General features: G+C 31.9%; 6 protein-coding genes, 1 long non-coding RNA gene and 1 other non-coding gene across 8 annotated transcripts; 5 read left to right on the top strand and 3 right to left on the bottom strand.

Moving 5' to 3' along the window:
• Window positions 1–18,078: 18,078 nt before the first annotated feature.
• LOC107646312 (F-box protein At2g26850-like) lies at window positions 18,079–29,074 on the top strand. The gene is made up of 6 exons (XM_088490336.1): window positions 18,079–18,522; window positions 19,394–19,455; window positions 19,545–19,717; window positions 28,108–28,182; window positions 28,457–28,641; window positions 28,949–29,074. Exons 1-6 carry the CDS (start codon window positions 18,079–18,081, stop codon window positions 29,072–29,074), a joined length of 1,065 nt encoding a protein of 354 aa, XP_088346462.1.
• On the bottom strand, window positions 20,048–22,148 carry LOC107645562 (uncharacterized). The gene is made up of 3 exons (XR_015886015.1): window positions 22,063–22,148; window positions 20,407–20,948; window positions 20,048–20,323 (listed from the first exon to the last, which is right to left on the bottom strand). It is a non-coding gene; the product is annotated as an uncharacterized LOC107645562 (long non-coding RNA).
• A 14,320-nt stretch (window positions 29,075–43,394) lies between the features above and the next one.
• Window positions 43,395–45,859, bottom strand: LOC148554479 (uncharacterized). The gene is made up of 7 exons (XM_088490337.1): window positions 45,706–45,859; window positions 45,173–45,305; window positions 44,726–44,908; window positions 44,334–44,645; window positions 44,138–44,243; window positions 43,802–44,069; window positions 43,395–43,762 (listed from the first exon to the last, which is right to left on the bottom strand). The coding sequence occupies exons 1-7, from the start codon at window positions 45,857–45,859 to the stop codon at window positions 43,395–43,397; spliced, it is 1,524 nt and encodes a 507-aa protein (XP_088346463.1).
• An 11,180-nt stretch (window positions 45,860–57,039) lies between these two features.
• LOC107645563 (beta-amyrin 11-oxidase) lies at window positions 57,040–62,651 on the top strand. The gene is made up of 8 exons (XM_016349620.3): window positions 57,040–57,389; window positions 58,162–58,645; window positions 59,208–59,474; window positions 60,128–60,217; window positions 60,474–60,552; window positions 61,234–61,340; window positions 61,441–61,574; window positions 62,205–62,651. The coding sequence occupies exons 1-8, from the start codon at window positions 57,163–57,165 to the stop codon at window positions 62,302–62,304; spliced, it is 1,488 nt and encodes a 495-aa protein (XP_016205106.1). The 5' UTR covers window positions 57,040–57,162; the 3' UTR covers window positions 62,305–62,651.
• Window positions 62,652–77,886: 15,235 nt separating this feature from the next.
• Window positions 77,887–78,814, top strand: LOC148554480 (uncharacterized). Its single transcript, XM_088489806.1, has 4 exons — window positions 77,887–77,958; window positions 78,135–78,215; window positions 78,413–78,493; window positions 78,593–78,814. The coding sequence occupies exons 1-4, from the start codon at window positions 77,887–77,889 to the stop codon at window positions 78,812–78,814; spliced, it is 456 nt and encodes a 151-aa protein (XP_088345932.1).
• Window positions 78,815–85,476: 6,662 nt separating this feature from the next.
• On the top strand, window positions 85,477–96,224 carry LOC148554481 (uncharacterized). The gene is made up of 14 exons (XM_088490338.1): window positions 85,477–85,830; window positions 86,188–86,668; window positions 86,910–86,965; window positions 87,047–87,182; window positions 87,276–87,826; window positions 87,914–88,607; window positions 89,205–89,320; window positions 89,534–89,717; window positions 89,841–90,210; window positions 90,496–90,865; window positions 91,055–91,191; window positions 95,300–95,444; window positions 95,947–96,017; window positions 96,113–96,224. The coding sequence occupies exons 1-14, from the start codon at window positions 85,477–85,479 to the stop codon at window positions 96,222–96,224; spliced, it is 3,777 nt and encodes a 1,258-aa protein (XP_088346464.1).
• A 9,536-nt stretch (window positions 96,225–105,760) lies between these two features.
• On the bottom strand, window positions 105,761–105,864 carry LOC148554482 (small nucleolar RNA R71). Its single transcript, XR_015887984.1, has one exon. It is a non-coding gene; the product is annotated as a small nucleolar RNA R71 (small nucleolar RNA).
• Window positions 105,865–131,953: 26,089 nt separating this feature from the next.
• LOC148554483 (beta-amyrin 11-oxidase-like) lies at window positions 131,954–139,552 on the top strand. Its single transcript, XM_088491899.1, has 8 exons — window positions 131,954–132,231; window positions 133,971–134,454; window positions 135,166–135,432; window positions 136,930–137,019; window positions 137,196–137,274; window positions 137,853–137,959; window positions 138,061–138,185; window positions 139,222–139,552. The coding sequence occupies exons 1-8, from the start codon at window positions 132,005–132,007 to the stop codon at window positions 139,331–139,333; spliced, it is 1,491 nt and encodes a 496-aa protein (XP_088348025.1). The 5' UTR covers window positions 131,954–132,004; the 3' UTR covers window positions 139,334–139,552.
• The last annotated feature ends 4,627 nt before the right edge of the window (window positions 139,553–144,179 follow it).

Genomic DNA, 144,179 nt, shown 5'->3' on the forward strand with positions numbered 1-144,179 from the left:
TGTTTGTTCTTTAATTAGGGCGTTTCACAAACTAAGCTAATTAATGATACCATTAGTTTGGTTCGTTTTGTTAATGTATTCACAGGCACACAGAGTGAAATTGCAATATATACATAATGGCTCTTTCTTTTTTCATATCATAAATTAGTTGTGCAAGCTAAGCAAGTCACTGTTATAGTGGTATATGTATATCCACCAACAAAAAGCTGAGAATTTTGTTATTAAAATTAAATAATTAATACTCTAGCGTGGAATTTTATAATTGAGGGATCTCAACTTATTTTTATTTCTAAGATAGATAATTACTTGTAAATATTAATTAAGTATATTTTACTTTCATTTATGAAAATTCAAAAACAACTATTTAATTTTTAGCAATGCTACATTATTAAGTCATGTTGGTAATTGAATTTAATAAAATTTATTGGATACCCAAAAAAATTAGTTGAAGAAAAAGGAAAAAAAGACACACACAAAAAAAAGAAAATTAAAAATAATTAATTAAATTTAGTTACAAAAATAATTTGTTCATCTAGGCTTCTAATAATCTAATTATGCATTTATAAATATTGTATTGTGAGAATAACTTATGCGTACTTCATATATTTATGATATAAAGAGACTAAGTATTGTATAATAATTTTGGGTAAAGTATATTTTTTGTCCTGAAATTTGATAAAAATTTTAAAAATATCTCTAAGTTTTATTTTGTTTTAATTTTGTCCCAAAAATTTTCGATTTGCATCAAATATACCCCTGATGGCTAATTTTTTAAAAAATTTAAAACCAATTCAACAACAATTTTATAAGAACAACCTTCAACATAAGCAAATCAAGCATAATTTTCATGCATTGTTGTTAGATTGGTCTTAAATTTTTTGAAAATTTAGCCGTCTAGGGTATGTTTGATGTAAATCGAAAACTTCTAGAAAAAAATTGAAACAAAATAAAACTTAGGAGTATTTTTAAAATTTTTGCCAAACTTCAAAGACAAAAAGTATACTTTACCCTATTATTTAATAGTTATTATTTTATATTTTTAAATATTAAAATGTCTAATTTAATTTCATATATTTTGATTTTGTTTATTTAAGGTTCAATTATTCTATTGGTTCTTATAGTTTCACTAAATTTTTAATTAAGTCTCTATACTTTTTTTCTTTTAATTAGGTCCCTACATTACTATTAATTTTATAACTAGGTCCTTCATAGTGTAAAAAATGATAGAATTAACTGAATAATTATTTACAAATTGAAAGTATTTTTAATTAAAAATCTAACTAGATATTTGACTACATGTATTTTGGGAGACATATTTTATTAATTTTAACGTTTTTTATATGAAAAGCAAAGTAGTAACTCGTAGTTTATATCTTAACTCGTAAGACTGTTGTAGTATCGTAATTCGCAAAATCGTTAAACGAAACGTATATGTGAATCGTAAATTAAAAAAATATGAACATATGAAGGTTTAAAAATATAAAAATAAATTCAAATTTTTACATATCTATCAATTATAAGTTTTTTTGTTTTAATTATTTGTGCAGTATATTAATATACAATAATGACCAGTATAATATAACCCTTTTGTTCCAAAAAAAGAAAAGTTCATTAGATGTGAATAAAATTAAGTGTTTATAGATAGGACTATGGCAGAAACAAAAAAAAGGGGTCTCCCACATTCAAGACAAATGAGTAGAGTAGCAATGGAAATAAACTAAAGAAGAAGAGGAAATTGCAGAAAGAATAGAGAGAAATAAAAACTATTCAAAATATAACAAAACAAATTCAACGCTAATTTTAACTTTTTTTTTTTAATTTTAAAATTCAAACACTAGAATTTTCCTATTTCTATTTTTTCTTTCATCTGTGTGATTCAAATATTTTATTCTCTTCTTCTTAACAATAAATTAATAATACCTTTGCAGCTCTACTAATCTAGTTTATCTATATACCAAATCAACTAATAGCTCAGAATAAAAAAAAAAAGAGAGCAAAATAGAGCACACATGTTAAAACTTAAAAGGGTCGAGAAAAAAAAATGGGAGAAGCAGAAGAACAAAGATAATGATCAATATTAAAAGAAAAAAAGAGGGGAGAGGCGGAGTGACAGAGGTGATGACGGTGGAAGAAGAAAGAAGAGAGATTTAGCCAAGAACTAAAGGCAACACAATAACTTCAACAACAGAGACTATGGAGACCATAAAAATGAAACAAGACGGGTTCTGAGCACTTTCATCAAAAGCGCGATTTCAACGATTTTGAGTGTTTTTCCGACGATTTTGCACGAACATCATTCCTCTTACTCGAATAACATAAACGAGACGAATTGAGGGAGCAAAATCGCAAACTCGTGCGATTTCACGAGTTGGCTCCCGATTCTAACTACCTTGATGAAAAGGATCCAATTACAAAATTAAAAGTAGTGTAGGGACCTAATTGAAAAGAAAAAATGTACAGGGACCTAATTAAAAATTTGATGAAACTAGAGAGACTAATAGAATAATTAAACCTTTATTTAATTATTAGATTGGACTTTATGTTAGTGGATTTAGATTTTTTTTTATTTTGACCTAGGCTATAAATACTTCCTAAACTATTGTAGTCATCGTAGAGTATAGTTATCAAAACCGAACCGGTGATCAAATCAATCAACTATTGGATCATTGATTCAATTGGTGAGTCACAGGTCGTTGAACCGATTAATCCACTCTCATGTAAATAAAAAATATAAAAAAAGTCAAAAACTTAAATCGGTTAATTCCTCCACCCCTAATAAACTTTTCGCAATATATACATAACAAAATGGTTTTTCAAAATTCACAACTTGTTTATAATAGTCCCATGCAAGATCAGTTTTTTCTTTATTGTTATTTTGTTAGGTTCCAATTGTTGCATTAGTAGTTGATCCTTGTTCTTGAAAAGTTGATATTTTTGACGGTATATTTGATGAAGCCATCCTAAAATAATATATATACAACAACAACATAGAATAACAATATTACACTGTAAAATAAAAAATTGAATAATCTACCTAAGAATCAGCAAGTTATAATCAACTAAATATAATTAACAACAATTAAGAATCAATCGATTTAGTTAATCAACATCATTAATCAACTACTCAGTTAATTAACTTATAAGCCACTAACTGAAATACTAAATAACTTAAAAAAAATTAAAAAAAACATACACGATGCAGTTTACACTTTGCAACACGCAGATAAAGAAGAGGAAGACCATAGACCAAACACAACGATGACGAGAGATGCAACGACAAGACGCACAGCAAGTGACAAGCCAATAAAAAAGATGCACAGGACTGACGAAACGAGGCAGAATAGCCGGTGACATCATAGCAATCATGCGCTGACAGTGGTGGTGGTTGGTGATGTGAGCCTCTCTGAGTTACTGTGTGAGATTGAGAGAGGATCAAGTCTCAGACTCTCAGCTCTTAGGCGGGGATGGGTTTTGGGGAATGGAGACTTTGTTAGCTGTGTTAAGGTTTCTCTTTTTTTTTCTAACGGCAAAACGTCACCGTTTTAGGTTGGGGGCAAAAAAAGAAGAGCTCCAAACTCAGTTAAAATCTATCGATTCATCGATTTTGGTTAAAATCGGCCAGTTCGTATCGAGTCTCACCTGTTCATTTTTTTTTGCGGTCAGACAACTCATCTGGACCGACCTTGTGACCAGTTTGTCAGTTTTTCGGTCCGAACAAACAGGTCAATCCGATTTTGACAACTATGTGTGTTTAGATTACAGTTTACAAACGGGATGATAAGTTTGGAAAACTCTGATTTAATTTGATGATGATCAATCATTATTAAAATAATTAATTGCAAAATTATAAATTTGATAATTGCTAATTTAAATAATTTTGCTATACAGATTTTGGTGATCCATATACTCAGCCATAATATTAATTTATTGTGATGGCTGAAATTATGCTTATGCTAATTGGGCCAATAGCTTGGGAAATAGGCCCAGTGCATTCAGCTTTGAGCAAGATGTTATATTGAGTGACTCAAGCAATTTGTGGTTCATTGGGCCAAAAAGAAAAGAAAAGATCCTAAGCCCAATAAAATCAAACTTCAGCCTTATGCAATTTTGTCATATGAATGTTGGCTGAAATAATTTTAGTTAGGCCAGTTTGAATTATTATTGATATAAGCCCAAATTGCTTTGCTTGCTTACTCCGAAACCAATTTTGAGAGAAAGCAAATATATTACTTCTTGCTTCCAATGGAATCTATTTCTATCATGTGGTGGAATTTAAATTTTATTAAAGTAAAGTTAAGACATGCATTGGAAACATGAGAGAGAGTTAGCCTTTGATTTGATGGACATCATTAAGCTACACGCTACCTAAAGCAAGGGAAGTGGAAAACTTAATTTATTTTATTACATTCATTAATTATTATTCAAGTTTCTCTTCCTACTCTCTCATCTCTCTTCTTCTTCGGTCATATCACAGAACCATGGAAGCTAAGCCTAGCCACCGAAAAGAAGGAGAAGCACGATAAAAGACCATCACAATGATGACAAGAAAAAGAAAACAAAAAGTATGCTGTGGCTGAGATTCTCATCTAAGATTTGGTGAAGAGATCTTAGCTTCTCCATACCCAAAAATGGATGAAGAAGATTTTGGTCAGAGAAGAAGATCCTTGGAGGGATGGCTTATCTCTGATTTTGCTCAACCACCACAAGAGGTAGCTACAGTGGCTATGTGATAGAATAAGTAGAAGTTGGAGCAGATGAAGCTGTCATCATCATGAAGCATCAATGGCCAGGAGTCCATCTTGGAGAGCAAGGCAAGATGGAAGGCTCGGATTGATGAAGATTGGTGACCAAGGAAGGACTAGAGGTAATTGCATGTTGGGTTTTGCATTGGTTATCTCCTCTCTCTCTCTGGCCGAACCGGTTCTGGTTTGAAGAAGAAGAAGATTAGCTTGATTTGTTTGGTTTCAACTGTGGAGGCTTCTCCCTATAAGTAAGGGTGAACAGCCAGGGCTTGAAGCAAGGAGTGAGAGTGCAAGGCACAGTGTTCACATAGCTACCTAAGTTAACAGATTTTCTTCTCCTTCAATACATTCTGTTTTGTATTTTTCTGTTTAATTTTGTCTGTCTTGAGTCTCATGGAAAAAGGCAAACAGTGAGGTTTGTAAGAAAAAACCATAGAGCGAAAAAAGGCAGAGAGTGCAAAATTAAAAGAAAAAGCCATAGATGTCCTTAGAGTTCCTTTGTACATCTGTGTTGTGTTTCATGATTCTGTGGAAATCTCCTTGCAAGTTGAGTTAGCACTTTGCAGTGGAAAGCTTGGCAGTGACCAAGTCAAGTTCAGGATTGGGGATTAGATTCTGGACTTGTCCCAGATAGAAAGGGTAGTTCCTAGGGAGAATTGGTGCTTGTAATCAAGAATGATTATAGTGAAATTCCATCATCTTTGTGATGGAGACTGGATGTAGGCTGCACTACACTTAGTAGCTGAACTAGGATATATCTAGGTGTAACTTTCTCTCTCTTCTACTCCATTTCTGTTTCTGCTGCACAGGAGATAAAACCAAAAATATCTCATGCTAATCGACGAGACAAAAAGAAAAGTCTCGTGACTGGGTACGAGACAAATGAAAAAGTCTCGTGGTTGGTTACGAGACAAAAAGACAAAAAGTCTCCAGAAGTTGTTTCAAAGACCAGCAATTGTTATTAAGTGAAAAAAAAGGGCTAAGATTCAACCCCCCTTCTCTTAGCCACTGAAAACTATCAATTGATATCAGAGCTTGGTCTCAAATAGATCAAGCTTTGTAGCTTGGAGAAAAGATCCAGATGGCAGAAAATAGTGGCTCAAATCTGGTGTCCTACAACCTGACCGAAGGACAGTCAAGCAACAGACCTCCTCTTTTCAATGGGAAAAATTACACCTATTGAAAGGAGAGAATGAAGATCTTTGTGCAAGCAGTGGATTACAGACTTTGGAAGATTATCCTGGATGGTCCTCAATATCCAACCATCACAAGTGTCGAAAGAGTTGTCTCTTTTAAACTAGAAGCAAGCTGGACCGAAGAAGACAGAAAGAAGGTTGAGCTCAACGCCAAGGCCATCAACTTACTCAACTGTGCTATCAGCTTCGAGAAATACCGACGGGTATCACGATGCACAATGGTAAAGGAAATCTGGGACAAACTTCTAGTTACTCATGAAGGAACCACCATTGTAAAGAAGACTAGGATAGATATGCTAAACAGAGAGTATGAAATGTTTGCAATGAAGGAAGGAGAATCTATTGATGAATTGTTTGAGCGCTTCAACATCATCATTGTCGGCTTGGATGCTATGGGAATCAAGTATCTTGAATCTGTACTTGTGAGAAGAGTGTTGAAATGTCTCACAAAAGAGTGGGAAACAAAAGCATTAATAATTTCTGAGAGTAGTGGTCTTGACTCCATGACATATGATGACTTGAGAGGAAATTTACTTGCCTTTGAAAACACCTATTTGAAAAAAGATTCAAAAAGGAAAGGAATAGCTTTTTCATTTGTTACTAACCCTCTGGATGATGAATTCAGTGATAACTCATCTGAAAATGAATTTGTGTTGTTTGCCAAAAAATTTAGGAAAATGGTGAAGTTCAAGGAGAGAGGCAAGGGAGGCAGTTCAAGAAAACAAAAGAAAGATCTCAGCAAGGTGACATGCTACAACTGTAAGAAAACAGGGCATTTCAAATCCGACTGCCCTAAGTTGAAGAAGGAAGAAAAACCGAAGAAAGGAAAGAAAAAGGGACTGATAGCGTCATGGGAGGACCTGGAAAATGACTCAAAAGATGATGAAGAATCTGAAATAAAGTCTCAACCATGTCTCATGGCAGATCACATTGAACAGGTAGTCATTCATAACCCAAACACTGAAGATCTTCATCTTATGATAGACCACCTTTCTGAAAAAATAAGATGTTTTTTGCTTGATAACCAAGATCTTGAACAACAAATCACCATCCTTAAGGCTGAAAATGGTTTTCTCAAAGAAAAACTAAGGGAGGCCGAAACTGCTTGTGAACTTGTTGAAGAAAATAAGCAGTTAAAAGCCCAACTTAGAAGCTATGAAAGTGATCATTCTGTTGTTGCATATGTAAACTGTTTTAAAGAGAATGAAGAGTTGCTAAAAAGAATCAAAAACCTTGAAAACGACTTAGCCAAGTTCACCCAAAGTTCTGAAAATTTAAATCAAATCTTGGCCAGTCAAAAGCCACTTTATGATAAAGCTGGCTTGGAGTTTCATAAGACTTTCAAAGCTGATGAGAAACCTTATTTTGAAAATATGGCTTCATCTTCTAATGATACAAGGTTTCAAAACTCAACAAACTTTAACAAAACAGCAACTCCAAGATTTTGTAGACTATGTAACCGAAATGGACAATTTTCCATTCAATATTTTTTTTGGTGAAAGGATGATTGGTGATAAAGTTTACAAAGTTATTTTTGATTATAATGGTTTAGGACATAAGAGATGGTTTAACGTGAAAGGATCCAAGAAAATTTGGATACCTAAGGTCACTTGAGCTTGTTTTGTAGGTGTGCCTAACATCCAAACGAAAGGAGAATATGTGGTACATGGACAGCGGATGTTCTAGGCACATGACCGGAAAGACAGCCTTCTTCATAAAGCTTGATGAGTATGATGGAGGACTTGTCACTTTCGGTGATGATGGTAAAGGAAAGATAGTGGCCGTTGGGAAAGTTGGTAAAAACTTTTCATCTTGTATAAATGATGTTCTTCTTGTAAATGGTTTGAAGCATAATTTACTTAGTGTAAGCCAATTGTGTGATCTAGGATTTGAAGTTATTTTTAGAAAGTTTGTGTGTTTGGTTGTTTGTGAAAAAATTGGGAATATTTTATTTGAGGCTAAAAGGTGCAATAATGTGTATGGATTGACTCTTGAGGACTTGAAAGAACAAAATGTAACATGTTTTACTTCTCTTGAATCTGAAAAATGGCTATGGCATAGAAAGTTGGGTCATGCTAGCATGTACCAAATTTCTAAGCTAGTCAAAAAAAATTTGGTTAGAGGATCCCAAATATCAAATTTGATAAGGAGCTTACTTGTGATGCTTGCCAATTGGGCAAACAAGTAAAATCTTCTTTTAAACCAAAAGATGGAATCTCAACCAAAAGGCCATTAGAGATGTTACACATTGATCTTTTTGGTCCAACAAGAACTCAAAGTCTAGGAGGTAAACACTATGGTCTAGTGGTGGTAGATGATTACTCTAGATTTGGTTGGGTACTTTTTCTTGCTCATAAAAATGATGCTTTTCATGCTTTCTCAACTCTTTGCAAGAAAATTCAGAATGAAAAAGATTTAAAAATTGCCCATTTGAGAAGTGATCACGGAAGAGAATTTGAAAACCAAGACTTTGAAAAATTCTGTGATGACTTTGGAATTGCTCATAACTTTTCATTCCCTAGAACTTCTCAACAAAATGGGGTGGTTGAAAGAAGGAATAGAAGCATTTAAGAGATGATTAGGACCAGTGACGGATCTAGAAAATTTTTTTAGTAGGAGCAAATCATACACAATAAAAACAATAATTTTTAGGGTAAAGTGTATTTTTTGTTCTTAATATTTACAATTTTTTTAAAAATACACCTAACGTTAGTTGCATTCAATTTTGTCCCTAATATTTTTAATTTATGTCAAAATTACCCCTAAATGTCAACTTATATAAAATGTTAGGAATAAATTGAAAGCTTATAGGGATAGTTTTGATATAAATTAAAAATGTGTAAGAACAAGATTGAATGAATAAAAAATGTTAAAAAAAAATTAAATAAAATTAAATATTAGAAATATTTAAAAAACGTAAATATTAGGAAAAAAATAATTTACCCTAATTTTTATAATTTCACAAAAAATTAAAAGTATAATATAAATATAAAAACTCGGCAAACCAATCATAGAAAAATATACTAATAAAATTTTATTATACAATAACCATTAATCAAAAAATAAAATATTACACAAGAGTATAATTAGAAAAAAATGTAATATAATTTAATAAAAGAAAATTTACAAAAAGATAAAAAAATAAACTTTTAATTAAATCAAAAGAAATTAAAAAATAAAATAGAGAAAATAGAAAAATAGGAAACTGGAAGAAAGTAAAAAATATAGTAGTAAAAAAGTTGATTTTGAGAATAATTAAGGTTAGGATTATTTATTTTGACTTCTCATTTTTTTATTATTATTATTTAATTACTCTTTTATTAAATAGTTAAAATAAAATTTTATATATTTATAAAATTAAATTTAATTAAATATCTTTCAATAACATTAAATTGTGAAGAGTGGGGTTAAAATTATTTATATAGTGGGGGCAACTGAAATTTAATACTATATACTACTTAAGAATTTTATAAAACTCAATGGGGGCACTTGCCCCCACAAGCTACCATGTAAATCCGTCCCTGACTAGGGCCATGCTTTATGAGAATGAGATTCCAAAATTTTTATAGGCTGAAGCTATAAATACACCTTGTTACATTTTGAATAGAATAATTATTATAAAAGGGTTGAAGAAAATACCTTATGAGATATGGAAAGGAACCCCTCCAAATCTTAAGTATTTCCATATTTTTGGATGCAAATGCTTTGTACTTAACAATAAAGAAAATCTTGGTAAATTTGATCCAAAATCCTATGAAGGGATGTTTGTTGGATACTCCACCACTAGCAAGGCCTATAGAATTTACCTCAAGGAACATAGGACCATAGAGGAATCTATACATGTTACTTTTTGTGATTCTAATTTAATTCCCAGTACTGTGATAGATAATGATTCAGATTGTGAAGAAGCTGTCAACAAGGGAACAAGTGAAGAAAATTCCAAGTCTGCTCAAAATGAAGAATCTGCCAGTCCAGTTTTGTCTCGTCAAAATGGAGGAAATATTTCTATTTTGTCTCTTAAGCCAGCAGGAGAAACTGGAATAGAACAACCCACAGAAACTCATCAAAGCTCAACACCACTCCGAAAGCCTAGAGAATGGAAGTCCATGAGGGGTTATCCTCATGACTTTATCATTGGTGATCCCTCATAAGGTGTAACAACAAGATCCTCATCCAAAAGGCAATCCAAACCAAGCAATTTTGCTCTCTTGTCACAAATGGAGCCCAACAATGTAAAACAAACTCTTGAAGATCCCTCATGGGTCAAAGCCATGCAAGAGGAGCTTGCTCAATTCGACAAGAATGAGGTTTAGACACTAGTACCTCATCCGGATGGTAAGAAAGTTACGGGTACTAAATAGGTGTTCAAAAATAAATTAGGTGAGGATGGAAAAGTTGTTCGTAACAAGGCTAGATTAGTGGCCCAAGGTTACGATCAATAAGAGGGGATAGATTTAGATGAGTCTTTTGCTCCGATAGCTAGAATGGAAGCAATTAGGTTGCTTATTGCCTATGCTGCCCACAAGGGTTTTAAAATGTTTCAAATGGATGTAAAATGTGTTTTTCTTAATGGCTTTATTGATAGAGAAGTGTTTGTGGCACAACCCCCCGGTTTTGAGGATAAATAATTTCCAAACCATATTTTCAAACTTTCAAAGGCTCTTTATGGCCTTAGACAAGCTCCAAGGGCTTGGTATGAAAGGCTTAGTGCCTTCTTGTTGGAAAATCAATTTCAAAGGAAAACCACCGATAATACTTTATTTATTAAAGCATCTAATGATGATATTCTCCTAGTTCAAGTTTATGTGGATGACATTGTGTTTGGTTCAGTCAATGAGTCATTGTGTGAAGAGTTTGGAAAACTCATGACTAGTGAGTTTGAGATGAGTTTAATGGGAGAGTTAACTTTCTTTCTTGGCCTCCAAATTAAACAAACTCCTAGTGGTATCTTTATTCACCAAGAAAAGTATGCACAAGAACTAATAAAAAAATTTGGCCTAGAAAGTTCCAAATCAATGGGAACACCAATGCATCCAAACACAAAACTTGAAAAGGATGATGATGGCAAAGATGTGGATGAAACAAGGTATAGAGGAATGATAGGTTCACTTATGTACCTTACCTCCTCTAGACCGGATATTGTTCAAAGTATGGGTGTATGCTCAAGGTTTCAATCTCACCCAAAAGAATCCCATCTTTCAGCTGTTAAGCGCATCATTAGATACATTAAGGGAACTAGTGATTATGGCTTGTGGTATCCAAAATCTGATGATTTTTGTACAGTAAGGTTTTGTGATGCAGATTATGCGGGAGATAGGGTGGATAGAAGAAGCACATCCGGCATGTGTTGCTTCCTTGGAAGCTCACTCAACATGTGGTCAAGCAAAAAATAAGCCACAGTGGCTCTATCCACAGCTGAAGCCGAATATATTTCTGTATCTGCATGTTGTTCACAATTAATTTGGTTAAAAACGCAGTTGGAAGATTACAAATTAAAGATCAATAGTATATCCTTATTTTGTGATAATATGAGTGCTATAAACATTTTAAAAAATCCTGTTCTGCACTCAAGAACCAAGCACATTGAAATTAAATATCATTTCATTAGAGAACATGTGCAAAATGGTACTATTGATATTCAATTTGTAAAATCTGAAGACCATCTTGCTGACATTTTTACAAAATCCCTCTATGAAGACAGATTCTGTACTTTGAGAAAAAGTTTGGGAATGATTGATTTAAGTTCTATTGATAACTTGTAAAATTTTAATTTTGCTCAGTTTTGTCTCATAAGAAAGCAGGAGATAAAAATCAGGGTGTGTTGAAAGGGTTATGATCAAGGGGGAGACTGTGCATAAATTAATTCTTATGAGCCCTACCAAACTTCTTTGACCCCACTCTGACCGTTTTGTTAGATCCTCTTTGTGTAAATCACAATCTCTTTTGTTGTCTCATCAAATCTTGTTGAAAGAGGATATTGTCAAATCAAATCTTTTCCCTCCTCTAATCCCTTGATTCTAGGAAACCACTTTTCAGTTTTATTTCAAATAAAAGGAAACTTCCTTGGTTAATAACCGCTCATTAATGGTCATTAAACTCCCTCTAATTCTCTATCCACTCCACATTTAATGCGTTCCTAACCTCCTTCCTCACTCCACTCAATTCGGCTCTCTACAACTCTCCCTCTTCCACTTCTTCAATTTCTTTATCATGAAAAAAAAAATTGCCCCAAGAAAAAGTGAAAGAATCATCTTCTCTCAAAAACCTTCCACACTTCAAACCCACACCCACATACATATTTATTCTACCTCTTCATCTTCTCCCTTACCACCATCCAAACACACAGACACCATGAGGAGAAACGTAATAGCAACGAAGACATCTTCAAGGAAAAAGAAGGAGAAGGTTCCTGTGGCTGAAGAAGAAGAATCATACACTTCACCTCTTCTATCACCGCCGCAATCACCACCAAAGAAGACCACACCCGGACGCAGTACCCAGAAGACAAAAGGGTTCGTGTTGCATAACACCAGGGAGCCAGCAAACTTGGAGTCATTGGATTTCAAAAACAAGTTCAACAAATCACATTCTCATTTTGATCCGGCCAGGTTCAACTCTTGTGCCTCCTATGAGTTTCACAAGGAGGTATTGGAAAAACGCCATCTTTGTGCCACCTATCTCGTCAATCTCGACTCACTCACAAACAAAGGGATCAATATTTCTCCTCTGTTTAAACTTCTACAATGGACACCACTGCTCCATATTCAGAAACCAGTCTACCCCGAATTGGTACGTGAGTTCTATGCAAACATGCGGCTGATCGATGGCACCATCCACTCCTATGTCAAGAGAGTTTACATGACTTTGAACTCTGAGACTATCGGGACTGCCCTAGGCTATACAGACGAGGGGCCAAGAGCGTATATGATTGAGAAGTGGGACTCCCAAGTTGGAGTCACATACAAGATTGCTCTTCAACATATTTGCGAAAACCTATATGGCTTTGACGGCACCATTCCGACTCACAAGGCACTCAGCCTTACAAACTCCCTGCTCCACAGGATCACCACTCATATCCTTACCCCTCAAAGTGGTTCATATAACCGAGTAACTGTTTCTGATTCTCTCATACTTTTTGCTCTTGTTACTTCTACTCCTATCTCATTTGGTTACCTTATGATAAGACACATGTGGGAATCAGTTAAGAGTACTAAAAAGGCGAATCTGCTTTATGGCATGTTTTTAACAAGTATCTTTGAATATTTTAAAATTGATCTCACAAATGAAGCTGTAGAAAATAAGGTATCTATGATCAAAGGAGGAGGAGCTATGAAGGGAACCAAGGGGAAGAAGTCAGCTGCCTCGGATAGTGAGTTTGAGAGCCGGCCTGAGTCCTCCAAGGCAACAGAATCAATCAAAGAAATTCTCATTGAATTCTCAAACATGTCGGAGCTAATGGTTCAATCCTATAAGGCAGCCCGCAAGCAAGCCTATGAAAATGAGAGGGCTTGGATGAGGTGCAAAGATAGGGTGAGTCTGATGTTGCAAAGTTTTGAGGAGGAATTGGGTGCTGCTAGTGAAGAAGAGGCGGATGAATCCAAGTTCCACTTATCTGATGATTAATCACTGATCTTTCTTTTTGTTGATATTTGGCTTGTTCCGGCTCAATCTGATACTGTAGTAGTTTACTTTGATACTCTAGAACTATGATACTGTGATACACTCTTGATATTTTGGGTATATTTTGGATTTTTTGTTTCTCATGACATCTTTTGCAGGTGCCCCTTGATGCCAAAAGGGGGAGAAATGGCTGAAAAAAAATTGAAATTAAGAAAACAGGGGATGAAAAGGGATAAAATCCTTCTGTGAATTCATGATCACCCTTACTTCAATCTTCTGTTGTGATGATATATTTGATGTTAATAATGCAGCTGTTCTATCTTGGTAAACATGATTGTTGCAGCTTAGCTTTTTGTTTGTGATGCAATTGATTTACCTTGGTAAAAATATTTGCTGTTTTGGATTAAAGAATATTTTTGACAGTTCTTTTAAGCTGTGACATGTAAATTCTGATAGTTGCTATGTTTTGAGATGATCATTCTTGTTTAAAATTATTTTCCTTATTCTGATTATTTTGTTCTAATATGTTGATTGGAAAATATTTTTGAATAAATCAAATAGCAACCTCTTGAAACATCAAAATATTTTTTGGTTGATATGTACTTAATTGTTTTGTATGAGTTTGAGCAGAAAATCAATTTATGATAACAAATGAGTTTTACTTATCAAACCAATTCTGCTCATAAATCAAGCATTCAATATTTCAAAATTTAAAATGTTGAATAACATAGTTGCCTTTAGCTTGATTTCTAAAGTTACAGGTTTAATACTTCCCTTGGTAAAATAGCATACTTTAAGGGGGAGCCTTGTGACAATTGGAAAAGGGAAGAAACACTAATCTTCAAAGAGAGTACTCTATACTCTAATCTTGAATCCCTTTTCATTTCAATTTTTAATAATGTTTGTCATCAAGGGGGAGATTGATAAGTTTGGAAAACTCTAATTTAATTTGATGATGATCAAATATTATTAAAATAATTAATTACAAAATTATAAATTTGATAATTGCTAATTTAAATAATTTTGCTATACAGATTTTGGTGATCCATATACTCAGCCATAATATTAATTTATTGTGATGGCTGAAATTATGCTTATGCTAATTGGGCCAATAGCTTGGGAAATAGGGCCAGTGCATTCAGCTTTGAGCAAGATGTTATATTGAGTGGCTGAAGCAATTTGTGGTTCATTGGCCGAAAAGAAAAGAAAAGATCCTACGCCCAATAAAATCAAACTTCAGCCTTATGTAATTTTGTCATATGAATGTTGGCTGAAATAATTTTAGTTGGGCCAGTTTGAATTATTATTGATATAAGCCCAAATTGCTTTGCTTGCTTATTTCGAAACCAATTTTGAGAGAAAGCAAATGTATTACTTCTTACTTCCAACTGAATCCATTTCTATCATGTGGTGAAATTCAAATTTTATTAAAGTGAAGTTAATACATGCATTGGAATCATGAGAGAGAGTTAGCCTTTGATTTGATGGACATCATTAAGCTACACGCTACCTAAAGCAAGGAAAGTGGAAAACTTAATTTATTTTATTATATTCATTAATTATTGTTCAAGTTTCTCTTCCCACTCTCTCATCTCTCTTCTTCTTCGGTCATATCACAAAAGAAACCATGGAAGCTAAGCGTAGCCACCAAAAAGAAGGAGAAGCACACTACAAGACCATCACAATGATGGCAAGAAAAAGAAAATAAAAAGTATGCTGTGGCTGAGATTCTCATCACTTATGGTAAGATTTGGTGAAGAGATCTTAACTTCTCCATACCCAAAAATGGATGAAGAAGATTTTGGTCAGAGAAGAAGATCCTTGGAGGGATGACTTGTCTCTGATTTTGCAACCACCACAGGAGGTAGCTACAGTGGCTACGTGATGGAAGAAGTAGAAGTTGGAGCAGATGAAGCTATCATCATCATGAAGCATCAAGGGCCAGGAGTCCATCTTGGAGAGCAAGGCAAGATGGAAGGCTCGGATTGATGAAGATTGGTGACCAAAGAAGGACTAGAGGTAATTGCATGTTGGGTTTTGCAATGGTTATCTCTTCTCTCTCTCTGGCCGAACCAGTTTTGGTTTGAAAAAGAAGAAGATTAGCTTGGTTTGTTTGGTTTTAACCGTGGAGGCTTCTCCCTATAAGTAAGGGTGAACAGCCAGGGCTTGAAGCAAGGAGTGAGAGTGCAAGGCACAGTGTTCATATAGCTACCTAAGCTAACAGATTTTCTTCTCCTTCAATGCATTCTGTTTTGTATTTTTCTGTTTAATTTTGTCTGTCTTGAGTCTCATGGAAAAAGGCAAACAGTGAGGTTTGTAAGAAAAAGTCATAGAGCGAAAAAAGACAAAGAGTGCAAAATTAAAAGAAAAAGCCATAGATGTCCTTAGAGTTCCTTTGTACATTTGTGTTGTGTTTCATGATTCTGTGGGAATCCCCTTGCAAGTTGGGTTAGCACTTTGCAGTGGAAAGCTTGGCAGTGACCAAGTCAAGTTCAGGATTGGGGATTAGATTCTGGACTTGTCCCAGATAGGAAGGGTAGTTCATAGGGAGAATTGGTGCTTGTAATCAAGAATGATTATAGTAAAATTCCATCATCTTTGTGATGGAGACTGGATGTAGGCTGCACTGTACTTAGCAGCTGAACCAAGATATATCTGGGTGTAACTTTCTCTCTCTTCTACTCCATTTCTGTTTTTGCTGCACAGGAGATAAAACCAAAAATATCTCGTACTGATCGACGAGACAAAAAGAAAAGTCTCGTGGCTGGGTACGAGACAAAAGAAAAAGTCTTGTGGCTGGTTACGAGACAAAAAGACAAAAAGTCTCCAGAAGTTGTTTCAAAGACCAACAAGTGTTATTAAGTGAAAAAAAAGGGCTAAGATTCAACCCCCTTCTCTTAGCCACTGAAAACTATCACGGGAGTTTGTATAAAATTGATTTTGCAAACTTGATTTTGATGAAAAGTAAGTTTGTGTTAAAGTGATTTATGTTTGGTAATCTTTATATCAAAACGGATTATAGTAAAATAAATGTTGTTTGGATTACACTACTCAAAATCACTTTTAGATAAAAAATTACTAAAATAGACATCAACTTAAATAATTTTTGTATATTATCTTATCATTTTAATTTAAATATTTGAATAGATCTTATTAATTAATTTTATAATAAAATTAATATTTATATACTAAAATAAAAAGAACATATAAAAATGGACAAAATATATTTTTAATTAAAACTAACAAAATATAAATTTTAGGAAGTACTAAGAATAATAAAAAAATTAAATATTTACTTTGGTAATGATTGAAATAAATCAACAAATTTTTGATGATATTTTTTATATAGTATATTTTTGGTACTCTTAGTACTCTTTTTTAATATGTTATAATTTTTTTTATTATTATTATTTACTATTAATTTTTTTTGTTTAATTTACTTTACCTAATAAGATCAATAAATTATATTATAAAAAGATAATAAAAAAATTATACAAAAAACCACAATTATAAAAATATATAATGTCAAACAAATAATTAACAAAAAATAAAAATAATAAATAATAGAAAAAAAGAGTTCATATAAACAGAAATAATAAGAATTTCATAAATAATACAATAACATGCATAAAGAATAAAGTTGGTAAAATATAAATAAAGATTGAATGTTGATGGCTAAAAGCCCGTTGGTAAAATCCTAAACGTGATTTTGAATGCAAAATCACTTCTGCATTTATGAATAAAAATTTTACCAAACAAAAAATTGAAACTTTCAAGAAATCTAAACTTGCTTCTTCTCTTTCAACGTATTTTCCAAACACACCCTATATCGTAGAGTGATTAGTGGAGTGTTTTGGTTTTGTGATGAAATTATGACATGAATAAATAAGGTTAAGTGAATTATTCTCTTGTTACATGGAGAATTGGATAAAAAAGTTGAGTGAGTCTCTTTAATTCAATTCTCATACGATAGCATGCACAAGTTAAGTTGAAGTTAAGTTGAATAAATCATTTATTGTTACATCAAGTAAGTGATTCTCTTTATATTCAATTTCAACCTATCTTTTTTATTTTCTATTTCAATTTTAATTTATTATTTTTATTCAATTTCAATTTTTGTCTCTTTTTTTACCTTCCGTTTCATATCAGCAATCTCTGAGCATTAGCAACCTCTGAGCATTAGGTGCCATGTCTTACAATTACTTGTTTTTAGTGAAGAACACTCTTCTGTTAAACAGTACTCAACAAAAGTAATCAATTCTCAAATTTAGCCAAACGGCATGGCATCTCTATATTATAATAATAATAAATTATTATGTTGGGCATTGACAATTTCAAATAAACGGATTAGAATATGAAAAAGAAAAACACAGAGAAAGGAACAATATTATCTAGTTATTATCATAATTCATAAGCGACAAGACCAAGGTAATAAACTTGTTCATGTCTCTCGGTTTTCTCAACAATATTGATCTTAAAAATCGATCTATATGTCATAAAAAAGATTGCTTTCTGGAATAATGGAGAATAATGGAGAAAAGGGTATTAACATGTCCCTCATGGATTTGCCTGAGGCCACTTTGGATTGCATTCTAAAATGGCTGTCACCAATTGAACTCTGTGTTATGTCAATGGTGTGTGCTTCTTTGAGGGATAGGTGTGGAAGCAACCATTTATGGGAAAAACACATGGAATTCAAGTGGGGTAGAGTCATTGGAGAAGTTGCTTACAAAGAGTGGCAATGTCACATTAGAAAAGCAAAGGAAGGAACACTCTTGGGTGATTATTTCACCAATCTTAATGGATCTTTGGGATCACTTAGTGGCACTTGGCCTGATTTGTACCTTGGTTCTTACTTAGAAGATTGTGGCAATCTCAATGGTCAATTTTCAAACAAGTTCATGAAGGCCTTGTATTTCTCTTTAGAGACCGGAAGGTTCTGGTTCCCTGCTCAATTCTACAAGGTATTAAAAATAAGAAAATGGTTTATCTACTTGTGTCTTAAGAATATATGTTAAGTTTTCAGTAAAAAAAAAAAAAAAAAGAATATATGTTAAGTTTAGAAATTAAAAAAATTTTCATTGAAAATATAAAAAATTTAGAGTATGGTTGGTTTGCGTTTTTATTTTTTATTTTTGTTTTTAATATTTTCTATTTTTTAAATTTTGTGAAGGAAAAAGTGAAAATAGTAAAAACAATAAAATCTTATTTTATGTTTTTACTTCTTATTTTTATTTTTTCACAAAATTCAAAAAACAGAAAATACTAAAAATAAAAACAGAAAATGAAAATGCAAACCAAACGTATCCTTAAGTTTTCAATGCATTTGTCTTGCATTCGTTAAATAAAAATATTTAGACTATGTTTGGTTCTGAGAACAGAATAAAATAAGATATTGAGAACAAAACTTAAATGACAGAAACACAAAAATTAGTATTGTATTTTATTTGGGATAAGCTAGAACAAATTATAAAAGTCTAATTTTTTCATATTTCTTCCATTCAAAAATTTGAAAAAAAATAATAAAAAATATAATTATGAAAAATTAATAAGAATAATGAGCGAAAAAATAAAAAATAAGTTGTCTCTCGTTAGTGTCTCTGTATCCTTCCGTCAAGATAGACACAAAATATTGTATCTGTTCCATGTATGTAAACAAACACAATCTTAAAACTTTTCACTAATAATAAGCTTATGATGTATTCTTAGAACATATATTAGATAAACCTATAAAAAAATGAAGTTTCAGCTTTATTAGCACATATATATATACTTTTTGGCCTAATGACAAGGGGGTTGAAGCTTGACCTAGTGCTATGTCTTATTTTCTTGCAGGGATTGACAATTTACAATGCCTTGTTTAGCTATGATTCCAAATCTGATATCTTTCAAGCAAGGTAATAAGGGAATAACTGCCTTAATTATTTAATATTGAACTTCTATGACTAACTCCTCTTGTGATGATTGGATGATTAATTTGTTTTAGGCAACATAATGGTGGTTGGAGGTTTCTAGGAAAAAATATTGGGTGGGATATGGTGAGAATTCCTCCGATTGAAACTCCTCCCTATACTCTTCATATCACTGACTGTTTTTACGACTTAAAACCGGGTGATCACGTTGAGATTCAACGAAGAGGAATTACAGAAACTCATTATGGTATGTGATGTAGATATTTTCATTATGCTAATAAGATTTTTGTTGACAATGTTGTTTGAATGGAAAAGTCTAATTTATTCATATTTTACCATAGATATTTTTGTTGACAATGTAGATATTTTCATCATGCTCATTATGGTATGAATGGAAAAGTCTAATTTATTCATATTTTATCATAGATATTTTTTGTAACACTTAAAAAATATTACAAAAGATCTTTAGTAACATTTTTTTAGTTATATTATACTATTTTTTTATTTTATATTATATATAATATAAATATACTAAAATTAATTACTACAATATAAAATATTTCATTAAATTCACAAATTCACAAAATGAAATTTTTATAACCTCTTTCATTAATCAATAATCATTGTACAAATTTGCTTCGTGATGCAAATAAAATGAATAAAGAAAAAAACATACTTATAGCACTTAAACTCTATGAACATTCCATATAAAAAAGAAAAGGAAAAGTGATACATAGTATACATAAAAAACTTAGTCCTTATACTAATCTTAGAAAAATATATTTATCTGCTTGACTAGCTCATCGTTGCGACGACTTGTTACCATTCCCTTAAACCAGTCAACCAAGTTCATCTTATGCACATCAAACAAAAAAGCAATAAGAACTCATATAGTGGGCATAAATAAAACCTGAAGAAAAATAATCATGGAATCACCTTTACAGGTGGTCTGGAATCCCAAGTAAAGTTTCCACCTTCAATTTCTACAGCATTGTTGTCACCAACTGAACTTTGCTTAACACTCCTTATAATTTCATTACTGCCTAACTCTTCAGTAAGCAAAAAGGTATTGAGCCGATCGAAAGATACCACAACTTGGATAAGAATAGAGAGAGCTTCAGGGATCATCCTAACTAGTTCTGACATGATCCTCAATGTTGCAAGAACTGTGAAAATTGTCCCCGCATCCAATGAAGCACTATGGAACAGAACACATCACAGGAAGACAACAACATAAACAATTATCCTATATACAAATTCAAGTAGCCTATTTACAATTTTAAAACTGGAAATTGTTCGAAATCCTATCAATGCTCACTTTTTGGATAACAATAACACCAAAACCCACAAGATGCCAATATATATACTCAAACCTAAATGTCAAAAGCTGTGTGATTTCCTTGAACAATTCTTTATTAAAAGTAGCAAACACTTTCAAATCCTTTACTAAGATTTCTACCGCCTTGGACCAGTCATGCCTACCAAAAAGCAATCAACAACAATCTTATGAATTTGGGAAACAAATTTTGGAAAAACAAACTCCTATGTTCTACATGCTTTTTGACGTAAAAGTCTCTGAATTTCAAACTTCAAATTTGCAAGTTATTTTTGTGGATTGCAATATTATGGGTGCAATAATTATTGTGAGGTGCCTATATTGTTGTCAACCTGATCTCTGCAAAATTAAAATAAACAATAAAAAAAATTAACTCACAATATTCACATGCACTTGCACTCTATAATCTTTAGTAGCGTGTGATTAAAAATTTTGCAGCATTTTAATGTGATTTTATGTTTTGGAATGGAAGTTTCCATCAATTCTTTTCTTCTTCTATTTATAGATAAAATTTGAGTGTTCCTTCCCTGTATTTCAACTTAGAGTTAGCTAGTTTTCGATTATGTATCAAAACATTTATCTTCATCAATTAATTGACTTTTACATGTTAAACTTCAATTCATAAATTTTACTTGAAGAATGCGTTTTTCTCTATTCTTGTCGAAATTTAAATACATGTTTTGTTAACACATGACTAAATTAAAGCACTAGGTGCCTATACTACTGCATCAATTATCCAAATGACAGTTAATACTCATGGCTGAATGATTAACAAGCATGAAATTCAATAAGAGAACTTCTTTTAGTAAACATGGTAAGAATAGAATCACTAACTTATAAATTGTTCTGATTTCAGTTACCCAACTTTTTCGTTTCTTATAAAATAAAACTTATCTTGAAACCTCAAATGACTAAGTTATCAAGTAAAAAACAAAATAAAATAATCTTAAAAGATTTATTTTTATAAAAAAGATTAAATAAAATGAAAAAATATTAAAATGTTCTCAATTTTAACATGTTAGATAATTTCTATTAACATAACACAGTAAAATTCAGATAGTAACTTAGACCCAAAAATATCATTAAAGGCAATCAAAAAAATTTCATATTATCAATTTTGGAGAAGCATAGTCCATAGCGCAACAATTAATTATTACTTCAAACTTAGCACATATGACATAATATATAAATAAGATAAGAAGAGTGGCATATATAGTTAGTGATGAGTTGAAAGAAAGAGTAGCAAGAAAAAGAACCTTCATAGGAACACTTCTTGAGCATCTTTTCAAGGATCCTAAGCCATGTTGGGTCATCATCAACAACAAGGACTCTTAGACCTGCTGGAAAAGCATCATGTCTTGGTGAAGAGAAGCAACCATTACTTAATTACAATAATTAATTAATTAACTCTCTTCATTCAGCATTACTCAATTAACGCCTCAAATTTGTCAATAGTATTACAATAATTAATGACTTGGTGAACACAAATGACTCCATGTATAGGCCGAAATTGATACCTTTCAAATATTGTAGAATTCATAAATAATGATACCATCATAACATTTTCGTGTAATTCCACCCAAAGAACTAGCTCAAGGGAAAGAATTGCCCCAGTGATGATCAGGGACGGATCCAGAAATATTACTCTGGAGGCCAATAACTTATATAATATTAAAAAATTATACAAAAAATTATATAATGTAAAATGTATTACAAAAATATATCGATAGAGAATATATTTTAAAGTACAAAAAATATGTATGTACTTTTATTAACGAAGTGGTCGATTTTTCGTATCATAAAATTTATCGATAATAGAATCTGTGTCAAATTTTTCAGCAATTTTCTTTTCAATATAATTAAAAAACAATTACCAAGAAATTAACCTTTCATTTCGTTTATGAGTTATTCTTTACAATATTCATCGCTAAAAAGATCTCTCAGTTGTAATAGTTAAAACAGAGATAATTAATACCAAATGAATCAAGAAGGACGCTCACAAGAAGTAAAAAAATCTACTTTATGAAATTTGAAAATTTTATTTAATTAAAAAATATTAGTAATAATATCTTTTCAGATTTTTTTAATATTGTTACTTACTTTTTTAGATATTAGAAATAATTAATATTTAGGTTAGGCTAGATTTTTATTTATATTAGACTAAATACTAAATAAATTTAAAAAAAAATAAATCATACTTAATAACTTATTACTATTAATCTTTTTTTTTAAAAGTTGGGGGCCGAGGCCTCCCCTCCCCTCCCCCTTAGGTCCGTCCCTGGTGATGATACCCTTCAAGCATTGTGGAATTCATAAAGCTAAGAGCACTAGAGCAGATAATGCCAAAATCTCATAGGCTTAACCTAACCTCAGATTTAGCATAAGAACAATGAGGGTGGTATTATATTATTTTCTGTACTAATACCATCTCCATTTTATTTGATTTCTCACTTTTAAGACATATGCAGAAGAGTAAAGAAACTCAAAATCAAGGTTTATAATATTTATAGATTTTTTTACTAAAATACTCTCATATCATTTTTAACATCTAATTTGTTCATCCTATTAAGCTCATATTCCTTAATCAATAATGTGCTTAAAATTATATGATGCTCAAAATTAGAAAACTAATAATAACTTTTTCTTTAATATATGAGAATCACAGATAAAAAAATAAATGGCAGGACATTGATTCTTAGAAGCATTACAAAATTATAGTTGGATTATTTACTTAAACAAGTTGATTGAGGAGGTTACTTAATCAAAAGAACAGAGCATTACTTGATTCTTTTACTTTTATTTAGTCTTGTATTAACTCATGTTAGTTTTTAGAAAAAATTTAAAATTTAAAAGGTTTATATAATAATTAAATTTAAAAATAAAATCAAAATAAAGTAATTTAAAGTTTGAATTGAAATGGTACTTCCTTAAAAATCGAAACAAGCGTAAGAACCCTATTTAACATGTTTTTTGGCCAGCCTCAATTTATGTTAGTTTATATTTTTACTTGTTATAATATTTAGTTTTCGTTTAGGTTAGTTTATATTTTTACTTGTTGTGATATTTAATTTAATTTAATATATTTTTAGTTTTGTTAAAGGATTATATTTTATATTTATATTTATAAATTTATGATTAGATTTTTTTTTCGACCCAGTATGAAATCAACAAATACTACTTATCAAACTATTATAACATTTGTGACAAAGTATAAAATGCACAAATAAAATTAAATAAGTCATTTTTTAATGAGGTAAAGTGAATCTTTTATCCAATTTTATCTTATTTTTATTATGATTTACTTCATTCTTTTTATTTTGGTATTATATATCTTTGACCTAAGATTAGTCCGATCTTGTTTTCAAGATGAGATTTGATTATTGAAAATAGAAAATAATGTGGCCAATGTTATTATTTGTGATTTTTTTAAAAAATTATTTACACATTATGTAAATCAGATTAAAAAATGTACAATATTTTGTTTAGTAGAACACATTTTTTTCCATATTGCAATTTTTTATGTGTTTTAATTTTTATTATTTTGTAATAATATAAAAATAGAGTAATTGTATATAATATTATAGAAATAAAAATATTATTTATATATAAAAAATTAAAAATTATATATTTATATATAAATATAGATTTAGATTTTCTAAATTTTGAATTTAACTTTAGAAGATAATGTGTGATCTCTCATCATTTATTTCATAGGTAGGATTAAAAAAAATATGAGAGAAAAACTATTCAAAAAATAAAAAATCATAGTTTATCATCTAAAATAAAAATTCAAAATTTAAAAGATTCAAATTTTAAATATATATATAATTTAATTTATTTTTAATACATATATATTTTATATTTAAAGTAGTAACTCATTTTCACATTCACCTAGATTGTTATAAAAATCAATAAACTTCCCCTTAAAAGCATCAATTTCACTTGTTTCAATAGTGCTCGGCTTCTGCCAATCCCAACAATTATTGCCACTTGAGAGTGATGGGTAAAATTATCAAATCCCTCTTCCAATGCTTCTTTGTGCGTGGGGTGAGGTAAGCCATATTTTGTTTTTTCATGGCCTAACACAAAATAATACGGTGAATTTTTTTATTTCTCTTCCTCTAAACTATTTTATACTTAATTGTGCCAGGAAACTCCCAATACAAAGGTGTTATTTTGTCAGTCTTCCAATCGATATAATTACCGATATTTTTGTTAGACTTCCCATAAAATCTGTTCTGATTTATAGATGTGTTTGCAAATATTGGAACACATTAATTTCTAATCCAAATTTTGCCAAGTTATTCTCTACTTATACACTTCCTGCCGTGATGATTCGAACGTGGCATTCAAGATTCTTTTACCTTGTTGAATATGACCAAATTGAATGGCATGAAAGGAAAAACACTCCATTCTTCAGCGGTGTGTTTGAGGTCCTGAAACCCAACGATAGTAGCGGTATAAAACTTGATGCTAAATTTGAGATTCCTCTCCCTGATCCTAAATCAATTCAAGAGTTTATGTTGATGTGCTTGTTTGTTATAATGGTCTTTTTTACTTGAGTTGTTCAATGGACAGAGACATTTCACTTGTTTGCAACCTAATAACAGGTGAGTTTATAAAACTTCCAAAACACCCTCCAATCCTGAAACCCTGCGAGTGCAAAATATCTTGGGGTTTTGGTTTTCACCCAAAAACAAACCAATACAAGGCAATAAGAATTCATCTCTTTAAACATGATCATACTATGGTTGTTGAAATGCTCAGGGTTGGAATATCGAAAACATGGATAAATATTGAGGTAAATTATCTCAAGAATTTGATATATATGTCGGGTTATTCTGTTGCTTTAAATGGGGCACTTCATTGGATTGGTATAGATGTTGATGGCAATATGTCCATATGGGCTTTTAATTTTGACACGGAGAGGTTTCAATCCTTCTCTATCATGCCCATGGATCAGGGTACAAGACCCGGCATATTTGAATTCAGGGATTTTCTCTGCTTGATATATTTGAATGAGCTGCTAATCACAATGTGGATGATGGAAAAATATGGAGTTGGAGAATCTTGAACTCCCATTCTCGTAAATTCTGATAGAAATACTAATTCTTCCGTAACCTTGTCTCATGATTTCACTGTCTTCCATAATCGTGAAAATAAAGAATTAAAGATTTTTGATACTCACCGTAATTACAACAACATTCAAATGTTTGATCTTGTTCCTACTCTTATCCCACTAAAAGATATTATCATCGGAAATAATGTGGAGGTCCAGAATATTTACTCAGCGGAGGTCTAGACCAAACTTAGGTTCTGTTAGTTTTAGGAAATCATTTCATTTGATATCTTTTTTTTATTCATAGCAAATTTCTGATTGATTCTTTTAGATTTATATTATAATGCTTATATTTTATTTGGTTGCTTAATTATTGTCTTTCCCTACTCAAACTTAATAGTGATTGCAAAATTGTTTGTAAAATTTCTTTTTCTAAACTATTATAATTTGAAATATAATTTAAATTAATTTAATTTAATTTATAATCCCTGTTCTAATTTTATTGGTTTAAATACCTTTGACGAAACAAAATTTTAAATTTTGAATATTAAAAAATAAAGAACTAATTTAAATTCACAAATTGATTTTTTTTTAATAAAAGCAATTTAATGTTTTTACAAAATATTTTTTACAACAGTGTACTCTCTACACTAAATATCAATTCTTATGTATTTGTATATGTAGATACATTTTTTTATTAAATAATTAATTATCAGAATAATTAAATTTATTTACAAACAATATAATAAAATTATTTTATAAAATGTAAATTTTGTTTTTCTATATAAAATAGTTAATTAGGGAATGATTTTTTAGTATATTCATAGTATAATTGTATAATTATATGTTGACCGCCATTGTTATGAGATTAAAATATACAATATTAAAATGTTAGATGCACAACAAAATTCGATCACCAAATTAATTATCATATATTTTTGTATAATATATTATATATTGTTCAACTCATTTTCAATATAAATTGTACATGTTAATATATATATTTTGTTTTATATAAATAATTGATTTAAACTGATTTTTTATAAACATAAAATATGATTGTATTTAATATGATCGTGTATGATTAATTAATAATTTATCAATATTATTAGCATTTGCATTCTACTTATATATCATTTGTAGTATGAGTTTGCTAGGGAGCTAATGGGATATTTGTACAATGTGTATAATGAGCTGCTTATTTAGCCCAATATAAGTTAAAAATGAAAATTATCCACAAAATAATAAATTTAAAAACTCTTATTCAATTATTTCACATCAAATTTTAAATTTCAAATTCTCCAATTTCAAATTTTAAATTTTTAAAAAATCAAGCTAGTTATTTCAAAAAAATAACCCTCTGAAATCCTTCAATACTCTCTTCTTTTTCAACCGGCGGCCACTCCACCTTCGTCAATAATCATCCCATTTCACCGTCACTACTTGACTTGTCACACGTCACTCACCCTTAATAAAAATAACCATCCACTTAAGGATAAAAATAATCATGCCTAATAAATTGAACATCTAACATATTTTAATTATATATAACTAAACTCAATCCAATCAAAATAATTATCTACATAAAAATAAAATAACCATCCGCATACCTATTAAAATGACAATCCTAAATTGACCATTAAAATAGAAGAAGAAGATGAATAAACAGAAGAAACTATTATTGTGGTGAAACATAATTTTGAAGGACTAGTCAGCGACATAGGACTCAAATCATGAAAGAAGCTAACCATGCTTGGATCCGAAGAAGAAGAAGAGCATGGTAGTATCATCGGTGAGAAGAGCCTCGAAGGAATGGGAGAAAGCGAAGCCGATTTGGAAGAGAGGCACGAAAACAGCGGCAGCAACGTTAGGCTGAGCGTCGGAGGGCGAGGCGCATCGGGCTGACCGGCGGAAGTGAGAACGGTGTCGGTGGGAGGATGCGGCAGCCTTGATATGGCCGGAAAAATTCAGTGACGCGAGGTGAGAACCGATAAGACGACGGTGAATTTTAGACGTGGATTAGAAATAACCCTACATAATGTGAATGGATTTAAATACTAATCTTAATTTTCAAATTTTAAAATTTAAAATTAAATAATTAATTAATGATCTAATTTTTAATTTTAATTTTATATTTTTTTAATTCATTGTACCCATTGTACACAATTAATATTGGTTCCAATACTTTTCCTTAATTTTATTATGATATGATGATGATGATGATTAATTTCATGTGCATCAGGTTGGAGGTATGGTGTTATTGGCCACATGGAATCATGTAATGGGAATGAGAATTATTGCCAGTGTCAACACAACGGTGGGAAATCTCAAATCTGTTTGCTAATTTCCTTTATTTTATTTCAATAATAATAATAATAATAATAATAATAATAATAATAATAATAATAATAATAATAGAGATATGAAAAAGATTAGTTAAAAACTTTTTTTAATTAAGTTATACAAAAATATTATTTCAGCTAATTTTATTTTTATTATTTTTGCACAAATTTAATAAATAAAAGAGTTAATGAATATACATGAATATGCTTATTGATATAGTAGTAATAATAATGCATTAATTTGGATAGAGGAATTGGTGGTGGAGTTCAAGCAGTACCCTGAAGCATCATACATGAGAAAAATAGTCCTAAACAGAAGGAATTCAGGGGAACAAGGAAGCAGAGCCACTGGTTTCTTTGGTGGAATTAGAAAGCTCCACAATCACCATGATATTCATTTATGGAACAACCGCCTCACGGCACAAGCCCTCCAAGTACTACTACTACAACTTTCAACTTTTCTAACTTTTTTTTTTTTTTTTTTATGTTTTCTAAATCATAGAAGTTCCACAACATTAGATAATGAATTATAATAAATACTTTTTTTTTTAACAAAAAGTTCAACACAACAAAGTGGAACATTAATGAAAAGTACTAAACAGATAAAATAAATTAATTCCTAAACATCTTTGACAAAAGTCATCAACAACCCAAAAGATCAAATATCATTCCACTCTTTGTAACTCCAAATCAATCTGTTGACTACATCATTCTGCAACACCCGTTTCTTGATTCCTGAAGATTCCATTCTGCAACATCCGTTTCTTGATTCCTGAAGATTCTGTCATTCTTTTTCACCCAAGTGCTCCAAATAATAAAAATAAAACCAAACTCGCCAACATTCTATCGATTCGACTACATCATTAACTCCTGAACCACGTAAACTTACGACCATTCAGCTCTATATCCACCAGTTCCATATTGCTCTTAACACACTAGCGTCTTTCCTTTCTTCCAACTGCACAACCTCATTGAAGACACCCATGTAGCAAAGAGGAACTTGGCATATTCTCGATAAAAAAAAAAAACTCAATTCTTCTCACACGGCAAACTTCTCTTCCCTTGTATACACACCATACACCAAGCAAACCGCACAAATGAAAATTATTGCTTGTCAATTCCCCTTTTATACACAACTATCTTTCCTCTTTGTAAAAATTACTCAACCTAAACATCATATCATCCCACATTATTAATAAACCTCCAGAAGCACTTTCAGATCCCACAAATTCCAAACCCACCGCATCATTATTCCAAAATTGCACTACATCAAACTTAGTAATCACATCCTTCTTTATCTCTATCAATCCTAACATATTCACATAATTTTACACTTTCAGATCCCACAAATTCCAAACCCACCGCATCATTACTCCAAAATTGCACTACATCAAACTTAGTAATCACCTCCTTCTTTATCTCTATCAATCCTAACATATTCACATAATTTTACACTTAAATTTTTTTTACCATTTATCACTTTCCAACACCCCCTAAACTCCTCATATTTCATGAACTAAAATCATTTAAAAACTTTATTATACACCTTATTCCGGTTTTTGGAGCGGCTCCTTCTTGCATTCTCTTTCTGTTTTGCTTGCTTTTTTTTTGTGCCAATATTTCATTCTGAGCTTGAAGAATAATCATAATGTCCTCATCCTCGTCATATAAAACAACTCCTGATTCGACTGCTAGATTTCAAGCAGCCTTATTTTTAGCCATATCTTTATCCCAACTTCCTCTATGCTCATCTTGATTAGTTTCACTGTCTATATCCTGCTCTGAGTTTCCCGAATCTTCCAAGTTTCTTACAGCCCATTCATCCTCCAACCCGGTTTCCTCCACCATTGCATTCTCATCCTCTAAATATAAATTCTGCACTGCATCACTCCTCATCAGACATATGCCAACATACTGCTTATCACTCCCGTCCAAACTAGCGTGGATCTCATTAAATATACTTGGTGGAATGTTTTCCTCCGCTGTGCTGTTCGAACAATTCTCCGCACGTCCACCAATCTCCTTTCCGACTTGATTCTGCTCGTCGGGTGCATCAGGGACTTCATGCTCCTCTCTGCTAGGGGTGAGCACGGGTAGCGGGTACCCGATTACCCGTACAAACCCGAACCGAACCAATTAAATTGGTTCTGAAACCAACGGGTAATCGGGTCCAACCCGAACCAAACCAATGGCTTTTGTTAGTGATTGGTCGGGTATCGGTTTTGGGGTGCGGAACCCGAACCAACCCGTGAACCCGATCATATATTAATTAAATAAAAAAATAAAAAATATATATGGCTTTTTCATTAGACAATGATTATTCATTATTAATATGTTTGGATTTTAATAAGTTTAGTTTTTAATGTATTTGGTGTTTAACATGTTTGGATTCTTTCTATTGATGTTACAAGTTTATTGTATTTGTTAAATTTTTAAGATAAAAATTTGATTTTTTTTTATGAATTACAAAGTCATCGGGTTCCCAATTACCCGAACCGAACCAATCCGTTCTTAATCGGTTTGGTTTGGTTCGGATACATATACAAAAAAATGTAAATCCGAACCAAACCGAATCAATTACATTTTGATCGGTTCGATTCTAATTTTACCATAAATCCAAACCAAACCGACCCGTGCTCACCCCTACTCCCTGCCCTCCACACCATCAAACTCAGTGCGGACATTATTACCTCCACCACCAGCAGTTGATTTCCGAGCTGCTCCCAGATCCGTCTCGTCAGCGCCATTCACCGTGGCATCAACTCCTTCACGAACTCCATGACCAGCTACACCCTTCTCTTCACCGTCGTCCGTAGCAGCCAACAAAGAAGTTCTTTTAAAACACACAATGACATACTTTCTGTTGCACTAAGTAGTAATTTGAACTTAAATACTACTTATAACTTGGCTAAATCATGTCCAATTGCTTGAATATGCATGAGATATTCTGTATTTAACTCTTACCTTGTAACCCCTAAATGTTTTCTAAGAATAATTTCTACGCTTAATATTTTATATGATGATGACAAACAATTTTGGTAAACTATTTTAATATGTTGCTAGTGTTTCAACCTTGGATTCAAGAAGCCCACCAACAATCTCACTTATATAGACTAATTGACAGAATTACTCAATTTAATGGTAATTTTCTACTTATCTTATTCAACTTTAAAATGCCGTCTGTTTAAATAAATAAAACAAAACAAGATCTAAAATGTCCAACAAACATTACTCCAAATATTCCATAGAAATAATTCCTAGTCTAGAAGACTTATTTATTACCCTTGCTAAGGAGGGAAAAAAAAGAAAAAGAAAAATCAGCCTAGATGAAAAAATTATTTAAATCTTGTCAGAATATATTAGGATCAAATTAGCATTTATTAAAATTATTTAGCATATTTGAATATTTATTATAGAATATTACGTCTTTATTATTTCGATTCTCTTAATATCTATAAATATCCTTCTATATTGTATTATTTCACACAATTTGAATAGACACAAATCCTTTTTCTATTATTCTCTCTTATCCTTGCTAACATATCTAATTTGATATTTATGCTGCAAATAGATGATGGAGCCTAGACTACACTATGCACCTCCAGTAGAAGCACAGTATCCTGTCCATGGCCATCAGTAGAGATTTTGAAATGAATTTCAGGTAGCAATATGCAATAATATGCTTCTTAATTTTCCTTTTTCCACTTCAATTTCAAGTTCAATTCTATTTAAACAAGTAAATTTGTACTTATTGGATGCAAAATTTTAATTGATCATCATAAAATTAGTTCATGATTTTGCTGCATGCAATGCTCCTTATGAAGATAAGTTGATAACTAGTATATAGTCTTGGCTTGTATACTTGAACCCTGCCTGATTCGTGATGATAATTTCCATTTTCTATTTTTGTTTTTATTTAAAGGTATTCAGATTATATTATTGCTTTGAGAAGGCAACTTGCCCTCTTAATAATAATTTGTATAATCACTCACACTATAATAATAAGCATCATAATATGCACTTTATTTCAATTATATTAATCTAAATTATAAGAATTTCAGAATATTATATAATCAATTATATATAAAATTTTAATTTGCACTTGAACTCACTATACTTAAAATTAAACCTATTAAATTAAAATTATGATTTATATGATGACAAAAAAATTTGGTGAACAAGTATTTTAACATTGGTGCTAGAGTTTCAATCTTGGATTCAAGAAGCCCTTCACAATCTCACCCTTCACAATCTCACTTGTATAGCCTAGTTAATTTACAAGTATACATAACTTTGATTTCTCACGGTATCTTCTAATATGGTAGATTAAAGACTAATTTGTCACAGTATTGAATTTTATTTAAGAGTTTGCTGTTAGCCAATAAATTAATACATGCACAAGGCAGAATTTGTACCCCAACACTTACTGCATGCACAAATGTACATAACTAATTTGGATTTAATTCTATTGAGAATTCAAATTCCACCCCATATATGCAGCAATCCATTGATCAATCCGTCAAAAATCAAATTTTTTATATCTAGTTTTCTCCATCTTTTTTAATTGGATTTGCTTTTCCAAAAAAGTTATAAATTTAATATCAAATCCAAAATTAAAAAGAAAAAACCTAATTTAATAGCTGCAGCAGTATTAACTATTAAGTATTAACAACTAAGTAACCATCTAAGGAAACAAGAAAAAAAAAAAAGTAAAAACACATAACAGGAGCAAGAAGAATCAGGACTCGGCTAAACAATCGCAACAACACTTGAGAGTTAAGATAACAACAATTGTAAATATCACGTTTTCTAGATCTCGATGGCAATGTGGACAGAAGCAGACGCAGGTGGTAAAAGCGTGTCACTGTACAATATATATACTTATGTTTTCACGTCATTGCCGTACATTATTGCTCTATAATCTAGATAGTTTTCACGTCGTTGCCGTACCTTGCTTTATAATCTTGATAGTGACACGCAAATTCAACAATTAATAAGTTAATTTAATAGTTGAAAACTGGAAAGTGGGAACATGTCTTATTAGTTATTACTTTAGATTGAATTGAAGTAGCTATCAAATTAATTTCTCAAATAATTGCAATCTTGCTAGAAAGAAATAATAGTGTCTTCAATAATCATGGCTCAGGAGTTGTAGAAATAATCAATAAGTCTTTTATGTTTTTTGACGAGTGGTTTGGTAGTGTCCTCTTTGGTTATTGATGACAAAGACGAAGACGACGAGAGATGATATCACTTGGGATTGTTAGTCATGTTTTATATTTGATTTTTACTTATGTCCTAAACTTTAATTGCTCCACTGTACTGTGTTGAGCACGTTTTAATTTAAAAAAAAATTTCTCAAATAATTGCATACGTGCTGAAAACAATGCATTGTTCTCAAAAATATATTATGAAATAAAGCATGTCATATTTTGTTTGGTTGCACACGATATTTTTCAATAAGAATAAATCTGTCACGTATCAAAATTTTATTTAAAAATTTATCGTTAATTAATAAATTATTGTATGGATTAAGATGTCACATCTAAGCAGGCGAAAGCTGGCAAGCAAATTAAATACATAAGACATATATTAATTAAAACAAATGAGAGAGTAGATAGTAATTAACGAAAGGGCATCGCATATATAGAAATCATCATAACTTCATCTATGCATGTTAGTAATCATAATTAGGCACGCATACAAGCGTGGGATTATTTTGTCATCATACTTAGATTATTTTAGTAATTTTATACCAATAATAAAAATATTTTTTATTGAAAAAAAATGAACATTGATTGTACCTAACAATTATATCTTGTAGAATATTTTAAATGCAAATGTAACTATTAATTTTTAGAATAAAATACATTTGATAAATCAAACCCAATACAATATTACATGAAAGTTCCAATTCCAATAAAGGTACGTATATGTCTCTGACTACAATTTTATATAAACCAAATTCACTGCATTTGAATTATGTATTAAAGTATTAAATCGATTCCATTTTATTCGAATTATGCATCATGGTATTACATCGAATCAATCTTATTCAAATTATTAGGAAACAATGCTAAATCGAAAGTATTCAATTCGATTTACACATTCATAGTAAATCGAATGTATCAAATTCGAATTATACTCGATGGATGTCTAGTACTAAATCGAATCTATCAAATTCAATTTACTAGGATACTAACATATATAAATAGGAGTTGAACGTGAATTTCTCATCATAGTGGGACTCATAATGGTTATTGATGATAACTTTCTGGTTCTGGTGCACTACAGAGGGTCGATTAAAAAAAATGTGATCTGGAATAAAAATTATTGATAAAGATCCGCTGAGTGTTTTTTTCAAATCTTCTATGAGTTTTAGCGAGTTTCAGAATACTAAAATCGAAAAACTGGGGCTGCATGGCGTGAAATGGGTGGAGAAGTTATTCTATAAAATTTTGATTTCCGTGTTGCGTGATGATGTGAAGTATGATTCATTTGTCATAAACAGTGACGAAGATTTGCAAGTTCTGTTTTATTGCCGTAGCCAGTTTTCCGAGGTGAGGACCCTTGAGCTATTGGCCAAGTTTGTAGATGTAGTCTGTAGTTCAAGAGGTTCGAACCAGAATCCTCAATCTTCAGCAATGTCAGCTGCCTCCAATTCGAGACCTCTTGGTGTATCAATGTATCATCGTCTATGCCTGTGATTGTAGCTGAGGCAGTTTTGGTTGCATCTCCTTCCTTCGCAATTGATATAAACTGCAATCGTGACGGAGAAGTAGGTGGCAATCGACCCTTCAGTGAGCTTGCTATTGCCATGGCCGGTACTCCTATTATGGTCCCGATTTTCGGGGAGGATAGAGCATTGGATGGTGTCGAGAATATACTGCGGGATGATGATGATGACAATGATGTGGATCGCGCCACGATTGATGATGATAGTGATGATGACATCGCGAGGAGTATTCCAGCTGGGGGTGGCGGAGAATCTAGTTCAAGAACTTAGCAGTACCCCCTCACTTCTTAGCTGTCGACTTGGATGCCATGTCACAACAGGGGGTTACTGGGAGTACCTTTTGGATTTGGGGCCAAAGATCCACAAGATACAAGAGCTCTGGTTGAGTTCCAAGTTGGGCAATAGTTTCAAGATAAAGAGGAGGTCGTGTTAAGCATGAAGACTTATAGCATCCGCTGTGGAGTTGAGTACAAAGGGTTGGAATTCGATCATCGCAAGTACCATGGAAAGTGTAAGGATTTTGGCAACAGGGGCACATGGTTTCGGATCAGTCTTTGCCAGCGCAGGGGTATTTAAGAGGTAAAATGGTACAATGGACCACATACTTGTCCGGCTCCCTCGATATCTAGTGATCACAGGATTCTTGATTACCATGTTATATCGACTTTCATACTACCTATGATTAGAACTGATGCTACTGTGTCGATCAAGGTACTGCAGAATGCGACAGAGGCACATTTCGATTTTAGACCGACTTATAGGAGGATTTGGTTAGCTAAGTAGAAGGCTGTGGCATAGATTTACGGAGATTAGGAGGATTCATATAATGAGTTGCTGCGATGGGTACTGGGTGTGCAGATCACCATGGCAGGTAGTGTTGCAATGTTGAGGACGAGTCTTGTGCGAGTTAGTAGGCAAGTTGATGAGTCATCAGCTTATTTCCATAAGTTTTTTTTGGACATTCCCATTATGTATTGAAGTCTTCCGGCATTGTAAGCAATTGGTTAGTGTTGACGGGACCCACTTATAAGCAAAATATGGGGGTACACTGCTCATTGCAATTGCTTAGGGCAACAACTCTAATATCTTTCATGTTGCATTCGCACTTGTGGATGGTGAGAATGCAGAATTGTTGTAAGACCCCGAATTTTCAGAAACTAAATATTGTTATTTAATGATTTATTTTATTTATTCAAGAATATAATTTTCAGAAATTTATATATTAATTGAGATTTTCTTATTATTGATTTTAAACTTTAGTGATCGAAAAATAATGAGAGTTTTATCCGCTTTAGTTTGAATAATTAGATTTTGAATTTTATTTTATGATTTAAAGGAAATTAATTTAATTATCTCTAGTTATTGAGTTAGAGTATCTATTTGAAAATAAATTTGTAAATTAATAATTAAATAGTATTTTTATAGATATTATTGTTAGATTAAAATTTAGTTTTTAATTACTCTATTACCCTAATTTTTATTAAAATTACTAAACTACCCAAAATCTTCAAACCCACACTCTCCTAACCCTAATTTTATTATTACACTTTTCCCCTTTTCTCCTTGTCTCAGCGCCGCCATACCCTTTTCCAAAAACAACATAACACTCAGCTTCAGTAAACCAGAGAAAGAAAAGAAAGAAAGAAAGGGAGAAGAGAGAACGGGGAGAGCAGAGGGGAGGAAGGAAGGAGAGGAAGGCGGCACGGTGGGTGTCACTGCCCCCGCCGCCGCTGTTGGCAAGGGAGTAGGAGACCCGAGAGGAAGAGGGCACCGGGGAAGAGAGGGAGCTGTGATCCACAGAGGAAGGAGGAGGGAGACTGCCGCTACAGCTGCGCCACCGCCATCGCGTCCTGCTGCCTGCGCCGCCACCGTCCAGCTCGAGCCACCACCGCGCCATTCGTCACCATCGCGAGGAAGCTCAGAACCGAGGGAGAGAGCCGCGCGAGGAGAAGGAGGCGTCGCCATCCGTGGAGCCCGCATCGTTACCGTCGCCGTTCTTCGCCACTGCCGAGCTGCCGTCGACACAGATCTGACCAAAGGAGAAGAGGGAAACGCGACCAAAATGGGATGGAAGGGAAGGAAGCCACCTTCACCGCCGTCGAGCCATCTCCGCCGCTGTTGCCGTCGGAAACTGCCACTGAAGCTTCTGTTTTCTTGTGAGTTTTTTCGCTACGGGCTGAAGCCGCTGCCGTTGAAGCTTGCTGGAGCTGTGGCTGCACTGTACTTTAGTTCCTTGCTGGTACAGTAAGTCGTTCTTGCTTTGAAACACTTTTAGTCGATGTTCTGTTATGTGGCTGAGGTTTTGCGATGCTATTTGCTATTTGATTGAGTTTCAGTTATTTCTTGTTGCGATTAGAGTAGCTATGGTTGCTGAAAAAGTGATTTGGAGCTTCGGTTGTGGCTACCGCTGTGATGAGTCGAGGGAAAAAGGGATTCAACGCGTTTAATTATGCGGATTGCGAATAATTGAGGTAGGATTTTCTTAAAATTTATTTTATCTTATAGAGTTGTTATAAATAGATTTTAATGTGAGAAACATACGTTTGTGATTATGATTGTCTTATGAATGTGGTTGCTTGCTGGACTGAATGGCTGATTGCTTGATTGTTTGAGGGGTGTGTGATTGTTGAAAAGAAATTAGTTTGAAAAGTTATTTAGTTGATTATTATGAAAAGTGATTTTTCTTGGTTTTGAAGTTAATTTGAGAATGTAAATGAATCGGCTTTGGAAATGATTTGAGATATGAAAATTAATTAATTTTGGAAGCGGTTTAATTTTGAATTAGTTTGATTTTATAAATAATTTAATATTTGAGCTGGTTTAATTTTGAAAAAGATTTATTGTTGGAAATGGTTGGATTTGAAAATAATTTGATATTATAACTGGTTGAATTTTGGAAAATGATTGAGATTTGAAAATGGTTGAGAAAGGGTTTGAGGAATGTTTGGATGGGGCCCGAAAAGGGTGGCAGAGTCCAAGTTTTAGAGGAGATGCTGCCAAAATTTTATAAAATTAGAAGTTTTATTTGAAGTAATTATTTAAAAAGATTTGGTTTTAAACATTATATGTTTTAAGATTGATTTATTTAGAAAAGAAAGAATTATGTTTTGGATTGGGATTGTTGATGAACGGAATGGAAAGAAGGATGATGAGGATTGACTTTGAAATATGATTTTTGAATGAATTTGGAAATGAGATATGGATTGACGAATGACGATGATATTGAGAATGGATTAGATATTGATGAATGTTGAATGAATTATTCATATGGCTTATGAATTTGAATTATCTGAGACACGAGTTTCCCTGGGTAGACGCAGTGGCTTGCCACCACTTACTCCGGGTTGAGACTCGATACTCTGTTGACCCTACGACGTAAGGGTGACCGGGCACTTATAAATTCCCAGGAATGGTACCCCCATTGAGTGATTTGATATATATATATATATATGAGAAAAAGCTATGCATAGACTCATGGGGATGCGCGTCGGGGGACAGTCCAAGGGTTTAGCAAACCGGACTTATCGGGTTGGCTGTATAACCGACATTTGAGCTCATTAGCCATAGGACAGGCATGCATCATACGCATTTGTATGCTTTGCTTGGGTTTGAATTTGTTTTGGTTTGCCTAATTATTAAACTGTTATTAACTGCTACCTGAACTATTTGCTGTAACTGCTACCTAAACCTGTGTTTTTCTTGTTTGTTTTGCCTGTGTTTGTCCTGATGTGCTACTTTTGAGAATGAGTTTTGGTGCTGAATTGATGATTGTGCTGATTGATTTGCGTGGTTGGTTTCTGAATAAGATTTTCTTATAAGAAAAGAAAGGTTTTGGATTTCTGGATATTTAAGTATTGATTTTTGAAAAGGATTTTTGGATTACTAGTTGTTGGTTTTTAAAATATTCAAAGGACAAACAATAATCACTGAGCTTAAAAATAGATATCTCTTTAAATATCTTATTATGACAACTCTGAAACTCTGTGGTGAGACCGTGTGGTTAGGTTCTCTCCCCCCTACAGCTTTATCTTTTCAGGAGACGGATGAAAAAGCTCACGAAGGGTTGTATTGCGTTTCACTTAGTTGATAATGCTGTTTAGTTTTTATTTATTTACCCCTCGCCGTCAATATTATATTATGTAAGAGGGATATGAGTTATATGATTTGTATGTATATAATATGTATAAGTTACTTGAGTAAGAAGTTTTGTACATGTATATGCTTGTTTTGTTTTATTTAAAAAGTTTTCTTTTTCCGCTTTTCAAAAAGAACAGTGATACGATTTCGAGTCAAAGGCTCCTATTTTATTATTAAGTATATGAAGGTGTCGTAATACTTCTTGCTATCAGAGTAGCGCAGCCGGAAGCGTGACATTCTGATAGTGAGGGTATTACAATTGTGATCATTCTATCTATCTCACCTTCGGCAGCACATAACGCCTCAGCCTAGTATTCTAGTCATATCTGATAGGCAAAATGGGATTAAGGCTGCACTGGAGGCTTCTAATGGCGATTGGCTTCCACCTAGTACATACTGGGCATTTTGTATCTGACACGTGGCGGCCAATTTCACCCTGAGTTTTAAGGGTAAGGATACACGGAGGTTTCTAGTGAATGCTGCCTACGCCAAGACTGAGGTTGAGTTTGACTACTAGTTTGACATTTTTCAGTCCAAAAACCTACAATGTGTGACTGGGCTAACAGAATTGAGTATGCTCAATGGACTCAGCATCGGGATGAAGGTCGGAGATTGAGGCATATGACTACCAACATCTCCGAGTGTGTAAACTCGATACTAAAGGGTGTAAGGAACCTTCCAATTTGTTTGTTGGTGACGTTCACCTATGGGAGATTGGCCGAGCTATTTGTCCGCAAGGGACGAGAGGCAGAGACACAGTTAAGAATCGGGTAGCAGTTTAGTCAGCATCTGATGAAGGCTATAGATGCTAATCTAAAGGCCTCAAGGTGTTTTACAATGACCTTGTACAACAGGAATAATTTTGAGTTCACTTTAGCTGAGACCAATCAGACTGGTAGCTTCTCACTTTGCTCGTACAGAGTGTCCTTTAGGGACCAGACCTGTGATTGCGGATATTTTCAAGCACTTCATTATCCTTGTCACCATGCCTTAGCATGCTGTGTAGACTCACGTCTGAGTTGGGCCACCTATGTCCATGAGTTGTAGCAGACGAGGTCGGTGTTCAATGTCTATCGGATTGGATTCACACCTCCGATCCTGAGGGATTTTGGCCACCGTATAATGGTCCGACAGTCATACTGGATCCAACCAAGAGACGTGCGTCTGAATGGCATGCCAGTACTACTAGGATCCTGACTACCATGGATGAGGCTGACCCGAACAGACTGAAGAGATGCGGGCTGTGCAAACATTGGTTCGGCACCCGCCAATAATGTGTAGCATTGTGTTTGTGTAGTGTAAATGTGTAATGTTGATTCAAAATTTTTCTTCGTTGGTTTACTTTAATGATGGTGTCCGTTTTAAGAGGAGTTGCTGTTTGCATTCTCGCTTGACAGTTAACTTATTTTCATCATTCGATTTTCGAGTATGTTACGTGTTATTGACTCATGTTATAAGATGGCGGTATAATACATTATGAAATAGTGATATAACATACATGTTATAATAAATAATATGACATACATGTGCAACTAAATATAGTAAAATACATACGCGACAAGTACGTTGTCTCTCAATAAGATATAACTAGCATATTGATAACTTTGCACGCATAAGAAACATAAAAAATAGAGAATGAAAAGATAACAAAACATCCAACATACATGTCATAATAACAACATAAAATAAATAAAAGAAAACATGAACATAGGAGCGATACTAAATGATATAACACAACATGTGATAATAACAAAATGAAGGACACAACATGAACTCAACAATGCCATAAACCCTAGTCAAAAGAGATGTGATCCTGTGAAGCAGAAGCGGGGGTGCCTGATCTGCCGTGCTCTCTGGGCTAGAGGGACCCAATCCTCGTGTCCGTCCCCATCATCTGCCATATCATTTGGTATGTAATCCTATGATGTCGATGGACCGGGGTGTGCCGGAATATGTGTAACAAATGCTGAAGGGGGTGTCCCGCCCAACGCATATGTGTCATCCATGGGTCCAGTAGGAGGCTCATTCAGATCGACATCTAGGTGTGGCTGCAATCCACCTACCTAAGATCTGCGTCGTGCAAAGTCACCCTCCTGCATGATCACACTAATCTCCTCAAGGAAGCGTGAACTTCCAAACTCCGCGTTAAGGCCCTCACTGCCAAGCAAGCCCGATAGCACTCACCTGGGCTAATGTACGTCTGACTCTCGTGCATCGCCACATCACTGCTAGGAACCCCAACGAAATAATCACCAAACTCTCGTTTGACCACTCCGCCACCTCCGTCACTGCATAATCCACCACCTCCATAACTATCATATCCACCGCAACTATATACATCTCCCTGATGGCCAACACTACCACCACTATCACCTCCTCCACCATGACAACCACCCTTACCACCTCCATTACTATCACCAAAACCACCACCACCCTCACCACCATCACGTCCACCACCATGGCCTCCATAATCACCTCCATGACCACCCCTGTCATATCCTCCACCACCACCTCCGTCACCACCGTCATATCCTCTACCACGACCACCATCATCTCCACCATCACCATCGTTGTCTCCACCACTACGTGCCCTCATCCTCTCCGCCTTTTCCTCCACGTCGGGCTCTACCCCGACCACCATCCCTAACTCTTCTATGGTCGTGACCCCTCACTCCTCTATGACCACGACCCCTTCCCTCCAAAACATCAATGGCATCGTCAAGCCACCTCTACTCATGCTGACTCGAAGGGCATGCCATGCTGCCTCCTCATACTCGTGATACATCGTTGGGGCTGCATTACAATGACAAAATTCTCTAAAAACCAAAACACTTTAAAAAAATAATAATCACCTAAAACGGATCATTCTAATAAAAAAATACTTTAATGTAACAAATATTACAAACATGAACATAGATAACTAAAATATTTAAGAATTAAATTAAATTAAATCAAATTAGCCAAAATTAAATTAAATTATAATGGAACATCGTTAATCAAATATTTACGACAGAAACCTAAACCATAAGGTATATAACTAAACTTGTGGTGCCTCGTTAATCTAACATTTAATAATTTAATTTTTTACATAAATTAAATTATGCTAAATTCTTGCTAATCTTCTATAACCTAGTTAATCCAACACTTAAAACCTAAATTAAATTAAACTCCAACAAAATTTCTAACCTCGTAAAACTTCTAACATTAAAAACTTACAAATTCTAACCAACCCTGTTATCACTACTCATCACCTTTTTACTTAGTTATCCCTCATCCAATATGCACTTGTGATTCTAATATTCTAAACTAAAATTGTTCCATTAAACAATTTTAAAATACCATTTCAAATTTTTGAAATCTAACCAACTACTAAATCACTACTTCTAACCACTATTTATATTGAAAAAATTAATTTTCTAATTCCTAAGTAATTCCTATTCCAAACTAATTTTTTTAGGGAAAAATAATTTAATCATTAAAAATATTTTAAAAAATATTTTAAAAAAATATAATTTAATCAATAAAAAAATAATTTGTTAAAGCATATTTTGGTAAACAAAACTTTATCACAAAAAATAAAATTTTTGTTAAAGGGTATTTTTATAAAAATATTTTTTTTAAAATGAGTAAAGTTAATGGTAGTTAACACAAAAAATTTTAAATGAATTAAAGAGGAGGTTTTTTTAAAAGTTATAAAGGAGGAGAGTGTACATTTTATAAATAGAAAAGAGAGAAAGATCAGCAAAGAATATGACAAGGAAACACATACTAATTACTTGGGGATCAGCAAACAAACCCTCATTAGAGAAGTTGGCGCATGACCAATGGCTCGATAGAGGTGACTTTGTCCAGAAAAGGCATTCAGCCATGACTGTATACGCGACTCTTTGAACCACAACTGCCTTGCAAAGGATGTTGCGTGGTCTAACGAGGAGAATAGAGACGCCTCTATCATCTTCTCTGCGAACCAACAGCTTCTGGTAATGAGATAGAAGTCTCGGCTCTCCAATTTCCCTGATAGGCAACGGAGATAGAACGAATGTACAGGGACAATTAAAAAATGTGATTGTAGGAAATCTTATATGAGAGGCAACAGTTAGATAAAATCGATTTATATCAGAACCCAGTCAAATAATAGAGCTTTACATGAGGGGATAAGTTTTAAATAATAAGAAATAACTCAATCTAGATATCTTTTCTGATAATGAAATGACTAGAATACAATCAACTATCTCTCCTAGGTGAATCATGACAGTAGTATATATCCATGAAATTCCGTGAATATGAGCTACATCCATCATGGAGAAATGTATTTTAGGAATCGATGGCCTCATCACAATCCTCACCCACGTCATGAGTGGATTCCTCTAAAACCTCATCTCTTGTCAACCGCAAGCCTTCGACATCAAATTCAGGCAAGCTCGTCATACAGAACTGGGGGTGAAAGTCGACCTCACAATGTTCATAATCTTCGCCCATGTCAAACAAATCTCTTGGCATCACATGGACTACTACACTCCATCCATTGTCCACCTCATCCTCCACATAGAACACAAGACGCGCCTCAGATGCTAGGATGTACGACTCATCGTCTTCTCGATCACCGGTGTGAATCGGATTGGCAAAATTGACACAGGTATGACCCAACTCATCTTGTCGTATGCCTCTGCCCGACGTGGTGTCTGCCCAGAGACACTTGAACAAGACTACATTGAACTAACCACTGTAATTTAGCTCGATGATGTCTATTAATCTCCCGTAGTACGAGACATCACCGACGGCAACATTGACATCCCGTTTGCTTGCATAACTCCTAGTATACGAAGTGACATAAATCCCGCTATTTTGTGTTTTCATCCCTTCCTCCCTCGAGATGGTTCTAAATTTAAATCCATTGACGTTGTAAGCTTGATAGCGTCTTGCCTGAGCAAGAGGCCCACAGGCAAGCCATTGCAACTCGTTCGAATGACTGGTGCTTCCAAATGGAACCTAGCATTGAACCATTAGAGGCAAGAAAGCATCAAAGGGTAGTGGGATCCTGTGATATTAAGGATTACCTGATGCTTGAACCAGTTGGGGAATTCTCTCTGCACCACACTATCTATAAGGGACTGGGACCTTGTTTTGCTTCGCATTTTTCTCTTTGAGATGGCTCTATACTCACTATGCATGGTGAAAAAAATGTTCACTTTTATTATTATTAAAGCCATATTAGCTCGCTGGATAATTCTAGAACTTGGTCTCGATACTTACTCTAAGAATTTCTCTATAGTAATGCAATTGACCAGTACATAACGATGTGCTTGAAGGATTTCAGTGGCTGTCAAAGTAAAAAATGAAGCAGCCCCGACCGCCTTTCCAACTTCTGGGAACATGCTGGCAGCCTCATTGGGCAAGGCATCGCTCAGCCGATCGTCAACCCACGTCGGTCGGTTGATCCTAGTCTCGACGTTATCTAGATATCTTGAACAGAACGTGAGAATCTCTTTTGACAAGTAGCCCTCTGCAATAGATCCCTCCGGTTGTGCCCTATTACGCATGTACTGCTTGAGACGACATAGGTACCTTTGAGAACATAACACATAAAATTATAGGTGACAGCTATCCTAAAAAAATAGGTCGAGAAAGCTTAGGTAGATTTCTACCTCTCAATTGGGTACATCCACCGGTAATGCATTGGGCCACCGAGGCGTGCCTCCTCGACCAAATGCACCGTTAGATGAACCATGACTGTGAAGAAGGAAGGTGGAAATATCATCTCTATGTGGCATAGAGTATGGACCACACGATCCTGAAGGAGAGAAAGTTGACGAGGATCTATACATTTGCTGCATAGTAGTCAAAAAAAGGCTGATAACTGAGCCAAGATAGTGGACACTTGGGTGGGCAATATGTGCCTTGACGCAATTGGCAAGAGATGTTCCATTAGAATGTGGCAGTCATGACTCTTCAAGCCCAATAACTTGTGCTGTTTTAAATCAACACATCGAGAGATGTTGCTAGAGTACCCGTCTGGAAAGACCACATTCTTGATAGTCCTAAGAAATACCTCCTTCTATGGATTTGACATGGTAAAGACTGCATAGGGATACTTTCCACCTTCAAGTGGCCACATATCATGCCTGATTCCTATCAACTGGAGATCTTTTCGAGCCTTTAGGTGGTCTTTGGACTTACCACTCTCGTTCAACATGGTGAACACAATGTTGTCGCACACATTCTTCTCTATGTGCATCACATCAAGATTGTGGCATAATTCGTTGTTCTCCCAGTATGGGAGATCGAAGAATATACTCCTCTTTTTTCAAGGATACTCGTCTTGTACCCCGGTCTGCTGTCTGCGCCTTCTTTTACCGCCCACCGCTCCCACCTTGCCGTGTGAGATTGGCACACTCTCCAACTGTCTCAAGATATCCCTGCCAGTCAATTTGATAGGTGGGGATCTATCATCTACCTTTCCATCAAATCTAATTCGGTCCTGTCTATATCTGTGATCGTGATTCAAGAAGCAACGATGACCCATGAAACACCATTTCTGACTGAAGGTGAGCCGCCTAGTCTCGGCGTCCAGATTTCACGTGGGGCAAGCTCTTCCGCCGTACGTATTCCAGCCAGATAAAATTGCCCAATCCAGGAAAATCGCTAATGGTCCACATCAACGCAGCACATATCTTGAATGTTTTCTTCTCACTGGCATCGTACGTATCAACACCGTCCCACAACTGCTTCAACTCATCAATCAGTGGCTGTAAGTAGACATCTATGTCATTGGCAGGCATTTTAGGACCGAGAATAATCATGGAGAGAATAAAGTTGGTTTGTTTCATGCAAATCTATGGGGATAGGTTGTACGGAATAAGAATCATTGGCCATATTGAGTACTTTGAACTGAGGTTTCCATAAGGATTGAAGCCACCACTAGCCAGGGCTAAGCGAACACTGCGCGGGTCGCCAGAAAAGTCAGTATATCTCCTGTCAAATGCTGTCTAGGCCTCGCCATCCCTGGGATGCCTCAAGAAACTGTCAGAATTGGTTCCTCTCTAGTGCCACAACATGTCCACTGATGTCTTGCTGGACATGAATAATTGCTGCAACCGTGGGATCAGAGGAAAGTAGCGGATAATCTTCGCCGGCAGAGGTTTCCCATTCTTCTTGACAACGGCGTTGATCCTTACTAAGGAATTCTTCCGGGTCTTTTGCTTCCACCTGGATGCTCCACACTGTTTGCATCTAGACAGGTCTTGATCGGAGCCCTGATACAGCATGCAGTCATTTGGACATGCATCTATCCTCTTGTACTCAATACTGAGCTTCCTTATGATCCTCTTGGCATCGTGCAAGGTCTTCGGAATCTTTGCATGCTGGAAGGCATCCCCCAGTAGCTCTAGAATCAAACCGAAAGCCTTGTCGCTCACTCCACACATGCACTTGATATGGTAGAGCCTCACCAAGAAAGGCAGCTTAGAGAATTTTGAGCATCCCGGGTACAATTCCTGCTCGCCATCCTCAAGCAAGTCGTGAAAGGCACGAGCCTCGCGGCTAGGTTCGTCAGATAAGTACGGCAACCCCTCCGCAACATCTCCGACATACCCATTCATCGAGTCTTCATCGTCACTCTGCAGTCCCGGCATGTTGAATGCATCGTGGACCATGTCACGCATTTGATCTCCTGAATTTACAGTGGGTTCTAGTTCTTCCCTACTGTTGGATCTCTCGTCTACGATCCTCTCACCGTGATGTAACCAAAAGGTATAGTTAGGGGGAAAGGGTTTCATCAAAAGATGATCGTAGGCGTCCTCTCTAGTTTGGAAAAATCAGAACTCACACAAAGGGCATGGACAATGTATCATCCCATCGGATGATGCATTAGCAAATGCAAAGTCAAGAAATCTATTCAGGCCATCCATATATTCTACACTACCTCGTGGCTTTGTAATCCAGCTCTTATCAATGTCTAAATAGATGAAATATCACAAACAAATAAATGAATAGTAAAAAATTACATAGAACTTAAAAAAAAAAGAAAAAAGGGGTATGTGTCAAGAAAACCAGTAACAGGTTATCACAGTTATGAGATGGGAGAGTACCATACATAATAAGCTCTACAATATATTGTAAGCAAAACCATGTAGAAAGGTATTGGGGAGGTTGCTTACTCATTGTCAAAATTCTGTGCTTTCTAAAAAATTACTGGTAGAAAGAATTGCTGATCCCAAGTCCAAAAAATGAAAAGACAAAGAAAGAAAGACCTTAAAAAATGAGGAAAAAAAATAATAGGAGTAAAAGTTAGATTTATGTAATAATTAATAAGAAACTAAACAATCATAAAGAACAGAAACCTCAAATACAAATTTTCGCCCTTAATTGCGGGTTAACTCAACAAAATAAGAAGAGAATAGCCGGATATAATATCCTCTGTTATGTTTAATTTAAATTCTTTGAAAGATAAATTTGATTAAAAAGATCACTTGAAAGAAATAAAAAGTTCATTTTAGGGAAATATTAATAAAAAACTAATCTAACAAAAAAATTTTGGAGATAAATCTAAACATTTACTCCCAAGATTCTCTAGCAAAGTATAGAATGAATGTTGTTTTTTTTAGGGATGAGTATAGACTATTAAGGAACTAAAATTTTGAAAGTCTTTTAAGTTGAGTAAAATAACACTGTTAAAAGAGAGTGAGATCAAGAAAGATCAAGAAAGTATAGCTTAGTTGTGAGGTTCACAGTATAGATATGTATTTCCTATATACCCTCCATCCTTAGATATTATGAGAGACTAATCTGTTACCAAATTCAGCAGCTGACATATTGATGAATTACCTCAGCTTAATCATAGTTACAACTTACAACCATGCTGACTGTGGAAGATGATCAATAGGGTGCATATTCTTGATTTCATTTTTTCTTCTTGCATTAAAAATTGTTCAAATAAGATAACAGATTTACTGCAGTATCTAACTGCAGGGGAGGGTTTAGGTCTCTTGCTTATTGCATTAGGAGTTGACAATTGTTCAAACAAATATGGCTTATTCTCTCAACCACAATCTTCTGGTGTGATGGTGTTAGCTGCTATACTCCAGTGTGTCCCAGTAAGCCAATTTTGCCTTAGCCTTTTCAATAATCATATAGGAGATTCTAGATCAAGTGATGTTAATATTAACTCCACATTTTTCCATGTTTAGGTTCTAATTAAACAGGGCAAGCGCTGTCAGGGAGACAAGATTTTTTTAGTTTTCGAGCAATGATAAATGTGTTAGAATCCTGCGAGTTTTCCTGCAGTTAAATATTGCAGTAACCATTAAATGCATGAGTGGTTCATTCTACGGTTTGAACTCACTCTTCTCACTTTAGCATCTCATCCTAGATTGGGGTGAGCTTGGTTTCTGACTTCTAATTATTTAACTTCAAAGGAATTACAATGTTACCTTATTTATGTGCTGAAAAAGGTTAATGAAATTCTGCTGAAATAAAATGTTAACTTCTTCTAGCAAGAATGTTTTTACAAAATACCAAGGTCTAAAGCACACTTAACGGACCAGCAAAACAGCAGTTGAAAAATAAATTACCAACGTTCAATGGTCACTTGGAAGAGTCAATTTTACAAAGTCCTAGTTCTTGTAAAAAATGGCTTCATTACATATGTATTCTCAATATACCATTCATCCTTTATCTTTAAAGCATTATGTGAATTTCAACCTTTTCAACCCCCACCCTTCCAATTTAACTTCCCTACCAGGTAATGCATTCTTTTATGAACTGGTGCTGAGATCGTGCATTATTAGATATGCATTCTTGTGTAGCACAGAATGATCAATTCTACTACTTACAAAGCCTAACGAGGAATAGTACAACGATAATAAATCAAGATCATCATATTCATATATAATAAGAAAGTTGAAAGAAAAAAAACCTTGTTTGGAGTGTGCTCTAGAAGCTTCTATGCCGCAAATTATTTTGCAATTATTATCAACAGCGCAAACAACAACACCCTTTGGCAATTTCCATGCACAATACTTAGCAATCGACACCAAACGAAGTCGCTTCCTGCAACAGAACCGGGTTTGTTGATGAGGTTCTAATCAACAATGTCTCTTAAAAGATTGAATTACAATCTTCTAATTAATCTAACTCAATTATCTATCTAGCCAATCACAACTCACGTGTTCAGTTGGTTAAAATTATGATAGGAGCAGAATAATGAGTAGCCAGCTGAGCTTGCTCACATGGGACCAAGTCAGATGAATCAAATCCATAACCCAATCAATGCAGCAGTTAACCCCAATTAATAGAAGATTCGGACAAATTCTTGTTTGAAATTCCGAACCAAAAGTGAAAACACGAAGGAAAGCTTAAGGTGTTAGAACTAACCAGGGACAGGAAGAGGCCGCGATAGCTTAGGATGGCGAATGGTGGAGGGTGGCTCGACATTTTCGTGCACGACGGGCAGAGGACCCAGGATCGGCAGCACCTTCGCAGTGGAGCAGCGACGGCAGCAGAGTTCGCGCGCTTTCAAGGACTCTTCGCGGGGTTCTGCTTAATTTGGGCAAGAATGAATTAGAATTTATAGGAGAAATTAAAAAGGGGTAAAGGAGAAATTGAGTTAACAAATCCTCACCTGGTAGCGTTTTGAGATGCAATCGCCGCTAATTTGTGGCACGCGAAGGAGTCCTGCCTTCACAACCTTGTTTTGGAATAGCAACAATAGGTGTGCTTCGCGGGCTACCAATCACTCTTCGCGGGTTTTCTGCAAATTTGGGGGAAATCAACTCAAGGTTATAGGAAAAAAAAGGGGGCAAAACAAAAATTGATTTAAGATTGGATCCTCACCTAGCGGCGTTTTGTGATGGAGTCGCCGCTGATGATAAGGCACGCGAAGGAGTTCTTCTTCCCCAGCATGTTCTGCGGTGGCGAAGTGTGTGGCTTCCAAATCTTCGCTGCTATTTACCGTGCCTGGCATTTTGCGATGCAATCGCCGCTGATTCGTGGCACGCGAAGGAGTCCGCGCTTCAGAAGCTTGTTTTGCGGCGGCTCTGTGTGAGGCCCCCAATTCTTCGCCACGATGCTCCGCCTCTGTTGTAGTGTGTTTATGCTTCAAACTTTCAACATTGGTTGCAAAAGCTTTTAACCTTATTATCTGTCACTTCAATGCAAATAGACAGATCTAGATGAGAATGTCTTAAAACTTTGAGTTCTTGATGAAATAAAATAAACCCATTTTTTGTACTTAATTTGATTTTAAAAGTTAATGAAATGGAATAAAGGCGTGATAAAACCAGCAAAGACAAATAAAATATACATATATAGTTTTAAGAGTATGAAGTTGATAAAATTATATAAACATAAATTGGTATGCATGCATTATTATTATTTTTTTTTACCAATGATAGGAGACTCGAACTCACAATCTCTTAATTGAGTATGAAAAGATTATGTCATTTGAGCTATAACTCATTGGCTGGTATGTATGCATTATTTGCCTTTTTTTTTTTGTGTTTTGATTTATTTTTCAATCACATTATGATTATAACAACTAACTGATGGAGAATGTGAGCTAAGAAGAAAAATTATTATTGATTTATTTATTTTATTATTTTTTTAGATAAATATTTATTTTATTATTAATAATATGAAAACGGGAAACGTGGGAAACGTGGGAAACGTGTGATAATTTTTCTTATTATTTTATCCTCCATGGAGCAAACGTGGGATTTGGATTATTTTGTTATTCTTATTTGAAAGCGTTTTCAAATAAGCTGTATTATTTATTTAAAAGTATATTTTTATACTAATTTATGGTTTGTACTTTGTAATTAAAATATAAATAAAAACATAATGGTAGGTAATTTTTTGTTTCATAAATGTTTTATTATTTTCTATTATAAAAAATTTGATTATTTAGGTGAATGATTATTTTATTAAAAAATTATAAAAGATATATAAATATATACATAATAATTAATTGGCGGTGAATTTTAATGTTCATTGTAGAATATTTTCGTTAAAAAAGTATGCATTTACCTAGATTGATTTTTTTTTTTTGGTGACTACCTAGATTGATTTGTGTTTCTATTTTTAATATTTTTTAGGATAAAGTATCATTTTAATTTTTAATGTTTGGACTAAATTCTAATTTGATCTCTAACGTTTCAAACGTTCTATTAACGAGTTAAATGTTGTCTTATTATTAAATTTGACATGAATAATTAACATATTAAAGATGCAAGAACGTTCGATTTCAGTATGTAAGTAAAATCGACCCTCTAACGATCACCAATATAAATTATTTTCCTTAAATTTTGGAGCGGTGATAATTGATTACTAAGGTTTGAGGTTTTATATGAAAAGGTGAATAAAAAAAAAGTGTTACAAGATAATTTTGGTTATATTTTTCTAACACGCGAATAATAAAAAGATATGACTTAACTAAAAATATTGTTAACGTTCACAATAGTCACTCCATTAATTATTCATATTAAATTTAAAAATGGGACAACATTGAATCCGTTTAAAACTTTTGAGACTAAAATAAATCGTCTGAAATGTTAAAAAGTACATTAGAATTTAGCCCAAATATTAGGAACTAAAATAGTATTTTACTCTATTTTCTATGTTTTAAGAATTTATAAATAAAATAAAAACAGTAAAAAAAAATCTTTTTTCAAAATAATAAGCACCAAAAAACAAAAATCCAATTAGATCTATCCATATTACAAGAAAATCAGTTTTTTGTCATGCTTTTAAAGCGTGCCGAAAAGTGCAAAAAAGCGTGTTGATAGCTTTTTGCTACGCTTTTTAAACTATCGGTACGCTTTTGAAAGGGTCACATCTGCGACTGTGCCGGTTTCTCTATTATCACGCTTTTGTCGATCTATTGACACGCTTTCTTTTTTGCCACGCTTTCATCTATTGCCACACTTAAAAACGTAGCCGTATGTATAACCCTATAGCTACGCTTTAAACGCGTACCGAAAAGTGTACATATAGCCACGCTTTTGAACTGTGCCTGGAAGGTTGGTTTTGGGTACGCTTCAAAAGCGTGCTGATAGAGAAAGATATGGCTACGGTTTTTAAGCTTGCCAATAGGGTGATATATAGCTACGCTTAATAAGCATAGCTATTGATGACTACAAGAAGATATGGCTACGCTTATAAAGCGTGCCAATAGCTACATAAACCCTTAAACCCTTCACAAGGCCACTCCATACTACTTTTAACATTGTGGAAGCCAACATTATCAACATTAAATAACTAATCATTATGCAAAAACTAAATCATGTTATTAAAAAAAATTTATATAAAAATACAAACATAAACTGGGCATAGGAAAATTAAAAAAATAAAAAAAAAGAAAACAAATTCTAACTTTGCAAAGTAAAATTTACAACATCTAAAACACACTATTGAAATAATGCTAGACATTAAAATGTTAATAAAGTTGGCTCCAGCCTCGGTTGCTATAGCCTTTGCAAGCATTGTCTTTCTAGTATCGGGGGGCCAAAGAGCAATATTCCCTTGCAAGGCTACACCAAAGTAATTGCAATGAAATGCTATAATACAGGTCAAAATCTGCTTGAAAATGGACGACATACAAAAGTGTAATATTGACAGTAAAGGAAGTCTCCACCTTAGCCAATTGTCCTTTGCTAAAGAGTTCAGGTCTTTGTGGAGGAAGCATGTCCAACTCCTTTAAGGTGTTCTTCCATTTTCTAAAGCCCCAATATCATCAAAAGTGACCCCAATATCACTTGGAGGAATCACATCAGCAAGTAGTTTTTCTCAAATTCATTCTCAGTAACCATATCTTGAGCAAAATGGGGAGGAAAAAAAGAAAAACAACAATAAATATTAAGAATTGAAGAATACTCCCCATATGTTTCAGTAAAGAACCACCCTCAAAACAAGTAATTGAAGTTTCATCTAAAAAATATGTTTACGAGGTTATGATGCAAAATTCAATTACAATAGGCCATGGGTGCTGAAGATTTGATTCAAATAGTAACAAGGACAACAAAAGAGATGAAAATCAGCAATTAGATTACCTTCAGCAATTTTTTTGATTTCTTGTTTTCACCTTCAGTGCCCTGTAGAATGTTCAGCCCATACTTAAGGCTGAACTAATAAAATGTAAAAATAAGTGTTACAAGATGAATTTAAGTTCATGTAAAATGTAAAATAGTGTTTACAGGTGAACTTAAGTTCACATAATTCTATTTGTTTTACTGCTTAATTTTCTTAGGGTCAATAGGAGGGAGATATATAAAAATTATTAGAACAATCTTTTTGCAGATATCACAAGCTTAGAGTCTTTGACAGAACCCTTAGCCGAATGCATAAAATGGTGACTTATAGCCCGGCCAATGATTTTTTTCCACACATAATATAAAGAAGGAAGAGATATCATTGGTAGCTCGCATAAATATCAATATTTCCATGTATAGTAGGATAATTAGTTCATTCAAACTTCACAAATAATAACTTTCTGTTGTTAGAGCTTGATCTTTGATGCAGAGAGTCTCAAGTTCAGGACATTCCAGTCCAATTTGGTTGAGAACCTGAAATCACGTAAGAATCTTACATGTTTGTCAAATAGAAATATCATTGCAAGACAATAAAACTATCATGGTGTCTGAAAAATCAGCGTCAAGTAGATCATTTTATTTTTTGCAGAGAAAATTTATTTAACACTACCATATTAGGAATTAGAAATTTTTACAAAACCCAAAAGTACAAGCTACTAATGACCAAGATGGGTAGAGTAGGGGGATAAAAAAGGAAGAAATGCCTCATAATAAAATTTTAAGATGACTAATGAGAGAAAAATGTTGATCCTACATGCAGATGAAAAAAAAACAAAACAGATGTAGATGATGCAAAAATGATCATAAAATATCATCATGAGACTCGCTGTTCGAATGCTGACAGTATTGGATTGAGCTTTCATAGTTTCAATATCTTGTTCCAACTGCTGCTTCCAATCAGAAAGCAAAAGCTCATCTTGTACGAGTTTAGAAATAAAATTGAATATGTGAAATGTAAATAGCAATATAAATTGCACAATTAAATTCATCTAACAAGTGATACCTCAGGAAATTGTATTGGCACACCCAATTCGGAAAAAGGCGAGTAAGTTGCTTTACTGCTTTGGGACTTTCTTTGCTCCTATCAAGCAATCTAGTGAACTTATCCTAAACAATAATGTTAAAGCAAAAAAACAGAATTAGTAAACCCGACTTCATACGTAGCAGAATTTTAATTCTCAGTTTCTCAAAGACTATCACATAGAAATATACCAAAAGAATTTCTTAAGTAACATTTCCAAACAATAAAACTTTAAAAAGAAAATACTTCAAACACTAGAAAACTATCAACATATTTAACTTTCTTTTTCAAAATGGCAAAAACATTTAGTTACATTAATGTTCTCACATCTTACCAAGCATGCTTCCATTTGAAGTTGGTATTATTCGAATATCACATTAAGTTAACACACAATTTCACGGAGCTTTAAAAAATAGAAAAGAAAAAGAAAGACAAAGTGGTTTTTACAACCTGAATGAGCAAACACTGTTCCTCTTCAATATATAACCCACATCAATCTGAATTTGTGTTCTGTTACCAGAAAACTATTGAAGCTTAGTGGTGAACAACTAAACTCAGTAAGTAATCCTACGTATACAAGTCAAAACAATGATCAAAAGAATGCTTTTTGGCTTTACCAATTTTCCCAAACAATTTATAACAATGACAAAAAAATAATATAATACTCTTATAGATACTAACTAAGCCTTTCTTTTAATTTAATTTATTTATGTGATTGAAGTCATTGAACTAAATTTATTTACATCTAACTAGTTATCATACTAACTCCCTACTGATTGCATCTCCAAGTGAGAGCAACGAGCTCCACTATCCTCCAACAGCAAGAGGCCAGAGGAATTAGTGATGAGGACAAGGACCAACAGGAGTTAGGGATCGACAGAGGCCATAGGAGAGGACGAGGAGCTTACCGTCGATGACGCTGAAGAAGCAACAAGAGACATCATTCGGTGGATACCGGAGAGGCGAGGCTATAGGCGATTTTTGGGCGGCAACTTAGCGATATAGATGTACCAGTAGCAAGGATCCAGAGAGAGGGACCCGGGCGAGGTGAGCATCGCCGTCTGTGTCAACGCCGGTGACAATGGCAGAGAACGTTGTTAGGCTGGAGCTACTGCTGCTAGCGGGAGTGAGGAGGAAGTAGGACGAACTGAATCTGGGGTTGTTAGGTTTCAAAATGAATATTTTTTAATTTAAAACAACGCCATTTATGGTGCTACAGAGAGAGGGTCGGGTGCGAGGGTTAGATGAAGGACTAGGATGAACTTGAAGGCGAGCTGGGTGCGACGGTCATCGGTAATGATGAACATGAAGGCGAGCTGCTGTTAGGTGCGACAACTTCTTTAGGGTTAAAGTGAATTTGGAAACAAAGTGTATGCTGTTTTCACTTCTAGGGGTAAAAGTGAAAACTTAGAAAAAAAATAAAGTGTTTGGAAAAAAATGGGTGGAAAATTAAATTGGGGGACTTTATTAGTATGCTTTTGTAGGGTGACCAAATAAATACAGGATATGGGCACACACTCTTTAAATTTGTGATCGTTGGAAGATAAATTAACTACGCTTTTAAAGCGTACCTATTTTCTTATATGGCCACCTTTTTGAAACGTGATAAAAAATTGTAGTCAAATTAGTGGCTACCTTCATAAAAATGTGGTCATTGACTGCTTTTAGCCACGCTTTAAAAGTATGACAAAAAAGAGTGTGCCGAGAGACCTTGTTTCTTATAGTGATAATCTTTCAACAAGTGCCAACAAATATATAATAAGACATAAACTCACTCCCATCGTGTCCAAAAGTCAACATTAAAAGGTGTGAAAGTGGTCAAATTAAAGGTGAGAGTGTGTTATGTATAGATAAATTATTTTTTCTCTATATAATTAAAGAATTTAATTTTGATAATCTATCAATATAAAATAATTTTATATATGCAACTAATTATATAATGCTATATTGAATGCGTGAATGGTTATCCAAAAAACAAATGTGATTATATGACTATATAAAATATTTTATACTGTTTTTCAGTCAAAATTAAACTCTATATATAATTATAATGATAATACTAAGAGAGTAAATGTTGGTACAAAAAATATATTTTTCTTGTCAAGAAGACGTTTCGAGTGCAAACAGTTTCGACTATAGAAGCGGTGTTTCGACTGCAGAAGCAGAAACGGACAAGTTGAAGTTGAATAAAGATGGTACAAAGAGAATTGAAATCGAAAGGTAGTTATTACCTTTCCTTAAACATTAAGGCTTGTTACTCGACCTTCAAGCTAAGTGGAGAGCATGTGTGCTAAATTTGAGGAGCAAGCTGAAGAACATGGAGCTTGAAGACTAAAGAAGACGTGAGTGTCAAAAGTTGAGGATCAAAAAATGGTCAAGGCAAAGTCTTGGCTGAGAAAAAGGAGGAAGTAAGATCGTGGGCCATGATTTTCCATGCCAAATTTATCTCCATAGTTTATAAATAAGAGAAACTCAGAAGAGTTCTGAGACTTTTTCAAAAACACTAGATTATCACACATAAGTCTCCGCCAAAATTCTCAGTCCCAGCGACGCAATGGAAGACCATGGAACACAAGTGTATCTAAATGTTGGAAGTCCACTTTTATTTGTTTTTCTTTTTTTATTTATTCGCTTTACGCATTTTATTTTTTACTTCTTAATTTCAATTTCAATTTTAAAGTTTCATTTGCTTTAATTGCATTTTTTTTATTATTTGCCATAATTATTTAAATATTTCACACGTTTCGATGTGAATGCTAAGTAATTTTCAAGTCGAACCCATTTTTTTAGAAGAATCGTATTTATTCTTTGAACTGAGATCTTTATACAAATTCGGTTTGACACCTTGTCGAAAGTACCACAAATTGAGTAAAGAAGTAACAAAGTCCTAAAACATAAAACAGTCACCCAAAAAAAAAATCCGAATATAAATATAACCCCTAAGACACACAACTCAACTACTCAACTCAAGAAACTGGGAATGGAAATGGAGTTAATAAGTTGGGCATGGATGAGTGGTGCCACATTGTTGGCATGGTACTTTGTGTTAAACACATTGGGGAGAAGGATCAATGAATGGTATTATGGTTTCAAGTTAGGAGACAAGCATCGCCTTCTTCCTCCTGGTGACATGGGTTGGCCTCTTATCGGCAAAACATTGCACTATTTCAAGCACCCTCATTTATTTGTCCACAATCTTGTTTCCAAGTTTGTATCATTTCCTTATAGTATTCTTTTTTTTTTTTTTATCATTATCATTTTTTATTCGAATAAATATAGTTTTAGTCATTTATAATCATTCATACGCCTCTTTTAATTAGTTTAAACTTTTTTAAAAAAATAATTGCATAATTTATATCTCTAAACATTCATATACTTCTTCCGGAATTTAAATTTTTGAGAAAAATAACATCATAATAATATATAAAATATAGAAAAAACTAGTATGAAATATTATAAAAAAATGGAATGAATTTATCATTTTTTAAAAAATAAAATATATTTTTTGTCTTTAAAGTATGTCAAAATTTAAAAAAAATCTCTAAATTTTATTTTGTTTTAACTTTGTCCTTCAAATTTTTTAATTACATCAAATATATACTTGACAAGTAGATTTTTAGAAAATTTAAGACCAATTCAGTAATAATATATAACAATTATGTCTGGATTGTTTATGTTAAATGTTGTTTTGGTGAAATTATTGCTAAATTGATGCTAAATTTTTTGAAAAATTCGCCGCCAGAATATATTTGATGCAATTCAAAAACTTTTAGAACAAAATTAGAACAAAATAAAACTTAAAAATATATTTAAAACTTTTAACAAAATTTAAGAACAGAAAATATATTCTACTCTTTTTCAAATTAGTGATAAATTTTTTTCCAATTAGAAATCAAGAAAACAATGTTACTAAACCTGTGCTATAATTTGACTTCATCATTTTTGGATATGAGCACTACTTTTGTGACAATTTTGACAGATACAGAGGAAATGGAATGTACAAGACACATTTGTTCATGAAGCCAACAATCCTGGTGTCCAGTGTAGAGGCCTCAAGGAGAGTGTTAACTGATGATAAAAACTTTAGGCTTGGTTATCCTGAAACCGCCATAACAGTGATTAAAACGATCTTATCTGAAGTGTCAAGCGAGGATCACAAGCGTTTTCGACGCCTAGTCACTTCCCCCATTCTGGGTTACAATGCTTTGGCCATGTTTCTTGAACGCATAGAGGACATTGTTGTCAATTCACTCCAACGAATGGCCAATGATAGCATACAACATCCTATTGAGGTCATCACAGAGACCAAGTCTCTCGCCATGAGAGTCATCCTTCACATCTTCATGGGTTCTAAGGATCAAAACATAATCAAGCAAGTTGAGCATTTGTTTAGTGATATTGATGATGCCTTGTTCTCTTGGCCAATTAACTTACCTGGTTTTTCGTATTACAAAGCTCTCAAGGTTAGTACCTAGTACTTAATTCATGTAAAATCTTTTAAGAGGAGATTTTTTTTAGCCAACAGTAAAATTGGATTAAAAGTGAAGATTTAATAATTTTTTTCATTAAAAAAAATAATCTTTATTTTTTATCACTATGCAATCTCGCTACGTTACCAACGGTATTTCTGCCAACTTCTACCAACTCTTATTTATAACTGTGTTTAATGGAAGTGTCTTTGTGGATGTGTCTAATAAAAATGTATTTTTTATTACTGTGTTTAATAAAAGTGTCTTTATAGATATATTTTTTATATATGTCTCTTTATATATGTGTTTAAAATATAATAATTAATTATTGTTGGTAATAAGTTGGTAGATAATATGTTGGTACCTTATACTTTTCCTTATGCTCTTTATTATAGTATTTTTCTTAATTAACTTGAGTAAAATATATGGCATAATAAATTGGTCATTAATTTCTAAACCTTTGCAAACCATGTTACTGCTGCTGGCTAATTTCACGCTTGAATAAATATTTGTTTGGTTGATTGATTGATTTGTTACTTGGCCTATTAATAATTAGAACCGCAAGAAGGTGGAAAAAATAGTTGAATCCGTTGTGCAAGATAGAAAGATGATGTTAAAAAATGGTGAAGTATTATCAGAGAAGAAAGATCTTGTGGATGTTCTTTTGGAACTGGAAGATGTGAATGGTCGAAAATTAAAGGATGAAGACATTGTTGACTTGTTGATATTATTCTTAGTAGCGGGTCAGCAGACTACAGCTAGCACTATAATGTGGGCAATGATTTATCTTACTAACAATCCACTTGTTTTCAAGAAAGCTAAGGTAATTTGGAATTTTATATTATTAATTTGGCTATTTTTTTATATTAGGTATAGCAATAAGCTATATAGTTTGATTGTGAAAAATTACAACAAAATTAAAATAGATAATATAGATTTATTATAATTTGTGTATAATCCAATAATAATTTAATATTAAAAATTCATATTATAATTAAAATTTTAAGAGTTTGTTTAAAGTTTTTAATACAAGATTAAAGTGAGTAAGTAAACACTTTCAAAGATAAAGTATAATAAAAAATTAATAAAAATTATGAATGATTTTTTCTTTTCTCATAAACGTTTAACATAATTTTATATAATCGATGGAAATAAATTTTTGAAAGAATGCTTTATATTATTAAAAATTCTTATTATAATTTTTTTAATGTGGATACAAATTTCCACCATTACTTAACAAATAATTTTTTTCAAGAGTGTAGTTATTTAAATTTTATATATTAAATTAAAAGCTGATTATATTTTTTAAATTATTAATAAATAAATAAATAAATAAATAAATAAATAAATGATTTTTAAAATATAATAAAACCTAACCCCATATAAGAGTATATCCTAATACTTCAGTAGTAGCATTTGTTTGGTGCTTCTTTTAAATGCCCCCTCCCCTTACTTTTATATGTATATATCTTGTAGGAGGAGCAAGAAGAAATCATGAAGTCAAGGTCACCTTCGCAACAGTATCTAAATATTGAGGAAATTAAGAAAATGGTTTATCTAAGTAAGGTAATAATTCTAGAATTTAGAAAATATAATATAAAAGAGTACAAATATAGTATATTTGTAATAAATTTGAATCTTTTAAATTTTAAATTTTTATTTGAAAAAATAAAATATGATCTCTTAATATTTTTTTTTTGTCTTATTTATAAAATAAACGGTGAGAGATTACATTTTATTTTTTAAAATAAAATATAAAATTTAGAGAATCTAAAATTCAATAATTAATATGATAATGATTAGATATTATTATGTTTTGTAGGTAATTAACGAAATATTGCGTGTGACCGATTTTTCGTTTCTACTTTTTCGAGAGGCAACTACCGATGTGAACATCAATGGTATCTCTCATATATGGCAATTCATATTTTAAAGATATATATTAACATTTTTTATATTAATAAATTTCTCAATTCATCATAAGTTCATAAGAAACAAAATAACTTCTATTTTTAAAACAATAACCACACTGACTTTAACTAAATATTAACAAAATATATCTGGCTACTCTCATCCGTTATTGTCAAAATTTATAGGCCATATTTAAAAAAAAAAAAGAAAAAAAATATTATATAGTTATATGTGCACGTATGCGCGTGAGTGATTTAGGATTTGTTTGGGTGAACTTTTAAAAAAAAAGATCTTTTTTGAGTTATCTTTTTTAAAAGATCTTATGAAAAAGTAAAAGTAATTTTATGTTTGGGTATCTCATGCAAAAAAATTTTTTTATCTATCAATTATGTTTGGATATAATATAAAAGTGCTTTTTTGTTTATTTATTACATGAAAAATATCTTTTTTTTTAAGGAAAAAAAAGATCTTTTAAAAAAAGATGTAAATTATAACTTCTCAAAAAAGATGTTTTTCTGATTTTTCTAATGTTTTTACTTTTACTACTCGAAATTTGCCAAACACACTAAAAAATAAAAAAAGATCTTTTTTATTAAAAAAAGATCTTTTTTTATCAAAATAATGGCGCCCAAACAAGCACTTATTCTATTTATTAATTAATACACTTTCAGGTTATATCATACCCAAAGGATGGAAAGCAGTAGTTTCGCCGAAAACTTGTCATATGTCTTCTGAATATTTTACAAATCCGGAAAATTTTGATCCTTCCAGATGGGATGTAAGTACATATATTTCAATAACATTATGGTTTAAAATTATATTTCATGCAAATAATTATTATTCAAATCTTTTGGTTTGGATGATATATTGGTGTGTAGGATAATAATAATAATAATAATGCAAATCGAGAAGCCCTCATTCTCTTTGGAGTTGGAACAAGGATGTGCGCTGGAAGAGATCTCACCAAAATTGAATTGTTCATCTTTCTACATCATTTCGTTCGTAATTACAAGTTAGTTAAATGTGCTTATATTTCTCTTTTAATTTGTTCTTTTTTCTTTTTCTTTCCTTTACGAAATGGTAGATCATGAGGTAGATCTTTACATCATTAATAACTTATATGACTCTATTTCATAAACTGCGTTTGTTTATAGAGACGAATCATTGAGACAGAAATACAAATATAAAATTGTGTTTGATAAATAAGATATAGATAAAAATATTGTGTACAGAGATATTAAATCAGTGTATTTTATATCCATAAAAAACATAAAAATACTAATAAAATACACAATTTATTTTTTTTATTATTTTCGTTAATTTTTATAATTAATTTTTTATTATTATATATTTTTTTAATTTTTTAAATAAAAAAATAAGAATAAATTAAATTTTTATAATTTATTTTAGTTTATTATCAAATAAAATATAAAAATACAAAATTTTATGTCTCTATTTTTTATGTCTTATTTTATTTTTATCTTATTCTTAAAAACAAACGCAACCTATAACACTAGCCAGTAGCCACTTTGATTTGATAACTACTCTTTGCAGTGGTAGTATGGATATCTCATTTATGGAAAAATATAAATTTGAAATTCTCTTATATTATTTCGTATTATTAATTTATTTAATTTTATAGGTTTGAGCAAATAAATCCAGAATGCCCTGTCTCTTGCTTCCCACTACCCGTGCCTACAGATAATTGTCTTGCTAAGGTCGCAAAGGTCTCAATGGAATAGCTAAGTGCTTGATGTGCAAAATCAAGTTCTATATATTTGTTGTCTAATTAAGTTCAACTATATATGTGCTCTATATAAGTTAGGAAAGTTCTGTGCTGCTTACCGTAATAGTCATCATCTCATACGGACTGTATGTGTTGTTGTTGGAATACGACACGTGGTTGTAAATATATGGTCATCGTTAGAGAGTGTCTCCCTAGTTTCATTATCCGTTTGTGTTAAGTTTGTTAATTATGATAAATGAAGTGTTTAGATTAGATAATAGTTTGGACAAGGTTGAGTGTTTGTATTATTGGGCCATGGGTTTTGGGTTTTAGTAATTGGATTTTTGATATTTTGAGTTGTAATGCTAATTTAGCCTAGTAATTTTGCTACAAAAATAATGAAAATGACTTTCTCGTCCAAATAAAATATGTTAACTCAACGATAATAAGCTAGATCATTTAGAAATTAAGTTGACTCAAATAAAATAAAATTTTGACTTTTTAACGTGGATTATTTTTTGTTTACGATGTACTCTCCAGAAAACCAAATTTTAAACTTTTTTTTTTACTTTCTATAACAATAACAATAAGGAAATGACCTTTTCTGATTATAAAGGTTCTCAAAAAAAATTTGAAAATAAGATAAAAAGTGATTAATTTTAATCTAATTTTATGATTATGTATATTAAAAAATTAATTACTTAAAAATTTATTTTAAGAAATTTAAAAATATTAAAATCTTAACGTATACTGAATGTTAGCTTTTATATAATGTAATTATTAACTTCACATATATACTATAAACTATAATAAATTTTTCAAATGTTTTTAAATTATCGATATTTCAATAACTACAATCATTCATTTCAATTAAAAAAATTATGTACACTAAAAAAAAATACTTCAAAAAAATACACTACACAGGATCATCTACTCAATAATATGAACAAATAAATATACTTTATTATTTGAAGGTCGAACAATTTATTTATGAAAAACATTCACACAAATAAATGAAAAAAAAAAAGATAATTTCTTAGAATTAATTATGTTTTATGATAAAGTATACAAGAAAAAATTTTTTATTACATAAAAGTATTAAAAAACATATACGAGTTTATATTTAAAAAGAAACGACTAACCTTACAAAACTTTTGTTGTTGCTGTTGTTTATTTTTTTGTTTTTTATTCTTAATTAATTATATTGAATTATACAAAATTTATAAATTTTTTATAAATAAATCTTTAAATTTAATATTAATCTATATATTATCTAATTAATTTATAAACAATATAATACTTTTTATTGTATGAACTTATGAACTTGGAGAAGTTTTTATGTTATGGTTTGGAGAAATTAGATATAAATTTTTACGACGTACGTCAATATTGTTTGAGAGTAGACTTTAGAGTGGTTTAGGGCTTGTTTCGGTAAGTTTCTAACAAAATATAATTTTGGAGTTATTTTTTTAAATATTTTATAAAAAATTAAAAATAATTTTATGTTCGAATATCTCATATAAAAAAATATTTTTATTTATTAATTATGTTTCGGTATAACAATATAAAAGTATTTTTATTTGTTTATTATGTAAAAAATATCAAATATATTTTTTCTAAAGAAAAATATTAATAAGAATTCCTAATTTATTCCTTTCTATAATTTTTATGAAGAAAAAAAGATTTAAAGGGCGTGTTAAGGGCATTAAGTTATGATTCACTGTGGTGTTTTTAGGGTAATAAATTTTTGAAAAATTATTGATACATTTAGTTGTATCATATAAAATAGTATATACCGTGATATACGTGCATAATAAACCATGCAGTATGCATTAGACTGAGGTTTATGATTTTAATGAGAGTATATAATTAAGGTAATTAGTTAAGACGTTGGGATTTAGCATATTTAGCAACATAGATCGTTTATGGTTTCAACTAAGTCCACATACACAAGAGCTACTTTCGACCTTTGGACCACAGAGTTATTTTCATTAACTACTAGAGCACAAAACCTATGGCCCAATAACACAAACACTCAATCCTGCCCAAACTATTACCTAATCTAAATATTTTATTTATTCTAATTATTAAATTTAGCACAAACGAATAACGGAACCGCGGAGACGCTTTTTTACGGTGACCAGTGACCACATATTCACAACTATGTGTCGTATTCTAACAGCGACACATACAGTCTGCAAATGATGACTATTGCGATAAGCATCACAGAACTTTTCAGTTAGAAAAGTTATTATTAATCTTGAATTCAATAATGTAATCTTTAAAACTTATTAGTTATTATTATATATGTTTATCTGGAACCTGGATGATTTAATAACAAGGTGATATAAGTAATATATTAATTGGTTTAATTATAAAAATAACAATTAAGAGACACTACAAAAATATGCAGTATTTGCAACAACAAAAAATTGTTAAAAAAAAATCTAAATTTTGTAACGAAAGAAATTTATATAAAAAGATATTATAAAGTTGTTTTTGTATGTTCCGTTATAAAAAGTTTTTGTAAAAAAATGAAATTGTTATAATATATAATAATATTTTATAATAATTTTTTTAATATAAAAATTAAAATTTGTTACAAAAGTGATAATTATTTTTTATCTATTAAATATTTTTTATAACAATATAATTTTTCTATTACAAAATTTTATTATAAAATATAACTTGATTTTGTAACATTTTTTTTTGTTAGTTTACAAAGCACAATATTTATTTTGTAACATTTTTTATACAAATTACACGCATAATTTGTCAAATTGTATTATTTTTAATTAATTAATATATTAATTAATTTACTGAGCAAGTCAATATTTATCTAATATATAATATCATAGATAATTCAAACATCTTTCATTTAACTAAGATTGTTTTAAAGCAAAATAATATTAAAGTTAGTTCTAGAAGTTCAACCACGATACAAAAGTTCTAGAGTATATATCCATTTTGATCCTCAAAGAATTTCATACTGGACAATTTAGTCTCCAACAAAAATTAATTACTCGATTGGTCCCTAACAATTAATTCCGTCAGTCACTTGGGTCCTTTACTCCGTTAACTCTAACGGAGGACAAACTAGTCCTTGACAACTCTAACAGGGGACAAAATGGTCCCTGATCTCCTTTATTTGAAAACGACACTGTTCTCTCCCAATTTCCATCATATCTCGCACAACACTAGCAGTTTAATACTGTAACTTCAAACTACACAATGCACACTCTATAAATTTAATGTTCACAAGAAAAAAAATCCTCAACTTGTTCTCAACCAATTCATACTCAGGAAACTAATGCCTATATCTCTCAACTAGTTATCGTCTTCGATGGATCCCATGAATCTAGACAGCAAGTCTGATTTGTTAAGACCCGTCGTCGTCGTTGCCATCTCCCTCTTCCTCTTCCCTATCATCTCCATGACCACATTGTCCACCACTCCGATCGCTTCCTTTGGCTTCTTCTCCAAACCAATGTTCAATAATCGCTTCAGTTTTCATATGAGCGGCAACGGCGACATTGCTCGTTGTACTGATAGCTTGGAAGCGAGGTTGAAGCTGTCTGCCAACTTGGACTCTGGAAAAGAAGGAATGAAGCACTCGGTGTCTATTTCAAATGAGAATTTGCATATGATGTCGAAGGAGAATCTTCTCATGGTGTCCTAATGTCCAACAATCTATATTGCTTGCTGGAGAGTGGAGAAAGGCGTGCCCTTGGAATAGTTATGGAACTTGGTCTTGAGGATGTCGTGGACGTGTCCGGGTTGGAGGTGATGTTATCGAAGACGTGAAAGTGGATGCTTTTAGTGGGTGAAGTGCAGAGGAGGTGGATGTATCAGTAACAAAAATTTAGAAAGTGTGTGGTCCATGACATGTTGAGGTAGGTGCGATACGTGTGACAATTACACGATAGCTTAATCTTGGAGCTAAAGAGGAGGAAGGAAAAGATGAAAAAGAAGAATGTGAAGGTGAAGAAGGAGAGTATGAATATTAAGGTTATGCGAGATATGATAAAAATTGGGGAAGAATAGTGTCGTTTTCAAAAAAAGGGATGAGAGATCATTTTGTCCCTTGTTAGAGTTGTCAGGGACCATTTTGTCCTTCGTTAGAGTTAACGGAGTAAAGGACCTAAGTGACTGACGGAATTAATTGTTAGGGATCAATCGAGTAATTAATTTTAGTTAGGGACTAAAGTGTCCAGTTTAAAATTCTTTGAGGACCAAAGTGGGTATATACTCAAAGTTCTATATAAATTAGTGTCTTCATAAATTTAAAATATTCTTAAATTTTATAGCTAGCATATTGTCATCATTTTGACACTCCTATAAATATGAAAAACCAAACCAAAAATTAAAAATATAAAATAACACTAATTACAATTTTTTCATTTACTTTTACTCAATTGGCAGGAACTTCCCTAAACCTTGAATATTTTCACCATCTACGGTTTCATAAAAAAAACAATTCATCACTTATTTCTCAATTATTACATGCACAACCAAATTTATCAAACCAAATAATAAGACATTTATCATTTCTTAACCATAACACAACTAAAATATAATAAATAGATCCATATGTAATTCAACCTAGACTAATAATATATCAACCATGTACGAATATGTACTAAAACAATAAGCAGTTTTATATGTATCTTTAATTGCTAACCATTTTCATTGTTAAAGCACGCTATCAAAGAGTTCAAAAGGGTTTGTTGAACTTCCAATTGAGATTTCACTTGAGCTAATTCTTCCTCTTGCCGTCTGTGATGCTTTTTAAGTTTTTCTTTAAAAACATCTATTTCCTTTGCTAGCTCCTCACGATCTTGCATTACCTCTTCAAGTTGTGCTTGAATCTTTAACTTGGTTTTTGAAGCCTTTATACCATAATTTACACTATTTTTCTCACCTCTTACAACTACAAATACTTCATTTGGAGTGATAGAATTTTCAGTTTTATAGGATTTATTAATCATGAAGCTACAAAGGTAAAAACGAAAAGGCTGATGTTACATCAATTTATTTAGCTTTTTCATTGACTTATACATTTTCCATCATTCTTTTGAAGAGTAATTTGTCACAATTCTTAAATATCAGGCTCCTCACTAGTTCTAAGATTGCGCTGTAGTTTTTTTTAATTGTAAAATATCATATGTAATTAAATACAAACTTAATATAACAAAAAATATAACACTAAGTTAAAGAGTTCAACACTATTTACCTAATCACATCTAACAATTTGAAATATTCTTCGACCAATAATATGTGATACAACGTGATGCTTTCTATTTTGTTTGTTTCTTGAACTTTTTTTCCTATAGAATATGAAACTCACAAAAAAAAGGAGTTAAATTATAATTATATCATTGATTTAAAGCAACAAGACAAGATAGGAACATTTTAATAATTGTCAGAATGGAAATCCAAAATTGAAAAGAGGTAGATCTAAAGTAGCACACCATCTCCTATGTCTCTGAAAGAACATTGTGCAGTGAATTTTAAAGGCGCTCCTTTTCAATTTGATACATTTCATAGTGTTAACGTAATTTTGAGTGCCAAATTCGATAAGAAACATTAGCCTTAGATAAAATCATTTTGCACATTACCTATGTATCTGTTATATTAATTTTTTTTTACATAAGTTTGGTCAAAGTTAGTTAGCACAAATAAAGTAGAAAAATAAATAATAGCTAAAAATATAAATATATATTACCAAAATAAGGTCGCATATTTTTTTTAACATCATCTCCAATTTGACTTCATTTCTCTACATATAAACGAACATTTTATCTTGTAACAATACCAATTTCAGATGTAAAAAGTAAGCATTGATGTCATTAGGTGCTAAATTCTCCAAAGACAATTTCAATTTTTCAGCTGTGCTTATTTTTAACATCTTGTTTATTGCAATCCCACGTGAAGGTCCCCTTCTACCAACACATGATGAAACGGGGACAGATGCTGGCACTGAAATAGGGGATGCTGGTTATGAAATGGGGGCTGCCAGGGGTGAAGCAGGGGCTAAAGGAAGGGTTGTTTGGCTGGAGCAGTTAATAGTGTTGTAGATGTTGATGTAGTAGCCCTTGTTTAAATCCTTCGAGGTGCCATCATAATACGCAATCTGTAAAACCCACGAAACTAGTAAATAATTAACCAATAAATTAATTATTAATCAAGTAATTAGAAAATAGAATTTTATAGTTTAATAAAATAGAGCTAATTAAAATAAAAATTTTGATACTAATTTCAAAGAATTTGACCTAAAATTAGGTTAAACGGACCGAATCGAACGAACCAGACCCATATTGGGCCCAAGGTCCAACTCAATCCCACTTAATTAAAGAGCTTCAGTTCTTCTCTCCCATCCACCATGCCATTCACGCTGGAACTTGGCCAAAAGGGGAAGAACACTTTCAAGAAAAACACAAATCCTTATTTCAAGTTCCAATTGCTAAAACTTTTGATCCGGAGCTCCGATTGTCGCACCGTTTGTGGCCACGTGACGAGCTCCACAAAGCCCAGTTCTTGATTAGGTATGAAACTCATTTTTTAGTTTCAGTTTTCTTCTCCCCAATTTCGAAATTCAATGTGAATGCATGTTGAATTTTGTATGATTTCGATGTTTAGATTCGAATTAGCTTGTGTGTTTTGTCGGGTTTAGCTCGTTTGAGTTGTGGGTAAGGTAAGCACCCTTAAACCCTTGGTATATATGTTGAATTAGTGAACTCTATTTTGATTATGATAATAGATTGAAAATTCTTATTGGTGGAGTCAAGATTGAGAATGTGGAGCTTGGGTTGAGCTTTGGAGGCTATAGGGCTATTGGGTGAGATTTCGGAGTCTTGGAAGCTTGAAAAACATTGTATTATGAGGTGTTCCGGGCTTTATCAACGAATCGACCAAGGTATGATTTTAGTTTCTCATATATAATATGTACGGTGTCATGAAAACTTAGGCTAGATGACATAGGCTAAGTTGAAATGTATGATTGATGCATGTTTAGTGACTTTGGTTAATACAATGTGTGTTGAGATTGGTTGTGGATAATTGGGTGTTTGTTAATGATATAAATATGGTGGATAGTTGATGATATGATGAATTGAACGAATGATAGTAATATATTAATGTTTGAATATGAGGTGGTATTGATTATGAAATCCTTGAATATGAGATTTTGTTGATTATTGAAGTCAAGCTTGATGGATTTGTATGCGATTGTTTAAAAATTGAGGTATGATTAGTTGTGGAAGACTGTGGGACTGTGTTGCTATGATTTTGGTATGTTTTGGTGCAGAGTATTATTGAGTGGATATGATTAGTGATTTATGTTTTGTGAAAATAGAAGTTTGGAAGATTTTGTGAAAAACTAGTTTTTGGTCAAATTTTGGTGAATCATAACTCGGTTTTCATACCCTTAAATTATTTCAAACTTCTTTCATATGAAAATTGGGTCTGTGAAGATTATGCCGTTAGAAGAACGGATGAAAAATATTTTGAAACGAAAAAGTTATGCGCGTCGGAAGTTCGGAGTGCAAAATTGAAAATTCTGTAGCATTCAGCATTTTTGCCATTCTACATGTCTTGCGTACACGACCACTGCACGCGACGCAACCAAACCTTTCAGGTTGGGCATCTTGCGTACGCGAGAAGGGTGCTTGCGTACGCGAGGAAGGAAAAATGCACGCCCACGTGTACGCATGACCCACGAGTACGCGTGACCCCTGTTTTTCAGCAAATGATTTTTTGTATTTTAAACCTCTAAACCTCTAGTTTTACTCTTTTAACCCCTAAACCTTAGTGGTATACCTAGTAATGAGATGAAGCTAGGAAGAAAAGGTAGCTTGGGGGCGAAGTAAGCATGGAAAATGACGAATTTGAGAATGAATGGACATGATGATGGTATGGATGTGTTGGATGTGGGGAAGGCAGTAGGGTGTTAATCCCTCGACTCATTCTCTTGCATTCTTTGTGGATGTGTTTTGTTGGATGTGGAGAAGGCGGTAGAACGCTAATCCCTCGATTCATTCCCCCGTATTTCTTGTGATTGTGTTTTGTGGGATGTGAGAAAGGTGGCAGGGCACTAATCCCCCGACATACACCCTCACATTCTTTCTCTTTCTGTCTACAAGGTGGTAGGACACTAATCTCTCAACCGGTATGGCACGACCTCACTAGGGGAAGGTGGTAGGGTACTAATCTCCAATTTATTTCCCCCTGGTGTATGCCTCCAGGAGAAGGTGGTAGAGCACTAATCCCCCGATTTTATGCCTCTTGGAGATGCGCATTCAAGAGACAATATCCGGGTTAGCTACCAGGTGTGTCAGGTTCTGGCAAAGTAACTGATACGTGAGCTCACGGTCAGTAGGAAAGGCATGCATCATATGTATTTGTCTGTTTGTTTTAGTTTGCTTTCTTGGGATTGCCTACTTGTTATTTCATGCTTAACTGCTATATGTTCTGTTTACTATATCTGTCTTCTACTTGTGTCTAATTTTTCTGCTTTGTTTGTCTATGTGGTTCTACTGGTGTTTTGGAAGATGGTGGAGGAAGGGAATAGTTGAGGATTTTAGTGAGAATTCGGTTAAGTTTAAGGACCTTAGAAAACCACCCCTGTTTATGGTTTTAGTTTTCAATTTTCATTCTTTAAGTCTTATAATCTAAGTGTCGGGGTTCTAGAATTGCCTCTGACTTTTTCGAGACCTTATATCTTATGTACGCAGCACCATTACCATGCTGAGAACCTCCGGTTCTCATTCCATACGGATATTTGTATTTTTCAGATGCAGGTCGCGAGGCACCTCGTTAGGCGTCTGGAGCTCTTGCAGTGAAGGGGGTTTTTTGGGATATTATTTTTTGTTTCTGTTTAGATATATGCTCCTGTATATAACTCTCCTTTTGACTTGTTTTATTTTATACCTCATAGAGGTTTATGGAGCACTAGAGATTCTATTGTGTATTTTGGGATTTGGACTTAATATGTATGTATGTAAAATTGTAAATACTCTCCGACCAGCCTTAGATTCGCAGGCGAGCTTGGAGCTTGATTACTACGTATCCTTGATCATCTACTCCTTTTGTATACGTATTTATTTGCGCTTAAACTTTCTTCATACAACGTTATTCACGAGCGTTGCGCTTTTCGGTTTTACGATTTTGTTTTTAGACTTTCCTTCAAAGTCTCCTTATTATAAACTTTTTTTCAACTATTATTATATATATTTTTATTTTTAGAGGTCGTAATACCTTGCACCTCTATTTTATGACTTAAACATAAGACTCTGTGTGGTAGGGTGTTACACAATCTACATTAAAACTCATATAACATGAAGAAAATGAAATAATAAAATATATACCTAACTTAATTATACCAAAGAAAATACATCAACAAAAATGGGCATGATAAAAATATATTATACTTTTTAAAAAATATATAAAAAAATAGCAAAGAGTGGATAATTTAACAATTGCAAATATCATGTGAACCCCAAAATAAAACTACTAAGAATTCAATCACTATCACTAATACTATCGTTTGAACTATCTTCTTCTTCTTTTTCTTCTTCTTCTTTTTGATCTATATAAATAAGCACATTCACACTTGATCCCTCTGTGTCACCTCTTCCCAAATTGAGCACCAAATTGACATCATTCAAAAAAAAACTTGATTAAAGCCCTCTCATTTCAGCTTGTTGGTATGATGTTCGTGCATGATATCTTGTTCAGACACATCATATGTATTATGAGATTTTACTTGTACTGTAGATTCATATTCATCTTTACAATATTCCTACTTTAATTTTGTCTTACTGAATGAACATCAAACCAATCACATTTTAATAAAATCACTTTATATTTTTTCACATAATCCAATTCGATAATCTCAATCAACATGTCATAATAAAACCGTTGATAGCATATGTTTTGTAGAAATGTGCACGATGACCAGGACTTCTTGCTAGAGAAAGTAGTTAATTGTTAACCTGTGCACTCCCTACTTTGTGTAGATATAAAATCTACATTAAGGAATAGAGATTAAAATTAAATTGCCAAAAGACTTTTCAATTCTAAAATACTCAAAGTTGATTCAATTACCTTCCTTTCAAACCTTTTACGAATTGATTCTTGTGTATTTTCTTGAGATTTCTAGATTTTTCTCTTGTTAAATATGTCATATGTTCATCAACCCATGATTGAACTTTTTCACAATTCTTAAGTATATAGAATTCAGTTTCTCCATGTTCTAATATACTAAGTTCTTTGTATGTTCCTTTGCAAAAAAATTGGCCAGCAACTTTAAAAACAAATATGCCTTGCATAAGTTCATTCTCACCATAGTCAGATTTGTTATTAAGGTATCTTTTGCCCTTAGTCGACTTGAATTGTGAGTTGAAGTTCGAATTCATGTGACATATGCAATAAGTATGATGTGCTGAAGGAGGACGGCATCCACTGTGCGGTACATTTAGGGCAACGCGAATAACCTGTGATCTATCATATATAACAAGAAGTTCTTGCTGCAGACTAACATGCTGCCGCAAATTTGATAGAAAAAATTAGCTTGATTCAGTTGTCTCAGACTTGACTAATGTGAATGCGATGGACAGAATGTTCTTATTACAATCTTAAGCCACAACAATTAATAGCACGCCCATGTACTTTCCATACAAATGTGTCCCATCCATCGAAATAAAAGACTTGCAATGTTTAAACACCTCAACACAAGTAGAAAATGCCCAAAAGACCTTATCAAGCTAGCTCCAATTTTCGTCAATCATGTCCCCGTCATAATACAAAATATCAACACAATCGTGAATTGTATTTGGGAGGCATTCTTGCAAAGCCTGTAAGAGGCCCGGTATCTTGTTGTAAGACTCTTCCAAGTCACCATAAATCTGAACAATCGCTTTTTGTTTTACCATTCACACCTTTCGATACGATAGCTTGAAATATACCAGTAGTTCAAGTTTTGCCATAGTGTCGCATGAAGACTTCATGGACAATTGTTACCGAATTGCTTGCAACGACAATGGTATTTAAATCTATCTAACCCAAAAACTCTGTACTCCACATTCCTTTGGATACTGTGGTTCTTCACCGCCATCGGAACAACATCATGGTTCCTGAACCTATGGCCAACCTGGAATTCCAACCCACTATCCGTGTTGTAATCTTCCCCCTGGCCAGCATTGAGAGGATCATTTAGATGCATTGCGTCTAAGTTCAAAGTGTGATAATGACTTGGAGCTTTTGATAATTGAGGAATAGACAAAGGGGGGCAGGAGAAACGGAGCACCATCGTCGATGGGAGTCTCCGTCACATACTCATCAGAGGAAGAAGTCTCCTTAGACAACCCAGACTCGACAACACAATCTGAATCGCCTTTGCTGTCGTCTTCTTTGGCACTATCACGAGGCCAGGCAAGATGGATCAGTATTGCATTCACCTGGATTACTTGCGGGATCGAAGAGGACGACCCACCGCCAACAACCACATCACGAACAGCAACATACTACTCCATCACATGTTGTGGCATAAGCCTTGAATGTATGTCGAACATTACCCTCACATGCTGACCCCTTCAATCCAAAATAACCTGTTGGTCAAACCACCACTCAGACGTGCTTGTAGAAATCTATATGCACGACTAGAAATAGAGCTTTTTCGGACGAAAATTTCAAACAAAATTTATTCCGTCTGAATGACTTTTTCATTTCGGACAAATTTGAGACAAATGTTGAACAATTTTTAGTGGAGACATTGGAATAATATATTCTATCCTAAATTTGTCTAAATTTCGTCCCAAATTTTGGCGCCAAACTTTTCTTGAATGGCGCCAAAATTTTCATACAGATTAGCAACACATTTTGGACAAAAACTATAATTCGTCTGTATTCCATCTGAATATGCGCAATAACTTCAGACGGATTTGGGACGCATTTTGAAAAATGTTAATTCTATCCCAAATTTGTCTATAATTAGTCTTAAATGCTTTTACTATAGCTTACCCTTCGAAGTAGCTAAAATTTTTTCTCGCAAATTTGGGATGAAAATAACATCATTTGTAAATTTTATTTGAAAGTGCATCAGTTTTCAAATAAATTTCAAATGTTTATTGAAAAATTTTAACATTTAGTATAAAAATATTGTTTATATTTTAAATTAGTCTATTATTTTTAATTTATTTGTTTAATTATTTACGTTATAATAATTCAAAATTTAAGACAAAGTGTATCTAAAAGAATCACATATATAAAAACTTAAAAATAAATTATATCCAATCTTCTAAAAAAATAATACAAATAATAAATAAGAATAAAAAAATCACGTAAAATAAAAAAAATCATATACTTTTTCAATGTAAGATTAAGAAATATTAAAAATTAAAAAAAGAAAATACAAATGAATACATCAAAGGCTTTTCGCCACCCCACCCTTCATCTTCATCACTGCTATGAGAACTCTCGCACCCAGCCCTCTCTCCGAGCCCTTCACTCTTTATTTTTAGAAATTGAACAATTAAAAATAATTAGATTAGTTTTATTAAATATTTTGAGTTAAGTTAATTACAATTCTTGTGTAATTTTTATAATTGGTTATTTCATATAATTTGAAACTAAAATTCAGTAATAGAAGTATTATATAATTTAATTTAAGAAATTTGTATTGTGATTAAATTACAGTTTATTTTATTAAATTGAGCTCTTAGAGATTAACTTATTAGAAATGATTAAATGGATTTTTGTAAATACTTTAAGTTTAAGTCAATTAATATTTTTGGACAACTTTTATTATAATTAATTATTTCATATAAATTGAAATTAAAGTTCTAGTGACGGAAAAATAATAAAAATTTATATGATTTAATTTAGATAATTGATATTAGAATTTTTTTTGTTACCCATGGTAGTTGATATTAGAATTTAAACCATATTTTATAAAATGTGATTAGTATGTTTACTTTATAATTTAAATTAAAAGTAATTATTTAAACTCATTGATATATTGATCAATAAAATCTTATGCGTTTTGAAAGTAATCCTTATAGTATTATATTTGATTTCTAAATTATTATTTTATTTCAAATATTTTATAAAATTGTTATATTACTCATATATATTTTACTCTAATCCTAAAAATTTCTAATAAAAACCCTAATATCCCAAATTTCTCAATTTACTACACTAAATCTCTAAACACATGCACACAACACTCAGTAAGTGAGGGAGAAAGGGGAAACAGAGAAGGGAGAAGGGGGAGCTCGAGGGAGAAGAGGGGAAGAGAGGAGGGGACGACACGGCTGGGTCCTTACTGCTGTCACCGTTGTCGTTGAGGCACCAGAGGAGAGAGAGATTTTCTTTGCAGAGGCGTTGAGGGATACAGACGCGACGCGAGGAAGAGGAGCTCGTCTTCATTGCCGCCGTCGCTGCGCCTTGCCGCCGCTGCCGTTGATGGAAGTCGCCACCATTGTTGGGAAGAACCAAATAGGGAGAGGAGGTCGCCGTTGATGCTACCGCAGAAAGGAAGGAAGCAACGCGTGTGAGAAAGTGACGCAACAGAGGAGGAGCCATTCCTTTGTCGCCGCTGGAATTCCTGGTCGCCGCCGGAATTCATGGTGAGTTAATCGTGCCTAGCTACCATAATCACCATCTCTGAACCTTATTTGCTCTGTAACAACCCTGCGCTTGCTTCTGATATTCTTGACTCTATTGAGTTTGCTGGAATTATCACAGTTGAAGCTTGTCACCAGAGAAGACAAGTTGTTGCGCCATCCTTTTCATTCTGACATCGATTCTCCCGTTTAAAACCCTGTAATGCTTCCACTCTTGTTCTGTTTAGCATTGTTTCTCTGTTATATTCTTATTCTAATTACAGTATCCAATATCGTTGTTTTAGTACTGCTGTGTTCTGCCGGAAATGTCGAAATTGTTGCTGCGAGTGTGATCATAGTTGGTGTCACTGGCTCTGTCCCGGTTACGTTGAAATTGTCGCTGCTGCTGCCACGATTGGGGATAAAGGGACTTTTTGCGTTAAATAATACGATTGCGACATCGAGGTAGGGGGTTTAAATTTTAAATGGTTTTAATTTAAGAATGCTCATAAAGTTTATTGAATAACTGCAAATAGGTTGAATTATTATGAGTAATTGATTGGTTGTGTGGATGTTGAATTGTGGCTGTGAATTGATTGAAATTGTGGATTTTTTGGAATTGATTGATCATGAGTGGAAAATGAATTGTTGATGAGTGATTGATGAAAATTCTAAATTTTGATGGATTATGTTGGATTTGTTGCTGTTGAGTTGTTATATGATTATTGTATCGGTGATGGATTTAGTTGATGATTGATTGGAATTGGGTTTAGAGAATGTTTAAAGGATTGAATTTCAGATGTTGAATTGCTTGCTGAAAAATTCGAGTTTTGAAATTAAATGTCAACTTTGAAAGTGAACTAGCAACTTAATAGAGATTGGAATGTTATGAGATTAAAAGCTAAGCGAACTACAACAAGTATAGTTATTAATATTCAATTTTGAAGGTTTTATTTTAATTAGATAATTAGTTATGATTTTTCAAAGATGAATTGTAAAATCTGATTTTCTTGGATTACTTCTAAACGAAGTGAGAAACTTTGAAAAGTTATAACTAATTCTGTGATGATCAGAATTGTATGGGACTAAGTCTGAATTAAACTTGGGAATATGTGGTGCTAGACTGAAAAATTTGAGGCCTTTTCGTTAAATACACAATTTATGGCGAATTTTTAAAATTAGGCTGATAAATCTGTCATGCAGCAGAAAAGTTCAAATAGGGCAGCAACTTATTAGTTGTACTGCGACTCCTACGAGCTGAGTTTTGGAGTGAAACTAATTTTCTTTTAAAATTTGATTAACTTGGTTTATTATTCTAAAACTTCAAAATTTTAGGAGTTAAGGATTGGGAGTTGTGAATTTTTGAAAGTTAATGGTTTAAGGTGAAAAGAACCCATTTTTAGCAAGTTATGCATCAACTTCCAATGCTTGTAACTCTTATAATTGAATAGCAATCAGGTTGCAACCAAGACACACGTGTTGCTAGATAAGTTAGGAGTTTTCAAACCAAACTTTAGCCTAATTGAAGTTTTGTAGTAAAAGTTATACAAGTTGAAAGATACTAAGCTTGTTGGTTTCTACAATCAATGTAAAAAAGTAGTTTACTTTTGCTAGGTGACTTTACCTAATTGAATGCATGTCTAAAATTGCTTAACCTGAAAGTGCATCAAATTTAAACTTTATAAATATGTCCTTGTGTGAGAGATTTTATTTCTGGTACTAAAATTTTATGAGAGCAATATTTATACAATAAATTCTTTCTGGATCGCATCCGCAATGCCACAAAATAAATTAAGAGGATACAAATGAAGTGAAATGATTGGCTCACTTGTAACAGAATTGATCTTGTGGATTGTAATGTTATTATTATCTATCTTGTTTCAGATTTTGCTGATTGGAGTTGGGAGGAGTTCATCAATTTGATTTCTTTTAAATTAAGAGGATACAAAAACTCTTACCACTAATGGTTTCTTTTATTGTCACAATTTGATTGGAAGATGGCAACAATGATAGCAAAGGGTTGCAGGGAAGGAAAATCGTCTCGAGTTTTATATGTGTCTGGTGAAGAGGTTAGCTTTTATTGGGTTTCTTTCCTGCATCCTGGTATTGTAGTTTGGGATAATATTTGATTTTCCTGATGTGGGCACTGAAGTTTAACATTTGATTTGTGACTGTGCTTTGGGTTTAGAGTCAGTTAACCTTCTCTAATTTGGTTGCATTTATTTTATTTTGTGTCATGTGACAGAGCCTTGAGCAAATTGGTAATAGAGCAGAACGCCTTAGGATTAAATTAGATATATATTTATATTTAAATATTGATATTGAGGTGGAAATATGGATTTTTTCTGATTAGTTTTGCTGCTAGCATTCTTCTTGCTATATTATTTTCTGTTTTATACATGAATTTTTATTGAAGTTATTGTCTGGGTCCTATTAAGCGATTATTTCATGTAATAGCCTTAACTTGCGAGTGAAGTCTAGATACTTAGCTTGTATATTTTTTTATCTTAATTTAATTTTCAGGACATATGGAAGAAAGCTCAGCTTCTTTCCTCTCGTGCTATGGTTGTTGATTCAATACAAACTCTTGATCCTATTAACACTGTTAGTAATTTTCCTTCAACTCTATTAACACTTTTCTTTTTCTATCATTTGCCAATGTCTTTGAATTTAACATTTTATTTTGATTTATGTATTCTCCAGTGGTTAGAGCAAAATGTTAAGTTGAATGATGTTAAGCACAAGTTAAAAGATCAAGGACGTCAAGTAAAGGTTCAACAGAAAAGAATTGGTTCTACCAAAAAGACAATTCATGCTTTGTATAAAAAGTTGAATCTCCTATTTCCTTCAACCTTGTCTGATCCTGCAGAAGATGAGCTTGGGACAGGCTCTAGTGATGATGAGGATGATAACACAAGTGATTGATGTTAGGAGTATATGTATTTTCTGATTTAGATTAATGAATTTTTAGGTGAATTAGTTAGTACATTTTATTTTATTCATGATATTTGACCTTTTTAAAGGCTTTCTTTGTTTTAGTTTAAGTATTTTTTTTCTTATTTTAGTTTGATTACATTTATGAACAAAAGTATTTTAATAATAAATATTTTTTTAACTCTTTTATGGTAATCAACTTTTTCATGACTTTATTATGTGTTTATAATTTCGATGATGTAATATGAAAAAATGAATATGATGGTCTTAATATAGAAAGCAGATCGAATACAATTTATTTTCTAAAATATTTATATATTAAATAGCAAATTATTTTGTATGAAAATTATTTAAAATATTATATTAAATTTGTAAAAAATTTGTGCGAAAATAATTTTTGTTTTGTATGAAATTTGTTTCAAATACGTAAATTCTTTTAAATTAAATTTGTCTGAAATTTAATTGAAAAGAAATATTTGATTTGTCTAAAATTTGTTCGAAAAAAAATTTGTTATATTTGACTAAATTCGTTAGAAATTTGTCTGAAATAAAATATATTTTTTGTTTGAAATTTGTCTAAAATGAAATATTTTTACGTTTGAAATTTGTCTGAAATACATTGTCTTTATGTTGGCTAATCTGTCTAAAATTTATCTAAAATACATCATAATAGTTAGAAATCTAGCAGATAAACGCCTATTCGAAATCTGTCACAAAATCATTTGAAAAAAATTTCGGACGAAATTTCAGACAAAATGTAAATTAGCAACAAGGCTTTTTGGGACAAAAAAAAATTCGTCTCAATTTTGTTTGAAAGAAACATTTTGTCTCTAATTTGTTCGAAATTTATTTCGATTTCGTCTCAAAATTCGTCAGAAAAAATCCTATTTCTAGTAATGGCATAGAAATAGGGCTTGTAAGACTTGTATAGGGAAAACACTTGTATGTGAAGATTTTCTGATGGTTTAAATCCTAATATCAATTATCCATATTAAATTATACAACTTTTTATTATTTTTCCGTCACGAGAACTTTAATTTCAATTTATATGAAATAACTAATTATAATAAAAGTTGTCCAAAAATATTAACGGACTTAAATTTAAAGTATTTACAAAAATCTATTTAATCATTTCTAATAAGTTAATCTCTAAGAACTCAATTTAATAAAATAAACTGTAATTTAATCACAATACAAATTTCTTAAATTAAATTATATAACACTTCTATTACTGGATTTTAGTTTTAAATTATATAAAATAACCAATTATAAAAATTACACAAAAATTGTAATTAACTTAACTCAAAATATTTAATAAAACTAATTTAATTATTTTTAATTGATCAATTTCTAAAAATAAAGAGTTTTTATTAATAAAATAAGTCATAATTTTTTATAATAAAAATTGTCTAAATTAGATTGTACAATTCTTTTTTATTTTTTAATTACTAAAATTATACAAAATATTCTATTATATAAAATTACTTAAGAATCTTAATTGGTTTAAAAAATGAAATTATCTCCGAATCTATTTAATTATTTCTAATAAAATAATTTCTAAAATTATAAAATTTAAACTTAATAAGATAAAATCACAATTTATTCATTTTTAAATTTTCAAAAATGAGGGATGTTACAGTAAAAATATTGGATCCTAACATATTCCTAAATTTAATATGCCAAAATTTAAACTTTCATTTTCACATCTGCAACACAGGAATAGATTCACAGCCAGAGAACCAAAATAATGGCCCTTATCATAAAAACAAAAAAATAGAGGGAAGAAATAGTTACCTAGTACTATTCATGGTGAGGGTTGAGCACCGATTAAAGGATAAGCAGTGACAGTTGAGCGTCGATTGAGGGATAAGCAGCAATGTCTTTGGTGTTTAGGGTTTACGACGACAGACAACGTCGATTGAAGAAGGGCACACAAATGCAGGGTGCACCGACGAAGCGGTGACGACGGAGCAACGCTGATGGAGGGTTGTGAGAGAGGGTGCAAAATTGCAAATCTGAGGAGGAGGCTTGCGGTTAGGGTGCGAGGGTTGAGACAGAGAGGGTGCGAAAGAGATGGTGCAACGGAGGGCTGCAAGATAGGACTCGGAGAGAGGGTTGGGTGCAAGGGTTCTCTCAATAGTAGTAAAGGTTCTCAACAGTGATGAAGATGAAGGGCGGGGTGCCAAAAAGCCTTTAATGTATTCATTTGTATTTTCTTTTTTTAATTTTTAATATATCTTAATCTTACATTGAAAAAGTATATGATTTTTTTATTTTACGTGATTTTTTTAATTATTCTTATTTATTATTTGTATTATTTTTTTAGAAGATTGGATATAATTTATATTTAAGTTTTTATATATGTGATTCTTTTAGATACACTTTATCTTAAATTTTGAATTATTATAACGTAAATAATTAAAAGAATAAATTTAAAAAATAATAGACTAATTTAAAATATAAACAATATTTTTATACTAAATGTTAAAATTTTTCAATAAACATTTAAAATTCGTTTGAAAACTGATGCACTTTCAAACAGAATTTACAAATGATGTTATTTTCATTCCAAATTTGCGGGAAAAAATTTTAGCTACTTCGAAGGATAAGCTATAGTAAAAGCATTTAAGACTAATTATAGACAAATTTGGAATAGAATTAACATTTTTCAAAATGCGTCCCAAATCTGTCTGAAGTTATTGCGCATATTCAGATGGAATACAGACGAATTATAGTTTTTGTCTAAAATGTATTGCTAATCTGTATGAAAATTTTGGCGCCATTAAAAAAAAAAATTGGCGCCAAAATTTGGGACAAAATTTAGACAAATTTAGGACATAATATATTATTCCAATGTTTTCACTAAAAATTGTTCAATATTTATCTCAAATTTGTCCGAAATAAAAAAGTTATTCAAACGGAATAAATTTCGTTTGAAATTTTCGTTCAAAAATCTCTATTTCTAGTAGTAATTACTACTACTTGTTTTCCCACGCTGCTTAGTATGACCATCTTTAACGCATGTAGGGTTTTAACACGAGTAGTGCGCAACATCACAGTACAATTAGACTCAAATATCACTTTTTTCCTCACCGTTTCTTATTATCTCATTGGGATAAATAACAACAAAAAAGAACTAATTATTATTCTTCATGAGAACAAAGTTGAAGGAAAACTAAGAGAGAAAAAATAAAGAAAAAATTGAATTGTGAATTATGTGAATGGATAGTTGAGGATGAGAGGATATATATATATAGAGTTTTTTTGCAAGATATTTTGAATGTAGAGACACCAATTCAATAATACACATATCTCGGTGAATGAGTCACCATTTTACTCGTGAATATCTCAAGTACTGACTACTGACCCCGTGTTTTAATGTGAGTATCTCAGGTTTTTAGTACCCATTTAGCGCTTCTACTGACACAGATTGGAGTTTGAGTACTCGAGATGTATATAATTTTTAGTACCCATTCAGTAATCGAGATGTGACCTTTTATGCATATACGTAAATATGCTGTATTTTATGTATTTACATAAATTTTATATTTATTTAATTTAAATAAAAAAATTCTTAACAAAATACGTTTAATAAAATCAAATTAAAAATAATTTTATTTAGTAAATAATTTTGATAAAATAATCATAATAAATATAAATATAAAAATCAATTTAAAATATTTATTAATATATAAAATTATGTTAAAATTTTTAATTTCAACAAATATTAACTAATTTTAAAAACTCTTTTTTATTAAAATAATATAAAGACCTTTTTAAAAATTTTAACAAACTAAATTTTGGATAGGCTTTCAATAAGTCTGTTATAATTTCGTATAAACAGAGAAATTGAGTGAGAAAAAGAGGCACCAGAGAGTAGAAGTTTTCAAGTTTGAATGATCCCACATTGTTTGCAAATTACAACATCCTTTGATGCCAGTCACCGTGTACGTTCATTTCTTCTCCCTTTTACCAAATTTCCTTCTTGCTTTCTAATATCATGCAACAATCAACTTCTCTTACTCTCTTTTTTTTTTTATTTATTTTGTTATACAAAATTGAAAATCATCCCAAGTGTTAATATTTTCAGGTATTTAGCAGGAATATTGCCTTTATTTTTTATTTTTTATTTATTTTTTTTCAAAAAAAAAAAACATTGATTTGTTCTACTACTACTATAGCCTATAGATAGGTATGTAGAATTTTTGAAGTAAAAACTTTAGGCCTTTTAGCTAGTGATGCCTGTCCTTTTTAGTGATTGAAACCATAATTAGGATTTTTTTTACTAAATTGAAAATAATCATATTATGTGTTTGATTGTAGGTTTTTGAAAGTTTGTTAGTGTTTAATTTGTAACTTTATTGGGTAGTTGAGATTTTGATTTTTAATTTTGATTTAATCTGAAACCTTACGTATTTTTATACGAATGTCAAAATAGTGTAGTTACAAGGGTGATAATGAGATAAAAATTAAAAATAGATCATATTATTGTAGAATAAATAAATAAAAAAAATAAAATAAGTATAAAATAAGAAAATATAAATAGAAAATTTTATTATTGATTTTCACCAAATATTATTATCTTAAGAGTAAACTATTATTTCTATCCATAAAAGTTGAAAACACTGACACATTTACCCATAAACAAAGAAAATTACCATTTGTATCCATAAAACATGAGTTTCATATAACAAAATTATCCAAACACTAAAAAATCACATAAAAACTCTAATTTACCCTTATCATCATTCGCATCATCTACCCCTCCTTCTTTCCTTTCCTGTCTCGCCCTCGCTTAAGTCAAATTCTGAGTTCAAAGACACCACCACCTCATTTTCTTCATCACTACCATCACCACCACCACCACTATACCTCCATCATCATCTTCTTCACATAAAGCAACAACAACAACAATAATAAAAAAGCAAAGAGAAAAACAAGAAGACAGTTACAGATCCACATAAGAAGCAAATGCTATGAAATTGAGAAGAGAGAAATTTGTAGTTGCGGTGTGAGTTTTCCGTTTTTATTTTCTTCCCCTTTTCATAACTTAATCAATGCATAATCTGCAATTCCATAATTTCAATTTTTCATTTTCATTCTTTTCTTCATTTAATGATGAATCTTTATACATGTGTTCTTATCTTCTCGTTTTAATTTGCATGTTGATTCTAAAAGAAGCCTTTTTTGGGTTACGTTGATGATTCGAAGAAGCAGAAGAGAGAGAAGCAAAACACAGAAGGGGAGAGAGAGAGAGAGAGAGAGAGAGAGAGAGAGAGAGAGAGAGAGAGAGAGAGAGAGAGAGAGAGAGAGAGAGAGAGAGTTGACGAATTCTGTCGGCGACAACGAGCTCAGAAGGTGGAAGGAGAGAGACAGAATGGGGTTAGTGGTGGTGGTGGAGGGGAAAAAATGATGCAGATGATGATAAGGGTAATTTTGGATTTTTATGTGATTTTTTAGTGTTTGGATAATTTAATTATATAGAACTCATGTTTTATGGGTACAAATGGTAATTTTTTTTGTTTATGGGGAGATGTGTCAGCGTTTTCAACTTTTGTGTGTAGAAATAATTTATATATATACTAATATATTACCACTTAAAAAATCCACTAAGAAAATAGAAATAGAAAAGGGAGAGAATTTTATATTTTATTGTTATAGTAATACTAGTAGTATATTTCAGGCTAAAAAACTTTATTTATACATGTACAAATTTATTATTTTCTGCCTTTATTAAAAGCCGATTTTCATAAAAATTTAAAATATCTCTTTTAAAAATTTTAGCGCTCATATTATTAATGAACATCTACTTCATATCCTTATCAGATCACATATAACAATATAATTTAAAAATATTATAAATATTTTTAGATTGAATGAGAAAGTAAAAGAGTGTGAATGAGTCTGAGGAATTACTAAATAATCCTACCGAAAAGAGAAATGATTGATTGAGGCAGGTTCAGGTGAGAAAGAAGTGATGAATAGTTTTTGTAACCGTTTTTGTCTGGTTGCAAAGATGAAAAGTATCCCACCATACAGAAATATTCATTTTATACATAAAACTTAAGAGGAGGAGTGAGGTGCTGATTATACATTCTTCTCAAATATAGACACCTTTTCTTATAACCTGAAAGGAACTTGCCTCATTTCTATGACTTCTCTTTCTTTCTTCAACTGCAGCTAAGGTACCAACTACCAATCCCATGCCAATAGGGCCGCTTTCCACTAGCCTTTTACATTTTTTCCCTTAATCTTATAATAATATAGTTTAACAGTTAATAAATTCAAACTAAAACAAATAGCAGCAGCGATAATAAGAAAAAACAGGAAAAAAGCAAAAGGAACTAAACATATAAATCTAAATCAAATTAGTATAAATTAACAAAATAATGAAGGGAACAAACCAGCACACCGAAATCAGGGAAGAGAGCAAGCAAGAAAAAAAAAGGCATGAAATTGGAGATCGAAACAAGAATACAAGAATTTATTATTTTATTTTATATTTAATTGGAGAAATGCTCCATGGTAATGATTAAAAAAAAAAGAAAAAAAATTAATAGAATCATAAACCCTAGACAACAGACAACCTCGCCTTAAACTAGGGTTTAGTGGGAGTACGTACTCCGTACTCTGTACAATTTTGAAAATCGAAGATGAGCGGTAGAGTGAGCGGGGAAGAGACTTTGAGGGACAAAGTTGTGGGTTCCAAGATTGCTAAAGCTTTTTCACTTGTTAAAACTTTATCGGGAGATAACATTGCGGTAGTTTCTGGGAAGCAAGGAGATCTCTTGCCACCGAGTGTCACGTTTACCCAAGAAGCTAAGAATTACTTGGCAGAACCTTATAAGGATGCTATAGTGATTAAGGTGCTAGGTAAACATTATAGCTACACTGCATTGTCTCATAAACTCCGAACGGAATGGAGGATTAAGGGAGGTTTTGATTTATTGGACGTGGAATTTGACTACTTCCTTGTGAAGTTTGATGTGGCTGAGGAGCGAGAAAAGGTTCTCTTAGGAGGTCCATGGATGATCGAGGGAAATTATGTGGCTGTGAAGCCTTAAGATCAAGAGTTTAGATCAAGTGAAAACTGTTTTGGAGCAACTTTAGTGTGGATTAGAATTTTCGAATTACCAATTTGGTGCTACCAAGAAGATGCAATGCTCTGTGTTGCAGCTGCAGTTGGCATTCCCGTTAAGGTTGATTTGGCAACAAAATTAGCTGAAAGAGGACGCCTGTGTTCAGATAAATTTAGGATTGCCAGTGACTAAGAAGATTCTTGTTGAAGGTGTTGAATATGAGGTTGAATATGAAATCTTTACCTTATTTGTGGCTCCTGTCTCAAGTTTGGTCATTATATGAAGGTGTGCAAGACTGACAGCAATGCAGGCAGAGGAACTAATGCCAAGGTGATCAGCGATGTAGCAAAGCAGCCAGAAAGCTCAAATTCAAAAAATCCAGTACATGTGGAAAAGGCAAGTTTTCATTTTGGCAAGAATCTTGGAGATGAGACTGTAAATGTTACTGTCCCGGATTTGGTGGAGAGTGATTTGCATGCTGTTCATGTAGACCATGCACAACATGAGGATTTGAAAGGTTGGACTCAAGTGATTAGGAAAGGAAAGTATAAAATGAGTCAAAAGCCTTCTCCTAGCGCCCATCAGGTCCAACCAAAAGCAAAGAAGACTCCTAACAAGGCTACCAATACTTGGACAAGGCCTAATCACCAACGTACAACACATGCTACTGGATCCAAAGTAAAATTAAGCAGGGGCATCAATATTGGAAAACCGGTTAGTGTGGCTTCTTCGGGGACCCGGCACAATGTTCATCATCAGCAGCAAGGTGAGACAACAAATGGCACTATGCGAAAGCGTCCTCGCCCAAACTCTTTGTAGAATTCACCAGTAGATAAGGATGGAGCATCGACGGCGGGTATGGTGCAAGTTTCGACGGAGAAAATTGGGCTGCAACTTGAGAGTCCATTAAAGGCAGGGTCGACGAAGACAGGGACATCATGTTGAGTCTCGGGTTTGTTATTGGAGCTCCCTTTTTGCTGTTTTTATGGATAGTTTCAATATCATAGCCTGGAATGTGAGGGGTGCGTCTAACAAGATGGCTCGTGTGCATTGCAAAAATTTGGTGAGAATATATAAACCATATTTCTTCTTTCTCTTTGAGACTCATACCATGTTTAATAATTTGAAAAATTTTTGGGATAAGTTGGGTTTTCATTGTGTTGGTATTGAGGAAGCAGTAGGACACAGGGGTGGCATTTGGTTTCTATCTTCTATTGCTAATGCTTCTTGTGTGGTTATTGATCAAATTGACCAATGTATCACAGTGAAAGTGAGTGTGGGTAACTTAGTTTGGCTTTGTAGTGCAGTATATGGGAGTCCTCAATTCGAAAAAAGATGTATGCTTTGGGATCATTCGCGTTCTATTAATTCAGGCCATAATAGACCGTGGATGGCCGTTGGTGATTTTAATGAGATTGTGGCACCAGATGAGAGTACAGGTGCTTATTTTTCTTCTCACAAAGCTAGTCTATTAGCTACTACTCTAGATGACTGTGAGCTTTTTGATCTTAAAGTGACTGGTAGGAGATATACTTGGTATAGAGCAGTTCAGGATGGCAGGGATTTGGCTAAAAAGTTGAATAGAGCTCTAGTTAATGAGGCGTGGATGACAATGTTTCCTGAGGGTTATTTTGAAATTCTTAGCAGGCTTTATTTTGATCATTGTCCTATTTTAGTTCGTTGTCATGGTAGCCCCAGAGTGAAAGGTTTTCGTCCTTTTAGGTTCCAAGCTGCGTGGGCAACACATCCTTCTTATAAATATGTTATTAGTAAGGCTTGGAATCAAGAGTTTGGAGGCGTTACTGAAAGGCTTAAGATGGTTCAACAGGCTTCTTTGGACTTTAACTCAAAGATTTTTGAAAATATTTTTGTGCGAAAAAATAAGCTGGAATATCAGATTGATCAGATTCAACGGCGTTTGGAGGTTACCGATGTGTTATCTCTGAGAAGTAAAGAAGCTGAACTGAGGGAAGATTACAATAGGCTTTTATTGCAAGAGGAACTTTTTTAGTACCAGAAATCTAGAGAGCAGTGGGTCAAGTATGGGGATAGAAACACTAAATTCTTTCATCTTCAGACTTTAGTGCGTAGAAACCATAATAGAGTACATGGATTATATGTTAGAGATGGGTCTTGGTCTACTGATCCAGATATTCTCCAGGAAGAAGCCCTCTCTTTTTACAAGAATCTCTTTGGTACAACGGAAGAGGTTGAGGTTGATTGTTTAGGGGATGTTCCGATGCCCACTCTAAGCACTGAGGCTTGTGCTAGGTTAATTGACCCTGTCTCTTTTGCGGAAGTCAAGTCAGCAGTATTCAGTATGAGCCCTTTTAAGGCTCCTGGTCCAGATGGCTTTCAAGCTTATTTTTTTAAAGAATATTGGGAGATAGTAGGCACTGAGATTTGGAATATTGTCCGGAGTGCTTTTTTGGGAGAGTTCTTAAATCCTAGCATCATGGAAACTCTGATTGTGCTTATTCCTAAAATTGATAACCCTACCTTTATGAAGGATTTCAGGCCTATTAGCTTGTGTAATGTTGTTTATAAAATTATCACCAAAGTATTGACTAACCGACTTCGGCCTTTTCTTCCAAATATTGTTAGTCCTTTACAAGGAGGTTTTATTCCGGGTCGTGGTGCTCCTGATAATATTATTGTGGCCCAAGAAATTCTGAATTTCATGAAGCACACAAAATCTAAGAAAGGTACTCTTGCTTTTAAAATTGATCTTGAAAAAGCTTATGATAGGGTGGATTGGAGGTTTTTGGAGAGTACTCATATTGCTTTTGGTTTTTCTATCATCACTGTTAATTTGATTATGAATTGTGCCCATGCATCATCTTTTTCTATTATGTGGAATGGGAATAGATTGGATAGTTTTGCTCCTAGAAGGGGGCTTAGACAGGGCGATCCAATGTCTCCTTACTTATTTGTGCTTTGTATGGAAAGACTTGCTAGCTATATATCTCATAAGGTGGTCGAGGGTGTGTGAAAACCAGTTTCTGTCACTAGGGGTGGCCCAAAATTTTCTCATTTGATGTTTGCAGATGATCTCTTACTCTTCTGCCAGGCTACAAAGAGTCAGGTCCAAATGGTCATGCATTCTCTTAACATTTTTTGCAAGGCATCTGGCATGAAAGTGAATCTTGAAAAGTCTAAAGCTTTTTATTCTAAAAATGTGACTGCTCGTAGAAGAGATATTTTTACTAGTGTTTCTTCAATACATTTTGCTTTGGACTTAGGAAGATATCTTGGAGTTAACCTTAATCATTCCCGTACCAGTAGGGCTTCTTTTCATTCAGTGATTGAAAAGGTGAGGGGAAGATTAGCTAATTGGAAAGGAAGGCTTCTAAATAAAGCAGGGAGACTTTGCCTGATCAATTCTGTTGCAGCATCCATTCCTGTCTATCATATGCAGGTATCTTTTTTTCCAAATTGGGTTTGCGATAAATTGTCTTCTATGATGAGACAGTTCCTTTGGAAGGGTCAAGTTGATGGTAGAGGTCTTTCCCTTGTTAATTGGAGGACCGTGATCACTCCAAAAAAATTTGGTGGCCTGGGTGTTAGAGATCCTGCGTGTGTTAATATATCTTTACTTGGTAAATTGGTGTGGCAACTTTTTCATTGTCAGGACAAGCCTTGGGTTGCTCTATTGAGGGCGAAGTATCTGAGGAATGAGGAAGTTTTAGATGGCCCTGTCCCTTGCAATGCTTCTCATGTTTGGAAGAGTATCTCAAAGGCTTTTGGTGCTCTTAAGGATGCCTTCTCTTGGTGCGTTGGGTCACTTGATCAATCTTTTTGGTTTGACAATTGGAGTATTGAGGGCCCAATTGCTCAAGATGTTCCTTTTGTACATATATCTGACTCTGATTTAACTATTAGAGACGTTTGGAAAGATGGTCAATGAAATCTCCATGATATTTTCTCTATCATTCCAGAAGATATCAAACAGCGTTTGAATGCTTATAATCCGGATCTGAATGCTGGAGAAAGTTTGGGTTGGTCGTGGGGTGTGGCATCTTCTAGACTCTACTCAGCTAGGAGTGGGTACAGTTGGCTAGCCAAAAGAAAGTTTGACTGGAATGAGCATGATAATTGGTTGTGGGTATGGCGACTGCATATTCCTGAGAAGTACAAGTTCTTGATTTGGCTCAGTCTTCATAATGCTATTCTTATGGCAGAGTTTCGTTTGGGTCATGGTTTAGCTTTATCTAGCACCTGTCATCGGTGTCAGAATGGTTCTGAATCCATTCTTCATTGTCTTCGGGAGTGCCCTAGTGCCAAGGAGGTCTGGAACCTTTTAGGCTTGTAATCAGATAACTCGAATTTACATGATTGGCTCTACAGAGGTGCAAGGAGTGGAGATATTTTTCTTTTCTTTTCGACCATCTGGTGGATTTGGAGAAGCAGAAATCATGACTTATTTAATATAGATGATTCATGGAGTGCTAGTAAAGTGGTGAGTTTGATTCGTAGTTCAGTAAGGGAGTTTCACACTATTTTTGCTATGCATCAATCTCTATCTCCTCCTTCACTTTGTTTGCATTGGGTTCCACCTCCAGTTCATTCTGTTAAATTGAATTGTGATGCTAGTTGGTTTGCTCCTTCTGGCTATGCTGGTTTTGGTTGTATCATTCGCAATCCTGATGGATGTTGGTTGAAAGGTTGCACTGGGAAAGTCGAAGTGTGCAGTGTTCTTTTTGCTGAATTGTATGCAATTTGGAGAGGTTTACTGGTTGCTTGGGAGAGTGGATTTCGTGAGGTTATCTGTGAAACAGACTGTTTAGAAGCTCTTTTCTTGGTAAACCAAAGAATGCTTGGTAAGGATATTCCGGAATGGGATTTGGCAAAGCATATACAGGAGGTTATGAATGGGAATTGGAGAGTCTCTTTTCTTTTAATTCAGAGGACTGCAAATAATGTTGCAGATTGTATGGCTAAAGCAGCTGCTTCTGTCGTGGAGGTTCACTCGAATTGGAACCAACCTTGGAGTGAGCTTCAACATCTAATAGATTTAGATATGACTCTAGCCAATTAATTTGGTGTCTCTTTTTTTTTTTCTTTCTTTTCTATTTAGTCACAAAAAAAAACCCTAGATAACACTTTTTTTTTATGATGATAAGAACAGGTTCTTTAGGCTCTGTGCTTGCAGGTTGGGTCTAGAGCACGATTGCCCCTCCAGTTTCAGCATAGGTTCCCCACAATAATCGGGCCTTTCGCTCCTCTTGCTCTGGGTTTCCTACAACTGACTCTCCCTTTTCTTCGCCATTCTGCGCATTCGGCGCAACTGTTTCTGTGCTCTACGAAGCTTCTTTTTCATTTTTAAATACGAACCGTGAGGTCTCCTAATCACATCTTCTTTTATTGGTAGTGTGGTTGCAAACTTGACAAATTTTTAAAAAGTTTTTAATATACATTACGAGAAGACTCTTATCCATAAAAAAAATTTAAGTTCAAAATATATTCATATTTGTTTTAAACGGAGAAAACAATTATTTTACTATATTACCATATAATATATATTTCTTAAAAAAAATTTGTAATCGAAAAATGTATTATTCTCATCCTATAATTTAAGAATATTTAATTTTATTTAGATCTAAATGTAATATATCTATGTGTTATTTATAAACGTGGTTTTATCTCATTCATGAATGATTTTTTTTTCTTCTCCCAAAAGCAAAGTTAGATTTTTTCGTGACTTATATGATAATTAGATTAAATCTTTTTATATGAATTAAATTAATTCGAATTTGGCTCTTTTATTACTTATGATATTATTTTGAAACATCAAAATTTATAAGCACTAAAATAATTATGTCATTTATACGTACCAATATAAATATTAACTACCAAAAATATTTAATTGTATGGACCTAGGGTAATAAATAATACTTTTAAAATGTTTTGGATACCGTATCTTAAAGTATATAGTTTGTATATGCAACAAGAGAATATAAGAATAATACGTGGTAATTTTGATTTCAAATTCTTTTTTTTATTAGTCAAACTTTCGAGCGAAAGTTTGTAGAGGAGGAAACTGTGAGCTTGGGAGAGAGAATATGCCTGCTCTCACCAAAAAAGCCAGAGGAATGAACAAGATTGAAGACAATATAGCTGCGTGCCATAGGTGTATTTAGCAGGAAATTCTACCTTCTACGTGCTTACTAACAAGAACAAAAAAAAAAAGTAGATAATAATACAAATGAATGAAAATATATATTGTACTCTCATTGTTGATCAATGATTATAAAAGATATATATATATAGCTTATCAAATTTATATGACAACTATTAAATTTAGAAGAAAAATTTTATTTTAACAGAAAAAGTGAGTCACACATTTTAGAACAAAAAAAGAAAAATATGGCAAAAAAAGTAGAAAAAATATGAACAAAAATAATATTAAATTTGGGCCTGAATATTTTTTTTGTGTTGTTGACTTGTTGTTATATTGGATTGACGGAGGTTGCAGGTTGGTTCAATTAATACTTACCGCAAAAATAAGATTGAAGACAATTTTTTTTAAATAAAAAAAATAAATTAAAAAAAATGTTCTAAACAAATCTACATCAGATCAATATGTAAAATTTATAATTTGACCAATTTTTTTAAACGAAAAAAAATATTAAATTATAACAAGAAAATCTCAAATTTTAAAATATGCTAGGGGTGTGCATGGCTCGGCCCGCCCCGAAGACCCGGCCCGGTCCCGAACACTTTAGGGGCTAATTTGATGTGATTTCATCGGGTCTAGGATCGGGTATGGGTCTCAAAAGTAGACCCGATTATTATTTCGGGTCGGGTCCGGGCTATAGCTTGGGTCACCCGAAATCGGCCCGGTGGCTCGGTCATCATACACAATTAATATTTTGTGTTATTAGTGATGAATGATAGCTATTATTATGTGAAATTTAAGTATTGTAAACCTTAATATTTTGTGTTATTAGTCATTATATATAAGATTATAAGTTAATGTTTTATGTTTAAAATGCATAAGACTTTAGACTAATGCATAATCTTGTGTTATTTGTATTGATTTAAATATTTGGTGTTATTAGGCAATATTAGTATTGATTATGGTTATACTTTAATTTTAGAGAAGAGATAGTTCTTATTATATTTTTCTAAGTGAATTTTACCATGTCAAATAATGGTTGGAGTCTTGGAAATTTGGATATTTTTACATGCTAACTTACAAGAAAGTATCAAAGTAATATAATGTTAACGGCTCGGTTTTCACCCGGTTTTTACCCGATATAATCGTGGCCCGAAAGTGTATAGGTTTCATCGGATTTAGGATCGGGTTCGGGTCTAACAAATAGGCCCGGTATATGTTTCGGGTCGGGTCTGAGTCACATCAAAATATGCCTCGAAAAGAAACTAACTATAGGATTTTTTTAGTAAAAAAATAATTATTTATTATATTATTTTAAATATTTTATTATATTAATATAACTTTTAATAAATTTTATTTTTTTAATTAAAATAATAGTGTATCATAATATTACAAATTTTGGGACCACTTTTTTAAATAAATAAATTAAATATTTTATTTATTAACATATGTTATTTAAGAGAGATTTATAATTTATGTAATATTAGTTATTTTTTTATAGTTATTTTCTTTTCATGTTAAAAATATAAAAAAAATATAATATTTTTTAAAAAATATGTATTTAAAAATTTAATTAGATTCTTAATTGTGGATATTTTTAATTTGTAAAAAATTATTTCGTTAGTTTTAATAATTTTACAAAAGTAAAAATTTAATTATAAAATTAAAAATAAAATAAAAATTTAATTAAAAAATATTATAATAATTTAATTATAAATTTAATAAAATTATAAAAATTAATAAAATAATTAAATATTTTAATAAATATAAAATTAATGTATATTATTATGAGTAAAATAATTTTAATTTTAGTTTTTGCTCAAATATAACTAATAATAATTTATCCCATTTTTTATTCTATAATGATGCCATAGATGCATCCATTCCAACAAGATTGACGGTGATGTATGTCTCACTAACGTACTTAAAATTTTTATTTTATTTTTTTTCTATTAAAAAAAAAATACCTTCAATCTTCGGTGTGTATACCATGTTTGTTTTTGCGGTAAGAACCATAGAACTTTTTTATTTAGCTATCATGTTTTTTGATAGAAGTTATTTTAGATATGAAAAAGAAAGTGATGTTTTTATTAAATATTAATCTTTGGGGATGCTTAGAGATGTGAATGTCTCATAAATATTGACACAACATGCACGTTTTGTGTTATTTTTGTAAAAATTTAAGACAGTTTTATCAGAAATTTTTAGCAAAAGTTCGCCATGTGTCATTTCTTCGTCCAACACGCAAAGTATGTGGTACTTGTGTAGGGATTCAACGTATATTTTTTAGACAACTTTAACAGAGATTCGCAACAAAAATTTACCACGTGGGAACTAAATAGCAACACGCAGCATGCTGATACCTATTCCTTGTTGATTCCCGATGTACCGTGATCAGTGTCTCCAGGCACGGGAATGCCACGTGGCAGCACGCAGAGTGCATGTTGACTGGTCTTCGTGGATGTCTGCATGCAGGAGACAATGCATATAATAAAAAGAGCCTTCATTAACATTTCGAACTTAATTGGTGCAACGGTTTAAAAGGGGAGGTTGGTGGGTTTTTGGGGAGGTTGGTGCAAAGGTTCGAGGAGTGTAGTGGCTTTGTTGGAGTTCATTTCATTGCTGGAGTGTCTTCGATTTTGGAGAGGTTGAGGCAAGGATCAGAGTTATAAATGTGTAGAGAGGTAGGTTTTGTGGTGTAATTGAGAGTGAGTAATTAAGTTAGTTTTAGTTGAAAGTGAGATTAGTACGTCTAAAATGGTACGTAATTATACGTTTACGAAAGATTATGTTATTAATTATTTTGGACATCCAAATTATGTAAGTTTATTATTTTTTGTTAATCTGTTAGTATTTATTTGGTTAATATTAATTTAGTAATTTGTTACTGTTTAATTTTTACCAAAAGACATGCAGTCAAAGCTTTAATTAAGATTTTAATTATAAATACCTTTAAGTTGGGAAGAAATATTCAGTTAACTCTAATATATTTTATACTAGGAATGACTTAATTACAAAATTAAAGCAGTGTAGGGACCCAATTGATTAATTGAAAGGAAAAAAAGTATAGAGACCTAATTAAAAATTTGGTGAAACTATGTATAATATAATATGAATAACAACAAAATCGAATTTTATGTAATTATTATTTATTTTATTTTCTGTTGCAACAAGTTATTAATTTATTCTTTTTTGTATTTGTTAAAATGAATAAATAAAATAAAAATAAATAAAGTTAATCATTTTTGGTATTTCGGTTGTCCTATATCATGCTAACAGAAATTTTCTGTCCCGCAAACTTGATCTGCCGGAGATGTGGCTTTTGGCGGTTGACCAGGCTTTAGGAACAACCGGATTCTACCATCCCTCGAGAGTTTGGAGAGATCAGAGGGCGTTCCGCGTTGCTATATGCTCTTGTGGAAAGGTGGAGGTCGGAGACTCATTCTTTCGCATTCCTATTCGGTGAGGTTACAGTAACACTGGAAGATGTGTTACACATATTTGGCTTATCGATCAATGAAAAGGTTATGATCGGTTGGATCGATAGCGGTTAGGACTTCTTGGTCAACCACAGCATGGTGATTTTTGACAACGAGCCCGTTGTAAGTAGTTCATCTAAAAGTTATATAAAGTTAGCTTGGGTTTGCCACATCAGAGACACGCAGTCTCTAGATACTTGGGAGACTGTTCAGCGATACGTTAGGTGTCACATCTTCTGTCTGCTGGAAACTACGCTTTTCGCGGATAAGTCGACGGCATATGCCCACACAAAGTATCTACCACTGTTCCAAAATTTTGAGCAAATCGGCACTTACAGTTGGAGATCAGCAACTCTCACGCATCTTTATAGGTCACTGTGTCGTGCATCACGGTATGATTGCAAGGAAATGGATGACCCAATTGATTTGTTGTTTGTTTGGGCGTAGGAGCGAATGCCATTTCTAGCGCCCATTCCAAGACAGCAATTTGCATTGGCTGATATACTGGTTGCATGCAGGTAACAGTACATAATTTATTAGAATTTGACTTGTATTTTATTTATGTTTTACTAGCAATATGTAATTTAAGCTCTTACCATGTTATGTATTGCAGGTGGAGTCATCATCCACGAACCAGAGCATGGATGTCGAGGAGCGCAATGTCTATTAGGCACGACATAGACTACATGGATGAAGTCAATATCCACCATAATTCACAAGAATAATTTGTGGGGTCAATAATCTAACTTAGCACATGCAATATTTTGCAGTTTGTCTTACGGCCATACATCAGTATCATCATCCCAACCAAATTACATGCCCACCTTGATGTGTGTGACACGGTAAGATTGTTGCTTTCATTCGAGTGTGTCGAATGGAATTCTGCGGACCGAGTGTTTCGCCATAACGGATATGCACAGTCCCATTCTGCTTGCATAGGACATCCCAGTTAACACACATTGCTACATGATAAACTCCATTTGTAGGGTTTATCTTATGCCTCATTTAAGGGATTTTATAACCTTTTACCCACATTTATTCAATGAGATAGTATGGTTTTATAAATTCTCCTTTAATTGTGCTTAAGAGTGAAAACATGCTTTTTAGGTCCTTAATTGTTTAATCTTGATTTACCTTTGATTCCATTAGATGCCTTGATATGTTTGTTAAGTGATTTCAGATTTAGGAGGCAAATATTGGATCAAGGGAATGAAGGAAAAGCATGTAAAAATGGAGAACTCATGAGGAAATGAAAGAATCGCAAAAGCTGTCAAGCCGACCTCTTTGCACTTGAACGACCATAACTTAAGCTACAGAGGTCCAAATGATGCGGTTCTAGTTGCGTTGGAAAGCTAACATCCGGGGCTTCGAAACGATATAAGATTTGCCATAGTTTCTATACGTATAGTGACGCGTACACGCACTGTATGCACACGCGTCGTTGCTGCCATATGACCCACTTAAAGCAATACGTGGCCAGCGATTTTAGAAGCCTTGTGGGCCCATTCCAACTCATTTCTGATACTATTTAAGCCAAGAATTAAAGAGGAATCAACACACTTACTTCATATTTTAGTTTTAGATTAGTTTTTGGAGGGAAAGTTAGTTTTAGAGAGAGAAGCTCTCACTTCTCTCTAGGATTAGGATTAGGTTTTAGATCTAGATTAGAATTCCTTACATCTAGGTTTAATTCATGCTTTGATTTACTTTTCCTTTACAATTTCTTGTTCCTCTACTCTTCCTCTCTCTAATTTTGTATTTGATTCTTGTAATTCTCTACTTTTATGTTCATGTACTTTTGTTTCTTCTATTTTCTCTTTAATGCAATTTATGATTCTTGTTCCTTTATTGTTGAATTGTTTTGTTGTTGTTAATTCCTTGCAATTGAGTAGTGTAGATTTACTTTCCTTGCACTTTTACTATGCTTTTCTTTTGTGCCTTCCAAGTGTTTGATGAAATGCTTGGTTGGATTTTAGAATAGATTTTAGTGCTCTTGGCTTGGGAAGGTAACTTAGGAACTTTTGAGTTACTAATGTCCAAGTGATTGACGATTGGGAGCCATTAACTCTAGATCTCACTAATTGATTTAGTGGAGAACTAGGACTTATGGACTTGGATTGACATAGCTCACTTGACTTTCCTCTACTATTAGTTGGGGGTTAACTTAGTGGGGTTGGTCCTTGCCAATTCTCATGTTGTGGTTAGTGATTAGAATAGAGATTCTTGACCACCAAACCTTGCCAAGACCTTTTTTAGTTGTTAGTTTATTTTCATTGCCATTTACTTTTTATGTTTCTCATCCAAAACCCCAAAACAACTCATAACCAATAACAAGACACTTTGTTGCAATTCCTAGGGAGAACGACCCGAGGTTTAAATACTTCGGTTTATAGATTTTAGGGGTTTGTTTTAGTGACACAAATTTTTGTATGAAATGACTATTGTTGGTTTAGAAACTATATTGCAACGAGCTTTCATTTGTGAATTCTAAACCACACAAAAGTCTTCTCATCACTACACTCTTTAGGAAGTACAGTACCATGATTGGAGCACGATAAATGACATATGTATACAGTAATGGGGGAACTGCCGCAATAGTCAGTTGCGAGAGAGGAAACTGCAGTCAATCGCTGACTTTACCCCGTCTGCCGATTATCATAGTTGGTGCCTTGGATTATTCTGGATGTACCTGAGGTTGTTATAGTTCATTCCTCAGCAGCCACCCCACCAGCCATCCCACTAGCCACCCCACAAACCAGCACAACTTTATGCATTATTTCAGTCATTTCTCTATCATCGCCCACAACTATCTCAGTTATCACAGCCAGCACCACAGCTTGCATCATGGCCAGTACAATCATCACAGCTCAAATCACAGCTAGCAGTTGCATTATAGCTCCCATCATGGCCAATCGAGCCATCACAGCTTGCATTATAGCTCGCACCACACCCAGCAGAGCCATCTTGGATTCGAGTTCGCAGACTTTCTCCCATTTTCACCACAGGTAGATACATTTGCGAATAATACGTTGATCCGTTGTTTCCTTGCTAGTGGTGATCCTCTTGAGAAGGATCTCATCCCAACAGTGCCATCACAGCAGTCGTCGCACTCACACCGGGCATCGGTCGACAATTCGTCTCGTCGAAGCCATCGTACCCCCACACCTGATAGTCGAGCGAGTGGTTGCATTGATTCGTATCTTGAGATCGATCGAGGTCGTCTGAATGTGCCAACACAGGCTTCGAGCGGTCTTGACTTGAATGCACCGACACAGGAGGTTGTTGACGAGTATATCCCTGATCCTTATGCTTCGGCAGAAGCAGGTGGGTCATGTTCGGTAGAGGGACAGGCAGAGGCAGATGGGTCAGGTCCGATAGAGGGACAAGCAAAGGCAGGTGGTTCAGGTCTGGTAGAGGGACATGTAGTTGGTCATCAGTACAACCTACGAACAGATGTCCGTCCACCGAACAGGTTTACACCGTCAAATGTTGACAAGATAGCGAACAAGGGTATGGAGTATTTAAGAAGTCATTAGCTGATTAGTCGAACTTAGTTTATTTAATGTTTGTATTAGTTGTATTAATCTTTGCTTTAGTTGAACTTAGTTTATTTAATCTTTGTATTAGTTGTATTAAACTTCAGTTTAGATAAACTTAGTTTATTCAAATATGTTAACTTAAAAATACATGAACTTAGATATTCAAAATTCAAATACATTAATTGTAAAATACATGAACTTAGAAATTCAGAATACAATTACAATGAACAATGACCCTTTGCAACTAAAAATAAACCCTATAAACCACAACTGCCACTAACTCCACTCGGTCCAGCACGTTGCAGGCATCTACTACGACTATGACCCTATTTTTCGCAAAGACGGCATTACCCGGGACTACGCGTTTTCCGTTAATCCATTTCATTCAGATAGCGAGTCGACTTGGGATGACCTTTTGAAATTTGCCTCAAGGGAAGATTCACGACCATCGTCGGTCCTGGATAATCAGACCATGTCTCCGTGTCGTGCATTGGGACAAACTCAATTCTATAGACCTTGCGAATCTTTGACATCTTGTATATATCACCAACATACCTCTGCCAATAACATGATGACATGGAAGTCGCTCCACCTGAAAATGCCCACAGTCATACCTCTTTCACGCAAGATCAACTATTAACACTCTTCCACTAAGCATTTCGCGCACCTTAAACACCTCGTTTCTTCTATCAAATCGGTGGACGACTATGTTTCTGCACGCTGCATATTTGCCTCTATCTGATGAGTGGCAAACTTAGAGGAAGTAAATCCAGCACACCTGCACTGGTGAGCCTCAGTATTCTTCCGCATAATAACTCGTTCAATCGATAATATGTTGCTCGGACGAACGCTAAGACATGCAGATTTTGCGCACCCTTCAACACTGAATTAATGTACTCAATAAGGTTTGTCGTCATGTGACATCATCAATGTCCCTCGTCAGATGCCAATACCTACTAGGGACGTTCGATATTGTCGCACCAACGAGCATATGCCTCGTCTCATTCTTGCAACCTCTTATAGTTGACGATGTACTCCTCCACCGTCCTTGAATACCCAATGTTGACCACAAGCTTTTGCAAGTACGGAACCTTGAATTCCTTTAAGAAGTTGTTACTAATGTGCCAAATACAAAAACATCCACCATGCTCTCAAAGGTTTCCAATCACATCTGCTACGATTTACTGCTGCCCAGATTGACTCATGAAGATCGAAAATTATACCCACACCGTCTCTTATTACAACATGCCTTCGTAAATTACTAAGAAAAAAGTGCCACATATCAGCGGTCTCACCCTCTACGATGGTAAAAGCAATCGACACAATATTTTAATTCTCATCTTGTGCAACTGCAACCAAAAGGTAACATTTATATTCTCTGTATAGGTGAGTGCCGTTAACCTAAACCAGCGGCTTACAATATTTGAATGCTCTTATGCATGGTTTGAAACTCCAAAATACCCGATGAAGTATCCTAACACCGTCTACCTCTTCACTCCCGTTATACAAGGGTCGTGTTTCTATTTGGACTTGTAAACCAAGCATCTTCTGAACCATTGCGGAGAACCACAATGGCAAAACTTGGTAAGATTTTTCCCATCCACCGAAAACTTTGGCTATCGACTTCTGCTTTGCCAACCAAGCCTTTCGGCAACTAATAGTATAGTTGAATCTTGTCTGGACTTTCACAATTATAGATTTTACCTTTATGAATGGGTCAGATTCAACCAATGGCTTCATAGCTTCAGCAATCGTATTTGAGTCCAACTTGGAGTGATCCTGTAAGATCGTTCCCATGGAACACGTGTGCCTCCCATTGTATCTCCCAACAAACTTTCTTCTGTATCAAGCTGGCTCAGGTAAGCCAATTGCACCCACGTCCATAAGTCTTGCATTTTGTATAGAACGTCTGTGGCTCGAATTCATAAACAACATAATCGACTCCTCTAGAGATAGTGTAACTCCGAATTACCGCAATGATTGATTTTCTGGAACTGTATTCCATTCCGATCCTAAACTCCCCATCCTCAGAATCAGCAACACCTATAAAAAAATAAATTGTCGCTCATCGATCCGTCAAAACAAAATCAAAGAAATATACTACCCACTGCTCACATCCCTATGTTCGCATATTCGAAGAACTCCGATGCATGCATGCCGTCAAGATCCAGGTTATGCATATATAAAAGGTGGAACGTCCAACGGTTGATTAACTGCGGGTGGAACCACGAAAGTTTTTGCGACTGCCTCACCTCCACCATCGCCATCCTCGTCCTTGTCACCGGCTTCATACGTAACTTCGAACTCCTAGTCGCTATCATTGTTCATTCTTTTGTACACTTCAGTTCTGTCATCTTGTACATTTGGGTCATGTTGAACCTCATCCGTAGCTATATGTTCAAACTCAACATACAATTCAATCCTTGGATGTTGCACCTGAGTTTGTTGGTGAATATGAAATATCCACTAAATACTTATTTCGTCAACGATAGGCATAACTTCAAACTGTATCAGGCCGCCAAATATGACAACCGAATTTTGGTAGAGAATGTTGCTCACCCTCTTTAAAATATCACTCTCTATGTTCTGACAGAACCCGTACTGTATATAGCATTGATAAGCGGATAATTTATACCCTTTTTGGCATTGTTTTTACATAGTTTTTTAGTATGTTTTAATTACTTTTTATTATATTTTTATTAGTTTTTATTCAAAAATCACATTTCTGGACTTTACTATGAGTTTGTGTGTTTTTTTATGATTTCAGGTATTTTCTGGCTGAAATTGAGGGACCTGAGCAAAAATCTGATTCAGAGGCTGAAAAAAGACTGCAGATGCTGTTGGATTCTGACCTCCCTGCACTCGAAGTGAATTTTCTGGAGCTATAGAAGCCCAATTGGCGCGCTCTCAATTGCGTTGGAAATTAGACATCCTGGGCTTTCCATCAATATATAATAGTTTATACTTTTTACGAGATTTAATGGCCCAAACTGGCGTTCAAAGTCAGCCTAAAACATCTTTGCGTACAACGCCCAAACTCGCACCAGAATTGGAGTTAAATGCCCAAACTGGCACCAAAGCTGGCGTTTAACTCCAGAAACAGCCTAAGCACGAAAAAACTTCAATGCTCAGCCCAAGCACACACCAAGTGGGCCCCGAAAGTGGATTTCTGCACTATCTGCACTTAGTTACTCATTTTCTGTAAACCCTAGTTACTAGTTTAGTATATAAACTACTTTTAGAGATTTATTTTGTATCCAGTTTTCATATTTCGAAGCTGAGACCATTGTACACGTTTGGAGGCTAGCCTCACGGCCATACCTAGACCTTTTTCACTTATGTATTTTCTACGGTGGAGTTTCTACACCCCATAGATTAAGGTGTGGAGCTCTGCTGTTCTTCATGAATTAATGCAATTACTAGTGTTTTTCTATTCAATTCACGCCTACTTCTTCTCTAAGATATACTCTCGTACTTAATTCAGTTAAGTCAGAATGAAGGGGTGACCCATGACAATCACCCAATCTTCGTTACTCGCTTAGCCAAGGTCGCGTGCCTGACAACCACAAAGCGATCTACATGATGTTCAACGTAGTCATTGGACGACAGCTGGAGTATATTCTCTTGGGTTTCTAATCTAATATTAGAACCTTCGTGGTATAGGCTAGAATTATTGGCAGCCATTCTTCGGATCCGGAAAGTCTAAACCTTGTCTGTGGTATTCCGAGTAGGATCCGGGATCTGGAAAGTCTAAACCTTGTCTGTGGTATTCCGAGTAGGATCTGGTAAGGGATGACTGTGAGAGCTTTAAACCTGTGAATGTGGGGCACAGGTGACAGTGTGCAAAAAGACAATGGTCCTATTCCGACGCTAGCGGGAACCGACAGATGATTAGCCGTGCGGTGACAGCGCAAATGGATTTGTTTTCATCCGAGAGGATCATACAGCTTGCCATGGAAGGAGGTAACGCATGGTTGGAAGAAGGCAATAGGGAAGCAGAAGTTCAGAAGCAACAAAGCATCTCCAGACACTTATCTGAAATTCCTACCAATGAATTATATAAGTATCTCTATCTTATTTTATATTCTATTTATATTTTAATTATCAAAACCTTATAACCATTTGAATCCACCTGACTGAGAGTTACAAGGATGACCATAGCTTGCTTCAAGCCGACAATCTCCGTGGGATCGACCCTTACTCACGTAAGGTATTACTTGGGCGACCCAGTGCACTTGCTGGTTAGTTGTGCGGAGTTGTGAAAAGAGTTGAGATTACGATCGTGCATACCAAGTTTTTGGCGCCATTTCAGAGATCACAATTTCGTGCACCAAATTTTTGGCACTGTTGTTGGGGATTGTTCGAGTTTGGACAAATGACGGTTCATCTTGTTGCTCAGATTAGGTAATTTTATTTTATGTTTAAGCATTTTAATTTTAATTTTAATTTAAGAAAAATAATTCAAAAAAAAATTTCTGAAGAACAAAATAAAATATGTTTAGTTTTCCAAAAAAAAAATTCTTCAGAATTTTTAAGAATGAATTCTAGAGTTTCAGATGATGCTTTTATCATCACAAGAGCTAGTTGATTTCCATCAATTTGGCTGTTGTATGTAATGTCCTGTTGAAGCTTGGCTAGCCATGTCTAATCTTTTTAGACTGAAGCTTTAGACTAACATTGCATGATTCCTGGAATTCGTATTAAAAATTTTGAATTTCTTTATTTTCTTTTTCAAAATAATTTTTGAAAAATCCAAAAAAAATTAATAAAATCATAAAACCGAAAATATTTTGTGTTTCTTGTTTGAGTTTAGTGTCAAATTTTAAGTTTGGTGTCAATTGCATGTTTTAATTTTTCTCAAAAATTTTCGAAAATCCACGCATGTGTTCTTCATGATCTTCAAGTTGTTCTTGATAAATTTCTTTGTTTGATCTTTAAATTTTTCTTATTTTGTGTCTTTTCTTATTTTTCATATGCATTTTAGAATTATTAGAGTCTAAAGTTTACAAATTTTTAAGTTTGGTGTCTTTCATGTCTTTCTTTTCTTAAAAATTTTCAAAAATGTGTTATTGATGTTCATCATGATCTTCAAAGTGTTCTTGGTGTTCATCTTGATATTCAAAGTGTTCTTGCATGCATTATTAGTTTTGATCTTAAATTTTTATGTTTTGCATCATTTAGTTGTTTTTCTCTCTCCTCATTAAAAATTCAAAAAAAAATATCTTTCCCTTATTTCACTCATAAATTTCGAAAATTTTGAATTGATTAAGTCAAAAAGTTTTAAAATTTAGTTGTTTCTTGTTAGTCAAGTCAAAATTTCAATTTAAAAATTTTATTTTTTCAAATCTTTTTCAAAAATCAAATCTTTTTCAATTTCCTTCTTAATTTTTTGAAAATTTTAAATTTTGATTTTCAAAATTTTTTTCTTATTTTTATTTCATAATTTTCGAAATTAATGCTAGCAATTAATATTTTGATTCAAAAATTTTAAGTTATTACTTGCCTATTAAGAAAGGATCAAACTTTAAATTCTAAAATCATATCTTTTAGTTTCTTATTAGCCAAGTAATCAACTTTAATTTCAAAAATCAAATCTTTTTAATTTCCAATTCAAATCTTTTTCAAAATGAATTTTCAATCATATCTTTTTCAAAATTAATTTCAAAATCCTTCCTAACTTCTTATCTTTTCAAAATTGATTTTCAAATTTTTTCAATTAACTACTTGACTTTTTCTTTGTTTGATTTTAAAAGTTTTCTATTTCAATCATATCTTTTTCAAAACCACCCTAACTACTTTTCTCTCTCCAATTTTCAAAAATCACTAACCACTTTTTCAAAAATATTTTTAATTAATTAATTTATTTAGTTCTCAAATTTTATGTTATCTCTTTTCTTAAATTTTGAATACTAACTAATAATTAAAATAAAAATAAAAATATTTTCCTTTTATTTTAATTTAAAATTCGAATTCTCTCCCTCTTTCTCATCTCTTTCTATTTATTTATTTATTTACTAACACTTCTCTTCTTCTTATAATTCGAACCCTCTCTCCCTCTCTATGCTCGAATTCTTCATCTTCTCTCTTCTTCATTCTACTCTTCTATTCTTCTACTCACATAAAGGAATCTCTATACTGTGACATAGAGTATTTCTATTCTTTTCTGTTCTCTTCTTTTTCATATGAGTAGGAGCAAGGATAAGAACATTCTTGTTGAAGCTGATCCGGAACCTGAAAGGACTCTAAAGAGGAAGCTAAGAGAAGCTAAGGCACAACACTCTGGAGAGTACCTAACATAATTTTTCGAAAAAGAAGAAGAGATGGCCGAACCCAACAACAATGGTGGAGATGCAAAGAAGATGCTTGGTGACTTTATTGCGCCCTCTTCTGACTTCTGTGGAAGGAGCATCTCAATTCCTGCAATTGGAGTAAACAACTTTGAGCTTAAGCCTCAATTAGTTTCTCTGATGAAGTAGAATTGCAAGTTTCATGGACTTCCATTGGAAGATCCTCATCAGTTTTTAGCTGAATTTCTGCAAATCTGTGACACTGTTAAGACCAATGGGGTTAATCCTGAGGTCTACAGACTTATGCTTTTTCCCTTTGCTGTAAGAGACAGAGCTAGGACATGGTTGGACTCACAACCTAAAGATAGCCTGAACTCTTGGGAAAAGTTGGTCAATGCTTTCTTGGCCAAATTCTTTCCACCTCAAAAGTTGAGCAAGCTTAGAGTGGAAGTCCAAACCTTCAGACAGAAGGAAGGTGAATCCCTCTATGAAGCTTGAGAAAAATACAAGTAATTAATCAGAAGGTGTCCTTCTAGCATGCTTTCAGAATGGAGCATCATATGCATATTCTATGATGGTCTGTCTGAATTGTCCAAGATGTCATTGGACAACTTTGCTGGTGGATCTCTTCATCTGAAGAAGACTCCTAAAGAAGCTCAGGAACTCATTAAAATGGTTGTAAATAACCAGTTCATGTACACTTCTGAAAGAAATTCTGTGAATAATGGGACAACTCAGAAGAAAGGAGTTCTTGAGATTGACACTCTGAATGCGATATTGGCTCAGAACAAAATATTGACTCAGCAAGTCAATATGATTTCTCAGAGTCTATCTGTAATGCAAGCTGCATCCGTCAGTACTAAAGAAGCTTCATCTGAAGAAGAAGCCTATGGCCCTGAGAATCCTGCAATGGCAGAGGTGAATTACATGGGAAAATTCTATGGAAACACCTATAATTCTTCATGGAGGAATCATCCTAATCTCTCATGGAAGGATCAACAGAAGCCTAATCAAGGCTTCAATAATAATAATGGTGGAAGAAACAGGTTTGGCAATAGCAAACCTTTTCCATCATCTTCTCAGCAACAGACAGAGAATTCTAAGCAGAGCCTCTCTAACTTAGCAATCATAATCTCTGATCTATCTAAGACCACTCAAAGTTTTATGACTGAAACAAGGTCCTCCATTAGAAATTTAGAGGCACAAGTGGGTCAGCTGAGTAAGAAAGTTACTGAACTCCCTCCCAGTACTCTCCCAAGCAATACAAAAGAGAATCCAAAAAGAGAGTGTAAGGCCATAACTTTAACCAACATGGCCGAACCTGTAGAGGGGGAAAAGACAATGATTTCCAGTGAGGAAGACCTCAATGGACGTCCACTAGCCTCCAAGGAGTTCCCTAATGAGGAACCAAAGGAATCTGAGGCTCATATAGAGACCATAGATATTCCACTAAACTTACTGTTGCCATTCATGAGCTCTGATGAGTATTCTTCCTCTGAAGAATATGAAGATATTATTGAAGAGCAAGTTGCTCAATATCTAGGAGCAATCATGAAGCTGAATGCCAAGCTATTTGGTAATGAGACTTGGGAGGATGAACCCTCATTGCTCATCAATGAACTGAATGTTCTGGTTCAACTGAAATCACCTCAGAAGAAATAGGATCCTGGAAAGTTCTTAATACCCTGTACCATAGGCACCATGACCTTTAAGAAGGCTCTGTGTGACCTGGGGTCAGGGATAAACCTCATGCCCCCTCTCTGTAATGGAGAAACTAGGGATCTTTGGGGTGCAAGTTGCAAGAATCTCACTAGAGATGGCAGACAATTCAAGAAAACAGGCTTATGGACTTGTAGAGGATGTCTTAGTGAAGGTTGAAGGCCTGTACATCCCTGCTGGCTTCATAATCCTAGACACTGGGAAGGATGAAGATGAATCCATCATCCTAGGAAGACCCTTCCTGGCCACAGCAAGAGCTGTGATTGATGTGGACAGAGGAGAGCTAGTCCTTCAATTGAATGAGGACTACCTTGTGTTTAAGGCTCAAGGATCTTCTTCTATAACCATGAAGAGGAAGCATGAAAAGCTTCTCTCAACACAGAGTCAAATAGAGCTCCCACACTCAAATTCTAAGTTTGGTGTTGGGAGGCCATCATCAAGCTCCGAGTCTCTGTGAAGCTCTCTAAGAACTTCACTGTCAAGTTATTGACATTAAAGAAGCGCTTGTTGGGAGGCAACCCAATGTTATTTAATCATATTTATTTTATTTTTCATTGTTATTTTATATTTTCTTTAGGTTGATGATCATGTGAAGTCAAAAAAACAACTGAAAAATCAAAAACAGAATAAAAAATAGCATTAAAAATAGCACACCCTGGAGGACAGGCTTACTGGCGTTTAAACGCCAGTATGGACAGCAGAATGGGCGTTTAACGCCCAGCCTAGCAGCATTCTGGGCTTTAAACGCCAGAAAGGGCTGTCTGGCATCTGGCTGGCGTTAAACGCCAGAAATGAGCATCTGTCTGGCGTTTAACGCCAGAAATGGGCAGCAGGGTGGCGTTAAACGCTAGAAAAGGGCAGCAGACTGGCGTTTAACGCCAGAAAAGGTAGCAGAGCTGGCGTTAAATGCCAGATTTGGCACAGAATGGGCGTTTGAACGCCAGATTGGTGTAAGGACCTGAATTCCTTGACACCTCAGGATCTGTGGACCCCACAGGATCTCCATCTACCCCACTTCTTTTTCTCTCCTCTTCACACCTTTCCATAACACTCTTCCCCAAACACCATTGTCCAATCAAGTCAATACCTCTTCCCCAAATACCCTTCACCTATCAAATCTTATCCTCTTCCCCATATTATCTTCACCATTCACATCCATCCATCATTAAACCCCACCTACCTCACCATTCAAATTCAAACTATTTTCCTCCCAAACCCACCCCCACATGACCAAAATCCCTCTCTCTCTTACACTATAAATACCCCTCCTTACCACATTCATCTTCATACAATATACACGCTTCTCTCCTCCTTGGCCGAACCACTCCCCTCACTACATCTCCTCCATTTCTTCTTCTTCTACTCCTTTCTTTCTTCTTTTGCTCGAGGACGAGCAAATCTTCTAAGTTTGGTGTGGGAAACGCTAAAACTTTTTGTTTTTCCATAACCATCAATGGCACCTAAGGCCGGAGAAACCTCTAGAAAGAGGAAAGGGAAGGTAATTGCTTCCACCTCCGAGTCATGGGAGATGGAGAGATTCATCTCAAAAGAGCATCAAGACCACTTCTATGAAGTTGTGGCCAAGAAAAAGGTGATCTCCGAGGTCCCCTTTAAGCTCAAAAAGAGTGAATATCTGAAGATCCGACATGGGATCCGAAGAAGAGGTTGGGAAATCCTCACCAACTCCATTCAACAAGTCAGGATCTTAATAGTTCAAGAGTTTTATGCCAATGCATGGATCACTAAGAACCATGACCAAAGTGTGAACCCGAACCCAAAGAATTGGCTCATAATGGTTCGGGGGAATTACTTGGATTTTAGTCCGGAAAATGTGAGGTTGGCATTCAACTTGCCTATGATGCAAGGAGATCCTCACCCTTTCACTAGAAGGGTCAACTTTGATCAAAGGTTGGACCAAGTCCTTAGAGACATTTGTGTGGAAGGCGCCCAATGGAAGAGAGATGCAAGAGGCAAGCCGGTTCAACTAAGAAGGCTTGACCTCAAACCCGTGGCTAGGGGATGGTTGGAGTTCATCTAACGCTCTATAATTCCTACTAGCAACCGGTCTGAAGTTACTATAGACTGGGCCATCATGATCCATAGCATCATGAATGGAGAGGAAGTAGAAGTTCATGAGATCATATCCCTAGAACTCTACAAGGTGGCGGACAAGTCTTCCACTTTGGCAAGGTTAGCCTTCCCTCATCTCATTTGTCACCTATGCAATTCATCCGGAATTGTCATAGAGGAAGACACCCTCATTGAAGAGGATAAGCCCATCACTAAGAAAAGGATAGAGCAAACAAGAGAGCCCACTCGTGGACCTCAACAAGAGCATGAGAAAATTCCTCATCATGAAATCCCTGAGATACCTCAAGGGATGCATTTTCCTCCACAAAACTATTAGGAGCAAATCAACACCTTCCTAGGAGAATTAAGTTCCAACATAGGACAACTAAGGGTGGAGCACCAAGAGCATTCCATCCTCCTCCATGAAATTAGAGAAGACCAAAGAGCCATGAGGGAGGAGCAACAAAGGCAAGGAAGAGACATTGAGGAGCTCAAGCACTCCATAAGATCTTCAAGAGGAAGAACTAGCCGCCATCACTAAGGTGGACCCGTTCTTTAATTTCCTTGTTCTTATTTTTTTCTGTTTTTCGAATTATATGCCTTATGCTTTATCTATGTCTTAAAGCTATGAATGTCCTGTGAATCCATCACCTTTCTTAAATGAAAAATGTTTTTAATTACAAAAGAACAAGAAGTACATGATTTCGAATTATATCTTGAAATTAGTTTAATTATTTTGATGTGGTGGCAATACCTTTTGTTTTCTGAATGAATGCTTGAACATTGCATATTTTTGAATTTGTTGTTTATGAATGTTAAAATTATTGGCTCTTGAAAGAATGATGAAAAAGGAGAAATGTTATTGATAATCTGAAAAATCATAAAAATGATTCTTGAAGCAAGAAAAAGCAGTGAATTGAAAAAGCTTGCGAAAAAAAATAAAAGAATATGGCGAAAAAAAAAGGGAAAGAAAAAGAAAAAGCAAGCAGAAAAAGCCAATAGCCCTTTAAACCAAAAGGCAAGGGTAATAAAAAGGATCCAAGGCTTTCAGCATTAATGGATAGAAGGGCCCAAAGGAATAAAATACTGGCCTAAGCGGTTAAACCAAGTTATCCCTAACCATGTGCTTGTGGCGTGAAGGTATCAAGTGAAAAGCTTGAGACTGAGTGGTTAAAGTCGTGGTCCAAAGCAAAAAGAGTGTGCTTAAGAGAGCTCTGGACACCTCTAACTGGGGACTCTAGCAAATCTGAGTCACAATCTGAAAAGGTTCATCCAGTCATGTGTCTGTGGCATTTATGTATCCGATGGTAATACTAGAAAACAAAATGCTTAGGGTCACGGTCAAGACTCAGAAAGTAACTGTGTTCAAGAATCAACATACTGAACTAGGAGAATCAATAACACTATCTGAATTCTGAGTTCCTATAGATGCCAATCATTCTGAACTTCAAAGGATGAAGTGAGATGCCAAAACTGTTCAGAAGCAAAAAGGCTACAAGTCCCGCTCATCTAATTGGAACTAAGTTCATTGATAAGTTTAGAATTCATTGTATATTCTCTTATTTTTATCCTATTTTATTTTTAGTTGCTTGAGGACAAGCAACAATTTAAGTTTGGTGTTGTGATGAGCGGATAATTTATACCCTTTTTGGCATTGTTTTTACATAGTTTTTAGTATGTTTTAATTATTTTTTATTATATTTTTATTATTTTTTATTCAAAAATCACATTTCTGGACTTTACTATGAGTTTGTGTATTTTTCTATGATTTCAGGTATTTTTTGGCTGAAATTGAGGGACCTGAGCAAAAATCTGATTCAGAGGCTGAAAAAGGACTGCAGATGCTGTTGGATTCTGACCTTCCTGCACTTGAAGTGGATTTTCTGGAGCTATAAAAGCCCAATTGGTGCACTCTAAATTGTGTTGGAAAGTAGACATCCTGGGCTTTCCAACAATATATAATAGTTTATACTTTGTCCGATATTTGATATCCCAAACTGGCGTTCAAAGTCAGCCTAAAATATCTTGGCGTAAAACGCCCAAACTGGCACCAACGCTGGCGTTTAACTCCAGGAACAGCCTAAGCACGAAAAAGCTTCAATGCTCAGCCCAAGCACACACCAAGTGGGCTCCGGAAGTGGATTTCTGCACTATCTGCACTTAGTTACTCATTTTCTATAAACCCTAGTTACTAGTTTAGTATATAAACTACTTTTAGAGATTTATTTTGTATCCAGTTTTCATATTTCGAAGCTGAGACCATTGTACACGTTTGGAGGCTGGCCTCACGGCCATGCCTAGACCTTTTTCACTTATGTATTTTTTACGGTGGAGTTTTTACACCCCATAGATTAAGGTGTGGAGCTCTGCTGTTCTTCATGAATTAATGCAATTACTAGTGTTTTTCTATTCAATTCACGCCTACTTCTTCTCCAAGATATACTCTCGTACTTAATTCAATTAAGTCAGAATGAAGGGGTGACCCGTGACAATCACCCAATCTTCGTTACTCGCTTAGCCAAGGTCGCGTGCCTGACAACCACAAAGCGATCTACATGATGTTCAACGTAGTCATTGGACGACAGCTGGAGTATATTCTCTTGGGTTTCTAATCTAAGATTAGAACCTTCGTGGTATAGGCTAGAATTATTGACAGCCATTCTTGGGATCCGGAAAGTCTAAACCTTGTCTGTGGTATTCCGAGTAGGATCCGGGATCTGGAAAGTCTAAACCTTGTCTGTGGTATTTCGAGTAGGATCTGGGAAGGGATGACTGTGAGAGCTTCAAACCTACGAATGTGGGGCACAAGTGACAGTGTGCAAAAGGACAATGATCCTATTCCGACGCTAGCGGGAACCGACAGATGATTAGCCGTGCGGTGACAGCGCATATGGATTTGTTTTCATCCGAGAGGATCATACAGCTTGCCATGGAATGAGGTAACGCATGGTTGGAAGAAGGCAGTAGGAAAGCAGAAGTTCAGAAGCAACAAAGCATCTCCAGACGCTTATCTGAAATTCCTACCAATGAATTACATAAGTATCTCTATCTTATTTTATATTTTATTTATATTTTAATTATCAAAACTTTATAACCATTTGAATCCGCTTGACTGAGATTTACAAGGATGACCATAGCTTGCTTCAAGCCGACAATCTCCGTGGGATTGACCCTTACTCACGTAAGGTATTACTTGGACGACCCAGTGCACTTGCTGGTTAGTTGTACGGAATTGTGAAAAGAGTTGAGATTACGATCGTGCGTACCAAGTTTTTGGCGCCGTTTCAGAGATCACTATTTCGTGCACCAAGCATCATAATTTTTCATGGTCAATTTTGGTAATTTAGTCACTTGATTATTAACATATTAGACTAATAATATATTATCAATAAATATTATTATTTTTGTCCAGTACTTGACCAATAATAATTTGCATACAAAACAAAAATTTATATACAAAAAAGATATAATTTATGTTTATATTTATCAGAATTTATATATATAAATTAATATAATTTATATACTCGTATTATTTTAAATTTGAACATATAAATTAATAAAATATATTTATTAAAAATAATTTAATATTTATATTGATTAAATAATGACCAAAATCACTAAAATTTGTGCAGCCTCAAAAATTTCTCAACATATCTTATTTTGTTGAATTATTGATTGATTATAGAATTGTAGATTTTAAATTGTTTTATGGGTCACACTAGTGTAAAGATTTACTTGGTACAGATCTTATATAGATATTTTTTTTGTGGTTAAAACTAATGACATATATCCTTTTTTCTTTTATTAGAGAGGACTCCAATATAAATGCAAATTATAATATGGTACAACTATTTGCAGATTATTAAATATTAATTAGTAACTCCGTTTGAAAATGGTTAAAGCAGTTAAAAATTGTTAAAATTTATTACACTTCTTTTTTCTTATACAACAACCATGGCTTTTTCGGTTCGAATTATTAACTCAAGTTTATTTTCTTTCTTCTTTTCTTAATGTAATATACTAATAGATTAAATAAATTATAATTATATATGACGGTAAAATAATACATATTTAACCATTTAAACAATAATAACACATTTTTTGATTTTTTCTTTACGTCTTTATTCACAACTTTTTAAATGATAATTATAAAGAAATAATATTCGTATGATATATAAAAAATTGTTAAATAGTTATTTATAAGTATATATTTAAAAAAATAATTATAACGTGTATTGTTAATTTGTTATAAACATTTTAACATTTTATTAGTTTGCTTTCTTTTCATTCTTACATGGAAATAATTAAACATGTTAAACAAAATTAAGATATTATTACATTTATGTTTAATTTTTATTAATTAAAGAAAACTATTCTAACATGATATATAACTTAATCAAAGTATATGAATTATATTATTTTTTCTCCATTAAAATTATATTGTCTTTACTGATGAAAGATAATTTTAATTTTACTTCAAATAATTTTTTAAATTTATATATCTAGCAATTAAATTCTTAATACAAGATTTCAAACAACTTAATAAAATTAGATAGCCCAATTTTTACAGTTTAATTTAAATAAACTTTTCAGTCATGAAATATATTTTTTATATGCAACAAAATCATATATCGTTCGTTACTCGATGATGTTAAATATGATTCATTTGTTATTAGTAGTGACAAAGATTTCTATCTATTGTCGCCGTCAGTTTTTCGAGGTGAGGATTCCGGAACTCTTGGCGAAGCTTGTTGATGTGGCATCTAGTTTTGGAGGTTCGAATAGGAATACCCACTTCAAAGGACATTCAGCCTGCTCTAATGCCATGCCTGTTGGATCCTCGTCAGCAGTGCCGGTGATTGCACCTGAGCCAGATTTAGTAGTTTCACCGTCTTTTGCAATTAATTTGAATCGCAATTGTGATGCAGTAGTTGATGAGACTGGACCATTGGAGGAGGTTGCTTTCACGACGCCTAGTTCTCGTGTTCAGTGTGAAGACCTATAGCATTCGCCGTGGTGTTGAGTACAAGGTATTGGAATTGGATCATCGCAAGTACTATAGCAAGTGCAAGGAGTTCGGGGGCGGATGCGCATGGTTCATCCAGGTTAGCCACGATCTCTAGTGACCACAGAAAGTTTGATTATGAGCTCGTTTTTATACACCTCAATGCTCTGTAAATCAAATTAAGTGTCTTCGAATTATTCCTATAGTAACAAACACAATAAATCGAAGCAACAAGTTTCAATTTGAATGGATAAATCGAATTAAAATGATTCGACGTTCATTTATAAATCGAATCCATTTGTTTCGATTTAGTAGTAAAATGTCAAATCGAACCCAGTTGATTCAATTTTCATTCAAGAACATTTTACACCTAATTTGAATCCAAAGAATTCGATTTACTACGTGTTTCATTAAATCGAATTGACTCAATTCGATTTATATAGAAATGTGCTTTGAGACTTTTGACGTTACATTTTCTGGTTTGAGACATTCAAATAATATTGAGTGCCATTTGGTTTATTAAAGTAATTTGTCCAATTTATTTAAAGCAAAATTATTAAAAAAATTAAGAATATTATTTTTGCATGCTGATTACTTGTTACAATTAAAATAAATTCAGCTAATATTAAATTAGTATTATTTTTTTCAATTATTCTTTTTAAGTTGTTCGAATAAATTAAATTAAAAATAATATCTTAACTGTTATTTTAAAAAAAAAAATATTCTTAATTTATATCTAAAATTATTTTATTTTATATATAGTATAAACAATGTGCTGTAATAATTTTTATTTAATACTATACTAGAAAGAACTTTAACATAAGTAATCTTTTAATTTTCAAAAATTCCGTTTTTACTATTCTGTAACTAAAATAATAGTCTCTAACGATACTGTAATAATTACAAAATTTATGTTCTCTTTTTTATATTATTATAATATTATTACATCACTCAAGTCATGTGTTGTATAGTGTATGAACAAAAAAACATATCTTTAAATCTATATGATTTAATGGTCTGTACACTATAATTCACCTTGTTTTATTTATGTCATATTGCTTGTGTTGAAGCCTTGAAGGTTACGAAAAAGTGAAGGATAAGTCTATATATACGTAAATACGTGTCACTGTCAAATATATATATGTTTTGACGTCATTGCTGTACCTTATTTTATAGACTATAATCTAGATAGTTTTCACGTCAGTTGCCGTATCTTGCTCTATAATCTAGATAGTGACACGCAAATTCAACAATTAATAAGTTAATTTAATAGTTGAAAACTGGGAACATGTCTTATTACTTTAGATTGAATTGAGAGTAGCTATCAAATTAATTTCTCAAATAATTGCATACGTGCCACAATGCATTGTTCCAAAAAATATGTTATGAAGTAAAAGGATGTCACATCTAAACAGGGAAAAGCCGGCAAGCAAATTAAATACATAAGACATATATTAATTAAAACAAATGAGAAATTAGATAGTAATTAACGAAAGGGCATCACATATATAGAAATCATCATAACTTCATCTATGCATGTTAGTAATCATAATTAGGTACATACAATTTATGGAGAGTAGTATTGAAAAGAAAGGTGATTATTATTATTATTGTACCTCTCTGTTGAGTTTACCTGAATCCATTTTGGATTGCATTCTCAAGCGCCTTTCACCAAAAGAACTCATTACAATATCTCAAGTGTGTACCAATTTAAGAGTTAGATGTAGAAGTGATCATTTGTGGGAAAACCACATAAAGAAGAAATGGGGTAAAGTCTTTGGTGATGTTGCTTACAAAGAGTGGCAGTGGCATGTAACAAAATCAAAGGAGGAAAAAGGAAACACCTTCTATCAAATGATTATCAATCACAACGGTGGTGAAAATGATGGGTCACTAGGGACTTTTAGTGGTTCTTGGCCTATGCTATGCCTTGGTTCATATTTAATTGATTCCAAGAATATTCTTAGTGGTCAATTATTATTGTCAAATAGCCTTATGATGATGATGGCTTTGTATATCGCTCTGGAAAATGGCAAGTTTTGGTTTCCAGCACAAGTCTATAGGGTAAGTTATTTCATTTATATTAAGAGTAGTTATAATTTTTCATTAACAAATTTCTATGTGATTTGTAATAATCCTTATTTATATATTTAATTTGTTCTATCAGGGATTATTAGTCAGTAATGCCTTAGTCAGCTATGATTCCAAAACTAATACCTTTCAAGCAAGGTAAGGGAAGGTGTTTACACCTATACTATATTATTATTATTATTATTCAATTAACTAATAAGGTATAACTAATTATAGTAATTGACCTTATTCATGGATTTTGTAAGATGCATCTTATTAATTGAGTACGATTTGATTGTGATGAACTACTACTTAATTAATAGGCAACAAATGGGTGGTTGGAGGATTATAGGGAACAGCATTAGGTGGGATAAGGTGAGAGCTCCACCAAATGAAACCTCTCAATGCAATATTCCTCAATTATCAGATTCTTTACATCACCTAAGGCCCGGTGACCATATTGAGATTCAATGGAAAGCAAGTACTGAAGTTCCTTATGGTAGGTTTCCAATTTGAGATTATATATTTATTAAAATTATTACGTCATTATATATTTATTTTATATATAAATATATATTGTTTAATTTAATTATTTTTAATATATTGATAACTAATTTAAAGATTAATTTTTAGTGTACACATACATAACATGATCGTATATTTATATATATACATACTACATGTTAATGTTTGCAGTTGTTCCAATGGTAAATTTAATTTGTTATGCACAAACTTTTAATCCATGAAATAATTATATCTTTTATTAATTCAACTCATACGTAAAATGCGGAGGGGGATAAAATTTTAGATTACATATTAAATTTTAATATCATTATGAAAATATTTCTCATGTTTTATATTAAATGATATAATACATTAATTGTTTAAAATACAATTCAAATTTAATATTCTAAAATTTAAATAAAATATGTAAGGGATTTATTTCATGTATTAGATGCATGTGTATACATTTAAGTAGACCTGTCAATGTCATACAATAATACATGACAATATAATTTATTCTTCAATTTTCAAAAGATATCGGAGCTAATAATTGATTTGGTGTTTAACAATGTTTGGTAATTTTTACCTTATTATTAATTTCAGGACTAATAATGATTTGTTTGCAGATTGGTGGTATGCTGAAATCGGTCACATGGACTCATGTAAGGAGAATGAGAATTGCTGTGGTTGTCAACACTCCGGTAAGAAAGGTGAAACCCACATGTAAATAATTTTATGTGGAATTATTAGGTCAAAGTCGCATCTAACGATTTTTTACTTTTAACTTTATATAAACTTCATAAATATAAAGATAATTGCATGTGAGTGTTCATCAGCAAAAAAATATCTTTTCATTAGTGTAAATATCTTTTCATTAGTATCAAAATTAGTTTGTCTTAGTTAATCAATTACTGTATCTTTATGTTGCAGATTTGGTTCATGACTAAATACATAAATTGGACCTTAAAAATTTTAAATCAGATAAGATTTTTTGAAATTTAACAAATTTTTATTATTTTAAAAGATTTTGAAATATATTGATTTTTTAGTTTAAGAGAACTAATAATATAGATAATGATATTATTTTGGATTTAATTGTCGTATACTCTTATAATAAAATTTTAATAAACATAATGAAAAGATAATTTACATAAGGAAAATAATTGTCAAGAAAACTTTCAAAGTTATTAAAATTTTTTTATTTGAAATGCGTTGAAAGCTAATTTAAATATTTATCATTGATTCATTATTGTTCCTTAGTTACATTATGATATGTTCGATCAACTGATGAATAATGCTTAACTTAATTTAATTTAATTTATTATTCCAAAACAAAATGATTATTTATTCACTAAATGCTTACCTACCAGCATTATGAAAAGAATATTAATTATTATTAGAGACGTTGGTGGTGGAGTTCAAGCAATACCATGTTGAGTCAGGGATGAGAAAAGCAAAGCTACAAAGAAATAAGAATGGTCAACAATGTGAAAATCAGTGTGGAATTTATGGAGGAATCAGAAAGCTTCAGAGTGAGGAGGAGATTCATAAATGGAAGCAGCTCTTCCCACCTCATCATAATCAAACTCCTGTTCCTGTATATCTCCCTTAGAATGCACAATTAATGCATCATTTGCATAAAAGTTTTTTTTTTTTTTATTTGATCAGATATTGCTATAACTAGTTTAATTTTCAAACTTATTATCTTTAAAAAACAAGAGAGAAGTGACGACCAAATTGGGTAGGGACCCAAAAATCGGGTGATTCATTTTTTTTTTTTCCAAAATATAGTATGGCAGCTACCATCAGTTCCGCGGTTCCACCTCGTATACTCTGAGTCACACACACATGATTTAAAAAGAAGTTTTTTTTCCACCGTTATTTAAAATGTTTGATTCGAAAAGATCAAAAGATCTTCTATATTAAAACAGAGAATCAGACGTTATAAATAATTAAATATTATCAACTGGTTTTCTAGGAACTATCAAGAGTGAAATGGTGTGACTGATTATTATTGATAACAATGTCAAATTGGACAAAGATGGGATCTTTTGTTCTAAATTTGACAAAGATGGGATCTTTTGTTCTAAGATTTTAATTTTGATATATTAGTAATATAAAATATTTTACATAATAATTTTATTACATATACAAGTCCAAATAAATTAAGTTTAACCTAACAAAATTTATTTATATAATGTGTGTATGAAATTATACTTTTTTTTCGTGTTTTTTTTCTTTTTCTTTTTTTTTATTTTCTTCATCCAACATTTGTATTTCGTGTTTTTCTTCTTTTTTTTTTCTCTTTCTCCTTTTTCTTCTCCTTTTTTTTTGCGTTCTTTCTCCTTTTTCTTCACATTCCTTCTTCTTCTTCTTCGCGTGTTTCATCCTCTTCGTCGTTCTTTTTATTGCTGCTGTTGTTGCTGTATTTTTTTCTCCTCTTCTTTCTATTAATTTTGCAACATTATATATTTTTTTCTTTGTTTGATTTTTTCTCCCAAAAAGAATTGAGAAAATAAAATAAAAAGATGAAGAAGAAAAAACAACAGAAAATGAGGAGGAGGAAGATAAAGAGTTTTGAAGTATGCAGAACTTATCAAAATAAAAATATACTAAAATTTTTTCACAATAACACATAAATTTCTTAGTTTTTACATTGAAATTTTGCTATAAATACAAAAAAAAAAATTAATGCATTTTTTCTTCTTCTTTTTTTTCTTATTTCTTTCTTTTTTTTTAGTTGAATGAATGTAGATTCATCATCTTTCAAGTAATTTTTGCAGTATTATGTATTTCTTCTTTTTCTTTGTTTGATTTTTTTTTATTCTTGTTAAGAAAATAAAATAAGAAAAAATTTGAGAAGGTAAAATAAGAAGAAAAAGATGAATAAAAAAAAGATGAAGATGATGATGATGATGAAAAAAAAGAAGCAGCACCAAAAGATGATGAAGGGAAAGAGGAAGAGTTTTGAATTATGCAGAACTTATAAGAATACAAATACATCGAAATTTTTTAACAATAACACATAAATGTCTTAGTTTTTACATCGAAATTTTGCTACAAATACACAAAAATATTTTCTTTAATGCTGCATTTTTTTCTTCTTCTTCTTTTTCTTATTTCTTTCTTTCTTTTAGTTGAATGAATGTAGGTTCATTCTCTTGCTAGTAATTTTGCAGTATTATATATTTCTTCTTCTTCTTTATTTGATTTTTTTTGTTTCTATTCTTCTTATGAAAGAAAAATAAGAAAAAACTTGAGAAGGTAAAACAAGAAGAAAAAGATGAATAAGAAAAAAAAAGATGATGATGAAAAAAAAAAGAAGAAGAAACAACAAAAGATAAGGAGGAGAAAGAGGAAGAGTTTTGAATTTTGCAAAACTTATCAAAATAAAATACACTAAAATTTCTTAGTTTTTATAGCAAAATTTTTCTACAAACCTCAATTAACTCAGAAATACACCAAAATTACTTAATGATTGTGATAGATAAACTCAGTTTGAAAATAACTAAAAAAATGACTGAATTATCAACAAAAACACATCCAAATCAATTTTGGATCATGCAACATTATCAATGTGGCAAAAATTCTGCGATAACGATAACAATAAGATGATAACGATAACGACGATACGTATAAAAAGAAGACGATGATGATCATGATGATGAAGATGATGGAGGAGAAGGGGGAAAAGAAAGGAGGAAGAGAAATTCCAATGAGAAAAGAAGAAGGAAGAGGAGGAGGAGGAGGAAGAGGTGGTAGTGTTGGTGACAACGATAACGAAACAGAAAAATAACGAAGAAGGAGAAGGAGGAGAGGTGATGGATGTATTGACATTATGCTTAGAGCTAAGCCAGCTAAGCAAGTACAAGCTGGTGTACAAGTTGCTACTAGTTAGTTACAGTTAGTTAGCTATTAAGCTGGAACTCTCTAGAAGCTAGTTAGTTAGAGCCAACTCAGCTCGCACTCTTTTCTTTCCTTTATGAGCTGTAGAATTCTGTTACTGTAGTTAATTTCACTTTCCCTTTCTTCTTCAATTCAAGAACAGAACCCCTCTTCTTCTCTCTTTGTTTTCTCACTCTCTACTCTCTCTATTCTCTCATGCTTCTGTAATTACTTTCAAGATTCACACCTAGGTTACTGATACCTTCATGGTATCAGAGCTTAGGGTTCCATAGCTTCCGCAAGCAACCAATTGAATCTCTGACTGAAGACTACTCGAGAATCATGGCGCAAAGTTTCGTTGCAACTCCTATATCCATGAAGCTAGATGAAAGCAACTACCTACAGTGGAAAGATCAAGCAGAGTCAACAATCAAAGGAAATGATATGTTGAATCATCTCACTGGAGAGAACATTCCTCAGATGTTTCTTCCGAATGGTACAGCGAATCCAGAGTTCCAGAAACGGAAGCGGCAAGATGCTCTCTTGAAGTCTTGGTTAATGTCCTCAATGTCGAATCTCTTCACTACAAGAATGGTTGGATGCACGCTCACACACCAGATCTGGAAAAGGCTAGAAGATCACTTCGCGTCTCAGATCAAGGCCAAGGTGATGCAGCTGAAGAACAAATTGAGCACGATCCAGATAGGTACGTCAGTCACTGAGTATGTTCTGTCAATAAAGAGTACTATTGATGCATTAGCCTCTGTTGGAGAATCAATAAAGGAGAGTGATCATGTTAATGCAATCTTACATGGTTTAACTGAAGAATATGGAAATGTCATGACCTCTGTGTTAGCAAGATCTACTAGCATAACAGTAGGAGAATTAGAAGCACTGTTACTAGCTCATAAAAGCATGTTAGCAAGGTTTAGAAAATCGGAAACCCTTATGCAAGCAAATATAGCTCAGCACTCACAGTACACACAAGCTCAACAAAGTCAGTTCTATTCTCATAACTCTGCAGGCAGAGAAAATTTTAGAGGTAACTTTCGTGGCAAAACAGGAAGAATGTCTCGAGGAGGCAGAGGCTCCTATGAAAAAGGAAGAATAATGCAAGGAGATGGCAGGCCACAATGTCAGGTCTGTGATAAAGTAGGATACATAGCCAAATTCTGCTAGTACAGATATGATAAAGAACAGTATGAAGATACCTATGGTAGCAATAATCAGATCACTCAGCCAAAGGCAAACTATAGTAATGTGTTGACAACACCTTCAACCATGCAAGATTCAAACTGGTACCCGGATTCAGGAGCTACACATCATGCCACTCATGATGCATAGAACCTGATGGAGAAAGAAGAATACATAGGGAATGAGCAAGTTGTTATAGGAGATGGTTCAGGTTTGCATATTCACCATATTGGAAAAATGTGCTTTAACACTGATTTGAGCTCTAAATTACTATTCCTAACAAAACTGCTTCATGTACCTAAAATCACAAAAAATCTGATGAGTGTACATCAATTTTGCTGTGATAATAGAGTTTTCTTTAAATTCCATGCTGACAAATGTTGCATTAAATCACAGGGAAGTAAAGAACTCCTCCTCCAAGGGAGTGTTGATAGAGGCTTGTATAAGTTTGAGGACATCACTACTGCACACACACCCTCAGTCTACATCTCTTTACTAACACAGTCAAATAAATTCCTGATTTGGCATGCAAGATTAGGTCATGCAAATCCAAGTGTAGTGTCAAAAGTACTTAAGTCTTGTAATCTCTCTTTTACACCTAATAAAGAAGTCTGTGAAGCTTGTTGTATTGGAAAGTCACATTAATTACCATTCTTACCCTCACAAACAGTATATACATCACCATTAGATCTTGTCTATTCAGACATTTGGGGACCTGCACCCCTACCAGATAGTAGTGAAAACTGGTACTTTGTGATTTTTATTGATGCCTTTTCAAAGTTCACTTGGCTTTACCTTATTAAATCTAGAGCTCAACTTAAATCAGTTTTTTGTCACTTCCAACAAATGGTTGAATTGCAATTGAATACAAAATTAAAAATGTTACAATCTGATAATGTAGCTGAGTATGTTAGTTTGTCTAAAATCTTAAAGGAAAAAGGAGTGCAGCACAAGTTCTCTTGCCCTCACGTCCATCAACAAAATGGCTCAGCAGAACGAAAGCACAGACATATAGTGGAAATGGGGCTCACACTCTTGGCTGGTGCTTCCATGCCAACAAAATTCTGGGGCGAAGCTTTCAGTACTGCTGCAAGGTTGATCAATCTGCTGCCTACACCAGTCTTAGAAGGAGTGTCCCCCACAGAAAAGCTCTTTGGCAAAACACCAACATATGCAGATCTTAGAGTCTTCAGGTGTCTTTGTTTTCCTCATCAAAGACCCTATAACAGACATAAACTGGACTTCAGATCCTCACCCTGTACATTTATTGGCTATAACACAGCCCACAAGGGCTATAAATGCCTCACCCAAGATGGAAAGATAATCATCACTCGAAATGTAGTATTTGTTGAAGACAAATTTCCTTTTGAGAATCTCAAAGAAAGAAGTCAATTGCTAGCATCCTCAATTGATCAAGCATCACAGCCACCTACCATTCCTATGCTTCCAATTTTCACAGACACAGTAGCAGCACAAGATGCTACAAGCTCACCACTAATAATGTAGCCAGTCCTCCCCTCTCAACCGGCTCAAATTCGACCAAACTCAACTCCAACGAGTCAATCAGCCCAAGGCTCAAGTTCACCATCAAGCCCATTGACTCTAGCCTCAACACAGAATCCAATTCAGTCAGCCTCAGACAGAACAACTCATCCAATCCCACCTTCAACACTTCCTTCCACAGCAAGAAACTCTCAAAGACATATAGCAACCTCATCAGTACCTGTCCCCATACTAATCAGTGATATAGAGATAGTCCTGCCAATCTCTGAGCCCTGTCAAGAAGTCCCACCAGCTACAAACACTCATCCAATGGTCACTCGAAGCAAGGCAGGAATTGTGAGACCAAGAGCATTTCAAGATAGCCTAGAGCTTAGAAGTGTGAAGCAAGCACTTGACATGCCAGAGTTGAAAATAGCAATGGACCTGGAATATGATGCATTGATAAAAAATAATACATGGAAGCTAGTGCAGTTGCCACCAAACAGAGAGGCAATAGGCAGTAGGTGGGTTTTTAGAGCAAAATACAACTCTGATGGTTCTTTGCAGAAATACAAGGCAAGGCTGGTGGCTCAAGGCTATGCCCAAAGACCGGGATTCGACTTTACAGAGACTTACAGCCCTGTAGTGAAACCTACATCTATCAGAGTAATTCTGACCATTGCCCTGGCGAACTCATGGATAATAAGGCAGCTCGATGATAATAATGCTTTTCTACATGGGGACTTAACAGAAGAAGTATACATGAAGCAGCCTCAAGGGTATGAACAGGGAGATCCATCACTAGTGTGCAAGCTAACAAAGGCCCTCTATGGCCTAAAAAAGCACCAAGAGAATGGTACAGCAAGCTAGCATCCGGTCTGAAAGATATTGGCTTCACCCCCACAAAATCTGATGTCTTTGTGTTTCAAAGCAGCCGTCAAGGAGAAAGAATATTTGGGCTAGTCTATGTAGATAATATTATAGTTACTGGTGAGTCTGAAAGCACAGTCAATCAAGTTATCAAGAAGCTAAACAACATGTTTGCCCTAAAAGATATGGGAAGCCTGCACTATTTCCTTGACATTCAGGTGACAAGAACAAGTAGTGATGAACTGATTCTCACCCAACAAAAGTACATCAAGGAGCTACTAAGGAAGGCAAACATGGTAGGATGCACTTCCTGCCACACTTCATTACCCTCCACAGTCAAGTTATCAGCCTTTGGAGGTGCAAATTTTCATGATCCAGCCCTTTACAGGTCCCTGATTGGCAGCCTGCAATACTTGACAATAACAAGACCTGAAATATTCTTTGGTGTACACAAGCTGGCACAGTTTGTTCAAGCTCTATTAGAAAGTCATTGGAAGATGGTGAAAAGAGTGCTGAGGCACTTGAGTGGAACTGCAAGCTATGGGCTGAATCTGAAGAAAGAAAATTTTATGGCAATCACTGCTTACAGTGATTCGGACTGGGCTGGGAATCCTGATGATAGAAAATCCACCAGTGGCTATTGTGTGTTCTTGGGGGTCAAACTTGGTATCTTGGGCTTTAAGAAAGCATACTGCAGTTGCTAGATCCAGTATAGAAGCAGAGTACAGGAGCATAGCAGACCTAGTAGCTGAGTTAATTTGGGTGAACAACCTGCTGTGTGAGCTTCAATTCTCTCCTAAGGAGTCTCCTATGCTATACTGCGACAACCAAATTGCAGTATTGCTAGCTGCAAACCCCATTCTGCATTCAAAGTTCAAGCACTTTGAAATTGATCTCCACTTTGTGAGAGATCATGTCAACAACAAGCGCATAAGAGTGAGCCACATCCCAGGAGCAATTCAGGTAGCTGACATTCTCACAAAGACAATTCCATCCGAAGCCTTCCTGCACTTCAGAGAGAAGTTAAGTGTTACTGAAGCAGTCCAAGAACAGATCACTGAAGCAGCTCAAAAACAGGCTTGCACGTTGAAGAAAACAGAAGAAAAAGAAACTAGAGATGATGATGGATGTATTGACATTATGCTTAGAGCTAAGCCAGCTAAGCAAGTACAAGCTGGTGTACAAGTTGTTACTAGTTAGTTACAGTTAGTTAGCTGTTAAGCTGGAACTCTCTAGAAGCTAGTTAGTTAGAGCCAACTCAGCTCACACTCTTTTCTTTCCTTTATAAGCTGTAGAACTCTGTTACTGTAGTTAATTTCACTTTCCCTTTCTTCTTTAATTCAAGAACAGAACCCCTCTTCTTCTCTCTTTGTTTTCTCACTCTCTACTCTCTCTATTCTCTCATGCTTCTGTAATTACTTTCAAGATTCACACCTAGGTTACTGATACCTTCAGACGCGTAAGGTGAATTATGTCAAAACTATTTGTTTGGACTTATTTATTTGAAAGACTTAGCTTGTATGTAGAGATTAATTATTTACACAATTGTATAATTATAACCGTTCTTTTAAATGACTATTTATGTTACCAATATAAAAAATAATTATTTTTATTAATACAGTATTATATGATTAAATATACGTATAAAATAATAGTGCGTCAAAATTAATTTATTTTATTTTTCTGTTTTTTATACTCTACCTAGTTGTGTTCAAATTCTTTGTTTAGAAAGTACCTAGTGTATACCCAAAAAATAATGTGAGACAGCACGGAATTTATAGAAAGTGATTGATTTATAAGTTGCTTAAAATGATTAAAGAGAGACGAAGTTACGTTAAATTTTAGAAAGAGATTTAAAACTAATTTCGTAAAAATGTTTAAAATAATAAATTTAGAGGAACTAAACTAAAATTTATAAAAAAAAATTGAATGTTGGAGGGCCATTATCTCTCTTTTATGATCACCTACATATAATTTGTAAACTTAACTTATAAACTTAACATATGTTTATAAGACATAAGATAAATAAACCTTAATAATTAAGGTGCAAAGTGTTTGAAATATAAAATAATTGAAGAAATTATTCAGAAATCAAATTATTATTAGACCAAATTTTGATTCATAAATTGTATCGAATTGTAAAATTTACAAACAACAAAAATTACAATATATATACTATACCCTAAAAGATAGCATTGTAGATCAGACCCATAATTTTTTAATAAGATAAAGTATATTTTTTTTATCACTAACGTTTGTAATTTTTTAAAAAAATATCTTTAATATTTAATTACATTTAATTTTATCTCTAATATTTTTTATTTGTGTTAAAATTATCTTAAAGATTAACTCTATATCAAATATTAGGGATAAAATTAAACTTTTAGAAATAATTTTAACACAAATTAAAAATATAAAAGACAAAATTAAATAAATAAAAAATATTAACAATAAAATTGAATAAAATTAAACTTTAAGAATATTTTAAAAAAATCATAAGTATTAGAGATAAAAAAAATATATTTTATTTTTTTAATGCAAAACAACCAAACAATGCAAACTATTAGAGAAGTGAGGAGTGCATGGAGAGGTTTCAATAGGTGGAACCCTCCAGTTACCACCTTTTTTTCTTTTTTAATTTGCCTATAAACAAGAAAGTTGTGCATTTTCATAGTTCATCACACTCCACCCACTGAAATTGTTAATCACGTACTCCCTCAAGTTTCAAATGATATATACGTGAATTTGCCAGTATTTAGGTACGTACTAGATTATTACTTTCTCCATTTATATTTATATATTAACAGTATTAAAAAAATTTATCAGACATTACGTATATAATAGTAGAAAATTAAATTATATGAATAATTCAAGTTAACCTTATAAAAAATAAAATCCACTGAATTTGTCATTTTATTTTAAATTACATAATTATTAGATGCATTTAAAAAATTGATAGTAATTAAATATTATAAATAAAATAAATTTTTAAAATACAAATAATATAAAAGATTAAAAAAAACACACACATATATATATTAATAAATAAAATATTACTAGTAAATTTATATAGTGCTTAAAAAGATTACCATTTTAATTTAATATTAAAAAGTTTATGACAACAAAGTTAATATTAACATGTCACATAAAGAAAATGATTAATTATATTTAGAGTATATATTTAAATTAGTTATTAAAAAATTTTGCATTCAATATTTTCGTTCCTAAAAAAATATTATTAGATTGAGTTTTTTAAATTTTATAAAAGTAAGATACGTAGATTATTTCATTACATTTTTAATATCTTTGTAAAAATAATAAATTTGACTGAAATAAAAATTTATATATTTTATTTTTATAAAATTTAAAGACTTTAATATAATAAAATTTGTTAGAGATGAAAATATTCGACACAAATTTTTTTAAAGACCTATTTAAATATATATTTTTATTTTTAATATTAAATTAAATGATTTATTTAACTTGTATTTTAAGAATATAGATTAAGATGATAAATTAAAAAAAATAAAAATACAAAAAATTTAAATTTTTCATATATTTATTTTTTATTTATTAAATAAAATATTTAAAATATTCTATTAATATTTAATAATAGTTTTATTATGTGTCCTAATAATACATATTAACTAAATTTTAAATTAAAAATGTTATTTTTTTTTAAATAAAAAAGAATGTACCTGATGACAGACAATTAAGGACTGGTTGCCTTGGCAGGTGGCAAACTAGGGACTTGTGAAATAACAATAATATTCACAAGTGTTGGATCTGGTTCTAATCGATGCACACGCACCCCCTAATCACTTCTTAATATGTGTGCTCGAAAAGCATAATCACAATTTTATTTTTACTCGTAAATTATTTTATTGGATAGATTATATTATTTTGACCTCCACGCTGCAAGCGTGGGGTTTGGATTCTTTTATTATTCTGTGTGAAAATGTTTTAAAACAATCTGCCTTATTTGTTGTTTAAAAGTATATTTTTATAATAATTTATGGTTTGTAATTAAATACACCTTTTACTTATTTTTATATATGAAATTATATATGGTATTCATATATAAATATATAGTCCTAAAAAAGCATTACTTCAAAAGTTAGATTGTGATGAGTTAATAAACATTCACTTTTAAAAAGATTATTACGTACTTTTTCCGTTTTTAAATATAATACTTTTAAATTTTTTATTTAGATTAAATAACTTATTGAAATATATTCAAATTATAAAATGTTAAAATTAAGTTACGAAATTATCCTTGATAGCAATAATTATTTTTTTTTTCGTTCTAATTTATTCTCTTTCATATATTATTTTAGAAGTATGACTGAAATAAGCAAAATAAATAAACAAATAAATAAATCAATTAGATGGTATTATGATTTCAAGTTAGGAGACAAGCATCATCTTCTTCCTCCTCGTGACATGGGTTGGCCTCTTCTCGGCAATACTTGGCACTATCTTGAGAATCCTCTTTCATTCATCCCCAATTTTCTTTCCACCTCTCTATTCCATTATTTCCTTATTCCCTTCCAATATAATTATTATTCGGTGAAAATTCAGGTAATAAAAAAAATAAAAAGATAAATAAGACAAGAATTGAAATTGAATAAAAGAGATAAATAATAGATTAAAATTGAATACAAAGAGAATCACTTTATTTTTTACTCAATTTCAAGGGACTCTTCAACCTAACTTGTTAACGCCATAGTTTGGGAATTGAATCGAAAGGACTTCTCAACCTTCTATTCAATTTTCTGATGCAACAAGAAAGAGACTCCTCAACCTTAATTGTTCATACCATGATTTTATCATGAAACCAAAAAAAAAGTTTCAAATTTTTAAATCATTCTATATTACGATTACTCTAGTTTATGAGGTATTTATAACCTCTTATTAGATTAAAATATAGAAAACCCTAAACCTACAAACATAAGGCCCAATCTAATAATTAAATAAATAAAATAAAAATACATCAAATTAAAATATTCTAAAAATGTAAATTAATATTTTTTAAATAATACTTGAACTCTTCTTATCACGAATATTTGAAGCACGTATCATCAGGTGCAGTCAACTTTACGTGAAGCTGATATTTGATAGTCGTTAAATGATTTAACTGATTTGATTAAATTTTTATCTAACAAATCTCAATTATCAACTTTACGTGAAGTTGACTACATCTGAGTTTCTACCTTATTATTCATTATTTTTAAATTAATCGTCACTGCAAGATGTTATATAAAAATTCATGTTATATTATAATTTATATGCAATTTAATTAAGTTAAATTTAATATTAGTTATGTATGACAAATCTTAATTAGATAGTAAGATTTAAATTAAATAATTTTATTTTATAGATATTTAATTTAATTTTAATTTTATATTTTTGAATTAATTATATTTTTAATTATGTATGATTATTAATAAAAATATATATTTTACTAAAAATTTATGTTTATTTTTTTATTTGTTATTTTTAGAATTTAAAATTTGATTATTTTTAAATATTAAAAAATATAATTTTTTTATTTTAATTTTAATTTTAAATTTTTAATTATTTTATATTGTTTATTTGATGCACCGAATGACTTATGAGAACTATTCTTGGCGGATTATAGGGAACATCATCAATGCAATAACGCAATGTGCCTCAGTTCTCTGATTGTTTACATTATCTAAGACCTGGATACCATAGTTAGATTCAATGGATCGAAAGCTAGTACTGAAGTTTCTTATGGCCATGGTAGGTTTTTAATTTAATTGTGATTATATATTTATCAAAAATTAATATATATATTTGTGTATAACTAATATATAATTTAATTTATCTTTAATAAATATTTTAAATTTTAATATATATTTTATACTAATAATTAATTTGATGATTAATTTTTTATATATGCTATACGTAACATACACAATTTTTTTATTCATAAAATAAATAATTATATCTTTTATTAATTTAACTCATATATAAATTTAGGGAAAATATTAAATTTTTAATATTATCAATGTTTTAAAATTTTATAATTTGAAATAGTAGTTTGTTTTAAAAAAGTTATTAATAAAATAATTAATTTTTTTAATATTAAATGAAAACTTTAAATTCTTTTATAAAAGAAAAGAAAATAATAATCTACCTGATGACAAGGAGTAGTTGGCTTGGCTGGTGGCAAAGTAGGGACTTGTGAAGGAATTACAATGATTCGGTCCTGACTCCTGATCGAAGCAGATTTAAGGAATAGTTCTTTTTTGAAAACTTTCATTTAAGAAAATAGTCAAACGACATTTTCATATTGCAAAAGGAATATTAAATTTGAAACTAAACAAAAAAAAAAATAGATAAGTTCTATGATTTGCACAAAGTACATTATTATATCCTCCATGCAGTAAGCGTGGGATTTGGATTCTTTAATTTTGTTATTCTCGTTTGGAAACATTTTCAAAAAATCTGTATTATTTATTTGAAAATATATTTTTATACTAATTTATGGTTTGTAATTAAAATATAATGGTAGGTAATATTTTGTTTCAAAAAATGTTTATTTTTTTCTATTAATTTTTTTTATTATTTAGATGAATGATTATTTTATTAAAAAATTATAAAAGATATATAAACATATACATAATAATTAATTAATGGTGAATTTTAATGTTCATTGTAGAATATCTTCGTTAAAAAAGTATGCATAATATACAATTTTAGTTCATTGTATTAGTGGTGATTATTTTAATGTTCATTGTAGAATATATACATAATATATACTGATTTCCGTTTTTATTTTTAATATTTTTTTAAGATAAAATATAATTTTAGTTCTTAATGTTTGGACTAAATTTTAATTTGATCTCTAAGGTTTTAAACTTTCGTTCTATTTTAGTCTAAAATAATTTTAAACGAATTTAATATTGTCCCATTATTAAATTTGATATGAATAATTAACATATTAAAAATATAATAACGTTCGATTTCAGTACTTAAATAAAATCGATCCTCCCCAACGATTACCAATATAAATAATTTTTCTAAAATTTTGGAGCACGATGATTAATTGCTAAGATTTGAGATTTTATACGAAAAAAGAGAATGAAAAAAACAAGTGTTACAAAATAATTTTGGTTAGATTTTTTTAACATGCGAAAATAAAAAAAATGACTTAACTAAAAATATTATTAACGTTCACAATATTCACTTCATTAATTATTTATATCAAATTTTAAGTGAGATAACACCAAACTCGTTTAAAATCTTTTGGATTAAATTAAAATAAAATATTTAAAATATATTAAAATTTAGTTTAAATATTAAAGACTAAAATAATACTTTATTTTATTTTTTATATTTTAAAAACTTATAAATAAATAAAAACAGTAAAAAAAAATCTCTTTTCAAAATAATAAGCACAAAAAAAAATCCAATTAGATCTATCCATAATCCTTCAACCAAGTGCCAACAGATGTATAATAACACATAAACCTACTCCCATATGTGTCCAAAAGTCAACATTAAAAAGTGTGAAAGTGGTCAAATTAAAGGTGAGTGTGTAATTAAAAAATTTAATTTTAATACACTATGAATATAAAATAATTATATATATATATAATTATATGATATTCTATTAGTATAAATAATTATTTTTTATATTAATTATGTGAATAATTATTTAAAAAAACAAATATAATTATCCATTTATATAAAATGCTTTATACTGTTTTTTCATTAAAATTAAACTCTACGATTATAATGATAATACTAAGAGAGTAACAAAGTTCTAATAAAACAGTCATACAGAAAAAAAGTCCGAATATAAATATAGCCCCTAAGCACACAACTCAACTCAACTCAAGAAACTGGGAATGAAAATGGAGATAATAAGTTGGGTTTGGACGATTGGTGCCACATTGTTGGCATGCTACTTTGTGTTAAACACATTGGGGAGAAGGATCAATGAATGGTATTATGATTTCAAGTTAGGAGACAAGCACCGTCTTCTTCCTCCTGGTGACATGGGTTGGCCTCTTATCGGCAAAACATTGCACTATTTCAAGCATCCTCATTTATTTGTCCACAATCTTGTTTCCAAGTTTGTATCATTTCCTTATAGTATTCCCTTTTTTTTTTTTTACCGTTATCGTTTTTTATTTCGAATAAATATAGTATTTTACTCATTTATAATTATTTATGTGTATCTTTTTATTAACTTAAACTTTTTTTAAAAAATAGTTTTATGATCCATAGATTGAAGGAGTTTTGCTTAGACAATGGAGATCATGGCCTCCAAAACTTTTGTAAAAAAATTAGTAATTTTACTTAAAAAAAGAAATTAGTTCATTTAGTTAAATTGAAATGCTTTCAATTTATTTATCTGTGTTCAACATCCACTTTCATTATTCTCTCAAATCTGTCCTATATGACAGTAACAAATTGAGCATATTTAGTTTCTCATTTATTTTCATGTATTATTTTATTTTAAAATTAATATTACAAGTTAAATATCATTGTAGTATCAATATTGTTTATTTTAATAAATTTTGGTATTTTATTTTATTAAAAACTTAAAATTTTATTTTATTGCATTATATTATTTGATTGTAATAAAAAAAATAATAAATATAATTAGTCTTGAGACTTTAAGTTTGAGAGATAGATATTATTAAAGGTGAATTTGATCTTTTAAAATGTTAAAAAAGAATTATAAGTTGGAATTAATTTTATATAATTTAAATAGAAAACCAATCTTTTGAAAAGAAAACTAGGCCCTTAAAATGGGCTAAACCCATTGGGCCAGTCCGTTTATCCGTTTAAATGGGCGGACTTTGCCTCTAAAATTAAGCTCGTTTAAATTTTGGGTTAAACGGGCTGAACCCGATTAACTCGAAAAAATGACGGGTTAAACGGGCTAGCTCGCGGGCTAAATGGGTGGTCCGTTTAATTTTTTTTTACATTTTTTTAAAAAAAGTAGCACTTTTAGCTAATATTTCTCTCGATCTGACCCGAAAATTCAACCCATCAACTAAAAAAATATTATTTTTAATAGTTTTTGACCTAAAAGTGGTATTTTTTATCAAAATATTTTTCAAAAAATAAAATAAAATGATAAACAGGCTGACCATAAACGGTCCCGGTTAAAAAATTCTAGCCCGCGAATAAAGCGGGCTTAAACGGGCCAACCCATTTAACCTACGAGCTTAACGGGCCGGGCCTAAATGGACTGGGTTAGCCCGTTTGACAACCCTAAAGAAAACTCAGTTTTTAGATAAAAAAAAATTGGTCTTTGAACAAAAATGGATTTTTATGTGCAAAAACTAATTTTTTGTCACGCAAAAACTGGTAATTTTTTAAAAATTAATTTTTTATTTAAATAAAATCAATTTGGTTTATTAACCTAAACGAAATTTTTTAATTAACCAAAATCAGATTTATTTTTTTTGTTAACCTAAACATATGTAATTCAACATATTAATAACAAAATTAAAAATAAAATAATTATATTTATAAATTTTATTTTAATATAAATACTATTATATAATTTTTTTATTAAAATTTCTGGCATCTCATAACAAAAATTTTTAAGCTCCGTCACTATTTATTATTTCCTCATGTCAACTTCTGTTTTTGAAAAAAATAATATAATAATATATAAAATACAGAAAAAATAGTACAGAGTAACATTATAAAAAATGGAGTGGATTTATCATTTCTCAAATTATTAATCAATTTTTTTCCAATAAAAAATCAAGAAAACAATGTTACTATACTTTTGGGAGAATTTGACTTTATCATTTTTGGATATGAGCACTACTTTTGTGACAATTTTGACAGATATGGAGAAATTGGAATGTACAAGACACACTTGTTCATGAAGCCAACTATTATGGTGTGCAGTCTAGAGGCCTCAAGGAGAGTATTAACTGATGATAAAAACTTTAGGTCTAGTTATCCTGAAACCGCCATAACAGTGGTTAAAACGATCTTATCTGAAGTGTCAAGCGAGGATCACAAGCGTTTTCGACGCCTAGTCACTTCCCCCATTCTGGGTTACAATGCTTTGGCCATGTTTCTTGAACGCATAGAGGACATTGTTGTCAATTCACTCCAACGAATGGCCAATGATAGCATACAACATCCTATTGAGGTCATCACCGAGACCAAGTCTCTCTCCATGAGAGTGATCCTTCACATCTTCATGGGATCTAAGGATCAAAACATAATCAAGCAAGTTGAACATTTGTTTAGTGATATTGATGATGCCTTGTTCTCTTGGCCAATTAACTTACCTGGTTTTTCTTATTACAAAGCTCTCAAGGTTAGTACTTAGCACTTAATTCATGTATAGAAAAAGCATATTAAAAGACTAATATTTTCTCAATGATATATATTGGAATGAAAAATCTTTTAAGAGGATATATTATTAGAAATCTTTTTTAGCAAACAGTAAAATTGAATGAAAAGTTACAAAATTTATACAAATACATTTTTTTAATATTTTTTTATTAAAAGGTTAATCTTTATTTTCTACCAAAATTTCACCTTTTACTGTAGTATCTTTTTTGGAAACTACTCTAATAAAGACGTCTAAAACGTTTTTTTAAAATATTTTTTAATAATTAAAATTTAACACATATAATCGATTAAATTGTGTTATTTTTGTCAAAATTAGGCCAAACAAATTAATTTGATTGAAAATTGGTGAATCAAATTTTGAATAAATTTAAATTAATATTATTTTTTTTAAATGACTATAATACCCTTATTATAGAAAAAAAAACATCTTTAAATGACTATATGTGTTAAATTTTAATTTTTAAAAAACATCTTTAAAAAAAAATTTAACATCTTTATCTAAGTGACTTCTATTTTTTTTTTTTTAATTAAGTTGACTAAAACATATGGCATAATAAATTGGTCAATAATTTCTAAACCTTTGCAAACCACCTTACTGCTGCTGGCTAATTTCACGCTTAATAATATTTGCTTATTGGTTATTGATTGATTTGTTACTTGGCATATTAACTAGAACCGCAAGAAGATGGAAAAAATAGTTGGATCCTTTGTGGAAGATAGAAAGATGATGTTAAAAAATGGTGAAGTATTATCAATGAAGAAAGATCTTGTGGATGTTCTTTTGGAACTGAAAGATGTGAATGATCGAAAATTAAAGGATGAGGACATTGTTGACTTGTTGATATTATTCTTAATAGCTGGTCAGCAAACTACAGCTACCACTATAATGTGGGCAATGATTTATCTTACTAACAATCCACTTGTCCTCAAGAAAGCTAAGGTAATTTGGAATTTTATATTATTCATTTGGCTATTTTTATAGAAAAATATTTAATAAAATAATAAAAATTTGTAGTATTATAAATATTTTTCTTATAAACTATAATTTAATTTATCTTGTTAGTTATATGACTATTTAAAAAATTAATTTAATTTGTTCCTATGTAGGCTAAGTATTACACATTTAGGTATAATTCTATTTACCCTCCTATTTAATGTGTCATGCTTGAAATTTAATTATAACTTATCATGGTCAACACAGAAGTTTTTGAAAAGAGAAATAATTAACAATTTTAATTCATTCTCTTAGTAATTATCTTCTTAGTACTTAAATACGTAAAATCTAAATATATATTTTATTTTTTGAAAATATCAAAAAATAAAAAAATAAATTTTTTTATTTAGAAATTTTAGATAATAAGGATGAGTTATGGCTCTAATTATTTTCCTTCTAAACAATAATCCAACGTTTGAATTTTTATTTTTTGAAAATATCAAAAAATAAAAAAAATAAAAACTTTTTTATTCAGAAATTAGATGATAATTAAGGATGACAATTAGCACTTGTTTCAAATGAAATTATGATTGAATTTTTTCTTTTATTAATGCAATTTTTATAACAACAATTTATCACAATTATTATTTTGTAACCCACTATTGTTGTTCATTTAAATCCATGACTATTACTAAAAATAAAAGTGAAGGAGCTTTTTTTTAAATTTGTGAATCTCACTTATTATTAAAAGTTCATAGTTTTTTTTTTTAATGTGGATAAAAAATTCCACCTTTGCTTAAAAAATAATGTTTTGCAAGAGTGTGACAATTAAAGTTTTATATATTAAATTAAAACTTATTATATTTTTAAAATTCTTAATACATAATAAAATAATAATTTCAATAAATAATAATACCTAAACCGTATATATATATATATATATATTAGAGTATAGTAATAAGCTATATAGTTTGATTCTGAAAAAATCACAACAAAATTAAAATAGATAATATAGATTTATTATAATTTAAATGTGTATAATCTAATAATAATTTAACATTAAAAATTCATATTATAAATGAAATTTTAAGAGTGTGTTTATAAAAGTTTTATGTATTAAATCAAGAGCTTTTTTTTTAATACAAGATTAAGTAAACAATCTTAAAGATAAAGTATAATTAAAATTATGAATGATTTTTTCTCATAAACGTTTAACATAATTTTATATAATCGATGGAAATAAATTTTTGAAATAATGCTTTATATTATTAAACATTCTTATTATAACTTTTAATGTGGATACAAATTTCTACCATTACTTAACAAATAATTTTTTTTCAAGAGTGTAATTATTCAAATTTTATATATTAAAATAAAAGCTGATTATATTTTTAAAATTATAAATAAATAAATAAATTTTAAAATAAAACCTAACCCCATTTTGTTTGGTGCTTCTTTTAACCCCCCCCCCCCCCTTCTTTTAATTTTATATACATCTTGTAGGAGGAGCAAGAAGAAATCATGAAGTCAAGGTCACCTTCGCAACAGTATTTAACTATTGAGGAAATTAAGAAAATGGTTTATCTAAGTAAGGTAATAATTGTATAATTTAGAAAATAGTACATAGTACATTTACAATATATGCATATTGAGGAAGTCATAACAGGAGAATAGAGCATTTAGACAGCATAATTTACACTATTTTTTAGGAGAGGGAGCAATTGCCAACAATTAATATGATAATTATTATTAAATATTATGTTTTGTAGGTAGTTAACGAAGTATTGCGTGTGACCGATTTTTCGTTTCTACTTTTTCGAGAGGCGACTGCTGATGTGAACATTAATGGTACTTTTATGTTTTATTATTGATTTGTTTCTCTCATTCATATATGGCAATTCATATGTCTTACATTTTTTATATTAATAAATTTTTAATTTTCAATTCATCGTTCATAAAAAATAAAATAACTTTTATTTTTAAAGCAATAACCATTCTGGCTTTAATTAAATATTGATTAACGAAATATATTTAGCCATTCTCATAAGTTATTGTCAAAATTTATAGGCCATATTAAAAAAAAAGAGAAAAAAATATTATATAAATGTGTGTATGCATAAGTGTGCGCTCGTAAGTGATTTATTTTGATTATTAATTAATCAATCTCGTTATGTTACCAACAGTATTTTTGTCAATTTCTGCTAACTCTTATTTATAACTGTATTTAATAGAATTATCTTTGTAGATGTGTCTAATAAAAATATCTTTTTTATGACTGTGTTTAATAAAAATATCTTTATAGATATATTTTCTGAATGTGTCTCTTTATATATATATTTAAAATATAATAATTAATTATTGTTAACAATAAATTGATAGATAATATGTTGGTACGTTATATTTTTTTTTAATTAATACACTTTCAGGTTATATTATACCCAAAGGATGGAAAGCAGTAATTTTGCCGAAAACTTGTCATATGTCTTCTGAATATTTTACCAATCCGAAAAATTTTGATCCTTCCAGATGGGATGTAAGTACATATATTTCAGTAGCATTATGGTTTAAAATTATATTTCATGGAAATTATTATTTTTCAAATCTTTTTGGTTTGGATGATATATTGGTGTGCAGGATGATAATAATGCAAATCGAGAAGCCTTCATTCCTTTTGGGGCTGGAACAAGGATGTGCGCTGGAAGAGATCTCACCAAAATTGAAATGCTCATCTTTCTACATCATTTCCTTCTTAATTACAAGTTAGTTAAATGTTCTTATATTTCTCTTTTAATTTGTTCTTTTTTCTTTTTGTTTTCTTTACTAAATGTTAGATCATCAGGTAGGTCTTTACATCATTAATAATTTATATGACTTCATCCGATATATAATACTAGCTCCAGAGACGGATCAAAAAATGTTATTATGGTCAATAATACATATAATATTAAAAATTATATAATATAAAATATATTATAAAAATATATCGATAAAAAATATATTTTAAAGTATAAAAAATATGTATGTACTTTTATTTAACGAAATGATCGATTTTTCGTATTATAAAATTCATCGATAATATAATTTGTATTAAATTTTACAATAATTTTTTTTAATATAATTAAAAGATAATTAATAAAAAATTTATCTTTTATGTTATTTTTGAGTTATTTTTTACAATAGTCATAATTGAAAAAGATCTCTTAATTGTAATAGTTAAAACAGAAAAAATTAATATCAAATGAATAAAAAAAGACGGTCACAAGAAGAAAAAGAATTCAGTTTATAAAATTTAAAAATTTTTATTTAATAAAAAACATTAATAAAAATATTTTTTCAAAATTTTTAAATATTATTACTTTTTTTAAATATTAAAAATTATTAATATTTAAATTAGACTGAATTTTTATTTATATTAAATTAAAGACCAATTCTATGGTGCCTATAAATTGATATTTAAATTTTGTCTAATAACTTATTTTTTGTAGTAAATTTTGATTTTTTAAAAATTATTTATTATTATATTTTTTAAATTAAATATTTTTTTTTACATTTTTTAATAAATAGACACTATTTTTTAAACATTATAATATTCACTTAAATTAAATAATAAATATTTTTTAAAATTAAATTATATAATAATTTATTACTATTAATTTTAAAAAAAAAAAATTAGGAGACCTCCACTCACCCCTTATATCCGTCCTGCGTAGCGCCTTTGATATCTCATTTATTTATAATTTCGAAATTCTCTATTATATTATTTCGTATTATTATTAATTCGTTTTAATTTTATAGGTTTGAGCAAATAAATCCAGAATGTCCTGTCTCTTACCTCCCACTACCCGTGCCTAAAGATAATTGTCTTGCTAAGGTCGCAAAGGTCTCAATGGAATATCTAAGTGCTTGATGTGCAAGATCAACTCATATATATATATATATCAACAATGCTAGAGAATTAAGAGGGTACGAGTTAAAAATTACCTAAATACCTTTGAGTGAATTTAAAATTTTTACATAAATAGTGTTTATGCTAGGTATTAGGATATTTCTTCTACTATGTATCAAAATGTTTCTTTTTATACTAAATAGATGTTCTTTTATATATTTTATAAAATTTTTTATATACTAAGAATTAGGATTGTTAGAAGTTCCATGATTCTCGCCTTTATTTCTCCAACGTAACATTCAGAATTTTAATTTGGAGTGAGAAGCAATTAATATCAAATATTATAAATTAAAAACAAATAAAATTAATTAAATATAATTATAAATTAGTTAAATTATTTATTTTTTGGCCGATCGCCTCTTAGTTCCATATACTTTATATATATATATATATATATATATATATATATATATATATATTTGTTGCCTAAGTTTATCTATATATGTGCCTTATATATGTTATTGGAAAGGTTTAGTAACAAAAAAATTAGTTAAAAATAATTAAAGTTTATTTTATTTAATATTTATTAATTATTATTAAAATTAATAAATAAAATAAATTTAGATTTTTTTATCCTGTTAGTATTATCAATATGTTATTATTAATCTTAAATGCAATAATGTAATCTTTGAGACTTATTATTAGTTATTATTATATATGTAATATGTTTATTTCGAACCTAGCTAGGTGGTTTAATAACAAGGCCTACTCAAATTTGCATGCTAAAACTAAAGTTACACATTTTTTATTTTTTGATAATACTTTTTAAATTTACATGTATTTTTAAATTAAAAAGATTGTCAAATTGTAAAAAATATTATTTTAATTTTCATAATATTTTTTAAGTATTATCAAAATTACTTAACCACGCACTGTACTCACTATAATAATAAGCATCATAATATACACCTTATTACAATGATGTTTATCTAAATAAATCATAGGAATTTCAAAATATTATATAATCAATCGTATATAAAATCATAATTTGCAATTGAACTCGCTACTCAAAATTAACATTAGTGCTGGCTTAGAGTTTTAATCTTAAAATATAAACTTATGTTTTTACGTCATTGTCATACATTGTTCTATAATCTAGATAGTTTTCACCTGGTTGTCGTACCTTAATTACTCTATAATCTAGATAGTGACACGCGAATTCAACAATTAATAAGTTAATTTAATAGTTGAAATCTGGAGACATGTCTTATTACTTTAGATTGAATTGAAAGTAACTACCAAATTAATTTCTCAAATAATTGTATACGGGCTGAAAACAGTAAATAAATAGGGAAACCGAATCGGCCAGCAACGGTTGGAACTTGGAACTACACATGGAAGATGGCAAAACTTTAGCATGCCTTTTTATCACTAAACCATTTGTCATTTCAGTATATAAGGATTATATATTGAAATTTGGTGTAACTTAAAAAGATAATAAATTATAGTTTAAATAGTATAATTTTTTTATATTTATTTAAAAATTATGAATTTGAATCTCATTTTTAATTTAAAAAAAAACATTTTTTTTATATATTTGTTCATATAAAATATATATTATATAAAAATTCATATTATATTATAATTTATATACAATTTAATTAAATTAAAATTAATATTAGTTATGTATGACAAAAAATAATTATATAATAAAATTTGAATTAAATAATTTTATAGTTATTTAATTTAATTTTAATTTTAATTTTGTATTTTTTATTTTTTGAATTAATTATATTTTTAATTATGTACTATTATTAATAGAAATATACATTTTATTAAAAATTTATATCTAGTTTTATATTTATTATTTTTAAAATTTGAGATTTAATTATTCTTAAATATTAAAAATATATATATATATATATATTTAAATTTTAAATTTAAATTTTTTATTATTTTTTATTTTTTATTTTATTTGAAACTGAGCCAACCAATGCAATTAATAATTTATCGATTGAATCAGTAAACTAATAAATCAATAATCTAATCAATTCAATTACCGAATCAGTCCTCCCATCAATACAATAATGCAATGTGCCTCAATTCTGTTTACATTATCTAAGACCCGGATTCCATATTTAGATACAATGTATGGAAAGCTAGTACTGAAGTTTCTTATGGTAGTGGTAGGTTTTTAATTTAATTGTGATTATGTATTTATCAAAAATTAATATATACATACTAAAAATTAGTCAATTATTATTATATATTTATGTATAAATAATATATTATTTAATTTATTTTTAATATATATTTTTTATTAATAATTAATTTAATTATTAATTTTTTATATGTACTATACGTAACATACACAAATTTTTGATAAAATAAATAAATTATACTTTTTATTAATTTAACTCATATTTAAATTTAGGGGAAAAATAAAATTTTTAATATTATCAACCTTTTAAAGTTTTATGATTAAAAATAGTAGTTGATTCTAAAAAAGTTAATAAAATAATTAATTATTTTAATATTAAATTAAAACTTTAAATTCTTTTAAAAAAGAAAAGAAAATCTACCTGATGATGACAATGAGTAGTGGGCTTGGCTGGTGGCAAACTAGGGACTTGTGAAGAAATAAATTACAATGATTCGATCCTGACTCGAAGCAGATTCAAGCAGTAGTAAGTAGTTCACTTCTTAATATGTGTGCCGGAGAGTGGAAAGCAAAATCACATTTATATACTCGTAAATTCTTTGATTGCACAAAGTATATTATTTTATCCTCCATGCAGCAAGCGTGAGATTTGGATTCTTTTTATTCTTGTTTGAAAACATTTTCAAAAAATCTGTATTATTTATATAAAAGTATATTTTTATACTAATTTATGGTTTGTAATTAAAATATAATGGTAGGTAATTTTTTGATTCAAAAGATATTTAATTTTTTCTATTAAAAAATTTTGATTATTTAGATGAATGATTATTTTATTAAAAAATTATAAAAGATATATAAATATATACATAATAATTAATTAGTGGTGAATTTTAATGTTCATTGTAGAATATTTTCGTTAAAAAAGTATGCATTTACCTAGACTGATTTCTGATCTGTTTCTATTTTTAATATTTTTTATTGTAAAATACTATTTTGGTTTTTAATATTTAGATTAAATATTAATTTAATTTTTAACGTTTCAAACGTTATATTTTAGTCTAAAAATAATTATCTTAAAAAAAAAAAATATGATTTAATTAAAAATATTGTTAATATTTACAATACCTCAATATCCACTCTATTAATTATTCTTATCAAATTAAAAAAATGAGACAATATTGAATCTGTTAAAATTTTTTAGATTAAAATAAAATGTTTGAAAGATTAAGAAATACATTAAAATCTAATCTAAATATTAAAAACTAAAATAAATTACAATGATTCGATCCTTACTCGAAGCAGATTTAATCAAGTAGTAAGATCATCTCCAGTAGGGGAGTAATCTTAATTTCTATTTATGATCCACCTGTCATAAAAAGTAACACTTTTGTGTCATAAACAGTAAATAGAAACTCAAAATATCTCTCTCTTTTCCATTAGGAGGAACTAACTTTAGTCCCTGTTGTAATCCCACTTAATTAATTAATTAAAATACTTAAAATTAATATAATTACTGTTTTTAATAATATATATTTTTTTACCAAAGATAGGAGACTCGAACCCGTAACCTCTTAATTGAGTATGGAGAGATTATGCCATTTGAGCTATTACTCATTGGCTTTTAATAATATAATTTAAATTTATAAATTTAAAAAAATTTACTATTAAAATATTAATATTAAATAAATTCATATATAAAAATAATACACAATATATAATTCGAGATTATATTAATTTGTAAAATTATTTAATATAAAAAAATATAGTTAAACTCTATTATTTTGTAATATAGTTAACATTTTAAATTTTATAAATAAAAAATAAATAACTCACTAAAAAATTATTTTATAATATATAAAAAATTAAATTTATTTTTTTATGTAAATAAATTTAATTAATTATAATTGAATATAATTATTTAATTATAATTAAAATTATTAATATAAATTATTAATTAAATAATAATATAATTATTTATTATGATTAATTATAATTTAATTATTTTAATAATATTAACTATAATTCAATATAATTATTAAAATAATAATTAATTAAATATATTATATTAATTATTTAATATAATTATTTAATTATTATTATTTTAAAGATAACTTACCACATAAGTCATAACAAGTAATCATTAGTGGAATAGAATCCCTCTGAAGAGAAACTCCTCTTCTTTAAGACTTGTGCGAGGACTTCTTTATTATTTTCTGCAACGGTTGGAGTCCTCTGTGTCTGAAAAAAAGTGAAGGAGGGACTCTCTATTAAACGTGCTCTAAGCAGTTCACTTCTTAATATGTGTGCTGGAAAGTGGAAAGCAAAATCACAATTTTATACTCGTAAATTCTTTGATTGCACAGAGTATATTATTTTATCCTCCATGCAGCAAGCGTGGGATTTGGATTCTTTTTATTCTTGTTTGAAAACATTTTCAAAAAATCTGTATTATTTATTTAAAAGTATATTTTTATACTAATTGATGGTTTGTAATTAAAATATAATGGTAGGTAATTTTTTGTTTCAAAAGATGTTTAATTTTTTTCTATTAAAAAATTTTGATTATTTATATAGATGAATGATTATTTTATTAAAAAATTATAAAAAGATATATAAATATATACATAATAATTAATTAGTGGTGAATTTTAATGTTTATTGTAGAATATTTTCGTTAAAAAAGTATGCATTTTACCTAGACTGATT

The sequence above is a fragment of the Arachis ipaensis genome, chromosome B6, assembly GCF_059453495.1.
Source record: "Arachis ipaensis isolate K30076 ecotype BB chromosome B6, ASM5945349v1, whole genome shotgun sequence".
NCBI classification, from domain to species: Eukaryota; Viridiplantae; Streptophyta; class Magnoliopsida; order Fabales; family Fabaceae; genus Arachis; species Arachis ipaensis.

What these genes read in the sequence shown, in the direction of transcription:
- LOC107646312 (XM_088490336.1), top strand. Translation starts at nt 18,079, where the DNA reads ATGGAGAATAATGGAGAAAAGGGTATTAACATGTCCCTCATGGATTTG. An exon ending in AATTACAGAAACTCATTATG is followed by an intron (nt 19,718 to 28,107) that starts GTATGTGATGTA and finishes CATGTGCATCAG; the next exon opens with GTTGGAGGTATGGTGTTATT. An exon ending in TTGCCAGTGTCAACACAACG is followed by an intron (nt 28,183 to 28,456) that starts GTGGGAAATCTC and finishes TAATTTGGATAG; the next exon opens with AGGAATTGGTGGTGGAGTTC.
- LOC148554479 (XM_088490337.1), bottom strand. Translation starts at nt 45,859, where the DNA reads ATGCCTGCCAATGACATAGATGTCTACTTACAGCCACTGATTGATGAG. An exon ending in ACTATAGAGAAATTCTTAGA is followed by an intron (nt 44,244 to 44,333) that starts GTAAGTATCGAG and finishes CACCATGCATAG; the next exon opens with TGAGTATAGAGCCATCTCAA. An exon ending in CCAACTGGTTCAAGCATCAG is followed by an intron (nt 44,070 to 44,137) that starts GTAATCCTTAAT and finishes GTTCAATGCTAG; the next exon opens with GTTCCATTTGGAAGCACCAG.
- LOC107645563 (XM_016349620.3), top strand. Translation starts at nt 57,163, where the DNA reads ATGGAAATGGAGTTAATAAGTTGGGCATGGATGAGTGGTGCCACATTG. An exon ending in CGTATTACAAAGCTCTCAAG is followed by an intron (nt 58,646 to 59,207) that starts GTTAGTACCTAG and finishes ATTAATAATTAG; the next exon opens with AACCGCAAGAAGGTGGAAAA. An exon ending in TTGTTTTCAAGAAAGCTAAG is followed by an intron (nt 59,475 to 60,127) that starts GTAATTTGGAAT and finishes TATATCTTGTAG; the next exon opens with GAGGAGCAAGAAGAAATCAT.
- LOC148554480 (XM_088489806.1), top strand. Translation starts at nt 77,887, where the DNA reads ATGGCAACAATGATAGCAAAGGGTTGCAGGGAAGGAAAATCGTCTCGA. An exon ending in TATATGTGTCTGGTGAAGAG is followed by an intron (nt 77,959 to 78,134) that starts GTTAGCTTTTAT and finishes GTCATGTGACAG; the next exon opens with AGCCTTGAGCAAATTGGTAA. An exon ending in ATTTAAATATTGATATTGAG is followed by an intron (nt 78,216 to 78,412) that starts GTGGAAATATGG and finishes TTTAATTTTCAG; the next exon opens with GACATATGGAAGAAAGCTCA.
- LOC148554481 (XM_088490338.1), top strand. Translation starts at nt 85,477, where the DNA reads ATGAGCGGTAGAGTGAGCGGGGAAGAGACTTTGAGGGACAAAGTTGTG. An exon ending in GTGTGCATTGCAAAAATTTG is followed by an intron (nt 86,966 to 87,046) that starts GTGAGAATATAT and finishes TTTTGGGATAAG; the next exon opens with TTGGGTTTTCATTGTGTTGG. An exon ending in GATATACTGGTTGCATGCAG is followed by an intron (nt 96,018 to 96,112) that starts GTAACAGTACAT and finishes TATGTATTGCAG; the next exon opens with GTGGAGTCATCATCCACGAA.
- LOC148554483 (XM_088491899.1), top strand. Translation starts at nt 132,005, where the DNA reads ATGAAAATGGAGATAATAAGTTGGGTTTGGACGATTGGTGCCACATTG. An exon ending in TGCTGATGTGAACATTAATG is followed by an intron (nt 137,275 to 137,852) that starts GTACTTTTATGT and finishes ATACACTTTCAG; the next exon opens with GTTATATTATACCCAAAGGA. An exon ending in CATTTCCTTCTTAATTACAA is followed by an intron (nt 138,186 to 139,221) that starts GTTAGTTAAATG and finishes TTAATTTTATAG; the next exon opens with GTTTGAGCAAATAAATCCAG.